This window comes from Sceloporus occidentalis, unplaced genomic scaffold (assembly GCF_023333645.1).
Source record: "Sceloporus occidentalis isolate IW3139 unplaced genomic scaffold, rSceOcc1.0.p SCAF_11, whole genome shotgun sequence".
Lineage (NCBI taxonomy): Eukaryota > Metazoa > Chordata > Lepidosauria > Squamata > Phrynosomatidae > Sceloporus > Sceloporus occidentalis.
Genome location: NW_028316991.1, coordinates 18,295,208 through 18,439,386, shown reverse-complemented (window position 1 = coordinate 18,439,386; position 144,179 = coordinate 18,295,208). Strand labels below are relative to the sequence as shown.

The 144,179-nt window shown below is 39.7% G+C and overlaps 3 protein-coding genes across 3 annotated transcripts; 2 read left to right on the top strand and 1 right to left on the bottom strand.

Moving 5' to 3' along the window:
- The first annotated feature begins 36,671 nt into the window (after positions 1-36,671).
- LOC149305656 (beta-1-syntrophin-like) lies at positions 36,672-107,818 on the top strand. The gene is made up of 7 exons (XM_089477376.1): positions 36,672-37,194; positions 60,549-60,765; positions 78,943-79,150; positions 91,750-91,889; positions 104,236-104,432; positions 106,820-107,010; positions 107,726-107,818. Exons 1-7 carry the CDS (start codon positions 36,672-36,674, stop codon positions 107,816-107,818), a joined length of 1,569 nt encoding a protein of 522 aa, XP_089333502.1.
- Positions 107,819-114,382: 6,564 nt separating this feature from the next.
- LOC149305655 (mdm2-binding protein-like) lies at positions 114,383-129,776 on the bottom strand. Its single transcript, XM_089477275.1, is given in 24 exon segments — positions 114,383-114,421; positions 116,094-116,159; positions 117,841-117,954; positions 118,705-118,939; positions 119,102-119,328; positions 119,331-119,370; positions 119,883-119,984; positions 120,954-121,109; positions 121,437-121,477; positions 121,479-121,581; positions 122,716-122,863; positions 123,816-123,989; positions 124,318-124,435; positions 124,963-125,035; positions 125,342-125,436; positions 125,557-125,691; positions 126,168-126,282; positions 126,832-126,970; positions 127,564-127,622; positions 127,922-128,076; positions 128,166-128,239; positions 128,781-128,852; positions 129,694-129,727; positions 129,729-129,776. Coding segments are annotated over 24 exon segments (2,556 nt in total). The 5' UTR covers positions 129,771-129,776.
- A 667-nt stretch (positions 129,777-130,443) lies between these two features.
- LOC149305654 (large ribosomal subunit protein uL13m-like) lies at positions 130,444-143,960 on the top strand. The gene is made up of 6 exons (XM_089477486.1): positions 130,444-130,470; positions 131,605-131,728; positions 136,534-136,627; positions 137,472-137,532; positions 142,708-142,794; positions 143,835-143,960. The coding sequence occupies exons 1-6, from the start codon at positions 130,444-130,446 to the stop codon at positions 143,958-143,960; spliced, it is 519 nt and encodes a 172-aa protein (XP_089333612.1).
- The last annotated feature ends 219 nt before the right edge of the window (positions 143,961-144,179 follow it).

The window sequence follows — 144,179 nt, the reverse complement described above, 5'->3', positions numbered from 1 at the left end:
GGGTGGATCCAGAGCCTGAACTCATACTAAAACACACACTACCATAACCATACACTCACACTTCAAGCAGCCAATCAGTGGCACTAAACAATGGGACGTGGAGAAGTGGGAAGCTGCACCTTTTCTCAATGATATTGACCCCCCCTCCCAAATTTGAACAACACACATGAAAATATTTACATATGAATTATTGTTTTAGGGTGCTCCCTGTGACACTGATATGCATGCCTTTTCAACTAATATCTGTCCACATCTCCTGCAGTATTTTATTTTTTCTGAAAATGCTACTCATAAAGTTATGGTTTATCCTAGTGTATTGCAGTATTTAGGCCTGGAAATGAACAATAAAAAACAGAACTCTGGCATCACACCACACATTCCCTAAAGAGAAAAAATAAAGATGCCGAGTTTTAAACGTTTCATAGAAATAAAGCAATTACATCCAATTTTTTTTAAAATTGGCACATAATACCTTTCAGCAACATGCTCATTATGTAATAATTTGCAGCTTTGCAAATTAATACTATGAAAAGCTTGCGGCAAGCGTGATTACCCCACACACTACAGAGTGATACAACTGCTTAATATTTAGATGCCATTGCTTTTGATCATCAATGAATCTCTTATTTCTAGCACAGTGTCAAAAATTGGGTAAAGTATAAGTGATGCCAATATTTAAAAGAGAATCAAAATCAGGTAATTACAGACCTGTCAGCTTAACATCGCTGTGTTTGCAAATAACACACAATTTGGTAAGGCAATGGAGTCTAAACTAGTTGTTACCATTCCCTACAATGGGACTTGGTTAAGTTTAAGACAAGCTTTGGACATTTTCCCATTTCCAATACGAGACAACACTTAACCTAAACAGTGAGTACATTGTGAGAGTAGAGCTAAATGATTTAAATTTTTCATTTTATGGGTTTTAGTCTTGCCTTCCCAGGACCCCATTACCAAGTTAATTATTATCTAATGGTTATTCACATATCACACAGGAAGCACTATCTCCATAACTGAATGTACCAGGTTTGTATGAGGCTCCATGGTATACATCAGGGCCTGTCCTCTGGGTCAGTGTGTTCAGCCAGCTCCCTGCCCTAATCCTACTTACTTCTCACCCCTTTCAAGTCTCTTGGGAGCTAGTCCTGGCCCTACGGGTGACTTGTTATACTTCCTTAACCATTGTTGTATCTGTCTTCAGTTAGGCCTAAGGATCCACAGTCCTCCATAGTGTTAATAGGTCGGCTGGGGAGATCACGTATCTCCCTTTTACCTAAGGGTGCGATAGGCTCCCTGTTTGCCTCCCTAGCCAGAATACACCACTGTCCTTACACACATCCTTCCTAACTCCCCCAAAAAAGCAGATGAGGGAGTGTTCTCTGGGGCTCCTTTTTTATTCACTTACATTTATAAAACTTTCCCCGGTTCTTTTCTTTTCTTCTGTACATGGGTGCTGTCATCTTGCTGTCATGTCACAGGTTTTGATTTGGAGCCTCAGATTTTAAAATACCAGCTGTACAGAGGAACTCCATGGTTGTAAGTAGTATCTACAGAAAAGGTGCACAATCCACTACAATAATGCAGTCCCAAAAGTATGTTACCAATTCTTACTTGAGCTGACAATAAAATCCTATATAATGTTCAAAGGGATCGCAAAATTGAGGAAAACTAGCATGAATTGCTTCACTTGACTTCTAATTTTTACATACTTTACTTTAATTAATGTAACTAAAAACCTCTTAATTTCTCACTAAGTCAGAGTTCCACTGGAAAATAAAATATTCTTTAATCTTTATATATTTCAGAAGAGGTATGAAAGGAGCATGATATTTTCATAGATTCATAGTATGATGGTACTTTCATTTCAGACTCCCATGTATAAATCAGGGACACTGTTGCCAAACTTTATACTAAATCCAAACTTGGTGTATTTTTTTTGTCAATTGAAATATCAACCCGTGTGTGCAAAATGTGTGTAGCGGGAGTAGAAGGGTGTGCTAACACTTAATGTATAAAACATTCACAGCAGAAAAGTTGAAAATATGCGCATTAGTGGTCTCCAGTGTCAAACTAGCTTCTTCATCTGACCACCTTGTTTCAATAAGTAAGCCGATCCCAATAAATCTGGTGGTAAAACAGAGACCCCTAGAGGCGATGTGTGGCAGAGCAGGCGTTTCATCACAAATGGCATTAACTGTTTGTGTTCTACAATATTAAAATCCCATTTGTAAAACTCCTATAATTCTTCTTCGATTTGATGGGCTAAGGCTGCGTATTAATCTAGTCACAAAATTAACGAGTTTAATTAGTTATTACTAACACGGCTTAGTTGGTCAGTGTATGTCACAGTGGTGAGAAAACTCGAGCGGTTGGCCCTCTGGCAGTAGTTTATGGTCTAAATTCAAAGGTGTAGTTATCAGTTCATATATGACCACCACTGCTCTTGTGAAAATAATTCAGGGCCACCAACCCAGGATAGGATCTGATATAATAAATCCTGCACTAATAAATAATAATAATAAAAGTAATCATAATAATAATAATGCTAGGACTGATGTTGACTACGGCAGTTCATTATAATGTAACTATAAGTAATTACAAAATACAAACCTATTGCTGACAGCAGTATTGAGTTTCCCTGGACAGTCATAACAACTTTTTTTTATGCCCAGCCATCAGGAGTTGGTATTGTCAATCCTTAAGCAGTCCTTTGTGCACAATTCTCAGTATGTGCACAAAGTATGCAAACCTTAACAAAAGTAAATATAACACATGATGGCACAGAACATTTGTCCTGCTCTTATGAATTTCTAATCTTAGTAGTTCCAAGTCAACATGATCAGAATTAGACAAAGGAGAGCTAGGATCATTCAGCAAATCCAGCCACGTAGCCCAGTTAAATACCAGCAGAAAACATTTAGGAGACATCGTGTTCAATCTTCACTGTCCCAAATGTCCAACCTTATCCAGTTTTGATGAGCACAAAGTTTCTAGTTATTAAATGTTGTCCAGGTATTTGCTTGGTGTGTTTCTATGCTTTAAAAAGGGATCATGGTGAATTGAAATTTGTCTCCCTGTTGGTAAATATGATAAGCAAAAAATTACATCTGCAGCGGCATCCAATGTCATATTTCCCAGTTTGATATTATCATAGCAAGTAAAAGGTTTATTCCAGCTTTAAAATTGAAAGAGATTGAATTTGTATTCCATAGATCTCTATGTGCTACCAATTAGGTTTCCCCTGGAGTTAAACGGCAAGTCCTTGCCCTGGGTAATTTTATGTACTGAAAAATACTGGGCTGTTGGCCATGTTAGTCCACATTCTGCAATTGGGGGACTACTGGCGGCTTTTGGAAAATTTAAAGCTTCCCGTTGCCGCACTTAGCAGGTCCCAGAAGGAAAACAATCAGAGTATGTGTAGAGGAGAGGTGATGTGTAATGCATGCTCACGTGGCAGAAAGGCTCAGCTACAGTATTGAGCTCTTCATGCGATGGAGATTTGTAGACCATGGATGTGGCCAACAATCCAATCAGTGCAAAGTAGAGGTGAAAGAATAGGGTGACTGACATTGTCTGGGCCACTAAAAGTAATCAATATCTGCAAGTTGAAATGTGTCTTTATTTACTTCTTTCCGTCTACTTTCTTTCTTCTCTCTCTCCCTTCTCTTTCTTCTCTTTATATTTTCTGTCCTGTCTTTTCGATTTCCTCTTTTGTCTTTGCTATCTCTCACCTATCCATTCTCTCTTCACCCCCCTGTCCTCTCCTTTCTATCTCCTATCTCATCCTCTCTTTTCACTGTTCTCTCCTTTCCCCTCTCAGTTCTCTGTTGCCTTCCTTTCCTTTATCTCCCCTCCTTTTTTCTCTAAATCAAGTATTTTGGTTGCCAGATCTCATCACACCTACATCTTCTGGTTGGCTACATGGGATCTAGTGTCGGGTGGTGTAGATCTTTAAACCCTCCAAAAATATTCTATGAAAGTTAACTTTATACTTGAAAACATTCTCAAACTACAACCTTCTGAGCTGATCCCAGAAAGTAAACCGGCAGGGCCAACTCTAGAATGGCAATTATGGTGAATCTGAGGAATAAAGACAAGATGGGTTTTTTGGTTTTTTTTACTGCTATTAAAATCAATGCTTTTACATTACTGACTTGACAAAATTCCTTAGATGATTTGTAGTCCTGACGTAAAATCCTCTAGCTACCAAATTTTGGCTGTCAATTTGACATCACTTGGACTTGTAAGCAGGTAACTGTTACAACGAGATCTGACAGCCACGGAATATAAAACGGAGATTACAACCCTGTCTATCATACAAACATGTCAGTCAAAGGAAACCAAGCACTTTACCCTTGTTAACATTAATATTGTTTAAAATCAATTTTCGAAGAGTGAACATAGTAAGGCATATTAATCCATGATTGAAACCGACCCTTAACAAAATGCATTTTGTAGATACATTATACCCTGACAACTGTTTCCTCTGCTGAAATGCTGTCTAATGATCTTGTTACATAATGACAAATAAGTATTTTAGAAATAATTTGGTAAGATTGTTACTTTGGCAGTCTACTGTTGAAGTCTCCATAATTGGCCACTTATTTAAGGGGTTAACTAGTATTTTTGGAATTTGCCATTGAGTTATATCGGAGACAATCTTACTGAACGCTGGAATGGCCCTGTCCTTTTGCCTTATTCAATTATCCCAGGATACAGCAGTCCCACAGGATCCCACTGAACCTTTCTACTGTAGAGCATTTTTACTATAAATCAATCAATGGAGGCGTGGGGGGACAGAAGATATGCTTTGCATTAATATCAACGAATAGTCGGGGTGAAAAATCGAGAACACTTCGCCAACAGTGTGTCCAAGCTAATTAAGGGGGATTGTTTTAACTTCTACAACTACAAACATATGTTGAAAATAAAAAATACGAAATATTAATTCTTTTCTTCAACCTTTTGGCCACTTAACTCAGGCAAGAGTATTAGTTACAGACTGAAAATACAGCAAATCATTTCCTCTAGTTCTGTAAAACTGTGCGTCCTATGCCAAGCCAAATCATCTTGTAGGCCCCAGTTTTAGCCTCAGTTACACAGTAAAATATTTATACAGTATCCATAAAAAATAGTATGTTTTGTGTATAATATATATAGATACAAGTTGGCTTATTGGGGTTTTATAAAGAAGGGACCCACGTGATGATTTTCCATATTGGATTTGAGTTGTGTTTCTAGGAAGATGTTGGAAACTCTAATTATTCTCTAGATCATATTTTGAGCCTGACTAGCTGACCCTGCAGACAATTCTAATCCATTTGTGATGTAAGATAATGCACTAAGAAATTATTGTAAGGAGGCTATAAAATTACATTTCATTCCAGTACTTATATCTGTTCTCAATGTTTACATTGGCTGCTACATCAACCCTACGGAATGCTACACTTTTTGTAATTAAATGCACCATTAGAAACATCATTTGTGGTACTGTTTGACTAAACACTTCCCAGAACTAATTCCTTAATCAAGTAAAATCAATCAATCATGTGCGCATGTCCGGACTTGCTATTGGGCACACGGAGCCAATGTTCGGTGGGCTAGTGCCTAGTAGAGTCTTCCAGTTACCATTTTTGTCATTGGTATGGCGGATATGACATCCCTCCAGGACACACATGGTCACACGCTGAAAAAGTGTAAGTGTGTAGTGTAAGACCTCATCCGTGTCATTTATCAGCTGCTGGCCTTAAAGTGCCAGGACCAGTTTTCATCCCTAGTTCATTCCTTTATGTGTGCACACTCCGTAATGCATGTTGCGCGAGTTCATTATGGGTGAACATGCATGTTCATCTCACACACTAGCCTAGTAAATGTTTATACCTGTATGCTAACACCATATAGTTGTAAGCAAAGATCGCCCAAGGAACGCTCAAGGATAAGGTTCAAGAATATGGCATAATGAATCCTGAAACCTATTTTTATACTGCAAAATGAAAAATTGTTTCTCAAGCAACGACATGGGAATTAATTTAGTGTGAACAGTAACAGATACACTACATCAACACAAACACAAAGGGAACTTTGCATAAAAGTGATTCTGGGGCAAAATTTGGCCTTCTCAACATGGCAAAATTTCAAACATTACAGATGAATCACTTCTTATACATAACCCCTAATAAATGTATGCAGCAGTAAAATAAATTAAACGTGTCCAACCTCATCTCACCAAAAAAGGAAATTACTTGATGAATTTTTTAGTTTTTTAAAAAAATTTTCCATTGAATTTATGTAGCACATGGCACCTTAATTAAGGTGTCCTCCATACTTTTTTCACAGAGTGTCATAACATGTATTTGTACAATCTTTTCATTCTAGACAGAGTAAACAACATTACGGGCAATTCAGCCAAGTGAGTTTGGCCCTACAGCCATTTCTTTGAAAACATAATAGCTTCATTTTATTGAAATTATATGTTTCCTTTGCGCCTGGGCCAGTTTTTTTATATATATATATTATTCTTCCATCAATAATCCCACTATAAGGCTTTGTTATGACTCCAATGCATTTTATATGTGCAATTTTATCGTATTTTGATCTATTCGCTTTACCTCAGTACTAATTAGGTTATTCCGCGCACCACAATGTCAAGTCTATGTTTACTCTTACATCAGATGTTGCAGCTTAGCTTAAAATTTGGTAAAGATTTAAAGTTGATGTAATTACATTTCAAATGATACTAGAGGCTTACAAGTAAAACTTACATTAACATTGGTTTTGATTAGCTTTTTTTTGCCTATGATTTTGTTAATTCCTGCCTAAAGTAGAAGCAAATGTGATAGAAGAAAAAAGAAATGTAAAATGTTAATTGCCACCAAATTATTTTTATTACTAGCATCAGTTTAAACAATAGAAGGGCTCAGTCTTGAGAGTCCAGTCTGATATTTTGAGAAATAAAAGTTTTCCGAGGAACAGACATCATTAGCATTGCCATAAAGAATCAGCTCAGTGTGGTGTTTGAGCAGGGAAAGTCACCCAAAATATCACATGACTGACAACAATGGCGGCCTCCAGGTCTGCAGATAAAGGGAGTTTATTGGAACAAAATGAGATAAAACCCATTTTAAAAAATGTACATACATTTCTGTGCTTATATTACGTTACAGAGCTGTACTTATATGTAAGGGATTAAATACTTTTTTTATGGGACCTCACCTTTAATATTCTAAAGATGTCTGTCATGATCAAGCATGGTCAAGAGTGATCAAGCGTGGTCTATTGTTGTCCACCTACCATAATGAATAAAAGGACAATAGGCTATTATTTTCTGTTATTTTTTAATGACCTTCACCCTGGGAGGGAAATGTGTGAGTCACAAGCAATAAACATAAGTAAAAAGTTCTTTTTAGTAGATATTCTCTGTAATCTACCTTGATATAATGTAATTTTTTGCACTGTTCAGCACTCCCTTGGAGATCAAGGGAGTAAAAAAACACCAGGTGCTTAAAACAATGGTCTCCAGCTGGTAGCTTAAGAGTTACTGGTAGTTCATGATCAGCCAGTACACCCTGTATCTGGAGAATGTGGATGGTTTGTGTACATGTTCAAACACAATTAAGAAATATACATAAAAAATAAATGAATTGAATATTTACAATATATCCTCAATCAGAGGCGGGATGGTACCCACAGTCTCACTGATTACATCAATATTTTTTTTTTTACCCTAGATGCCTTAAAGGGAACTCAGGGTAAGTAAGACATAATCAGAGGTGGACAATATTTTACGGGATGATTTCAGGCTCCAGAAGGGGAGAAATTTAGGTTTCTGCAAATCGGACATTTTGTGTCATTTTTATGCCCCCTCAGGGTTTCTTCCCGCACCTCACAACATTCGAGAGCCTGTTTAAGTCCCAATAATGCCTCCGAGTTGTGTCTTCCTGGGAGTTTACCTTTAACTTGATCAACTCAGTCCTGTCATGTATTCTTTTGAATCCCTGGACAGCTCCCCTCAATAAGGGCCTTCAAAGAACCCACAGTTTTCTTGCAGACTCATATAATGCTTGTGCTCCTCCACCAAATTATGCTTAGTTAAACATTGGAAGAGCCCAACTCTGATTTGTTGTTTTTTTCCTTCCTTGCTGTTTTTTTCTGGTTTCTATTTGTTTTTATATATTTGTTATGATATATATATATAATTATTTTCTCAATATATTATAGTAGTTCTTGAAATTGTTTATTAATCATAGATAATCAATCTCACCCTGTTTGTCATTTTGTCATTCTGAAGACACTTTCATATTTACCACTTGTATGATTTGTTAGTATTGGAAAATATTTTTACCATTAAAAGAAACACATCTGCCATTTTGATTTAATCCGTAAATCATTAATACAGCTTTCTGTAATTAGAAACTACAGTTCTTGGAACAATTGCTTTTTAAATAGGTTTAATTGCCAGCGTCTGGTGACAATAGTCATTGTGGGGGTCGTAATCCACAAACAAACATCAATCGTCACATGATAATCCAACTTTTTGAAAGTGGCAAATTAAATAGATTCACAACACATTTGTTTTCTTTGTCCTTATATATTGATGTTTGTTTCATCGGCTTCTTTGTAAAAATAGCTGACTTGGGAACCTCTTTTAAACAAAAACGAAATACCACTAAGGTATATAATATATGTAGTCTATGTGATTTGTACAATTGTGGTTTGTCCTTATAAGAAAAATCTGTAGCTGAACAAACTGGATGTTGTTTCAATTAAGATACTCAGCTGTCTTCTGATTTTCGATTGTTACCCATAAGGGGCCCATATGCAACTTTCGGCATTAAACCAGCAAAGTCATCAGGAAGTTTTTGGTCTCTGGGGAACTCTGTTGAGAATTATAAGAAAATAAAAGTATTAGTAAGGCGCAAAAATTGAAGTGTCCATACTTTTGTTAGACAAGAATAGAATTATCCGTCATGTTTTTAATCCTTCTCCTTCTTGACCCAGTTTAGTTTGTAAGGCGCAAGGACCGCTAGTCACTGAGTTGGCTCCAGGTAACACAGGTAACACAGGTCTCATTGTAACACAGGTGAAAAGTGTAGATAATAAAAAGTTCTGGTCAACTGGAATATCCTTGTTAAATATTTTTGTAAACCCATCATCTGTACCGTGTTTAGCTATTTCAAATGGGACACAGCAATCGAGTGCATATAGGTCAAGGAAGCATTATTACAATAGGGGTTGATTTTGCTTCAGACGTAAGTGCTTTGTGTATATGTTCCGTCGAGAACTCTACTTTAGTCAGAAAAGATGAAAAGATAAATTAGGCTAGAGAGGGGCGGCCGTTCCCCTTCATACATTTATTTACATATTTCCATGCTTATGGAAGAATTTGCAGGTGTCTCCTTTACAATCTTGTTTAGAGCTCTCCAGTGACCTGTTCATTAACAGAAATGTACAAAGAACAAGCCGGTGCGGCACCGGCGCGGGGAACTCTGATCTCTGACAGCCAGGGAAGGTCTGCACGATAGACGCAGACAACACCGGCTGCTAGCCACGCCTCCTTCCTGCTGCAGCGGAAGTTGTGTACGCGAATCGCGTAGACATCTACACGCTGCCCCAGCTACACACCGGGGACTCAGAAGTACCGGTAAGTGGGGGGGCGGGGGGGGGAGACAGGAGGATCCAGGTCCCCTGCAGCTGCGGGGGATCTGGATCTTAGTCGTCTCATAGTCAGACCTATTTGAGGTCTGATTATAAGATGACCCCGATTATAAGATGAGGAGTATTTTTCAGAGCATTTGCTCTGAAAAAAACCTCGTCTTATAATCGAGCAAATGCGGTAGTTCTTTTTTTCAACCTTATGTACAATGTAACTATAGCGCAAACATCTGTCAGTGCTAAGTCAGTGCTAAGTTCTATTTTGTTTTTATTTGTGCTTACTTGACTGATACTTAAAAAAAATACGTGTATCCTAGACACTTTCATGTATAAGAATACTTATAATAAATGTTTCATTAAATAAACTCTCTGCATGAGTCAAGGATGTATTATCCAAATAGGGTGTATAAACATATGGCACACATTAACAAACATGCACTAAATGTTTAGAATTTACTTTTTTCATATTTCCATATGTTGTTCATAAATCCTTGGCGTGCATATATAAACTTGTGCTCTGAACTATAGCTCATTGACAGATACTGCAAGATACAGGCAGGTAGTGTTATGGTTATTTTACCCAATGCACCTGATGATACGGCATGGTCTATATACAATCATATGGGACTAGAATTGTGCTATCTCCATCTTCATTCTTGTGCCTCCAATTATCATTATCGCCCAATCACCTATAAACATATGAAGTGTAGAGAGTTGACCAATAGTCTTGGGAGTAATGGGTGTCAGGGTGCAAATTGAAGTCTGCACCCCTATTTTGCAATTCTAATCACAACTTCCTTAGATCCACTAAGAATTCTTATATCCAAACATTCTTTGAAAATTCTATTAATATTGCCTGGCAACTTGCAAATGTTTTATCTTCAAGTCTAAGATATCAATATGACCTAGACACACAGCTAAAATAGTGCCCCATAATAACAATATTGCCCACCCAGCCCAATATTTTTAATAAATCATTATGTAAGTATCCTTTTTAGTCTCAAGCTCAAGTGATAGAGGCATTTTTTTAGCACTGTGAAGAAAGAAGATACTGTAGGCTGCGTACGTCAAGGCAACATGAGCTAAGGACACCCGTGAAAACCTTCAGGTATGTTTTCCAACTCACTGCTTTACTGGACACCTATATACTAAACACACAACCCTATGAACCCTACTCACTACCTAACTATACTGCCAATTAAAAGGAGGTGGAAGTCACCATTTACTTCATAATACAATATAATATGCCTGAAGGAGAGCCCTAGATAGTCTTGAAAAGCTTGCAATCCATTATAAGTCAGTTCACTACTTCATCCACTACCGAAACGGCTCTAAAAAAAGTATCCAATGACTTGCTCCCTGACAAAGCCAAAGGTGACTTCTCACTTCTAATACTCCTAAATCTCTCTGCTGCTTTTGATACTGTCCATTACAGCTTTTTCTTTAATCACTTTCTTCTATAGCTGTGAAAGATACAACTCTCTCCTGGATTTCCTCATATCTGTCTAACCGTTCCTTCTCTGTCAGCTTCCCTGACCAGACAACTGCACCTCTTTAACTTTCTGTTGGTGTCCCCAAGGATCAGTCTTTGACCCTTTGCTGTTGTCTCTTTCCTGATTCCAGACTCCTGTAACCACAACTCCTGTCTGCTGTTTTGGGTTGATTCTTGTCCAGTGTGTATTCGGTTGTTGACCAGCTACAACATATGACTTCACAACTTCTGTCTGTTGATTTGGGTTGGTTCATGTCCACTGATTTGGCTTGGTTTCTGTCCAGCATGCCCTTGGTTCCTGAACTGGCCTGTTTTGCCCTTCTCTCTGCCTACTTTGTCTGCAGTTAGTTTCTTGGGCTGTTTCATTCTGACCATCCTGCTCCTGAGTTTGGACTTTCCTCCACACCTAAGGTCCGGTTAACTCCATTGAGTGTTACAAAACAATATCCCAACAATCCAAAGTCCTCATCATTGAACATAGGCAGATTAGGTTTCCCATGAGTTATTGCATGGGTGGATGGGACCAGGGACTAGGTGTCGTGTGGCTGGTACCACCCCACAATCTGGGCGGAGCTTCAACTAATTTTGCTGTATGATATAACCACCATATTCTATCCTGACTGCGGCAGCGTGTTGGCAACTATACTTCTGATTGATGTCATTTCCAGTATATGGGCAAACCACAGTGCCGAGTGAAGATTTATGGTATATTTCTATACGGTAGTAAAGAACACATGCTATTTGTTAGTTTTTTGGCTTTGAAACATATTTATTTATTTGGTTTCGGTGATGCTTTTCTTTTGCATAAATGATGTTTCACCATTTAATCAGCTTTCAATTATAAGCTTTGCTTTAGTTACTGGAAACAACACGGCACTGAAAACTTAATGTTTGATTCTTCAAAGTATAAGGGGAAAGTGAAATTGAATGCAGGAAATGCATTTAATCACTAAGCTTTGACTTTCGCATGCAGCAACCACATGGCCTGGCAGAGGTCCAGCTCTGGGAGGAATAAACCACAGGGGTATATAATTCAATCAGTCGTTTTGAAATCTCCCGTATTCCATTATAAATAGGATCCCCCACTGGACACACAAAGTTGAATGAACTTAACAAAAATCATTTCGTTCTTTCTAATGGGATTGTGCTAGTAATCTATTTTTTTTAAAGAAAAAAATATGAACCTTAGAATATGTAAGCACCAGAACCACTATCTTCCCAAGATACCCTGGAGGACGCATCACATTAATCTGGGTCATGTTTTCTGTGGATACACAGCTACCAAATGTCAAGCTTATGACCAGTTTAATAAAGAATAATACCATTATTTCACATATTGAAGACGTTATCCATTATGTTCAGGTTTTCCCCCAAAATCAGTAACTAAAACAAGATTATAATGACATGTCTATGGAGAGGTGGAGATAAAGATTTGTAATAGTTTTCAAAAGTCTCCTGCAATATATGTACTGGTGTCCAGGAATATTATTAAAATGGTGTAACACAACTACAGGCCTTACCATAGGGGTGTATATTGTTTTTCTCCCTGTACTTTAGGTGCTGGAACCTATGTAGCACATTACGAGGGTGTGATGGGTAGACATTGTCTGCTCTAGAGGTTTTTCTTTTGTGCATAGAGTATTTATATGATACTGCCGTTGTGCCGATTAAGCCAGGTAGGTGTCAAGAACTATTACACGGGATACTATTATCAGTATTGATGATCATTGACCACATATAATCTAAACAAGCCACTTGGCTGAGTTTACATTTTCAAATTTAGGGTTTTGTTCAGTCTTGTCACATTGTCTCCTGGATGCTATGTGCCTAGACCTGGCTACCCTTCTATAGTCACCTTGTAGACGTAGCCACTTTAGATCCACTTCAGTGAATCCAATGCAGTGGCACATTCTTTATATGTTATATTACTTTTACATTGCCTATTTAAAACTATTAACACATTATTTAGTGATCCCTTGATTTGAGATCTGCTTTAACTTTCAGTAAAATTAAAGCAGAGGGTAAATAACATCTCTTCAAGAAGAAAGACATGGGCGAAACAAGGATAATGGTTGCTTCTAGAAAGTTATTAATATGTTAAGTAGCCTGAAGTACAGATAGATACTAGAACAAAACGTTGATCTTAGAAATCTGTGACCAAAGGAAAATTAGATGAAGTTGACATTATCTTTGTTCATTTGCACTGAAAATTGGGCAGCAGTAAACCAGTGATCGGATCAGGCAGCAATGAGAATCAGGCCTAAACTAGCCATATCAGGGTTTGGCAATAAACGTTGGTAAAAACTTTTGCTCATATTCTAAAAATGGCGGGAAATGCTGCCCAAGTAATCTGTCATAGAAAAATCTTTGTTTCTGCCCAGTTTTTCTTCAGCTAGTTCCATCATGTGCTTCATGACATTTACATGATGTGACTTCGCAACCGGCAGTATTTCATGAAGTAAAAATAAAGCTTTTGTCAATAAGCAGGAGTCAGCGTTTCAATGGGAGATTCTGCAAAATAGTCCCAGTCTTGTTATATTAAAATATCGATATACGATATACGATAAGGATCTTCTTCATCTGTTATTTTTGGATTAGTATTCTTAGTCATAACAAATCTTTCCAATGTATTTCATATTTACAGTAATATTGGAAAAATCTTGTCTTTGTTATGAAACTTGTAGGATTGTCACTTAGCAACAAGGCGTGCTATGAGAAGACTCTGGATCTGTATGCTAGACTGTATATATAATTTCCTTTATTTTTTCCACAAGGGTCAGGCAGGGATCTATAAATTAACATACAGGATAGTGATTTCTTATATATGCTAATTTATTTTATAGTTCCATCAAAGATCCTCGTGTGATAAAAGAAAGTAAGAATCATTTACACAGAACACAGGGCCAGACTGCCAATGACGAGGCAGCCCTGGCACTTTAAGGCCAGAGGCTGCCTGATGACATAAGTGCAGCTGATGGCTGGATATGTACAGCTGCACTCTATGTTTTTTTACTCATCTAGTATGTGGCCAGGCTTATGCAGCCTATAAGACAACGTAAGAAAACATAAAGTTCAGCTTTTAAGTGATAATTTCATTTACTGAAGGTAAAGAGTTAATCAAAATCTATATCACTCATATCATGTGAAAAAGCAATCCCCCCCCCCGAACCTAATAACTGGCTATGCCAACCTTGGCACCAACAACTGCAATCAAACATTTGTGATAGCTGCTAATGAGTCTTTTACATCACTGTGGAGGAATTTGGGCCATTTTTCTTACCTTCATCAATACCTTCATTTTGTTTCTTTTGAGTCATTCACATGTGGACTTGCTTGTGGGCTGCTGCATAACCCAACTGCGCTTGAGCTTTAGGATGTTCTCCGGACATTCTCCTTCAGCATTTTCTGGTAGAGAGCAGAATCCATGATTGTATGAATTATGGCAAGTCACTCAAGTCCTGAAGCAGCAAAACAGCCACAGACGTTCACACTACCACCACCGTGTTTGACTGTTGGGCTGATGTTCTTATTAAGGAGTGCTATGTTTGCTTTACTCCAGAAGAAACGGGACCCAAATCTTAAAAAAAATCCTTTTGACTCATTAGTTCACATAATATTATCACAAAAGTCTTGAGGTCATAAAGATGGTTTTTGACAAATTTAAAATGAGCTTTTGTGTTCTTTTTGGTCAACGGTGGCTTTCACCTTGCAGCTCTCCCATGGATAGCCCTTTTGCTCTTTATTATTGTTGAATCGTGAACACGGACCTTAACTGAGGCAAGTGAGGCCTTCTGTTTTTTATATGTTAGTTTGGGTTCTTTTTTGACCTCCTGGCTGTGTCGTTGATGAGGAATTTTGGTAGGCCAACCAGTCCTGGGAATGTTTATCATTGTACCAAGTTTTCTTCATTTGTAGATAATGGCTCTCGCCCCGGTTTACTGGAGTCCCATAGCCTTATAAATTGCTTTGTAACCCTTTCCAGGCTGGAAGATGTCAATGACTTTGTTTCTCATCTTCTTGAATTTCTTTGGATCACCGCATCATGTGCTGCTTTTTAAGGCCTATTAGCCTACTTCACGTAGGACCAGGATACTTTTTCACATTGTAGGTATTGCTGTAATACATTTTATAGAAATTGTATGAAAACCTGGAAACATATTGGTAAAGAAATGCAATATATCCCTTGCAAACTTTTTAACATTAAAACAGCTTGTTGTGCTAAATGGTGCCATAAAAAAGGATATATTTCTCGCAACACAGGAGGTAACAGTAGTTAAACGCAACCTTCAAATAAATTAAAAAAAACTTAAATTTGATTTCTTGTGTTTGCAAAAGATAGAGGAAGGAGGGAAATAGCACAGGAAGAAGAACAATCCAGATATTGCAGCTGGAAACTCCAAAAACAGGTGGTTTGTAACAAATAAAGAAGAGCGTGATTCCCAGACACAACCATTCAACAAGCCAGCTCAGCTGGCCATGACCACTCCATGGTCATTAAGGACATGCTAACCATAATACACTGCCTTTACTACACAATAAACTTCTGTTCTCTCATGAGAGTGTTACAGGACAAATCATTTTGCCAAAAAACACTCTGATACATCTTAGATTGTAGGAGGTCTTCTTGGGTAAACAAAAAAAAATAGAAAATCAATGCATATTTAGTATACAATGTTATATTTGTCAACATATTGACACATTGGCTATTGAATATACGTTAACTGCCCAGCTCTCTTCCTAGGCTAAAGAGTAAAGGACCATCACATTGCTAGTCAGATCTCGGATCTTCCCAACCATCTCACTTACATCATGGAGGTTGTGCCGAGCCTTCACAGTCTGCATTAAAAGGCACGGACAAAGAGCACTTCATAGTACGAATGGCACTGCGGAGGAGGCAGCTACAGGCAAATACAGGGAAATAAATCACTGAAGTGTTTTTATCTGACTTTTTTTAATAAACTTCCTTTTCCCGTATACCTCGAGGCCTCCATTGACAGGCATGTAATATTTGGGGTGACTTTCCCCGCTCAAAAAACGCACTGAGCTGATTCCTTATGGAAATGCTAATAAAGTCCCTTCTCTCTATAGACTTTCATTAGTCTGAGTGTCCGGATGGATGATTAAGACTATGCATTTCCATTGTTTACCATTATTTGTCTAGTGTATTGGGCCACTATGACTATGTTAAGCTGTGCAAAGACTATTACAGTTTTTAAAAAGAAAATGAAAAATGGTGGGAGTTCCACTTTAAAAAGACAAGGTTTCTGTTTTGCTTTTAGCTTGAGTAATATGTTATATGACAAGTGAACACACGTCACGTTCAGCAAAACAAATTTTCTCCAAAGTTTCCAACATGCAGTTGTTCACCAGTCTACATACCATAATGGGAACCCACCAAATAATATGATTAACTCCAAAATTATCATAAAAAGAGGGATTTTATATAAACAATAACATTGTCAATATAATTAAATTACCAATCCTTGTGTGCACATAAAAGTTCAACCATTTGCAAAATATTATAATATAAAACAAAACTCCAGCTTGATATACTTGCAATCATCTGGATACAATATACATTTTTTATGACACAAGCAAATACACAAAAAGCACTCTTCCTTCCTATACAAATAATAAATAAAGAAGAGTAAGAAAGCAATCATTTTTAGGGCGTACGAGGACTGAGGATATCTCATATATAGATAAAATTCGGCGAAGATATATAAAATATGCTAAATTTATGTAATTCAACAGTCTATATTAATTATAGATACATTTAGCACCATGTAGACCAATGAAATGTTTCTATTGATTACTAGGAATTTAGCATTTTGCACCAAAATTGGTCCACTATCTTCATAAAGGTCATTGAACACACTGAATAAAACTACAGTTTTATTGCTAATATTATTTTACAGACATACTAATTGTCTAATTTCTCAGGCATAGACTGTTTAAATGAGGACGCTATTTGTTTAACTTAATAATTCTGGAGTTTTAATAATAGAAAATCAAAAATAATATTTTACAAACCTATTGTTTTCCATTTGGCTCTTTGGGGACAAAAGAGCCTTCTGAAAATCTTTGAGAATTCTGTGTATTGCCCCTATTCCTAGTATCCACATCTTATCATGTGATGGAAATATTAGTGCATATTTAGAAGAAACTTTGAAACCTTTTGAAAATCTATTTTATTTTGCACACTTGTGGTAATAAGGCTAAACATGCAGTGCTAGGATTTGTACTGGAACACACACAATAGCCATACTACCACAGGGTCACGTAACATCACATGAGGTGACCTAATAATCCTTGTGAGGCCCTGTTTCAATAATTTTGAACTGGAGAGGAGGTCGATTGGTCCACCAATGAGGAATACATAATAAATGACTTTCTACGTGGTCGGGGTCTCTTTAAACCCAAGGAATTCTTGTGCTAGCCTGCTGGAGCTGGCTGTCAGGAACCGCAGGGATTTAAATCATCAACCTTGGGCATGGTAGGTAAATCATCCATTTGAGCTGCTGGTTCTTTTGGTCTATCCATGGACATATTATGCCTGCATGCTCTGGAGTCACATCTTCCCCTCATTCTCTCATCAAGGACCTACATAACCTAGCATGTGCTCCAAGCCTCAGTGCTAGAGCATTGTGTTCCTGCTCTTGTAAACTGAGCTAGTCATTTGCTGCATCTGATATGTCTGCTGTGTTTGACCCTTGGCTTTGGACTCTGACCTAGTTCTAGTGTTTGTCGCTTGATACCCTGATCATGATATTCTGGTTTCTGACATTTGGCTTGGACTAAGGCTATTCTTTGGATCATAATTTGTACTGTGCATTGGTCAGCATCCTCTACCGCCTGCTGGCCTGCTACTGTCGGCCTGTTTTCTGCTGGTCTGCTGCTGCCTGCCAGTCTGCTGCTTTCTGCCAGCAACCCTGCCAGCCTCCGCTGCCATGTGTCCAAGTGCCCTGTCTGAGGGATTTCCTGAGTCCACCCTGTGGGATATCCTGTCATGTGTTCAACGCCCTGCCTGAGGGCTATCTATCTTACTTGAGCCTGCTTGAACTCTGATACTTGGTTGTTTGCTGAGAGCGGACCCTTACCAGTCGGGCCACAGAGAGCGGGCCTCTGCCAGTCCGGCCACAACGAGCAGACACCCACCAGCTCGCCACAGTGCCCAGTCCGTAGGCTATCCAGTTGTTTGCCAGTACATGGGCTATCCCATCGTATTCCCAGTCCGTGGGATATTTAGCCACAGTCTCCTGCATGTGGATTTTTCAAGCCGTGTGTCCCTACTTACAGTTTCTATCCTGCCTGTTTCTGTATTTCCTAGAGATGGCTCCTAAACGGAAGACTAAGACTATAGCGGGAAGAAGTCCTCAATCGGATAAATCACATTTGTCTCCCTTCAGCCATGCTCTAGGCCTGAACCTGTCCCTGCATCACAATTCCAACCTGATCTAGCACCCCTTGTCATTACACTGGCTGGGGATAAGTATATTGCGCATGCGCTTTGGTGAGCAGGAGATGTGTTCAGTCAAGCACATCTCTTGCGAGCCTAGAAGCTGCAGGGCAGAGAAAGAGGAAAATGCAAAGGGGGTGTTTATAGAATATTTTCAAGGGTTTGCAAGCGGAGAAAATAAAACTTAAAGCAGACACTCAGCTACTGTATCCAGTTGCGTGCGTAGAGTATTTGGCACCCCAGGCGTATCCTTTCTTCGGCACCTCCCACACACACACACACTTTATAATGTGAAAACACCCACAAAAAAATTTAATGTTGCCAAGAATAGTTATTGCACATATTTGAAAACTTGCTTGTCTGTGCCATCTTTGCCATCAAACTGCTTGTCTGTGTCATCTTTGCCCCTATATAGCTTGTCTGTACTCCAAACAGCTTGTCTGTTCCATCTGTGCCCCCAAACAGCTTGCCTTTGCCATCTTTGCCACCAATAAAGCCTTTCGGTGCCTCCAAACAGCCTGCCTGTGCCATTCTTACACCCTAAACAGACTGCTTGACACCTAGAGGCTTTAAAGAGGCCGTCAAGTAAATATAGTGGATATACCCCAAAAGGATTTATTTATTACAGTGGGAGTTGGCAAGTAGATTTTAAAATACCTGGCTTCATTATATACAAATAAGGTTCCATCCCAGTGAGTTTTTTTAGCCCTGTATAATGCATAATGAAATAAGTAGCAGTATTCAATGTTATTTCATTAATTCTGCTATGCATTTTACCTAAGAAACTTGCTAGAGTTTTTCTTTCAACTTGTTTTGTGTATTCAGTGTACTTTGCTGCAGATTTCTACCTAAGGGAGCCTCAAACAGTTAAATATGTATATGAATTAGACATGCTTATTAACTATATTTTTTTTCTTATAGAAAAGCAGTAAAATGTAATGTTTTTCATAATTGTATGTGTAGGTTATGCAACTTCTTACAATTACATGTAGCCTGTCTAACACTTAATCACCACAAGGGGGTGCCATTGTACTATCTATCTATTTATTTATTTTATTTTAATTTATATAAATTAATATCTTTGACTGAAGAAAATGTGATACTGAAGTACTTTTCATATTTAAACTATGTGACTTTATAAAGTAAGAAATGATCAGATGGTCCTAAGTGAACAGCAGGACTAGGTGACTCGTGAGACACAAGAATTATGTACATGCATATTAATGATATTAACGTTATGAATTACTTAATCAAGTCAACAGTCAACAACAACATTAGAAAAGTGTCTTGGGGGTAAGGCAAGGTGGTCGTCCAATTACAAAATACAGAATGCACTTTTTTTGCCTAGTGTGTAACACAATAAGAACTGTTTAGAGACCCATGTCTGAATTACATTGTGTAGATGTTTGTTAGTGTACTTACAGTACATATATGCAATTGTATATATATATGTATCTTAATGTGTCAAGATGGTGTTACTATTAAAACCATTAAGTAACAAATGTGAAATTACCACACTAAACATAAACAAAACATTTTATTATCCTTCAGATAACTGCTACTTGCAGCTGAAGATTATACACTGGAGCTTGTAGTTTCACATCTTGTTGAAAATCATGATAAATGTTCTATAAAAGTCACAAATCCAGAGATGATTGTAATGCAGGGGATCCAGGTTGAATGTTCATTACACCTTTGTTTTTAGGAAATAGTAATTTCTCGTGCAGACATTTTGCATTATGCCACAAATTAAACTCATTTTATATGTCCTTGTACTCGTAACTCTTGTTATGTGTATGTGGTTGTCAGTCACAATAAAACTCATATCATAGTTTTTATGTAATTTGTCCAAACATTTTACAAAGTCTATTTTCTCCATTGAAACGGAAAATTCATCCGTGTCATTTCAAAGGACAAAATGTTATTTCCAAATGTGGTTTCAAGAAATATATATACACAGTACTCGGCATTATGCCCTGGACTGTCACTTTGACCATCCCCAACAATGGTAAGCACTCATTCAGCCTCTCACAGAGTATCCTACACTTGATGCCAGTGAATGCCTGATAACAGTAAACATATGCCTTCTCTGATACCTGTAATCAGGACCGTCTGGCCATCTGGTATACCGGACAGAACCAACAGTAGATTGGATGCTTGAGGCTGGAGCCACTGGCTTTTGATGTGCAAAACGCGTCAAGGGTGAAGTCTGGTCCTGTCGGTTGAAGTTATTGGCTGCTGCTGTCCAAGCACAGGAATAAAGTTTTTACTTGAATTTTATTTTACTTTACTTCATTTTACTTGCAAATTTTACTTCAATGTTATAATGGCTTCCATTACTCCCAGATGTGCTGGTGTTTCTTGAGGATTTGTGCTATTGAATATGGACCTGGGGTGAATCCGAAGGTGTTGCAACACACAAAGGATTGTTCTAGGATTAGTCAGCTAGAGCGCTTCCGTTATCGATTGCTTTTTTGAATCATTGTTGGGCTGTGGGTCCCTACAGGCTGTCTTCATTTGGCTATAAATCCCCTGCCGATTAATGTTTAAAGAGAGGTCCTATTCAAGTCTTACCTCATTGATTCCCTAGACAATAATACATAAATTCTAGCTAAAGGTAGTCCTGAACTTAATTTTCACAGTGAAAATTGTAACATCTAATAGCCATGGATCAAAACAAAATAAATAAAACAAAAAAGACTTGACACCAAGAAACTCCAGCTGGCAGCCATGTTAATGTCATTAGGCGGCCACTCTGCATTATATCCAGGTCTATATTAACAAAAAACAATGCTCAAAATATGGGCCTATCAGGAGTATCACAGACCTATTAAAAAAAGAAACAATAACATACAAAAGTATCTCCTTTTCATTGGGAGGGTTGAAAGTTTCAGGAGAGGACATGCAGGATTCAGTTGAACTCACCTGAATTTAAAGTTGAAGGCTTTCGCATGCCCTCACAAGCAACTTACTTGTGAATCTGTGTAAGCGTTAGCATGTAAGGGCGTGTGTTCTCAGTTGAGTATGTTCAGTTAAGTGAATCTATAACTCAACTGACCAAAAGATTTCTGCATGGACCCCAGGTACTTAATAATGTTGTGTCTAGAACCTATGATCCTTGTCATCTCTGGCCATTGGTATTCTTTATGTACACCACGGGTCCCAGACGAAGTGGCACCCCAGAAAAAAATATTTTCTTGTGCCTCCCCCATTCTCTTGCATGGATGATCAATTAGTTTGATAGAGATCAATTAGTTCTTATGCAGGGGAAGCTGACCCATCACACCCAGGCACGCATTACACGCAGCAGCCATATAACTATCCAAATCACAAGGGCAAGTGCCCCTCGAGCATCCTGCACTTACATCTCTGTGCACCACGAGTAGCAGCACCTACAGATGGTTAACTCCACCAGCTTCAAAACCCGAGCACCCAGCTACCAAAGAGAATGGGCAGGAAAATGTCTTCTTTGAATAAAATCTGGTAACTGCCTTTCCAGGCCTCCCTTTTATACCCCTTAAAAAGGCTCTCTTACCCCCTTCCATATCCGGCCCTCATGTGCCAGTGGGGTATTAGCCATTACCTAAATAATTACTTAAATATGTTTACACAGCACTGTACATGGACATTCACACTTGCCCTTACACACAAACATCCTGGCTTACGCTCTCCCTTGCATACACACGTCTAACACAAAACTTTCAAAACACACACTGCCTCTTCCCTTTCTCATTATCTATCCCCTTTTTCTTTATCTCTCTACTTTCTTCTTAATTCTCCTCCTCCTTAATTTCTCCCTATCTCTCATATTTATCATTATCTCTACCCTTTCTCACCCTCTCTGCTCTTTCTTACTAGCATCGCTCCCCTTTGTCTCTTACCTTTCTTCCCTTCCTTTTCTGTCTCCTTGATTTCCGTGATAGGAGCGCAAGGTCTGTTCACACAAGGTCTCCTCAATCACCAGCATACAATGTGGGGAGCACTGAAGTAGTGACCTGTATGAACAAACCTCGTGCTTCCTTCATTTTGGGGTGATTAGAAGGAGATACATGACCTCTCCAACCGGCTCAGATCCTGCATCGACAAATGCCCCCCTGATTAAGACACCCCAGGCAACTGCCTTGGCCACCTGGTACTAAGGCTGACATTCTTGGAGACTTCATCCCCAAGCCAGCAGTTGTCATGGTTCTAGCATTCCTTCTGAAGTGCCTGGGTTCTGTGAAAACAGATTTACTGCACATGGTATGGTACCAATAGAACTGTGCGTTCTTTCCATGCCTACACAACTTAGTGCTAGTGGACTGTTTACATTACATTTACTTCTACTATCATCTACGAAAACGCTGACCTTTTCTGTGGGATAACGTCCTTCCATATCCAGTTTGGGTTCACTGAAACAGTTAACTTGGAGAAGTAATGACAGGTAAAGAGTAATAAGGAAGCAAAAAAAAAAAACAAAAAAAACTTTGACTCATCTCTTTGATTGTTGACTTTGACTCGTCTTCTTCATTGTTGACTTTGACTCGTCTCTTGTCGGAAAATTGCATTTGGTGGTAAAATTGTTTTGCTGTTGTGTTGTAAATAACAGTCCAAAGCAAAACGAGCAGAACAGATGCGATATGGATTTGTTTTCCTGGCAGAATTTATTCTCTCAGCAAAGGAATCTTGTCCCAAATCTTACTAAAATGTGTCTCATCCAAATTCTGATGGTATCCAGTCCACATCCTGAAAGAAATATGTGCATGATGATCCTTTTAGACCTCGCGTTGTTGTTGTTATTGTCAAATCTTTGAACAATGCAGCAAAGCACCCTTCATATGTGTAAAAATAATATCAAAACCAAAAACATTCAATTTGTGACGGATCACGATGCAATAACTTCACTTCCCCCGTTTATCATAAATATCGTGGAAGAAAAGAAAGGAAAGCTCTAAAGTTGAGACTGTAGCTGAAGAAAATGTTGCTGTTAGCCATCCATGGTATTTTCTACGAGGAGAACCTAGAGCAGACCATTCTTGAAACATGTGAAAATGCCACAAAGTCGCGTGTTGATATGTAGTATGTAGTTATGTTGCATCCTGTACCATGACGCAATCACGTGCCATATTCCGATCTCCAAGGGGCTTTAAGTTCGTGAAAATTTGCTCTAGATCATGAGACATATCTCATAGTTACTATTTATGTGGCTTTTTCCTATAAATATTATATACATATCCTTTGTAACCATAGGATAACAGCATAAGGCTAAAACGCTTGGTGGGGGTTCAATTCGTTGTACTTTAGACCTTTTACATTCTTCCTTTCTACAGATAGTTAATATGAACAGGACAATCACATTGATTTATTGCAATGCTCTCTGCATCTGGATTCCAATGAGTTAATTTATTACCTGTTGACTGATACTTAAGGAAATATGGCATGGAACAAAGGCTCAGCGGGAAGGGCAATTTCAGCTAACACCATGGTGATAACTCAGACATTCCACTAGTAGCGGTCTATTTCAGAATAGAATATAACCATTTGTCACATAATTTATTAATATTTACATATTAGCATCCACGCTATGAGATCCCACCACAGCAAGGCTGAAGAATTAATCAATCAGACCCGCTATACTTGTCCTTCTTGTTTTTGGTGTGATCAATAATGTGGATACCAGTAGCGCTGCTACCCATTTTATTGCAACACCGTAACATAACCTTTAAAACCCTCCAGCTACCCAGTGGGTTCCTCCGCAAGCGTGGCCAAGACTCTCAGTGCCATAAGCCGTCTTCAGGGCAAGCACCTGGATCACAAAGTTAACAAGCAAAGGGGACGACACAACAAAAGCAACATCCCAAAACATAGAATGAACTTTCAGCTTTAACAAAGCTTGAGCTGTGTCCAGAGGGAAAGAGATAAAAGCCATGTCTCTCATTTTCCCTCAACCCCAAAACCTGCAATGTTGTACACGCTGCCCAATTGGAAAAGGGAATAATGGCAGGCAACCTAAGGCCTAAGCCAGCAGTCATGTCCCCTTTCCCTATTGGTGGTCCCTTTACCAAGGTTGTGGTAGATAAGTGGAACAGCCTCTCAGCAGAAGTGAAAGAGGTTAATACAGATAGGGAATTTAAACATGAATGAAATGGGCAGACTAGATGAGCAGACTAGATGGGCCGAACGGTTCAGACATGCCATCAGATGTTTCTGTGTTTCTATCTAACCATATTCACAACTTCCAACTGTTTGGTTAAGTATAACATAGACCAAAGGCGAGAAGCAGTTCAGCTTCACCAGAGTATATATCACAAAGGTAGGAAAATAAATAAATATATATATATATATATATATATATATATATATATATATATATATATATATATATATATGCATCCCAAATGTGTACAAATTCATCAAAGTAACAGATTGCCACCCATTTTTGATACACATTTAAAACCGATTTTAACCCTTTGAGTGCACCTTGGGCTTATTTCAATGTATTGCAAAACAACGTTCTCATTCAGATTGGTGTTGAAAGAGGTTCGAAAAAATTACATCACTTTCTGACCACACCAATCCAGCAGATGCTGCACATTTAAACAAAAAACGGTAATTCTATCCCACGGTGAGGGAATTCTAGCATAATGACAGACTGCGCAAACAGAAAGCTGTACACAGCTGAGCATTTTTCCAAACGCCAAAGCACAGAATGGAGAGCTCTCCTGTGCTGGGGGGCTAGAGACTTATGTCTTTACTCCTATTGTGGGTCTCTATTCAGACTTGTCACGGCTCGGCACTGCACTCAGCCCATCAGGTTTCATGTTGGCACAGATTTAAAGCTTTATGACATGAAAGACTGTAAAAATGATAGGTTTCAAAGCTCACGAGATCCATAATAATCTCATACAGTACAGTCATCTTCAGTTTTAGTTCTTAACGTACTGTCAAGACCAGCTTTTTTAAAGGAAAAAAGATTTGTCCTTGAGCATAAAATCCAGTGCTGTATAAACTATTGATACAAATTTGTTTTTTCTCTTGTTTTGTTCCAATAAATTCACTTTACCCGGAGGCCGCCATTATTGTCAGGGATGTGATATGTTGGGTGACTTTCCCTGCTCAAACACCACACTGATCCGATACTTTATTTCAATTCTAATGAAGCCCGTTCTCCATAAGCTTTCATTAGTCAGTGGGTCCGGCCAGGTGATTAAGAATGAGCCAATCAGGGTGTTTGCCTAGTAGATTGGGATTAGAAAACATCACAATATTTTTCAAGATGTATTTTTAATCTGATACTCCTAGTCACACCTCTTAAGAAACCACTGAAACAACAGGGCCCCCTTTTCATCATTTAAACATGTAAAGAGATATGCCCAGATAGCATACAGTCTACATTTTAAATATCCAATGTGGGACACCACTTTTAGGGGATGTAGTTAGAGATGTGTCAAGAAAGTGGGTTTTTTTTATGTCAGGGGCTGCAAGCAAGCAAAGGGAGAGAAGAATGAAAAAATTAAAAAGAAGAGAGATATAGATAAAGAGGAGAAGAGAAATGGAGATAAAGAGAAGAGACAGAGAAAGAGAAAGAAAAGAAATGAAGAGAAATGGTAAGAGTTAAGATACAGAAAAAGGACAGAGATAATATGAGATGGGGAGAAAGGAGAGCGATGGGGAGAGATAATGAGACGTGTGCATTATGCACCACTTTGCAACTGAAAGGGTTAAAAAAATGAGAAATTCACTTAAATCTCTGGTGTTCTACAAACAAAACCACTTTGTGGTTTCACAAAGTGGTTTTATGTGAAAATGAAAACCCGATCAAGAGTTCTACAAAAATACCGTAGTAATGATTAGCATCCAGACCTCCCTGGCCTTACATATAATTATAACCTCTAACAAACGTAATGTTAGGGCCTGTAGTATACCCACAAATGGCGTACCATGTCATCATTTTCTTTTTCGCTTACTTCAAATTAATGGCAGGCAATGTTTTCAGCAGTTTGGCAAACAGGTTTTATTGTCTGCCCTTTTTTCACTAAAAATATCCTTGAGACGACTTTAGTACTTTGATGGGCTCAAAAAAAATAGTACATTATAGAGTGCATGAAAATACCTCATATTTTTGGCTGATACACAGTGGAATTGCTGAGAGGGGATGGCCCCCTACATAATAACATGCCCCCTTACTGAAATGCTATTGGTGACTGCAAGCAAGCAAGAGGAGAGTTATGAGAAGAATGAAAGAGGGGGACAGTGGAGAGATAAAGAGAAAGAAGAGAGATAAAGAGGAGGCAGGATAAAGAGAGGAGAAATAAAGAGAAAAGGGAGAGTTGAGATAAATAGAAACGAGAATAATAAGAGGTGAGAAAGGGTGGGGGTGAGAGATAATGAAACATGGGAGAGAGATAATGAGAAAGGGGGCGATAATGGAAAAAAGGGGAGAGAAAAGGGAAATATGAAAAGAAATGGAAGTGATGAGATAAGGAGAAAGAGGAGAGATAGGGGGATCGAAGAAAAGAGAGAGTGATAAATCAGAAGAGAAGAGATAGGGGTATCAAAGAAAAAAAGATTGATAAAATAGAAAGGGGAGAGGTAGGGAGAAAAAGGAGATATAAAGAGAAAGAAGAGGAGAGATAAACAGGAAAGGGGGGAAAAGGGAAAAGGTGAAGTAAAGAGAAAGTGGAAAATATATAAATAGAAAGGATGTGACGATAAAGAGAACAAAGAGTGATAGAAAAGTAAGGGGAGTGATAAAGAGAAAAGGGGATGTGAGATAGAAAGGAAATGGAGAGATAAGAGAAAGATGAATAGAAGAGATAATGAGAAAGGGAAGAATCAAAGAGAAGGCGAGAGATAAAGAGAAATTGAGGCGGTAGAAAGGTAAGGGAGAGATGAAGAGCAGGAGAGATGGGGGAAAAAGTTGAGGTAAAGAGAAAGAGGAGGAGAGTGTGATAGACTCCTGGTACTCCAGCGGAGCACCTCCATTATTTTTTTCTTATTACACTCTAAGCAGATTGTTAATTTATAAATGTTCTGCAAATATTTGTGTGTATATGTATGTATGTTTGTATCTATGTATATATGTGTATAGCTTTTTATAATTGACACTGTACTTTCATCCATGCCCCCCCCCCCTGTAAATTGCATTGCATACAGGAGAGAGGCTGGGGCTCTGGGGCATGAGGCTCTGCCTTTTTGATGTAGTGAGGCAAAAGAGGCACGATAGATAGACTGACGGAGAAAGAGAGCAGAAACATTGCTCTTACTCCACAAATATATCCGGAAAAAAACATGTCTTGGAGCTGCAATTTTCCTCCCCTCTCAAAGTGCCACCTGGGTTCCATGGACCTAATGGGACCCAAGTAAGGACCATCTCTGGCCACACGCTACACAAGTAGAAAAAAAGTAGTGTGCTGCTGCACATATCCAGCTCCTAGCCACACTGAAGTGAATAAATAAGGACCCGCTCGGAAAAAGTTTCATGGAGTCCCCTCTCCAACAAGGTTTTTTTGTATAAAAGCATTAACACAACTTTCAAGCTAATATTCCAGTTCATCATCCTATTATATTTGGACTTATGGTCTGTATCACAATGTTCATTTGAAGGAGCTCCAAGTCTGTTATTTATAATTTCCTAGTTTAACTTTATGCTATTGTCTTTTGAAGTTTAATTTTAATTTATAAACACCACTTCGACTAATTGAAAAAGCAGCAGCAAGGAAGAGCATTTCAAATTAAGATAAATATCTACCAGTCCGGTTTACCTCCTCATATGAGTTATGGTGATTTCAGAGAAATAATAAAAGTATTTGAAGTTGGACCCAATAAATGTAAAAAAAATACAGATTTTGCACATTTTAAAATTAGAACCTACCCAAATTAAACGCTATCCTCTATTGTAATTTCATGCTTATTTATCTTAAGGTCTGAAAGCTGATTTTTTTTAAATTGTAATTTAAAAGTAGCAAAGAGACATCAGCCTACCAAAAGTACTAAGTTTAGTAAACTTATTTATATATCTTTTTGGAGGGTTTCCAATTACTTTTAACAAAATCACTAGCTTTTACAGCAATAGGTCCGTAAAACAAGCTAGTGACACATTACATGTGCTGCAACCGAATGTTGGGCGCTATGGAGATTGCTCTATAATTAAAACTTTAGCACAGAACTGATCTTTTAAGTATTGTCCAATGACACAAGTTAACATTCCATGACTCATAACTTTATAGATGGAATTCACCGGTGGTTACTTTGTAGAATTTCTTTTGCAGGTCCTTGATACATATTCACGGTGGTACAAAATGTTGCAAGTCTTTATTTTTTAAACTATTAAACTAGTTACAAAGTACTTTAATATACATTATTGTTTTTCAAGAGATTGCCTAGAAAACTGGAGTTTCCTTTTAAGAATTATGATCAAAAGTTTAGGTTTTGAGTGGTAATGCAGTACCATAGAATCTAGAATAGAGATAATTAAAATGTACGGAAAAGGAGCTTATTGAACCAATATAATGTTTTTCATTAGATATTCTAGGGAATACATTAGTTATGAATATTTAATTGGAAATATCAGAGTTTCCTAATTTGTTTTAGAAAGTTTGTTTACATTTCTAATTCACGTACATTGCCAACATTTTTGATATGAAAGAATGTAACTGACATACCATATATATTTTGTTATTTCCAAATTTCATGGTTTTACTGCCTCTGGAAATTTTCTTTTATTGAAACAACAAAGGAATGTATAAAATGCAATTACTGTGAGTTGGTAAGAAAACAATGTCCTTGTTTATTCAAAGTCTACTGAATGAAGAATATAAAGAAAGTACCTGCTGTTCCTCATATAAAAAACATGTGGATGTTTGATTCTTGTTTGGCGGCTTCAAATGAAAAGTGATTGTTTTGTGGAGGACTTTTGGAAGTTAAATATACCTGGCATACAGGAACCTCCAAGTTAACTATGTCAGGGTGACCTTTGTCTCATCTAACTCATCCCCAGTGGCCTCTTATGAAAGCAGGAGGTATATTATTATATACTTCTTGTACATGTTAAGTAGAACTCCTGGGAGCAGGAGGGACAGGGTATGTATGTTTTCTTTTAATGTGTATGTGGGTGTGAATGTCTATGTATAAGTGTATATGAGCGTGAATGTCCATGTATAAATGTGTGTGAACATGGATGTGTATGTATAAATATGTGTGAGCTTGAATGTCTATGTATAAGTGTGTGAGCATGAATGTGTATGTATAAGTGTGTGTGAGCATGAATGTGTATGTTTGTGTGTGAGCATGTGTAAGTGGTGTAAGAGGGAGTGTGTGTTTGAATAAGTGTGCTGGTGTGTGTTAGTAAGTTTGTGTGTTAGCATGTGTACATTTCTGTAAGTGTGTTTACATATGTGTGCCAGAGAATATTTTGGAGAGAGGAAGGGGTAATGATAGCGCATACAAGCTATTTGTGGCAAAGATGACCCAGATAAGCTGTTTAGGGGGTAGTATGGCACTGATAAGCTCCTTGGGGCAAAGGTGGCACGGGTTGCTTGGTGAAGTTGGGGGGTGGTTTCTAGTTACACCCCTGACTGCATACATGCATGTTTACATACCAATGCTTTTAGGATTTAGTAGAGCCAATTAGGGGAGTAGTTATGATAACAGAAGTCTTATTTTCCAACTTCAATAACCAAAGAACACTTGTTCCAGTTGCAAAATGCATTCATGTCCATGCAATATGTGCTCCAATATGCATTAAAAAGTAAATCTTTGAGCGCTTGACTGTTCATTTAAACACTTAACCACAGTTCCCTCTTGCCAAAGTTCTGGATTTCTGCTATTAATAGATTCTGTCCACATAAATCTGAGAACTATGGCAATTTTCTCATAATACTGAATGGTACAAATTGAGCATTAAAAAAATCTGCATAATATATTTTTTTAAACCTGCAGCTCAGATATTGTAGGGTTGCATTGGATTTTGTTGTGTTACAATCTTATAAACAAAAAGAAAAGTACTCAACTCACGCAAATGAAAGATTTTGCCTCACAACTTACTATACTACTACTCCTCTGTACCTACTTTTTGTTGCATGAATATTTAATAAAAAAAATCCTCTGTACCTACCATCACTACCTAAAGGTTCTAAAGAATTTTGAGTAAAATTGTAAGAATTGTTCTCACTAAATTGATTTTTCAGTTAGTAGAAGTCTTCATCTCAATTAAAAAAAAAAAACTCTTTGCTGTAACCAAATGAAATCTATGCCCAGGAAATTCCAGTGGGAACGGGGCATGTTGTATAAATATTGACTCTCATACATATTTATTTTTTGTCATTCCTGACGGTTCCTTCATAGGCAGCAAGAAAATCAAGCGATTATTTAAAGATAGCTATTTAAAGAACCTTTTTTAACAACATATGATAACTTGATAGATCCATTTAACCTAATTATACATTCTTTAGCAACAGGTACTGCATTAAGTTTTAAAAAACTGAAATAGAGATCATTTAATATGTGTATATACCATAATACTGGCAGATATGTTGGTCAGTGGCACATTTGTGCTGTTTTCACATACAACCTGCTAGTAGACACCTTTGGGCACCCACAGAACATCACGTATAGAAAGGTTTTTGTATTTTCTTTTTTTTTGTTCTAAGAATTGTCATTTAAATCAAACGGATAGAATTTAGTATATATAAAAAGTATATAAAAAGTATATGGAAGAAATCATCTGTGATTTTGAAACCCCAAAAGAAGTATGAGTCCTTCTTCTCCGTACACAAGACCGCACATAGACAACGAGGCATTAATACAGTTGTGTTATAATAAGTGCAGGAGCATCCTGGGTAGACTTGAGCAGCTGAGCTGGCATATATATATATATATATATATATATATATATATATATATTGTCAGATAGAAAGTATGTGGGCTAGAGAAAAAAGAACTTGACCCGGAGACTCTAGGAAGGAAGGCTTCACCCAGAGATTCCAGAGACAACCTAGAGTTAGTCCTGCCAACACATTAGACTTCCTTTTTATGTTTGTCCCTCCAATGTTGGTTAATGAACTTCCATTCATAATCTGCCTTTGGTCTACCTAGAAAGTATTTTTCATAAATGTTTAAAGATAAAGGGCTCCTTAATCATAGTATTTGAAACATAATCTGGTAACAGACTTCTTTCTACCATCATAGATTTGTGTAAGGACACAATCTATATTTTATTACAAATACCACATTGCCTTCCAAATCAGACTCAATCACATACATCTCAGTATTATATCAGCTTGGAGGAGAGATGAGAGAGGGGGACCTTAAAGTGAAATAATTTTAATTTTAAAAAAGTAGAAATGTTAGGATATGATGCAAGATTTGGAGGCTTAGATATAATGAAAAGGAGTTTGACTTTACTGTGGAATGTGGTAGATAACCAGAACAGCCATGTGAAGTAGTAGAAGCTTATACGGTGAGGGTGCATATGGCTACCGTAAAGATATGACAAGACCAAGGACCAAAGAAAGTTTAATGTCCCTGACACAACCACTATAGAAGAATGTATAGGAAAGTGCTTTGTGAGTAACCCAAGTACTTTCTTGTTTAAGCTGGCAATCAGTGGCAGGAAAGTGCTCCAATTGAAATCAATGGGAAGATTTTACACCCCCGCACCAGACCCCTACACACAGCGTTCTGCAGCACCAGAGCTGACATGAGTACATCACGTGGAGCAGATGCATTTGGCTGAATGCATCTCTTATATGGCATTTGTAAAACGGACCACACAAAAATTTAAAGAGACCACACAGTTATTATATGCATCAAACTAAAGAGTCTTTACATCAGGAAAGATGGACAAACAAGATGGTCCAAATGGTTCTTATCTGCCTCCAAGTTCTATGTTTCCATGTTAAATTACAGAAAAATCAGACAGCACAATGTGCCTTATAATACGGATGTTTTATTTAAGTAAACTTCAGCCAGTGACCCCAGACATAAACATAGAAAGTCATTCATCAGTATACAACAGATAAAAAAAAAACACTTTACTGAATCTATTTTCTATGAACGTAAGCCACATTAGGTTGTTTACACATGTTATGACATATTGTAAAAGGGTAGACCTTTCAAAATGTTTATCCTGTTCAGTGCCAGAAGTGTGTGTAATACATGGATAAGGCATGTTTGCATACAGGGTGCTATGGATTTACTGTGGGCTTTTCATGACCTTCTATTACTAAATGGGTTAATACCCTCTTGGAATCCTTTATTGTGTGTGTAGTGTACATTTGTGGTTTCTAAACATATGACATTTCTATAGCTGCTTTTGTCAAACCAAGGCTAGACAGTCTATACCAGAATATGCTGCTTGTCCTGAGAGTTCCTAAAACAATGAGATTCAAAAGAACACCGCAGAAGAGGTATATATTTAAAATCTACATGAAGGGTGGTAGAAAATGGAAGAGCTTCCCAACAGAAGTGTTAAAGGTTAATACAGTGAATTAATTTAAACAAGCATGGGATGGGTATACAGCTATCCTGAATCTAAGATGAGACAGAGGACAGAAAAAATGGGCAAACTAGATGGGCCAAATGTTTGGTATCTGCCATCAAATTCTATATTTTATTTGTCTTGCCTTCTGGGTGGTGCCTTAAAAAGGTTACAGAGCCTCCATGCACACCCTCTCCCTCGATGGTGCGTCCTTATGCAGAAGAGCTCCGGAATCCCTGGTCAATGGAGTTAATACCTGGAGAAGCGGATGAAAAATGAATACAGAAGAAAGAAAAAGAGGCAAGAGAAAAAGCGAAGTTGTGGGAAAGGAGACAGGGATGCAGAAGTATTCAGTGGAGAAGGTAGGGGGACATTGAGAGAGAGATAGAGTGAGTAAGAGTGTGAGTATATGAGAGAGACTGAGTGAAAAAGTGTAAGAGTAAGTGAGGGTGTGAGAAAGCATGAGTAAGTGTGAGTGAGAGTGTGAGAAAGAGAGTGAGTGTGACAGAGCATGAGTTAGAGAGAGCGTAGGAGTGAGTAAGCCAGTGAGAGAGTGAAAAAAGCAACAGAAAAGCAAAAAGAAAATTATGATGTGAGATGGAAGTTATGCTGTACCACTGTCAGTGTGTGGCCCATCATATAGTGATGAGAGTAATGCAGTACCGTCATCAGTACCTGGCTCAAATGATAGTGATGGGAGTTATGCTATGCCATCAACTGTGTCTGGCTCAGCTTGAGTCATGCTGTACCACCATCTGTGTTTGGATCACTATTTAATGATAGAAGTCATGCTGTACCATCTTGATCACTATATAATGACAAGAAACATGATGTACCACCACCTGGATCCTGGATCGCTATATAATGATGGGAATGGTGGTGTATCACTATCAGGGAGTACCTATCGCCCCCATTTCTGTATATCTCCCCATCCACTTTCTCTCTCCTTTTTCTCCCTACATATCCCCCGTTTCTTTTCTCCCTACATTTCTTTCTTCTCTTTATATCTCCTCTTTTTATTTATCTCATCTCTTTCATTTCTCCTTTGACACCTTATCTCTCTTTTCTCCTTACCTTACCACTTCTCATTATCTCTCTCCTTTCTCTTTATTCACATCTCTCCCCCATCTTATCATCTCTCTCTCTCTTTTTTCTCTATCTTTCCTCTTATTCATTATTATATTTGGTATCTCCTGATCATTCCCTTGCTTGTAGCTTACATAAAAGTAGCACACATTTTTCCACACACTCTCACATTTGCACAGGCTTACACATACATGCTCAAACACTGTTACACATATACATACATGCTCACAAATATTTACACATCCATGCTCACATACGCATCTGTGCTCACATACACGTCCATGCTTAGACACACATAGAGACATAGAAAGTGATGGCAGATAAGGACCATTCGGCCCATCTAGTCTGCTCAAACTCCAAATGCTTTCCTTTGTCCCTGGCCTTATCTTATTTAGAGCTTAACCATATGCCCATCCTATGCTTACTTAAATTTCTTCACTGCATTAATATCTACCATTTCTACTGGAAGGCTAGTTCATGTATTCACAATCTTTCAGCAAAGTAATATTTCCTGATATTACTTTTAAACCATTGTCCTCTAGCTTCAGACTATGTCCTCTTGTTGTGGTAGTACATGTCTTCGCTCACATGCACATACGTATCCATGCTCACACATACACATCCAAGATCAAACACACTTGCATATACACATCCATGCTCACACACCCGGATGTATGCCTCTGGTGATGAGCACCCGGATATGACATCATAACCCAGCACTCAGCATTCATTTGGGGCCAGTTACTATAAGCTCCATAACTGGACCATAGACACGAATGGAGACTCTGGGGCCCTTGGGAGCTATGAAGTTGAGGTTTGTGGCTTCAGCCCATTTGTGTAAAGATATTGAAGGGTGAGACTGAGGGGACTAAACAGGCTCAAAGTAACTAACGTACGTGCTGGCATATATATTTACACACACTCATGCTAACACATGCTCTCACGCTAACACATATACACACTTATGCTAAAACACACACATACACATTCACTCTAGTATACATACATACACACTGTACATACATACTCACTCCTTCCCTCTTTGCTTCACCCCCTTTCTTTGTTCATAGCTTTTTTAATAGTTGCTTCCAGATAGCGAGGAGCTTCTCTTTTACCACTGGGTCACGTAACATCATTTTAAGTGAGCCCGTTGCATTTACGTCCCAGGGTAAGACAAATTATTCAGTGGACAAAATTCAACAGCAAGCGAAATGGTGGACAAATACAGTGTAATTTATTTAAATATTTTCCCGGAGCGACACAGAGGTTTTCCTTTCAGGGAACGGTCCCAGACTGAGACTTGAATATGTTTGCTGAGCTTGTCACTCCCAATTATGCAGATCAGGGATGCAGACTGTATTTGTTCTACCGTTCTTGATGGTATAAATACAGATTTATTTGTAACTGAAGCCAATTTTGTGAATATGCACAATAACATACAACAATTTGTACTTCTGTAAAAACCATTGAAGCACTTTTTCATAAACTCCCATACTCACCTGACTGGTTAGGTCAGGACTGTACCCTGACTAGGATTACCGCATCAGCCATTTTCCAGGATACATACACATTGCACAGTTTCCCTTTTGTGATTTTATATACCGTACTATCTATATATACATATTTGCTAACATATGTGCAATTCATCACTGCACCAACACTTTATGTTTGTGAGGCTGTGACATCAACATAGAATTTGACAGCAAAACACAAACGATTCTGCACATCTAGTCTGCCTGTATTGCCTGCTCTAAAGACCTTTATGTTGGTCTCATCATTGATTCAGGATAGCTTTATGTCTGTCCCATGCATGATTTAATTCCCTTACTGTGGGAGGCTGTTCTACCTACTTTCCATCATCCCAATAAAGTAAAACACTCTTACATTACATCTAAGCTTCTGACTCTCTTTTTAGACTATGGCCTCTAACATTTCTCCCCATGTGTAATGTAAATTAAATATATATATATATATATATATATATATATATATATAGATAGATAGATAGATAGATAGATAGATATAGATATATATATATATATATATATAGATATATAGCTAGATATCTATATATAGCTATATATAGCTATATTTTTATTGCCCTAAACCATACAAGAAAGTGCTTTGGTCCAGTCACGAAAGGGGTTAAACTTAATAGTCAGTATCCCATTCGCCCAGCAGGTGGCGCTGTTCGCTGGCACACTTCACTGTTACTTTCCTAGTTTTGTTTCATTGCAGCCAACGTGTTAGAATGCTTTTCAATGTTAACCCTTTAAATCAAGACACAGATCCTGCTCTGGATAATCGCTACATCCCACTCCTAACCCCTCAAAACCCGGCCATCCGGCTGCATTATTTGTTCTGCTTTGTTTGTTGAGCTCATCTCGGGTTTCCCAGCTCTTGCTCCACCCCACAGGGATCAGGAGGCAGAAAGCGATTAGTTGGCACTAAAACTATTTCCCAGTGGGAACTCTCGGAGTAAAGTCCTGTCCTCACTCACATGCTCTCTGAAGAATGCTCCGAGCATGGCCGTAGCGGCGGCAGCAGCAGGAGCCCCGGGCAGCCGGGTCCACCGAAGTGGTTTGCTGGAAGTTCTGGTGAAGGACAGGTGGCACAGAGTGGTGGCCAATTTATGTGACACCACCTTGGTTCTGAGCAGCGAAGACAGAGGAGGGGACAACATCAGCTCTAATGGCATAACAAATGGCTCCTACAGGAACCCCCAGGACTCTAGTAGCCCCAAAGGGGTAAGAACTGCCTACACTGACCTGCCAGAGCAAGTGCCAGAGGCTATTGCCAATAAGAAGAGGCAGGTCAAGGTGCTAAAGCAGGAGTTGGGGGGGTTGGGCATTAGTATCAAAGGGGGCAAGGAGAACAAGATGCCCATCCTGATCAGTAAGATTTTCAAGGGACTTGCTGCGGATCAGACCCATTCACTGTACGTGGGGGATGCCATCCTGTCTGTCAATGGGGTGGATCTGAGGGATGCCACTCATGATGAGGCTGTGCAAGCACTGAAGAAGGCTGGCAGGGAGGTGACCCTGGAGGGTGAGTGAAGGGGCTTGGGGTACATGGAGGTCCTTAGGAGTTGGTGTCTGTTAAAAGTCTAATGGAATCTATAACTGACACGTAATTTATTGCTATGATTTATGTCTTATGATCCATGGGAGAGGGGGACATGGGGGTCTTGGGGAATTGGTGTTTGCTAAAACCTCTGCTGGAATCTATTATTGAAACATATGATTCTGTTGCCATGCTTGGGTCATATAGTCCAGAGGAGGGATACATGGGGTCCTGATGTGTTGGTGCCTCCTTAACATCTAATAGAATCTATCATTGAAACATATGATTCTATTGCCCTGATTGTGTCATATGGACCAGGGTAGAGGGGGTAGGTCCATCATGAGGAGTTGGTTTCTGCTACACATGTACTGGAATTTATCATTGAAACAAGATGGTTAATGGGTTGTTTTATACGCTCCATAGGAGGGATATATGGGGCTCCTGAAGTGTTGAGGTATTCTAAAAGTCTTGAAATCTATGACTTAAAGACATTAAATTGATTAATTTGTTCAGAGCTTAAATAGCAAAACTGCTGCAGCGCCTCTTAAATACTAAACCAGTAACTGATGATGACATATTTAACTTTCTGTGTACCAAAGGTGTGTGGGGGGGGGGGTACACATAAGGGGTTACATTTAAAAGTCTAGCAGTGCATGATAATCATGATACCCAAAAATTAATTTGCGGCATTTATTTATTAACAGAATTTCCAGCCTTTATACATAATTATTTTGCAGATGTAATGCTGCCACCTTGGATGTGCCACATTTTATCAGGATTGTGTGTCCTTCCCAGATATTCTTTTTTGTTGTGACTCTGGAAACATTTCTTGTGAAACAATTTATAAATCGATGCAAACACAAATTTAATTTTCATACACCAATGGCAACTTTATACATGACTGCAATAGATTTACAATGAACTACTTATATGAGGTTTAAGGTGTCTTTAACCCTTTCTTAAACACGTTACAGATAATAATTGTTATTGGGTCACAGTCCTTATTTATATAATTATTTGTCATTTTACCTGGCAGAGAAACATTAGCTGGCTGCAGCACTTCCAGTTAACTAAATGTGCAGGGAACGCATGCATTTTGGATAACTACTCACAGGCTTTATTGTATGAGGCTCTGTTAAGAAAAAGTTATCTAATATGACTAAACCAGGAACTTCTTGGTTCTGTAATATACTTTTAAAACTTTTATTCCTGCTGGAACTGTGCAGTAGGTTGCACTCCAGTTCATTCCTTGTCACTGTGACATTCATGGGACACAGGGCCAAAAGGGCCAATGTCCAAATCTATCAAACAGAACCAGAGTATTTGGGGGGAAAATTTTGAGTAATCACAATGGGCATTCCATTGGTTTCCACTGATCACTCCAGTTTGAGACCTCAAGTCTCGAAATTGCTCCACGTTTGCCTATAGACACATGTATATACTGTATATATACTAATGATTACACAATATTTATACAATATATCTCATTTGTACAAACGGTCTCTTTCAGGTCAACTACTTTAGAGAAGTCTAGATTCTTTTTTTGGAGCGTTTGTTGTGCTGAATAAAGTTTGGAACATAAAAAGACAAACAAATCTCAAGACATAACTTAATTATGGGGGCTTTTAAGACATCCCAGCTACCAGCAATGAAGTATCACACACACACACACACACGAAAAGAATGCATGCTTGTTCATTGAGGTTTTCTACCAGCACCCCCTGGCATAGACAGGCAACTACTGCTACCCCAGATGTGGCAGAAATACAACTCCCATCCTCCTATGTCTGTACTTCAACACAGCTCCTACAGAGAATGTACACATAAATCCCCGAACGCTGTAACAAGCTATCACGGTCACTCTACAGGTGTATGGCACACAGATACATAGACTTGGATGGCAGATAAGAATCATTCGGACAACCTGGTCTGCCAATTTTTCCTGATCTAATTCGATTCAGGATAGTTTTATGCCTATCCCGTACAAGTTTTAATTCTCTCACTGTATTAGCCTCTACTATTCCACTGGGCGGCTTCTCCACTTATCAACCACCCTCTCAGTAACATAACATACAGATTTGTGTGTGTACATATATGTGTGTAGTGTTTATATATTTAAATGAGGTGTTAGATTATGTGTGCATACGTATGTATGTAAGTAAGGTATTAGATTGCGTATGTGTATGGATGTGCGTGTGCATGTATGTGTGGGTGGGTGCATGTATGTATGTGTATCCTGTATTAACCCCTTACATTTGTGACCTTTTGATTTCATATGATCAGGTGCAGAAATGTGAAGAGTTAAATGGTTAGTGGATAGATAGATAGATAGATAGATAGATAGATAGATAGATAGATAGATGAAACGGCAACTCTGTAGCAAACTCTCTCTTTAGTGAATAAACCCTATGGAGTTAAGCTAGTTGGACTAAAGTTTAAATTACTGGGGGTTCACCACAGGGATGTTTGACCTGGCAGGAACTGGAAACCAACATGGGAACTTAGTTTACTTGTATCCTACACTTTGTTGATTATATGGCCATATTTAAACATAACATATTTGATACATATTGATATACTTACCAAAGGTTCATGTTAGTAGCTACTCATAGGAATCACTCATCTCGCTATATATTGATAGGTCAGCTGCATTTTAATTTACAAGAAAGTCAAAACAGGCTGCCATAGTAACTGTTAAATAGATCTCTAATTTCAATGAACTCTGCCTTGATTAACGTTGAATTTGGCATGTTTGAGTATGAAATGAACATTACAGTAATTAGACACAAGGCAAACATCTACGTCTCTTTGGAGATTATGTTGCCATATTAATCCAATGGAATTGATGAACTTCCAACTAAAACTAAGGTGGCTTGGGAGAGTGAAAAACTTTGAGATGACTTACACTTCTATATCGGAATCATTCCACTTCACTATATGAATAACACCATTGGCTGTCAAACCAGTTTTCTTAATAAAAACTTCAGTATTTTAAAGATTTGATGATTCATCTGCGTTGAAGCTTAACCATGACGTCGAAGTCGTGAAATGACTAATGAAGCAAAGGCTGATCTTACTTATATTAAAGTATAAATACTTTTTAACAAACTTTACTCATACAATCAACTGGGAAATACCAAGCCATAATTTCTGATCCGGCTTAATCCCTCTTTAATGTCTACAAGATTCCGTATTTCCTTGCAGAGTCATGAAAGGATCGAAGATTGGAGTCGCAAGTAGTGATAATCAAAGGGTTGTGGCTTTTCCCTAGAAGCAAAATGTGGAGTCCATTGTGTAAATCAATCCCTGTGCTTTATATATAACTAGGGAGTTCTATTTATTCTATGTTCCCCGGAATGAATGAATGAATGTCCATTAGCGTTGTCGGCATATGTTAGCTGTAGGTAGTAATAAAACATTAAATTCATGTATGTGCATTTTTATGCCGCATGGGTAAAAGTGGCATCTGTAATCTACTTGCTGTTTTAGGCACGGTTGGCCTTGAATGCCCATTAACCATCTTCCATATCCTCTATCAGAAGCTAATTGCAGGCCTTTCAAAAATATAGCTTGAGAAACATTATCCATTTTTTTTAAACATTTTGAAACCCCCCCCAAAAATTATTTAAGGTTTGCACCTTTAGTGCTTTTTTAGGGACAGCTTCATTTACGTCATTGTGAGACACAAGGATGCTGAGGGGCTTTGTTGAAATAGCAGCAGGGAACATGAAAAGTGTTTTTCAGAATTGTGATAATCGCTTAAAACCCAAAAAGCTTATTTTAAGGTGGGAGAAAAAAACATATAACATTGTTGGCTTCGGTGACATTAAATGCAGTCAGGAATCAACTCTGTGGTCCTAGATTCCTTTCAGGACTGCAGTGGACTGCAGCTTCTTCCAAATCCTTTAGGCTCTACAAACAGATGTGTTTCCATTTTAAGGACGCTCTTATAAACCATTCCCTGTGTTAAACAGATTTTATTTTTTTCCACTATAATGTTTAATATACTGATTTTAAAAATGATAGTGGAAGTTCAAGAATCAGTTAATTGGAATGACGAACTATGTTCCTCTTGAGTGTCAGAAATGTATATGATATTATAATGGAATTTTTTCTGCAAATTGGCTTTTAAAGCAAATCTATCTCTTTTCAGTTCTATATTTTATAGTTCCATACATTAAAAACATGTTTAATATTCTTAACAAATAATAAAATAATAGAAATAGTTTGTGCAGTCAACATTCATACTAAATATGCCCACCACAATTACACTAATTACACTACCTGATAAAGAAAATGTATAGGCTATAGGTAGTTATCAAATATGAATCTAGTTATACCGAAAGCTGTGAAAGTCGCTTTCCCATACAGATAACCCTTTGAGTGATCCAGTATGTAAAGCGGCTGTAACTTTTTATTCTTCTCCTTGTTTATTACATTAAAAGAATTTCACATTTCAGAGCTGTTTCCAGTATCGGTTGAAATCAGAGCCTTCTTCTTCGTCATGTGACTACAGGCTACAATTAAATACTTACTGAGAGAATAAGAGAATGGGACGCGATCGGAAATGATTAAAAACATATTTGTGAGCAGAATCCAACCATTTATAGTTCAAGGAATTATGTTTCTGGTGGAATATTTAATTACAAACGTATTATGTTTAGCAGAGGAGAAGCACATCTCAGGAGCACTAACCATGTTTTGCGGCTACAAATCATGGACATAATACCAATTTTGTAACAGAAAACCCTGGTTACAATGTAAGGGCAGGTATGTAAAAAAATACTACAATCCCCGTTTGGTTGAAATTTTAGGTTGCCTTTTAGGGTAAACCTGTTTGAAATGACTGCACTCCATTTAGTGGTGTACGTGGGACCTACCTGCCCCTAGGACCTACCTCAAGTAGGGTCTCTACTCTCTTCCTTAATGTGCATGTCCACCAAGTGGAATGACCAACAGGCAAACGGTGCAAACGCCCAGGCATCCCGTCTTTTAGAGCGCGCCCACCGGCTGGATGAACATGGCGTAACATTGTACGGTGTGGCCACAACAGGCAGCTGCACTTATGTCATTTTATCGTCCCTTGGCCTTAAAGTGGCAGGGCTACATTCTGGCCCTCATGCCCTCCGAGCTTAGTACCGACATATTATGTCATATCCCAATGCTCCGCTTTAGAAGAATGGGAATATATATATACTATTGAAGCTATATCAGCTAGACACAGACATTTTTAGTACAGCTAGAAAGGAAGATCTCTGACCGGCTGAGCCCGAAACACCAGCGATCGCCTGCTTCATGTGCTTTGACAGATTACAGAAGAGGAGGGGAGCTGCAGCTTCTCCCTACAATATTTTTCCTATATTTTAAATAATGCATATTAAAGTCATCACAAAGTACATTATTTTTTATTGTTTTATATTTATTCTGCACCTTAATATGCTTTAATAGGCATTCTTGTTTGGTGAGGCTGCCTGGGGCATCTAATTATTACCCACATTGTTAATTGTCAGGTTATAATTAAATTTAAATTCAGAATATCCTTGTATATTCAGCTAGACAGGAAAGCGGAAATTAGTGTTCAATTTTTTAGTTTAGGTTATTATATCGTATGACCATATTCCTGTGATTATTTCCTGAACGCGATGATATAAGTAGGGTTTTTTGTTAATTGCGTAATTTCGGGGTAATATACATTTAGCTTTCTATACAGAAATGTAGCAAGTCACAAAAGTTTGCCTGAGACCCTCCCTGCATCCTAATTACCTCCAGGATTTATCACTGACTCAAACTACAGATGAAAGAAAGTCCCAAGGTTTTTTACAGCCTACACCGAAATTATGAGCCGAGCTATAAATAGATATAATGACATCAAGGAACATCAGAAATATAAAAGTACTTGAAGCTGAAAAGTGAAGAGACTAATACTCTGGCAACAACTGATCATGGCTTTGGCATCTCTTTATTTCAGATTTATATATTTTCATATACTGGAAAACAAATTATTCTGTTAATTTAAACTGGAAAAAATATTACAGTTATATACAACTCGGGATAGAAAAAACATTTTTCATGCCAATAATTGGCTGCTTCAAGCAGCCAAAAGCTGAGTGAAAACAGAACCAAGGAGGGGGCAGTGCACTGCAGCTCTGGAGCTGCAGCTTCTCCTAAAGACAAGTGATTTTTTTTTTTTTTTTTGCTGCAGGTAAAGAATGTATATTAAAGTACTTGAAAAATAGTTGAATATGTATAATTTGTTGGCAAGGCTGTAAAAATGTCCCTTTTTAAATGTCATGTCACCAGTCCTCAACTGGCTACCTGGGGCATCAGGCAAATGCCCGGTGGGCCGGTGGGCTGGTGGCCAACAGCGCCGCCTACTCACCCAATCTGCTGCTCCTTAAAGTGCCAGGGCAGCCTTGTCATGACCAGTCTGGCCCTGCATGTGACACAAAAGCAAGCTCTTATAGGTTGTTACCATAGAAACACTTATTAAACTTCCATAGGAAACAATACAAAGTCAGATGTTTTTTTAAGGTTTATTTGCTTATCATAGTAAACAGTATAATAACTGAAGTGGAAAGTTACAAACCAGGAAGGAAACGTTTTAAAACCAGTAATAAGGAGAATGCCAGCCACAACAGAAATAGTGTGATGCCACGGTGTTAAACATCACTTTTTTTTAATATATTGTAACATTTTGTACATTTCAAAAAAAATGTACAGTAGTATTTATACGATATAAAGAAAATAATTTCAAGTTCAGTTTCGGGTTGCCCAAGGCACAATCCCTTATCCATCTTAAATCTAAAGTAACCCTTACTGTGAGCAGCTCCTGTCCCTAGAAGTAGCTGTGCCTTGTGGCAGACATGCCTGATTGATGCTTTCACGCTCTCACAACAATGGAGGTGTGCAAACAAGTTGGTGGGTGTTGGGGGATGTTGTGCACCGGAAAAACATTTTGTTTTAGGAGAAATAAAAATATGTTCAGTAAAGCCACGGAGAGGGTGGTATGGTAATTGCTCGGGGTTATAGGCTTCAGATTAATCTCAGAGGCGATCAGAATCTGTATCGCATTTTTGGGAAGTGTACAGGTAGTGTCAGGCGCAGTATTGGTAACGCGCGCGTGTCTCCACTTGCACAATGTCGTTTAATCTTTGGTGCTTGATGGTAATGAAAAGAATGGAATCCAAAGCATGTCGATTCTTTCGCATGGGGAATGGGGAATTTGTATTTGATCACATATAAAGACACATTGTGTTTTTGTATCATGTCATGGCCTGCTGTGTTAGTGCTAATGGTGTAGCATTTCCTGCAACATAGCTATGCTGGTCATATAGGGGTAAAATGTAGAAATGACTTGAAACCTACGGTGTAACTTTGTAATATTGTAATATTTTTAAATTCTATTTATTATTATTATATCTATATTTGGCATAAGCAAATGCCAAAATCCTGCACATACAGTAAGTAACATATTCAAATGTTTCTTAATGGGGCTTTAGTTTGTCTGGTGTGCAAAATGTCCCGTGTGGGCCTGAACACAGAACACATCGTCTTTTGTATCTTTTTAGGATTTGACCTTTTGTGCACTATTGCGCAATAGTGATAATAATCACTATTTTTGATATAAATATGTAAAAATGTTTGCTTGATTTTGCATTTTTTAGCTCTAAACGCATCTACCTGTAACTTCCTTTTGTTGCTTTTGAAACTTTGGGTTAGTTGTAACTTTGGATAAACTCACTTTTGTTAAAGTATCTAATTCACCAACCTCATCCTGGAAGCTCACATTTTCATTAACTTATTTCAAATGTAACAATAATGTTAAAAATGTAGACCTTAAAGGGCCGGTAACGCGGTAGGATGATGCTCTCGTAGATCAGATTCATAGCGCTATGCTGTGCCACCAGGAATGTTATTATACGAGGCCTGTAGCTCATGAGTCACATCCATTCTGTCATGTAGAGATCAAAGTTCCTAGCAAATAATTTACAGGTCATTACTGGTAATCTCGATACTGTGTAACTAGGAATTCTTTTATACACGTTAGTGTCTTCTCCATGCCATTGGACATGCTAATCACAATGGAATCTTGGGATTATATATCCACAAGCTTCTATGTAACCAGATGTGCTCTCTCTCCTTATGAATGTTTAACAAAGTAGCCAGTGTCCTCCTCAGATCAATATTCATTGTGATTATACATTATTAGAAGGTTGCCACAAAAATCATAACTATTGCAAACCTAAAAAAATTGACCCAGTCTCCCAGAGTGTTTAAATGTATGCAGGCCCCAAGTCAAAGTTTTAAACACCCCTTCTTCTAGAACCAGGCCCGGACTGGTCATCTGGCACACTTGGCAAATGTCCGGTGGGTCGCTGACTAACTGTGCCACAATCACACCCGACAGTTCAGGTGCTACAATGTGCAGCCAGCTTTGGATATGTCCAGCTGTACTCTATGCAAGCACAAAAAAGTAGAATGTGGCTATAAACATGTAGCATGTGGCTATAAACATGTAGCATGTGCATATCCAGCCGTCATCAGGCAGCTGTTGGCCTTAAAGTGCCAGCGCTGCCTCGTCATTGCCAGTCCTGCCTTGTCTAGAACTGATCTTTCGCTCCTAAGATTGACATATCCTTCTCCCTCCTCTCCAAGCTGATCATATTCGATGTGTTTTTACAAATGAAAATGCTAATAATATTGAAAATGAGTAATTGTGTTTTTTCAAATTACCAGTTTATTGTTTGAAATTACAAATGAAAATGTGCCCCCTATATGGCCTTGAATGAAAACAGTAGAACAAATAAACCCAATTATTACATTTATTTGTTACAGTTACATTACAATTACAAGCCCCATACTTACTCGATCTGGAGCAGATTGAGTAAGTATGGGGCTGTCAGACAGCATTTGCCCCATTGTGCCAGATGGCCAGCCCAGCCCTGTATGCAGCAACGTTCAATACATCTATTATACATTCTACAGGGTTAACCATGACTTTTGTAGCAGGAGAAGCTGATTTGGGGGTCATGTACAGAGAGGTGAATCTGCAACTCTCCAGCAAACTCCTTCTTCAGTGATTAAGCCCTATAGTGTGCATGCATAGCGGTAGCCATACAGTTTTTTGAATTATGAACGCTGAAGTCAGAACGTTCCTACAAAATATTTTAACTTTGATAACTTCCTATTTATTCTGCACAAAAAGCAATATGTTTCTATTCTCATTGGGCACGTTCTGTTCCTCTTTCTTGTGTTTGAGTCAAACTTCACTTCACGCTCAGGATGTCAGACCTTCCTGCTCAGTAACAGGTTTTGCTTCTAAACTTCTGCAAAAAGTCTCATACTTCAGGTCTTGTGATCTCTGTGTTGAAATGATCAGATTACAGTCTCATTCCATTCAGCTTATTGAGGAAACAATTACCTTTACACAGGTAAAACAGAGGCCATTGTACTCGCACAACTTGACCTTTCTGCAAATGCGTACTTTTCCTCACACACTTCTCTTGTCCTTGAATTCCCTTCTTTCTGAATTTTTAAAGCTGAAGGGATGCTCCAGTGTCTCAGGAAGCCCCCTGAACAATGAAAGCATACGAGCGTATTTTGTACATACTTTCATACACATTAGGAAGAAGCTGTAGCTCCAGAGCTGCAGTGTCCCACCTCTTCAGTGGTCTAACTTTTCGGGACCACTGATCCACTGCCTGAAACTGCCTTTCAATGGCAGCAAAGTGTTCTCATAAACACATAAAAGACAAAAGGAGCACACAGAGGTCTCGCGTTCACTGATCTACCACCGGAGCTGACCGGCAGTAAGCATACGTCAACACCTACGTCTATAGATAGTTCAGTAGAACCACCAATACCCGGCTCCAGGTGGTCCATTCGGCGGTTCCGAGGAGACTGCCGTGCATCGACGGTGATCCAGCAATGAGAGGAGAAAGCTCAGCAACAACTAGCTTCCTTAAGGGAGCCATACATTTTAACTCCTTCTCCTCCCGTGTCACAACTTTCCTCCATATATCCTGGTAAGACCTTTAGGATGGTGCTCAGCTACTTGACAGCTGATACTCCTGGCCATTGTTCCCTGTATCCTGTTCCTAGTTCCCGTTGACCTAGTCCTTTTTTCTTGTTAACCCTTCCCTGTTTGCATTAGTGCACCATGCGTGACCTTGGCTTGGTTGATCCTGTCTGACCCTACCTGATATATTTGACCCATATGATATGAGAAAGCAGAGTTTTAAATTTAAAGTTGAAAAAATAAATTGATCTTATCTTTCCATCTCATAAAGCAGGACCTGGCCTGCCGTGAGCAGACACATGTCTTCAATTAAGCAGGTGTTTAGATATCCTTTCCTGTATTACCTGACAATGCAATGTATTAAAAATGCTTAGATAACATGACAAATAATATTGGCCGTTACTGTCCTGAACTTGTTTTATATGTTACTATCGTTGGGTAGAATTATATGTTTTATACGTATCATCATTGTACAGAGCTACGGAATTTGATGGCGCTATATAAAACAATATATAATAATAATAATAATTTTAAGAGTAAAAGTCTGTCTTTAAAAATAAAGCAGGTGTGTTTATTTCATAAATGTTATCTCTTAATACTTTAAATAAATATCACAATAGGATTCCTGTTTGATAATTAATTTTGTTAAAAAAATAAATTCCTCAATGTAATTTTTATATACAGAGGGGTAATCTTTTGTTTAGGGCTCCTCAAAATCTAGAGCTGCCTTTGTCCCCTTTGGACATATTATACAGTTTGCTGAATGTAGATCTTTTATGTGTTTGTTTTAGTTCTGCGTTGGAACGTAAGTAGATTTGAATTGCGTTAATGGTAATGACCTCTTGTGTATTTTCCCCTAATTATTTGATTTGCTTTGTAAATAGAGCGATCTGATGCCTGGGAAGGGCTCTGGCTCTGCAGTCTCTTGGTTTATAGTCGGCTAGAATTCTCCTGATGGAACTCTCAATGTCCCCTTATCTTGACTTATGTTGACTCTGCGATAAAAGGCACTTAGAACTAGGCAAATGGAAGCCGTAATAGCTATACTTCTCAGATTTGTAGCAGCTTTAACAGGGCAAATATTTTAGTAGCTAATTTTGAACAAGCATTCCATTGTTTGAATGATTTCTGTATTATGTTATTTCCCTTCTCTTTCTTTAATATATATTTTGATTAAATATATTTATTCATTTGCTATTTATTTTTTAACTTGTAGAAATAGACATTAGAACATAAATACTGTCGGTATTGTGATATTATCCATTATTGTTATTTTTATCACTTACCAATTCTTGTAAACTCGTTTGAGCCGGGCCCTCCTCACCTGTTGTCTCTGTTAGTCACATTGTTATGTTACGTACTACTTGTTATGTCCTGTCTACCCATTGTACAGCGCTACGGAATTTGATGGCGCTATATAAAACAATAAATAATAATAATCTTCCCGCCATGCACCTGCTATTCACAAACTAACTGGCTACTTATTTTATATTATATTATATTTATATTATATTAACATTTCTGTTCCAATTAGAATATTTATTTTTTTAAGCAATTTTTAAGTTGATAAAAGAGTGAAGAAACGTACGCTAAACTTAAGCAGGTATATTTCTGTGTCAACTTTTTTTTGAGTTCCTTGTTCAAAAATTAATTTTAAAATATAATGATGATCTGTCATTACTGCAATTAGCCTCGAACCCTGCATTTAGACCACAATGGTCACGAACGTAGGGAGTTAACTAGACTGAGCCATCATTGTGATATCATCATGTGGAGAGTCTTTATTGCTCTGACTAGGGTAATAAGGAACTGTTGATAAGACAATTAACTCTCACCCACTTTAACGTTTCCACAGAGGCAAGTACGTTGACTCTAGTGTCGTTCACTCGGCCTGTTATATTGCACGGTTCCAAGGGCAGCTGGATTCGGCATTCGTGTCTCGGCTTGCCTTGACATGCAAGCAGGAGACATTACATGGAGTTTATTATTAAATAATAAACAAGGAGTGGAGAGGTTTGATCGTAAGATATGGAACCGTTTACCCTGAACCTGATAACCATCGCCGTGCGATCATGCTCTGTAATTTCGGTAATTAAAGTTGCTGTTCCAAATACATGCTTTTTTCCCCAACGTTCTTAGATTTTCATATCACTATGTACTAATATGAATATGAATGAATAATAAATAAGCCTATTCCTTTTTTTTAAAATAACATACCATTTTGATGTATTTTCTTGTTGAAAACCTTTCAGTGGGTCCTCTGAAGCCTGTCTGTCTTCATCGCTAAGCCTGCCTATCTCTGACATTACTGAAGGGGCGTCACCTTTAAGCTCTTCACATAACTCTCATCACACCTATCACACACAACACCTCACTCAATCACACTCACCGGCCATCACTGTGTAAATGTGGATCTGTGAAGCTTTGCTGTTTCACAGGCATGGGCATGAAATGACAGGCAGAAGGGGCTGTAGGCAGTCAGACCACTCTGTTTCTAGGCAACTGTAGTATTTCAATAAACTTTTAAACACTGTTATTAAGAGACAACGAGCATTAAAGAGAAAAAAAATGGCAGATAGTTTTCTTTTACCTCTCTCTACATGATGCAGACCTTATCAGGGGAAATTTTAAAAGTTCCTTTAACATACGATTTAGTTTGGAGTATTTAGACAGCGCTGAATCATCTATCACGGGCAGTGATTTGGCTCTTAATTGTAGGCTCTGGAACAGGTCCAATCTGACAAACCTGGCAAATGCCTGGTGGGCCGTTGCCAGGTGGCTCTTTGGTCACCGCCTGTGTGGCTGATTCGGTGATGTGCGGCTGCACTCCGGAAGACAGTGTGACTGTGCTTCTCTAGTTGGCGGCCACACGTATACAACATTAAAACTGACAATATGCAAATTGACGATAAGGTTAAAACGTGTTAAGACATACGGCTACGGAAGTAGAGGAGGACCCTGCTCTGACGGGTTTACAATCCATTAAGAGTAGTTCAGAGGTCTTGTTAAATATACAGGGAACAAGCTGCGTTCATTTAGATTTCGCCTTTAGAGATGAAATCTTGACAAGCACAAACAGCCTGGGTCAGTAGCTCTCAGTTCTGCTAAATCCTTCTAAATCAGTTTCAGAATTACTATCAAAGATGAGGACCAGCACATCATAGTTCCACATCCATTTTCTCTGGCATCTCACCCACATTACCCCTACAAGTAATCACCCCATAGTACAAATCTGCAGGACCAGTGGTGGGCATTTGAGGTCTTTCTCGTGCCATTAGATACACACTTTGTCCCATTCACATGGGTAGATGGGTCAAATTGTTCTTATTTGCCATGAAATTCAATGTTTTACCAAGTGGACCATTAAGTAATAAGTTTGCGTGTGATACAAACTTTCTAGACCCTCTGGAGCTTACGGTACAGTCCCATCTACACCCCTCCCCTTGCAACCTATATTCATGTAAACTCACTGCTTAGTGAATATGCCCCAGGGATCTGTGTGTCCAATATATGAAACATATTTTAAAACACATCTCAGATGTATTTTTTTTATAGTCATGCATTACTGAAAGCATCCTACACATCACGCACCACTTCTTGTTCCTTTGCGGATTATCCTGACTTTGTTTCTCACATCATTAGCAAATCATTCGATGATTTACCTGGGATGCAAGTTGTAGTATCTTCAGCTTGCATGATTCTCCATAAACCATTCTGTTCACCTCTTATCTGTAAAAAGGACCTTGAATTTGTCTCTGTCGGATGAGAATAACTATTACCTCCTGGTGTTCATGGACTTTAACTCCTGCCATTTCCATATATTCTTTGGTTGACCGAGATGGGAATTGACAGCAGCTGAAGATTTCTAAGTTGTGGTTACTCTAGTTTTACAAGTTTGTTCGCTGCTCACTGGTAACTCGGCAGATGCTCATTGTACGAGAATTCCTATCATTTTTGTCCAGCGTATGTCTGGTTGAAGATTAAGTAGGTTTTAGTCTAGCAACAGCTGGAGAGCCATGGGCTGGCTGTAGCTTCTGTGGACTCAATAATGTCAACATAATAACAAAGCACCTTTGGTTTAAAGAAGGTTCCTGAGAACATTTTGAGGGAGAAGCAATAACCGGGGACAGAAGCCTCAATCTAGGGACTTTCCTCTCAAATCGCCCTAAAAGAGGAGGATGTATGTCTGATAAAATTAGGTTTTATGACCTCTTATACAGGTTTTATTATTACACAATAAATAAAGGAACAATAATCCATACAGAGAAGTGACTTTTGGTTTTCTGTAAGTTGTGGTTTATATAACCAGTGAGAATTCTTCTTTTGGGGGGGTGGGTTATTTTTAAGTTTGATCACTCTCTTTTTTCTAATGTTCTAATTAAACATGGATTTCCACAGAATCAGCTCTAATGATGAGGATTTGCACTGGCAAGTCTACTAATCAGCCACTGATGGTCATCTACGCCATGGAGAATGTATTATTTTCAGGGTTCTACTGATCATTATTTTGTTGAGAACCTTAGAGTAGAAGAAACAAAAACAAAAATGGGGGGCTGCAGTTTGGCTACACGTAATATTAATTAAGGAAAACCGTAATCATAGATTTTACAGATTTTGCCTTTGCTGATAATATATATATAAAAATACAAATGCAAACTGATTGAATCCAGTGCTCGCTGACAGATAAATAAGGGCAGCGCCATTGAGCCATTAGGCTCTGCAGAGTGTTTCCCAGGGAGATACTGGGGCAATTTTACGATTAAGGGGGTCCCCACGATTTGGCATTTTTTGTTAGTGGGGTAGGTAATGTTGTGTTCTAGGTAGTGCTGAAGTGAAGCAGTGCGTTGGAAAGCGTTTCCATCGGTTTCTTCATTACTCTCACTGTTTGCACCATATGTATTACTTAATGTTTTATTGAAAAAAAAGAAACTTTGGGCAGGATGGTGAGTAAAGTTCTCCTTTAACATAAGGACAGTCATTTTTTTAAAAAAAATATGCTGCCAGCAACACCTATGTCCTGATTTCTACCGGGGGCCGTGTATAGTGGCCGTAAATATGCCATCATAGTCCAGAATAAAGAAATGCTTTGTGCATGTACAGAGTGTGCATGGAGTTGGTTATTCAACAACGGAAAATCTTGGAATTCCATTTTAGAGTCTGTTGAATTAGTACCATGATGGAAAGTATGCAGGTACTGGTGCTTTCCAAAGGTGAACTTAAAGGATACTTGTCAAACTAAATATAACTATGGGCTAAAGTTACCGAACTACAAGCTACAGCACGATGAAAAATGTCATGTCACTTTATAAAACTTCCAGTGTGAAAGGCCATCTTTGTTCTTCTTGGAACAGAAGTTCGCTGGGGTTTCTTACATCCTCCGACTGCAAAGAATCTCCCTGGAGCTTTAGGGAACATACACAAGCTAGTCAACTTGATGAATAGATCAGGACCACTCGTACTACTTGAGCAAATCACATTTTCAGATTTTACCGTCATGACAGATGTAGCTTCGACTCACGGGCCAGGCTTGGCTCATTTGCTCAATTAAATAAAACACCAACACACAAGATGGGTTTGAAAAGGCCACAGACGTTTTATTTAACAGTCATTGTCCTATAAAACCTGAAATAATAAACATAGATGCGTTAACAGAGACAATGACGTAACCAAAACCAACCTAGCTTGCCAAGTTATCCAGGTACCATACCACACACCAATTTTGGGAGGGGACATACCAGGATGCCCCAACCCGGACCTGAGGTTCCGAGCACCACTCCTTGCAAGGAACCTCCCACCGGTTATGACCACCAATGATCATACCACCACATTAACCCCTTGGATACCTGGCAAGCTACCGCCCACGACTGTGACTAATGCAGCAACACCATACCACACACCAATTTGGGAGGGGACATACCAGGATGCCCCAACCCGGACCCGAGGTTCCAAGCACCATTCTATGCAAGGAACCTCCCACCGGTTATGACCACCAAGGATCATACCACCACATTAACCCCATGGATACCTGGCAAGCTACCGCCCACAACTGTGACTAATGCAGCAACACTACTCCACAAACTCAACCACATAATGGGAGGGAGGGAGGGTGGGACAAACACCACCAGGTAAGGTTTAAACAAAATGGATCCTTACCCCTGTGATCACCAAACTTAAATATCCTCCTACCAAAACTCCTCCCCTAAAATCCACAATTCCTGCCTTAGCCTAGCCCTGCTCAGCACTCTGTCAGGGCCCACTCTAGTCCATTCTGGCCCCCGTGGGCTTCAGTATTTAAACATAGACATAATTTTCACCCAACGATTCATGAACCTGCCAACAAATTCACTTACACTGCTTTAATAGTCCATCATTTGGTCAGTGGGGGCCAATACACAAAAATTGTTGAAAGCAAAGCAAATTGTATTTAATGGGTTTTTTTGGAAGTTAAAAAAAAAAATAAAAAAAATGCACAATTGCAAATTTTTTTTCCTTCCTAAACCATGCTGTAGATTGAAAGACATTATTATTTAAGATACATTTATGGTTTAAAATGAAGTCTTTACAATTCATATACCGCAGATAATCTTTTGCCGTCTTGTGTACCCGGTCGTACGCCGAAATTATTTCAGTTCGGCCCCAGCAGCCCTACTGTGCTCTCGTGTCTAACAGTTTATACGTTTTGCAATTGTCAGCAGGGCTTGCTGTGTAAAGATATGACAGATCTACATGTTTTAGCCAAGTCCTGCATCTCTCTCTCTGTTGGAGATTAAAGATGATCTTGTTTCTTTTGTATCCACGAGACAGTCTCAATTGAAAAGCTGGATGGTGACAAATGGGATTTGCGAAATTGTTCCCTGCAATTTTAACTTTTCTCTTTTTTTAATCTCTGCACAAACTGTCAGTTCGTCATTTCTTGGGCATTTTTCTCTTAATGAACAAGTTGGTTTTTTTTGTTGATGTTGTTGCTTTGTGTTTAATAGGCGTTCTCAGCCTCTGGTGTTACTGTAAGAAAAAAATATAGAAACATTTGACGGCAGATAAGAGCCATTCTCCCCATTTTTCCTGATGTAGAGACTCAGTCCTTAATCAGTCCTTGGTCTTGTCTGACGTTCAGAATAATTATGAATTGTGTCCAGTCCCAAGATTATAAAAGCACCATTCAGCTACAGTATTCAGCAATGATACAATCCGCTGTGTCTTCTCCTGAAATATCCAGATCAGGATAATGATACAATGTGGAAAAATGCACCAAATGCAACCTTCAATCAAATTTTAAAATGTTTTATACAATTTGAATTAGCTGAGTTTAAAAGAAAAAAAACTTAAGCTAAAGCGGACTAAGCATTGAGCCCTCGTGCGGAAAAATCTGATTATTTGGCCAAAGAGAAAAAGTTTCTGTAAAGTATATATGAAAAATATTGAAAAACATAGAATTTGATGGCAGATCAGACCCATTTGGCCCATCTAGTCACACATTTTTCCCAATGTACAGACTCAAACCCTATTCAGACTTTTGTATCATCTTAGATTTAGCATCCATTTGCCGATCCCATGCAAGTTTATGTTACCTGACTGTATCACCCTCTATCACTAATGACGAGGGGGTTGTTCTTTTTAACTACCACCTTCTCAGTAAAGTAAAACTTATCTACATTACGCCTAAGCTTCTTACCCTTTACATCCAATATTGTCTTTCCTGGTCCAGCATTCACAAGGAAATAACCTAGTGTCTATGAGCTTTGATATTCTTCTATTGGCAGCATCTCATTAACATGGATTTACATTATTAGTAGGTGATCACAAGGTGGTACTGGCTCTTTAAGGCCTGAGGCCGCCTGATGACATAAATGGATGTGCGCACCAGACACATAGCATGTAGCCGGCCATATCTACCCATAGATCTAGTGGCAGATCAGGTAAGTATGGGGCGCCAATGTTTTTATGGGCCCATGGCCTTCGTCTCCCGCCCCACCGTTAGCCATATTACTCTACTTTCAAGTTACTTCGTGATGAACAGTCTACTTTTATTTTTGTCTCAATATTATCACGTGACCTGTAATTTATGTTTGTGTGCTTTAAGGAAAGAAGGAAAATTTATGCGGTCATGTTATAAAAGCCAGCTGGATACTTTCTGCTCTTTTGGTTTTTGCATTAAAACGATTCCGCACGTCTTCTCTGTTGCAAATTCATATCCCCTTTCTACAACGAATAAACCATTTATAAAACCATCCCGCCGGGGGTTTGCCGCTGCTCAGTTGACAAAAGAGATCTCTGATCTACCTATCCTGCCCATTTAGACTTTGGAGGACCCGAAGCTGCGTCCCTCGAAGAGATGATGCCCTGGGGTATGATGTCATATCCTGACGCTCAACAGCGAGGACAGCAGCCGCACTGGGGGGCACCATCTAAGGCACCATTTAAGTTAAATACATATCTGTCCACAGGGCCGAGACAGGTCTAGGGAAGAGTTTTTCTTGGAATGTGATGGGCATCCAATGTTCCATTGGCAGGCAGTACATTAACCATCAATAGCTCTTGTTTTCGTCCCACTGATATTTATTAACTACAAATCTCTGTAGTGTCATTCGAATACATTTCCATTTTTTTTAGCCCCAAGAAAAGTATGCCTTTAGCCAAATATTGCTATAGATCATGTCTTCGTGACCTACACTTTTTCGGTTACTATTCTTTGATTATGTATAAAAGTACAGCGACGTCTCTTGTACGCCCAGTAGCCACAGAGCTCAAATGCCGGACAAGTTGAAAATTGGGATTTAAAGGTCGGCCGTCGGCCGACACTGGAACAAATACAGTTTTAATTAGTTCCTTTTTGATGCTTTAGGTGAGGAAGGAATTAATATGCCGTGATGCATACATAGATCGTTCATCCAAATGCCTAGAAGGACGTCTGTCTGTTTGCTATCCAGAATCTTCTGTACTTTCGTTATGGTTCATGCTTGCCAGGAGATCTTAAATCTTCACAGCTTGCCCAAAATGTAGACGAATAAAGCAGACTGGCCTCCTTTGACTTCAATGTACGAGAAGATCTAAAAATAGTCCACAAGGTATTCAGTACAAGGAATCTTTGAACTACACTAAATATAAAACAGTGGAAAAAAAAAGGGGGCACGCTGTCATCGGAAATATAATATTTCGGCGTTCGGATGATAAAGTAGGAAAACGGGTCCAGAGAAAGCCTACGGTGTTCCTACACATGTTCAATTACAATCAACAACGTGAGAGATAATGAGTAGAAATAAACACAAATATCCTGATAACATGAAATTAAGATGGTTGCTCAAAAAGTGGGCTTTTTAAATCGGCACACAGCGCTGCGTAGGTTTATTTATTGTAGAGAATTTTTGGATTCAGGAAAAGTTCAGGACTTGTTTTAATAGGACGTAGAAAGAAACCCACCTCATGCGTCTACCAGGAGCAGCCATCTTTTCGATTGTGTTGCTTTTGCTCAGGATGGCCTATGGTTTGCCTCCACTGTCCTAAACAGAGGGATCTATTTACTAAAGGGAGAGTTCACAGGAGCGTTGACAAGAGAGTTGCCTTTCAACTATTTGACCTCACTATACATTACGAAAGGTCAATCCCAGTGAGCTTCTGCTGCCAGAAGGGCTTGGCTGGCCTAGTTAAATCAGTGAGGTTTCTTCAAAGTCTCATTGAATTGTGCATTGTACAGGGTCAGCTCAGCCCATCTTGATGGAGACACTTGCAAGTGTTGGCCACTCATAATGAATAATGAGGGAACTGAAACCACAACTCTTCCTTTAGTTAATAAGCCCCAAAGTAGTAACCTCACTGGAGATACGCCATTAGACAAGATCAAAGTGTGTTTCGGGTTCACACATAAATCACAGGATTAGCTAGAAATTATGTCGAAAAAACAAGTATAAACAAAAGAATGCATGGCTTTTTTTGAGAAAATATGAGAAATATAGAGGGATTTGGGTACCAGAGAAAGACTGTCCATCCTAAGAAACAAGCATTTGAGGCTATGCCTCCTTTTTGCCCCAAAACGGTATCTCACATTGTACTTTTTAAAAAAAAATCTTTCTGAACACTTTGTTTGAAGATGTGCTCCAGCTACGCAACCCTGGCAATCAGTACCAATTAATCTATTTTACTGCATCCTCTGAATAAATAAAGCTCATTTTTAACCAATTAAAATTCTAATTTACAATTTGGGGAAAAAAAGAATAAAACCCATGTTTATTTCTGTAAACTTGACAGACTTACCATGAATCGTGCCAAAAAATCTAGGCCTGTTGATCCCGTTCAACAAAAACACTTTTGTTATGTGTTTGGATGACATTTCCAAAAAAGATGAAAAAAAGAAACTCGCTAATGAGGAAGTACTTGAAGCATATTGTATCAAACTGGACGTTAGAGGGTTCTGAATAATGTGGATCCTCAATAAACCTCAAATACAGAAAGGTTCATTGTGCAAACAAAATTGTCCTGATTCTTTCTGTCAAATTATTTTTATATTGTACATATTTAAATATATATATATATATATCTATATATATATATATATATATATATATATATATATACATATATATATTATGATACATTTTAAAGTAAAAATACATTTTTATTACACATTCTCAGTGTCCTAAAATAATGAAAAGCTAGGGTTGAGGTTTTTACAGGGCATGTTTTTATTCTCAAGAAAATTCACTGAAGATTCCCCAGAAGTAACATTCTGCATCTCGGCACCCTTTGGTTTTACAGAACAAATGCAGGGTGCAACATGAATAAAAAGTAAGGCAGCAACTTCCTGGAAGAAGGTTTTCAGGTTGGCACACAAGAAGTGTCAAGGTATTCTACTTAAAAAATGAAACATAATATTGGCGTTGGATCCTTCCTAACTAGAGGGTTTACCTTTCTTCTTCTTCCAGCTAGACTGTGGTTGGGTGAAGTGAAAAGATAATGCCTGGTGCTCCTTAACCTTTGCTCCTTCCCATGTATTGTTGGGTGGTTGGGTAGGGAGCAATATTCTAAACCAGTGGGGTTTGTGACTGTGCCCTCCAGCTCCTCATCATGGTGAACATAGGTCATTCAGTGATCCTGTGTCTTGCCTAAAAGTAATCAAATCATTTGGCCATTCAGTACTGGCAGTCCCACCAGAAATGCAAATGGGCCCGGAGAATGCTAGGCTTTCCTAAAACTCCAAGATTTAAAGGGGGTGTCCCATGGGAAAAAATACCCTTGCAAAAAATGCAGTGTTATGGTTAGCATTCACCAAAAACCTGTTCCAATGACCCTTATGGACAGACCTGGAAGCCGCAATTGTCCTCAATCATGCCAGATTTTGGGTGACTTTCCCCGTTCAAACACCACACTGAGCAGATTCCTGATGGCAATACTAATGAAGTGTGTGCCTCCATAGTCTTTCGTTAATAAGGGTGTCAGGCTCTGTGATTAGGACTGAGCCATTTATTGTTTACCACAAGACACTATGATGAGGAGTCAGGGTGTTTGGCTAGTACATTTTGATATGATAACAGAGCGAGAACACTTACAAACATACAACTGAAAATAGTGGTGGGAGCCCCCTTTAAAAATTAAACAAACCTGTAAGATTAAAGTCCCTACCACCATCTCAAAGTAGGTGAGCGGTTGACAGATGGGCATCAAAATGCGTTGGCCAACCCGGGGACATTAAATGGGTAAAATCTGTAAAAATATATTCTATGTTATAAATAATCCTTGTTTCCTGTAGATGGTACTAAAATGCAATTAGTTTTGAATGGGCCCAATGTTCTAAATTATATATAGATTCCAAATATATAGAACTGTGTACTATAACCCAGATAACAGCCATATGTACTAAACACTAGTACACAAATAAAAGGAATAATTAAGATTGCTTAACCCTCTGACGGCCAGAGTAGTTAAGCAACATCTCGGATTCAAACGGTTACAAAACCAGCTGTTACTTTCAGACCGCTGCAACAATGAAATGTAATCTCCTTTGCAGAGATCCAAAGGCCATAGTATGCTTAGCCCACCACTACGCCAAAGTACTCCAATGACGGTGGGTCCTAACGCTAATCCCTGCCGACAGTGACACGAAACAAACTAAACATGAAAGCCAAACACATAGCAAGGAGAGACAAACCTGTAGACTGCAGACTGAGACAAACAGAACACACCGGTGGGGCACACCTTATAAAGGAAACAGAGCTAAAGCAAAGAACAAGACTGGAAGCAAGGAATCAAAGGTACAAGACAGAGAATAGGGAAATCCAGGAATGGATTACTGCAAAGGGAGGGAAACCGTAGCAAGACTAGAGAAACTATAGCAAGGCAAGGTAAACTAAAGACATGCAGCTCCGCAGCCCGGATGGGGCCTGACAGGAAATAAACGTAGCAGCAGCCAATCACAGTGTTAATCTGACATACTGGCAATTGGCTGCTGTTATTCTCATTGACCTCAGGTCACATTTGTGTCAATGCTACAAATCATACTCAAGTACACTTCCTGCTTTAAGCAGAGGCAGCCAGGGGGAGGAGAAAAGCGCTGGCACCCAATTGCATGTCGTAAAATGGGTGGGAGTTCATGCAAAATGGTGTATTCCTCGCAATCAGTCCAGGACTGTACACACCATGCCTTTCTTATACATTTAGAATTGTGTTTTTTAGGCCTCCATTACACTTGTACTGTCAGGCTCCAGACCAAATGCTACACCCTTGGGGGCATTTGCAGGGGAGATTGCCAGCACGCCCCTGGCCATGGTGCTGCCTGGCAATAAGACCAGCCATGGGTTTGAGGAATGTGGATGATTCTCAAAATTCCTCAGATTTTAATCTAAAGGCTAAGGCGAGTGTAAAACACACTCAGAAGGGTCAAGGGTGTCAGAAGGGTGTACAACAAAAACATAATTTCCTCCAAGGGGTTAAACAGTTTCCTATATATATATTACCCAAAGGGTTAACTGTTTAAAACTATGCAAGCACCTGCTTTTTGTGGCTCGGCATACAAAGCCTTTTCCTTAGAATAAAACCGCATCTCACTGTCACTCTCTATTTCTCCTAGCCTCGTACCCTAATTCCCATGTTTCTTTTGATCATATTGGAGCAGTAACTTGTTATTACATAAAGAATTCAGAACTCAGATGAAAAGAACCCTTTGATGTTGCTCAGGACGCTGACGTTCTAACCTACCTTTTTTTCCTGGTGTAGGGTGTAAAAGCAGAATAATTCTTTTTTTTTCCCCCTACAAATAAAAATATTAATAAAGAAAACAGTAGTCTTGTGGAATACACTTTTGCTTTAAATACCCTATATTTTTATCTTCCAGTGAAATATATGCGAGAAGCCACTCCGTATGTGAAGAAAGGGTCCCCGGTATCAGAAATAGGTTGGGAAACTCCTCCACCAGAATCCCCTCGATTAGGGAATCCCTCAACATTGTCTCCATCACCTGTCCCTGTGCCCATCCATGGAGATAGGAAGACCATTCCCCTCAAGATGTGCTTTGTGACAAGGGCAATGACACTTTCCGATCCAGAAAGCAGGTATGGTTCAGAAGTGCTGCCTGCGTAAATAAACGTATGTCTTCCATCTCGGTGGATTTTGGTCTACATTGTGAAAAAAAAATTATATCATGCCGTCTAGCTCCAATTTGTATCTTAAAACCCAACTACTTTACTTTACCTTTTATCCCTGTTATATATCCCCATTTTTAACATAACTATATTTATTATAACCACCTATAAGTTTTCACAAGAATTGTTTCGGAAATAGTAATATTGAGTGACTATTGTACCTTATTGGAGCTGAGATCTATGACAGAAACTGATAAAACTAAGATCAGATCAACTTCCCATTGGGAAGTTCTCTTCTTTCTCTTCGCCTTACCCTACCAAAAGGCTGACTCAGCCAATCAACAACAATCAGCAACTTACCACTAGGGGAAGATGACTGAATGGGGAGGAATGGTTAAAGTGGCTGTTTCCATGGAATACAAACAAGATGGGTTTCTAATGCATATGGCAGACTTATTTTAATCATTTAATACCGTTACACAGCAGTAAAACTTAAAATGTAAGAAAATCATACAAGAAAAGCCATGATGACTCTTCGGGCATCAATATGTTAACAGGTATTAAAATATATAATATACTGATATAATAGTTACTGGGGCAAGTGATCTTGGGTAACTTACGCATTGAAAAAGTTATTAAAACAGTATTAACCCTTTAAGGGGGAAGGCTTTTTTACACTGGAGGATCACAACTTTTTTAGCAATTTCATTGTGCAACAGTAATTTGCCTCTTATTTATAGTATGCAGTGACAGCAGAAAACTAGTCTGAGCTATTTCACAAAATATAAGGCTTTATCTTTTATTATTATTATTATTATTATTATTATTATTTTTAAACTTTTTCTATTTTTCTCCTGTTTTCCTATTTTTAACTGTTATCAATACTGCTCTTTGCTAGTAAAATGTATCCCTTATTATTATTATTTGTTATGTATCATTTTATATAGCGCCATCATATTCCGTAGCGCTGTACGATGGGTAGACAGGACATAACAAGTAGTATGTAATATAACAGGTGAAGAGGACCCTGCTCAAACCAGCTTACATGTGTTTTATGATGAGTATAATCATCATTTCCCCTCAAAGGGTTAATTTATACTTTACAGTATGCGCAGGCATGAAATAACTTTCTGTCACTTGGGGCTATTTTTTTTTATTTTTTCCCCCCTTAAATGTATATTTATTGTTTATCCGCAACATACAGCTATGACAGCACCATTAAATTGAAAATGTAAAAAACAAACAAACAAAAAAAAAACTATTTTTCCACAACTGGAAAAATAAAACATAATAAAGAAAAACAGTCCTTCATTCATGATGTCATGCTCTGTTCAAATTAGGTGTTGGCAGCACGGTTTCACAGAGCAGGTTATGACAGCAAAGGACTAACTCAAGTAAATCTGATACAGGATGGGGTCTCAGGACCCCCTACAACCCTGGAGTAATTGATCTTCCATCTATTTCAATGGGAGCCCTGCCATGCATGTGCAGGAAGTGTACTTAAGTACATTTCCTGCTTTAAGTGAAAACAAGCATGGGGAGGAGAAAAATGAAACAGAAGGCTTATTTTCCAACTCTGGTAGCATAAGAAACCAGATAAAAACCTTTAATGTTAAAATTGATCCATCTGAATAATGCAATGTCCATATACATGGAATATATACCGTATTTTACATTCAAATGTTACATTTCTACAGATATTAGCATAGAATAAATATAATCATTTTACACTGAGTTCTAGGAGACTTTAATTAGACATTATTATGCCATTACTGGAGGTAATTCTACAAAACAAAAAATAAAAAAGTATAAGGCAGACTGTTTGGAACATGGTAAAAGATGGTACTGAGTGCTCAATAGTAATGAAATGTTTGGTTTATCACACACATTAAACTATATAATTTATAGTTTGTCATATGTCCAGGAAGCATGAGAAGAGGCTCATTTGTATTGTGGTCCTCAGGGAGGACACAGTTAGAGTCTGATTTACATTTCCAAAGGGAATGCATGCTGCTTAAGTTCAACGAGATGTAATATCTATGAATCATTGTAACCTGAATAGGCTGCCTACAAAAAATTAAGTGTGTGGCCCTGATTAATGACACTTACTGTATCGTGTATATATTACCTTAAAACAAGTGTCCCTCTTTAACCCAGAAACAGTAGAAGGATACAAATAAAAGTGTGTTCAGTGCAATGACTGGTGCAATGGAATATGGTTGGGACCAAAACAAAACTATGTAGTTTGCTTTAAGATATTGTTAAAGCATGTTGATGTTGTTGAACTTTATGACCCCTAGCCAGCCTTTGAGAGGCCGAATGCATGCCTGGAATCATGAGAGTTTTCATTCAAGTTTTCGACAAGTAGAGACCTGAATGATTGACTCTTGAGACAGTTGCAGGTTCCAAAAGACTACCATTTGCTCTCTAAAACAGCCGCAACACAGAGGGGCACGTTATACCAAGACTTTTGATGGGACTTTATGACCAACTGATTTTTATGCAATCGAGTGAGGCATTTAACCCTTTATATTGCCAGCTTTGTACCACATACATAGTGGTGCTTTTGAGTCACTGATCACTGATTTTGAGACATCAGAGTTTTCTTCAGGTGAAAACTTTTATTTGGCAGTTAAGAGTATTTGCAATAGGGGGTTTACATTTACCGCTTCTAATTAGCTGCTCGTTTATTAGCTTATGACCGGTGTAAAAAACTGGAAATAGGTCAAGATTTAAAGGAGTGTCTACTCTGCCAAAAGGAATAACTTCCAATAAACTTCCTTTATATGTAGACCTGGAGGCCGCCATTGTTGTTGTCATTCTGGATGGCTTGTCCCACTCAAACATCACACTGGGCAGATTTTTGTATGGCAATGCTAATGAAGTCCTTCCCTCCATAGACTTGTATTAGTCACAGCTGGGTGATTAAGATTGGGCCATTCCATCGTTTACCACAGGCAGTATGATAAGGTGTTTGGTGATTTATATATATATAGTATTATTAAACACTCATCTACAGACACCAGACAAGCCAGAAGGCTTGTTTTTCCCTCAGAAATCTCATGGTGCTGCCACAACCACAAGGGATTCTGGGTAGGCGCATGCAAATAAGGTATATATATATATATATATATATATATATACACTTTTTCTTAATGATTTATGTAAATTTGACTTGTATGAAAGCATCGGAAAACTTGCTAATTCCGAATGGCCTCTCTGACACCTGGGATTATTTTTTTAATAAGAAAAAGTATTGGCCGCATAGAGAGAGCAGAATATGTTAGCAGTATTAATCTCATGCTGCTTTGTACTCTGTTTTTATTGCTGGTATTACTAAGTAGGTCAATGTAATTGCCAATGCATCAGTGTTTACCTCTGTTTATAATAAAAGTGTCATATGCCAGCGCTTGATGTTAATACCAGTCCCAAAAAGGTAAAGTCTTAAGTAGCGCATGGCGAGGGAGCTTTTAATTAATGGCAGGCCAAGAATACAAGTTTCTTCACAGTACCCCGGCCAGAAGTGTGGCTACCGTCAACCAGACCAACCATTCTCCTTTTTGCTTAAACTCTTACAAACATGACTTCAACTGTCCCAAGGTTATACTCTTGCAGTAGTAATCAGGGAAATTCCTGGAATTAACAATAATATCTATCATCTATCTATCTATCGATCTATAAATTATGTGTCTTTTGCGGAACATAGTTGTCTTTACATACCCCTGCACAAATGTCAGCAATGTACATGGCGTAGGAAGGTCCATTGGTTAAGTCGTCATATGAACTTTGAGTATGGAAGAAAATAGGGGAGGGGAATGGAGAACTTACAGTGATAATGATCAAATGGAAAACAATCATTTTTTTTATAGAAGAGGTTTATTCACCAATTAGCCTTTGCTAAACTCAGGGTTAGAACACTGGGTTCAAAACCCGAATTGATTTACAATGAAATGAGTAACTAATGTGAACGTTCAATGTGTTCCTGTTAGATCCGCCAAGGATCCAAAAGAATCAAGTTGAGTAACTAATGTGAACTTTCAATGTGTTCATGTTAGATCCGCCAAGGATCCAAAAGAATCAAGTTGGCCTTTAGACTTATTTCGGAATAGCCTCAGAAGAAACACCCTACTGAGGGGCTATTCTTGTGATATCTTGAACATGAAAAGATTATTTTTATCTTGAGAACAATTTCCCAAAATGTTGATATTGTTACTAATACTTAAAACAGAAACATTACCAATGTATTAAAACATAGAATATTGTACAATATTATTATAATTGGAATATTATTATATTGTACATTATTATGTAGATTCAGTTATCCAATGATCACATTTTCAGCATTAATAATAGTTCAACTATTCTCCCTCGTTAAAGAGAACATTCCTTAATCTGGAAAGATTGATTTAATTTGACAAAATAAATGGTTTCGTTTGTATTTAAACATTTCTGCTGATTAAGACCTTTTTAAGACACGTGGCAGAATGAGGCTCGTCTGTGTGACCTGCAGATCAAACTAATATCCTGGAAAGAGGTTAGGACTATTCACGATTTCCTTTACTTGACTGCAGTAAAATCACTTCTAATCATTCAATTCACAGATCATAACATCCTCTCACTTACTCTAATTATAGCACATCCGCAACGTCTTAAAACATTTTAAAGCGACGGTATCATTAATGGTGAATACTATAAAGTTGGTTGATGTTCTTAAAATTCTTTTTTCAACCTATTTTTCGCATCACACGCTGATCAATCATGTAGACTTAAACCCAGTGATTTTCAAACCAATTAGACCACTGCGTAGGGTGACAGATCGGAGTGGAAGTGGCAGCCCCCTCTACCTCCATCGGCCAACATACAAATGTCATTGGATTTAGGAATCCATTATAAAGGGTCAACCTTATTTTTAGTAGGTACATTTTAGAATAATGTATTCTTTTGTTTACCAAAAGGCAGGTTGTTAAGGACTTGCTAAGATTCTAGCCATCAAAAATTTTATTATTACCTTTTATTTATATAGCGCCAACAATTTCTTACAGTCTATACATTCAAGGGGTCTGACAGAACTACCGTGTTTCCCCGATAGTAAGACACCCCCGATAGTAAGACGTATCGGGAGTTTCAGAGGGGTCAGCTAATATAAGCCGTACCCCGAAAGTAAGACATATGTCTTACTTTCGGGGAAACACGGGGGATTTGCCTACGGCCTACGGCCGCATTAACGCAGGGCATAAGGGGCGCCTGCCCCTTAGGCCCGCCGCACCTGCGACCGGGTCCGCCACTCTAAGGGGCCGGGAAGTCCCCACCAAGGCCGGCCTTACGTGTCTGCGGCCGCACAGGATTTAAATTAAAACATCGGGGTTTTTTTTTTAACTTTATTTAACATCCTCCATGTTAAATAAAGTTAAAAAAAACTTTATTTAACATGGAGGATGTTAAATAAAGTTTTTTTAACTTTATTTAACATGGAGGATGTTAAATAAAGTTGAAAAAAAACCCCGATGTTTTTATTTAAACCCTGTGCGGCCGCAGACCCCTAAGGCCGGCCCCTTAGAGCAGGGCCGACCTTTGGGGTGTGCGACCGCACAGGGCGCCACACTCCAGGGGGTGCCAACCTGCGGCACCCGGCACCCCTCCAGAGACGGACAGTAATGTCCGCCGCTGGAGGAGCAGGCTCGCAAGGGAGCGGTATCGGAGGTCTTTAACAGACCTCCGGCTCCCTTGAGTGATTTTAAGCCGGGTTCAACCCGGCTTAAAATCACTCAAGGGAGCCGGAGGTCTGTTAATGACCTCCGATACCGCTCCCTTGTGATCTGCGCGGCAACAGCTGTTGTGCGCCGGGGTTTCTTGTCAGATCCCGGCGCACAACACTGAAGCCGCGCCCACCGCTGTCCGTGCCCTCTGACCCGGAAGGAGACAAGAACTGGCGAAGAGGAGGAAAAGAAGCTGAAAGAAGAAAGGAAAGGTAGGAAAGCATTAAATTCGAAAAAATTTTCCCAATATAAGACATACCCCGAAAGTAAGACATAGTGGGGCTTTTAGGGATAAAAAGAAAGTAAGACGCTGTCTTACTTTCGGGGAAACACGGTAGAAGTGACAGACCGAGACAAATCGATACATTAGATAAAGAGGGTTCGGCTCACAAGCTTACAATCACTTTTTTCCATTCGATATAATACTGTAGGATGACAGTGATAAGTAATTATAAAAATGTTGCGGTTGATCATCTTAAGTAATTAGGTAACTGTTGACTTCTTAATGTTCCTTCCCATGGTAGATTTAACTTTTTATATAATTCATTACATTCTTTTATTTCCATGTGTCTCTTTATATGACAATTATATTCTTCATTTTTTCCGCACTTAATTTCCACTGAGGATAGTAAAACATTGCATGTCATAACAATCTTGATAAAAGTAATTTGAAGATCCATCAGGTGCAGTCTTGTAAAGGGACCTCGGTGATATCCGAGTTCATTGTTCGCTAGTCCCAGGATATATAAACACGTCTAATGACACATGCCTGCAGTGGAACGCTGGGTTAATAGGTTCAAAATATTAAAATTGCATCTGTGCTAAATTAAGGGAAAAAAAGAGGCTACGCAGACTTGAATTTTGTGTTTGCCACTTGCTGAGAGATGACTTAAAGCAGGTCTATCATATTTCTCTCTCTCTCTCTCTCTCTCTCTCTCTCTCTCTCTCTCTCTCTCTCTCTCTCTCTCTCTCTCTCTATATATATATATATATATATATATATATATATATATACACTGCTCGAAAAATTAAAGGGAATACTTTAGATTACACATCCTAGATCTGAATGAATGAACTAATCGTAGGATATAATTTCATCTTTACATAGTTGAATGTGCTGACAACAAAATCACACAAAAATTCTCAATGGAAATCAAATTTATCAACCCATGGAGGTCTGGATATGGAGTCGCACTCAAAATCAAAATGGAAAACCACACTACAGGCTGATCCAACTTTGATGTAATGTCCTTAAAACAAGTCACAATGAGGCTCAGTAGTGTGCATGTGGCCTCCACGTGCCCGTATGACCTCCCTACAACGCCTGGGCATGCTCCTGATGAGGTTGAGGATGGTCTCCCGAGGGATGTCCTCCCAGACCTGGACTAAAGTATCCGCCAACTCCTGGACGGTCTGTGGTGCAACGTGGCGTTGGTGGATGGAGCGAGACATGATGTCCCAGATGTGCTCAATTGGATTCAGGTCTGGGGAACTGGCGGGCCAGTCCATAGCATCAATGCCTTCCTCTTGCAGGAACTGCTGACACACTCCAGCCACATGAGGTCTAGCATTGTCTTGCATTAGGACCAGCATATGGTCTCACAAGGGGTCTGAGGATCTCATCTCGGTACCTAATGGCAGTCAGGCTACCTCTGGCAAGCACATGGAGGGCTGTGCAGCCCCCCAAAGAAATGCCACCCCACACCATTACTGACCCACCGCCAAACCGGTCGTGCTGGAGGATGTTGCAGGCAGCAGAACGTTCTCCACGGCGTCTCCAGACTCTGTCACGTCTGTCACATGTGCTCAGTGTGAACCTGCTTTCATCTGTGAAGAGCACAGGGTGCCAGTGGCGAATATGCCAATCCTGGTGTTCTCTGGCAAATGCCAAACGTCCTGCACGGTTTTGGGCTGTAAGCACAACCCCCACCTGTGGACGTCGGGCCCTCATACCACGGAAGGGGCCCTCATACTCATGTTTCTGACCTTTTGAGTGGACACATGCACATTTGTGGCCTGCTGGAGGTCATTTTGCAGGGCTCTGGCAGTGCTCTTCCTTGCACAAAGGCGGAGGTAGCGGTCCTGCTGCTGGGTTGTTGCCCTCCTACGGCCCCCTCCACGTCTCCTGATGTACTGGCCTGTCTCCTGGTAGCGCCTCCATGCTCTGGACACTACGCTGACAGACACAACAAACCTTCTTGCCACAGCTCGCATTGATGTGCCATCCTGGATGAGCTGCACTACCTGTGGGTTGTAGACTCCGTCTCATGCTACCACTAGAGTGAAAGCACCGCCAGCATTCAAAAGTGACCAAAACATCAGCCAGGAAGCATAGGAACTGAGAAGTGGTCTGTGGTCACCACCTGCAGATCCACTCCTTTATTGGGGGTGTCTTGCTAATTGCCTAAAATTTCCACCTGTTGTCTGTTCCATTTGCACAGCAGCATGTGAAATTGATTGTCCATCAGTGTTGCTTCCTGAGCGGACAGTGTGATTTCACAGAAGTGTGATTGACTTCGAGTTACATTGTGTTGTTTAAGTGTTCCCTTCATTATTTTGAGCGGTGTATATATATATGAATTCTGAGTGTCGGCATTGAAAGAGTTAAAAAACTATTATAATAATAATAAAAAATCTTAAACAGCACTGACTTCTAAAGCGGGTTCCAGGCCAGATGCTGTCAGTTACAACCTACACCAAATGACTCCTCTCTGAGAGAGACAGAGGGGTCATCCTGGTCATAAGGTGAAAGAAATTAAAAATTATTAATAAAAAATTAATCTTTTATTATTATTTTTATTACATAATGGATTATTGACATTTTAGGTCACTGGTTATTGATCAGATTTACTGATCGATGTCAGTGGCTGAAACTTGTCACTTATAAGTGATTGGTTACGGATTTTTAATTTACAATATTTATTTTTAACGACTTTTAACCTAGTAAATTGCTATTTTATTGTTTTTATATTATATACAGGTACTTTATACCTTTTTCCTATAAAACTGAGTGTGTCATTTATTGACCACTGGCCTTAAAGTGCCAGGGCCACCTATTTTCCCCCCAGTCTGTCTCTGATCGCCTTTAAATAAACTTTTTGGGTATCCAAATGCTTATACCATATACCTTATTGCTTGGCTGCTTTAACTCAAAACTGGCGCCAAGGTTCATATAAATATGATGGGTCTGTGTGGGACACTAGATGCCCCTTTAAGTTCCTTGTTAGTTTTTGCAACCTTTGTAAGGGAGGAGTAGGTGGAACGCAGATTGGTCTCAGATCTCAGCTTCCCGAATCTAAAATAGTCCAAATATCTTCCAAACGGTTACATAGATTGAAAAATAAAATGTACAAGCTGAATCGTGAGAACACATAAAGAAGAAAAATTATCAGTGGTGTACTTCAATCCGACAAGCAGATTCATTAAAACAGCATGAGGCTTTTGTACTGTAAAAAGCAAACGAAGTTTCGCCAAAGTACATGGCGGGAGTTGAATTAAAAAAAATATAGTATAACTGGCTCGATAACCCAAAATTATAAAAAAATATCCTCATAGCATATACAAAAAAGCAGCCTATAATTCCAAAAAAAAATCAAGCCCATGTAAATCAAATAGCCATCTCCTCACCTATAGTTGCCCGTTGTGGCTAACTGGATGGCAAGGTGTCTCAGATCGAGGCTTCCAAACGTTGAGGAAGAAAGTTAAATTAACCCCAGGCCAGTCCTAAGTTAGAAATCCTTTACATGTTTATATTATGGTAGGTACCCAGGTCTCGTAAATCCTAATTAGTAGCTTTTAGCTACCTTTGAACTTCCCAGTTCCCTAATTAAATAAACACAGAGTTTTAGAGGTCCATAAATGAAAGAAGGTTTAGATCAAAACAGAAAACGGAGGAGGCGTTTATCTTACATGGCTTCATAATTAGTATAAAAGAATATATATTTTCTTTATCTGTGCCACCTGTTTTAATGGGTCACTAATAACCAAAAATACATTTTGAAATCATTGGAAAAAGAAAAAAAGCGGCAACGTCCCTCATTCGTTGGCAGTTACGTTAACTTGTGCCAGTAGATTGAGAATCTAGGTATAACAATCCATAAAGTCCAGGACATAAGACTGTATTTGAGACTCGTTATGAAATGACCACCATTCCTGGGAACTTCTTAGGGGGGATTTCCTTTATGTTGCGAAGGGTCTGGCCCCAAACAACCTTTGGTGGGTGGGGAGTAGGAGGAAAGTAGGTTGGAGTAGACAGGAAGTAGATGGAGGCAGTGGGTGTGGCCAAATGTGCTTCCCTGCCCACAAAAAAAAACATAATAACCCAGGGAAGCAGGGCTACAGCCGGAGACTCCTGGTCAAACAGAGTTTTCAGGTGTGGTGACCACGTCGCCCCTTTGCTCGAGGACACTTACTCATTTCACATGTTACTGAACATAGCATGTAAAATGCTGCCCCATGAAACGTGAGATGTGTAACTAGGTAATGAATTCCCTTCTGTGAATTTATATATTCCAAAAAATGTTACAAGGCTTGTGAAAGTCCATAAAGCATGTGGAATTTCAAATCAAAAATCTACTTCAAAGCTCTGGAAGTTTTACAAATTACTCCCATGCATGGCTTCATGACTGGCCCGTTGAAAAAATAGACCAGGAAGTGATGACAGAAGTCTATATGCATTTTATCCCGCAAGACATTGTGAGAAATATCCAGGCCCGCAGATTGAAGACGTAAAAGGCACCCCATGGAGAATGTCCCTTGCTTAAGTGGTAGCCTCTATGTTTTTTTACCATAGGTGTTCAATGAATCATTCTGATAAACAAAGAATGATTGGTCCATTCTTTTAAGTATTAGAAGTGCATATCGACCATAATCCCCACAAGTCAAGTAAAACAATTACAATTACCTTGGAACTCTCTCCAGTTACTCCTGAGGAGGGCATTCTGGCATACCGGCTATTTTCCAGTAGGCTGCCTGGTCCGGGGCCAGTCTGGAAACCTTCTTCTCATGACTGGATGCTACAGAGCTCCATGGCTGACTACAGGGCTCACATAACATACATGACCCTGGATGTCTGGAGAAGCAGCGTCCTAAGAAAAAAAAATACTTCAAACTAGCAAGCTGGTTGAGGAAGGAGTAGAAGGGAAGGTGTGTGATTATTTACACTCGTTAATATTAGAGTACAAAGCTTCCATTTCCCATAGTATCTATGGAACCTTTACTACAAATAATTGATGAAGCAGCGGGCAATATAACAGTAGCTAGCGGAATGTTCATAGACACAAAACTCATATGGCCTGGAACTCATTTTATCTGTCTAATCACTAGAAAGTAAGAAGAACCCTTAAACCACTTGACAGATGTAGCTTCGACTCACGGGCCAGGCTCGGCTCAGCTGCTCAATTAAATAAAACACCAACACACAAGATGGGTTTGAAAAGGCCACAGCCGTTTTATTTAACAGTCATTGTCCTGTAAAACCTGAAATAATAAACATAGATGCGTTAACAGAGACAATGACGTAACCAAAGCCAACCTAGCTTGCCAAGTTATCCAGGTACCAAACCACACACCAATTTTGGGAAGGGACCAGGATGCCCCAACCCGGACCTGAGGTTCCGAGCACCACTCCTTGCAAGGAACCTCCCACCGGTTATGACCACCAAGGATCATACCACCACATTAACCCCTTGGATACCTGGCAAGCTACCGCCCACGACTGTGACTAATGCAGCAACACCACTTCACAAACTCAACCACATAAGGGGAGGGTGGGTGGGACAAACACCACCAGGTAAGGTTAAACAAAATGGATCCCTACCCCTGTGATCACCAAACTTAAATATCCTCCTACCAAAAATCCTCCCCTAAAATCCACAATTCCAGCCTTAGCCTAGCCCTGCTCAGCACTCTGTCAGGGCCCACTCTAGTCCATTCTGGCCCCCGTGGGCTTCATTCTTCCAACAAGCACATTGAATAGGAATTCATCGCTCACCCTGTTCACTTAAATGATTCGTTATGTAAAATTAAGTGATATGAATATATTCAGATATGTGATGTTATACATCTGTGTATGGTGGTTTTCACAACAAAGAAGGCAAGATGAGTGTTTTGTGGAGTTTAGCGTGTTTGCGTGACCGAGTGTGGTGTGTTTGGCTGAGATGTGTATATTTAAATGTGGGTGTCATTTGGCTGGGAATACCGTGTACCTTTTTAGGCTGCGAGTGATATGTTTCAGTGGTTGTCTGAGATTGGTGTGTTTGGGTCTAGAACATACCCCATAAATATCAGGTATCAAAATCTTAACACCTGTATCAGGTGTGGCAAGAGCCATGGAGGTTAACCACTTTTTGTCATTTTTTTTTAACCTGCAGTACTTTTTGCAGTCCCCTTAAAAATTTCATTTTTCTCATCATTTATGTGTCTGAAGCACATTTTACAAATTACAGCTATGTGATGAGAACATAAGGCCCCGAAAAAGTAAACAACATAAGGGCACTTTAATTTGATCTTTAAATGTTTATAACTTCAAAGCAGTGTAAATGTCCAGAAGCTCCGGTCCCCCTGTCCTTGCCATCTTTAGTAATGTTTAGGTGTGAGTCAAATTATAGCTGCTAGGAGATATATGAACCACAAGGATACTATTAAGACTAATGTGAATTTCCCTTCATCCCAAATATTTAAGGAGAAATGCTGCTCCTGCCTTTATGACTCTGAAAATACCGGCATCAAAGCAGCTTATGGTTAAAAACATGAAACGCGTCTCTGAAATGACTGTTCTTTTAAAACCTGCAAAGCAGTATCTGATCCTTACTTCTCCGGCTCTAGACAGGTTAATTATAATCCGACGGAGAATATCCAGATACCAGCCTTGTGTGCAAAGGAAAAACAATTAACCCGTTAGTGTCCTTTTGAAGATATGTTATAGGTGGCAAGATATCACGGACACATTTTGTATTTGACCCAGAAAGCTGCTACAGGGTTGCACACAATGGTCCCACATAGGCGATGGGGTATTCTGGCCAGTAGGTCCAGGGGGTGGCAGCCCTTGCGCAACATGACAGAGAGCCACTAGCCCTATTGGGCAATCAGGCTCCCTGTAGCACGGGCCAGTTTAAAGGGATATCACTGATCTCCCAACCAGACCATTAACACAATGGAGGACTGTACATAGTAGGTCATCACGTGACCATAAAAGTTGGAGCGCCAGGATATGACGTCATATCTCAGAGCTCAGAAGAAGGTTGACGGCTTGACAAAGATGACTATGTCACTGGGTTTAGGGGGTCTTTAGACTATATCTATGAGAGCATGAAGTTATGATACCCTACTATACTATACTTTCTTATGTTGCAATATCAATTTTGGTAGGTGTGCTGCCACCAATTAATTTTCCATCCCATTCTATATATTTATTTATTTATTCTCGTTATCCCAAGCTTAAAATAGCTCCCGTTCCTGAATCCTCTCTTCATACAAAATAATTGCAATGTCTGCTCTAGAGACAGTGGGCGGTACGCAAAATAGCTTAGATTTCAGCATACATGCTTAGAAAGCACATATTTTCTTTGGCATTTGTTTGGTATTTTTTATTGTCAGCTTACAGAACAAAAAAGAACGGGGTCGGAGGTCTATCGGCTAGAGGCTGTTTTTTTTTTCCAGTGCAGTGTGTACACTGCAAACTGCCTTCTGCTTCACAAAGCACGTCTTATTGTAACAGCTGAATGTTCCTCGGAAGCCAATGTTGGAAAGGGGTAGCACTTTTTTTGGAAGACTTTTAGATCACGATTTGTCTTAAAGGAACAGTCTGGTCCCCCCCCCAAAAAAATATTTTTTAATGTGTGTTGGAATCTATTTTGCGCGGATTTTAATGCATTTTACAGCGTGGACGTCGCTGCGTAAATTCTTCAGTTACTAGTCTTAGAAAATAAGATTTATGTCTCTTGTAAATCCTTCCTGGGCTGCCGCTACAAAAACCAGGATTTGTAAGCAGGAAGCGTATTTTCTTGCACATGCTCACTAGCTCTCTAATTTTAATCAGCGGGACTAGCATGCATGTGATTGGCTGCTGCTATTCCCTTTCATTTCAATAGGAGCTCAGCTTACATTACTATAATGTAAGTGCTACTGAGCATGTGCAAGAAGTGTACATACACATGCTTCCTGCTTTCAGAAAAGACAGCTGGGGGAGGAGTTACATTCGACAGAAGTGTTATTTTCCAATACGAATAACTAGAGAATGCCTGCACAGATTTCAACGCAGTAACATGCTTTAGAGTCCATGGAGTATCAAGATAACCAATTACTTGGTTATATGTCTTACATGCTGCAGGGTCAGCAATATGTGAAAATGATATTTGTCCTAGAAAACATGGAAGATACGGTCATCCTAGTCACACAATAATGTCTTGGAGAACATGGCCCATGTGGTCATCCTAGGCATGACATGATATATACCTTTTTACAAAGCTCCATTGTGTTGTTAATGGCATTTGGCTTAATGGTACGTCTTCTGGTTTTGAAATGCTTCATTGTGATAAGCCCTGCTACACAAAATCAACGTTTTCACATTAATTAATAGAACCTAGCCCAGTTATCAATCAAGGTGAATTTAAAAATATTATAAACCGAGCAGCCAACCAGGAGGGGGGCAAATTTGTTCTGGAAAATATAGTTTGTGCCCAGGAGAAATATACTTTCATTAAAGTAGGATTATGGACAGGTAAACATGCAATTTTAAGACCTCCTATGGTTGCAGTTAGACTTAATCCACAAAACAGGGGTTATAGTCTGCATGCTTAGCCTGCTAGTGCTTGCTGTGGTCTCTGGCAGGGTCCTGTACTTATCCAACTATAGATCATACAATGATATATATATATTTTTATTTTTTTTTTACATGGATACATGGATCGTGGTGGCTAAAAAGAAACCATTAGCCCATCTAATCTGTCCTTTTTAATCACTTTTTACTTATCAATTTAGGATATCTTGATACCCATCCTAAACTTTCTCACGCTCCTGTAGTGTGTTTGATTTATACAGGAAATATTTCTCTGAATATTTAGTCCCTTTTCTGTAAATTAGAATTTTAATTTATTACCCCTCGTGCCTGACACATTTAAAAAATAGAAGCTCACCATATAAGCAGTGTTTTTGTTTAATTTCATTTCAAGTAGTATATTTTCTTTAAGATACCATTATTTTACCAAGCTATGGAATCATCAAGTTTCATTCAGTCGGCCTTTGTTTTTCAGAGAAAAATGTCATTCTTTGTATGTTTGAAATGTAAGTATGTTGGTTTTCTGCCAAAATCCCCACAATTCTACGTCTCAGCCAGTACAATAACAATAAACAATACAATAAACTTAACAGCCTTTTAGAGTAATTAAAAGGATATCAAAGCATCAGTTATAATCCATCTGCTATTGTGTTTTGGGTGACAGTGATTTTGTATTATAGATTTAATGATCATTATTGTTATTTTTATTTATTGATTTATATAGCACCATCATATTCTGCAGAGCTCTAAGGTACACAGGAGGTCCACAACGAGTAGTGCATCACAAAACAATTTGGATTTATAGAAACAAAAGGTGACAAAGGTCCTACTTAAAGGAACCTACAATCTAGAAGAAGTTGGGGTATGAATGCAAATGTATCTCAGTGTAAACATAAATTAAGTCATGAATATTACTAGATAATAAGAAAGTAGGTAAAGAGTACATTAAAGGAGGTATCTCACTTAGACAAAACATTAATTATGCTCTCTTACCATTTTATTATTTTATGTAGTTGCATAGCTAAAAAAAGACATATAGTCCATCGAGGACAAAAATTCCTTCTATACTCACCCTGGATCAACATTACCTTTTCTACGTTTACTGGTAATAACCATCTTTTCATTTCATAAGCATAAAAATTATTTTTTGTGATATATTCATTGAAATGGCCAAAAAGACTTCAAATGGCAGTCTATTCCAGAACGTAACCGTCTAACTTTATGTTTAAGACGAAAGCTCCTTTCAGATGCTCATGTGTTGTATGGAAGGTACGATTTATAAATAGATTTCCAAAAAGACCTTAAATATACTTGTAAAGGTTTATCATATCCTCATGAAGACCTCTTTCCTCCAAAGAAAACAATCCCAATTTGGACAGGCTTTATTCATAGCTGAAAAATGTTCCATTCCTTTTATCATTTTTGTAGCCCTTCTCTGAACCCTTTTTGTTTCCAGTATGTCCATTTTTTTGGTACTGTTGCCCAAAAGTACACTCTCTCTACCTAAAAACAGCAAAGGAACTTATAAGAATATTTTTCAGTTCTTGTGGCAACATCCTATCACTGTCCGCATTTATTTAATGTGACAATTATGTGTTCCTGTCATTACTTTTCACGATCAAAGAATTATTTCTAGAAAGGGTTTTGGCATTCAGCTGGTCTGGGCAATTAATGATAAAATGCTAAAAATGGAAGTAAAGTGGTAACCCACAAATTTTCAGACGTTCTTCATTACTCCACTATAAACTAGACTCTGCTGTGATGGTCGTAATAGAAGAAGAGAGAAATCTGATCACAGACTGGAGGGAAAAAAATAGTGTTTCTTCCAGTAAATTAAAAACAAAGAAAATCATCCAACATACAGAAAAGTAAGAAATAAATACAACATAAACCTAAAAATGTTCAGAAGTATAATGCATGTTTATAAAGGTTAATATGTATAAAGGAAAAGACAAAAGTTTAAATCAATATGTATGCAAATCAACGAGCACTGTGATCAAAAGGACTATTTCATATATAATAATGGAAACAAAAACGGTGACAAAAATCAGATTATACAAAACAAATTCACCAACAAAATTAATTAAATGAAATGCAACAATTGAATCACAAGCAATGTAGATGCCACAAATGTGTTCATTAGTACTGGAAATATGTTTTTAATGTTGGATTTAATTACAAAACAGTTATATTTAGCAGAATGGGTGGAAGAGCGGCATTTAAATGAACAATACTATTTTTAGTACATACGTTGCTTTATATAGAGCTGGGGAATCTGATGGCGCTATATAAAACAATAAATAATAATGCCAATAATAGTAACAGTGATCATAATAATATAGTGGCTGTAACAGTGAAGACATGCTTGATTTGCCCAAAAGAAAATCTGGTGGTTATGATGTTCTTCTTAAAGGGATTTCATCTGGAGGGTACCGTCTATGATGCAAGCTTTACCCCCCCGACCTAGAGCTGTGGTTTTTAAATTAAGCTCTGGTTGTGGTCAGAGTGATGTCAGTCAACCCGGACTGAGTGCATTGGGAATATCTGTGCCTCCCTCTTACCCTAACTCCACTTGGGCCACCTTTAGTGTGCCACATGCTAGAAACACGTGGCCACTTACTAAAAAGTCTAGGAGGCACCTATAAAAGAATAGTGAGTGGCCGCTCGCTTGTGATTTCACCACCAGTCCTTTCCTGCTCAAGGCGATCATGATATGGTTTCCAGGCTAGGGCTTTATCCCCACACCCCATTAAGTGATCTGTCTCCCGCACCCCCTACCCCTATATCTGCAGCCACCATCCATTCTACTGAGCTCCACGATATGAGGTCATGTCCCAGTCCAAGGAAGCGCCACAGCCAGAAAAGGCTTGACTTTCCATTATGTGGTCCTATTTATTCAGTGGAGAGAATTTTTCTGGGGTTTCTCCCGGACGGATTTAATTCACTATGAGCTCAGACAGGCTACCCGTTTGTTTGGTGTTTCTAAGTAACTGTCCTTAAATGAACTCCAATAAACTTTGCAGCAAATGGAAATAATGATTTCGCTACATCTATAAAGATGAAAAGCAGAATAATGTTACTGATTCGCTTTATGTCTCAGTAGTAGTCAATGGGGGGAATACAATACTATGTAGCCAGTGCCATTCCAACCACAGCATCCGCTTCGCATGTCGGTTAATATCCTCGGGGCAACCTATGTCTGACGGTAAACGCTGTGATGTTCGGTGTTAATGTAGGACTACTTCATTTAAAAGGACCCTGTTTCATTTTACTCATTTTGAATTGTACCTAAGTTTAGATTAACATAGATAAGTGTAATGTAATTTAGCATAGCAGGCAACAGGCAAAGGCTGGCTGGGATTCATAGGGTTTATAGTTTAATAAGAGCTGCTATTACCCGATTATTTTATCGTGCAAACATAAAATACCAATTTCTAAATCAGCATTGTTCTGTTTTCTTGTTTATGTTGTAACCATAACCGTTTAATAATAGTTTTGGCTGGAGTGTATATAATAGAATGTATATAATATAATACCACTCTTTTCATAGTTTATTAAAAAGATCTATATTAAATGGACTGTCTAATACATATATATATTTTTTTATTTTTTCAGACATTTTGAGTTGCATTCACCTGATGCCAAGCACACAGTGGTACTAAAAAGTAAAGATCCACCTACAGCTCAGGCCTGGTTCAGCGCCATACATTCAGCAGCCAGCGACTTGGTGACCAAGGTCATTCCGGAAGTCAAGGAACAGCTGGGAAAAAATGGGATTTCCGGAAGCCATGACATTCGGCACCTGGGATGGCTGGCAGAGAAGGCAAGTACACATTGCGATGTTGTGTTGAGGATATTTTGGGAAAGTGTGATCCAACTTTCTGGGGCTTTAGTGCAGTTTCAAAGACTCAACTCGTATTACGTCATTTTCAACTAAACCCCATGCCAGGTTATCCAGCTGCTTTAAATTATGGATACAGTATTTAAAAAGTACAGTAAAGCATATAAATTGAACAGAATACACTAAAGTATTTTCGACAGAAACATATTGGCAGGGAGAGGAATGTGTTAGTGGTGTAGCATCCGCAGAGGGGAAGAAAGTTAAAAGTTTTAAAAAAAAAGGACAATACCATGACCAATACCAAGAATTGTACTCACCAGACTTGGTTCCTTAAAAAACCATCGTACCCTTGCCTAGGTCGACTGAGCCTAGGTTGGTAAGTCTCTAGAAGCAGTAGCCCCTGTCCTGCATTGCTAGGATGCGAATGGCCTATTGGGCAATATGGCTTCCCGGGCCGTCACTGCTCAATGGGCTTTTTTTGGAAGATTTCAGATCTCTGCAGTCTCTCTTACCCACTTTACTCATGCCTCTGAGCGGAGCGTCGGGATATGACATCATACGGAGGACCTGTGCCTTCAAGAAGTGGTGGGAGTTGCCCTGGGTCAGGCCTTAGAGTGTGCCCTAAGTAAATACACCACTCAGTAGATGAAAACATTTCTATAGAGCCCTTTGTTGGGGTAATTCCTACGTTCCTAATTGCAATCAGATGTTTAGTATAATTGCGTGTGTGTATGTGACTATTAAACTTCTATGTGAACCAAATTTAAAATGACACAACAGGATACGAACCTGAGTGGCTGTTAAATCAACTAATGTTTTTTGGGGGGGTGGGCGTGCAATGATAACTCATACTTTTTTCTTCCTCTGTGTTTGGGCAGGATTTTTGTATTTTATCAGCCTTTATTTTTTTTTGTGTGTTAACCCCTTAAAGACCAAGGAGTTTTAATACCCAAATGTCAAGAGGGTTTTTTTTGTGGTTTTTTACCGTGATGATAACTATGATTCTCCTTTTTCATATTAGATAAATCTACACAAATTATACTTCATTCAGGACACGAATAATAATAATACATGTATAATATTAAACATTATTTTTAGTGATAATATGTTCAACTTACGGAGGTGCTCGCACAGTGTGTACAAGTAGTTATAAGGAAGGCGGCAGTCAAGTTAAGTATGTGTGTGTTAGCATGGATGTGAATGTTTAAGTGGGCATTACAGGAAGTGTGTGTGGGCATGAATGAGTCAATGTATCTCTGAGTATGTGTGTTAGTATGTGTGTGAATTAGCATGAGTGTGTGTGTGTGGTAATGTAGATATGTGAGTTTGTTTACGTAAAAAAAGTATGTGTGTAAATACGTGTGTCCATAGGTATATCCCTAACAGGGGATGGAGGGGCTAATGGGGAGGGCTTGCCTTTTGTTGCCCCGGGGCCAGAAAGTGCCAGCTCACCACTGTTCATTGTCACTTGTCACATCTTCTGTTTTATCAACCATCGGCAACAAAGTTTACAAAAAGACACATACAAGAACAACTGTAGTCTGTATGATGCGATGGCATCTGGAAACGTTGAGACGTAAGGTTGTTTAAAGTATCTTCATTTTTAAGCTTACAGAAATTTAGCACATAATGGAGGTTTTCTCCTCTAACATTTAACTTCTTATTAAATCTCGAATGCAACTCCCAATACTAGATATTCCACCCTGATTACGATATTGTCCTTTTTTCCCCAAAATGTTTGCTTTTTCATTGCTCCCAGCTGCCCTAGCATGATTGGTGGTATATGTGCATATGTTCACGGCGGCTTGCCACAGATTGCACATTTAGGATAATCATCGAACAGAGCGATAGATTCCAGCTTTTATTTCTGTGCTGCCTTTATGGCGTTGAACAAAACACTGTATCACTCAGGCCGTATTTCTGTAGACATAATGGCGAACTCATATAAACAATAATTATCGTGTTTGGTGGCAAACCAGTCGTGTAGCTTATCTTCGGTTCCATCTGGAACTGTCGAGATATCTGTAGCTCTTAGTCTACATGAACTTCTTCAGTCCAACTATTAGAATTGTACATGGCTTATGATTTTATTTTTTTTATTCTTCTTTACTTTTTTGACCTGGTGTATACAGACAAAAAATACTGGTACTTTATTTGCTTCTCTTATATCTCAATCTTACTGCTTGGGTTACCTGCAGCTGGTGCCCGCTTTCTTGCTGGCCGTACCACCAGGTCTATTGTGAATGCTCTCTTCTAGCGGCAAAATTCAACATGCTGATCCTACCATCAATCCAAATGGGTTTTGCAGTTTTCCGGCGTTTCACATATCAAAAAAGGAAACTATGTGGGCAGAGTGTTGCATACCGTTTAGAAAGTGTAGTATAAGTTTGCATGCAAAAATGTGCCCCAGTGACATTCTTAGCTTCAGAAAACTATGTTTTTGGAAAGTGCTAAATTACATGTCATACTAACATTTGGTTCGTGGGACAAAAGGGGGCCATGACCCTGTAGCATTAAGCTCTATGCTACCCAGTACAGATACTGGGTACTTTGAGATCATTTACAAGCAATGAGGCTGCATGTGTCTTAGACATACACAGCGTAAGTGCAATGCTGCTTGTATACAGTGTAATGCACTGTGCATAGGCAATATTGTTATGCCGGGACAGGAACCCAAAAGACGCGACTGTCCTGGTAAATTCAGGACTGTTGGCGGGTTAATATTGGAAAGCTGTGAAATGGTAAATTGTATCATTCAAATACACAGATCACTCATAAATACGATTGTCATGTGTGACAACTGGACAAGAATGGCACAAATGGACAGCGCCTGATGGCGCTCCCGCAGATAGTTGTTGAGTGGCTGCAATTACTAAAAATATACCAAGCCCTTATTCCTCAGATGTTCTTTGCCTACCTGGACATCCAGTGATTCCTTTTATCCTAGTTTTGACCATTCAGTATTGACTTTGTGCCTGATGTTGACCTACCTTGTCTTCAGCCTGCCCCGACCTCTGACCTGCTCATTTTAATTTGTTGATTGTGTGACCCCGGAACCTATGGCTTGTTTACATTTACTCTTTTAATGAGTCAAACTCAACATCTTAAAGAGTTCAATGTTAAAGAAACAGCTGTGGGGAAAATATTTTAACACTACTTTCCTTTTAAGCTTAACAGTGAAGGTCCTCCTTCCCCCAGCTTCCATGAGCATTGTTACTTGAGATTACAGTGAGACTAATTGTCCTCTGTCACTGTCCTTCATCTACTGCCCCACTATGCCAATCTCTCCATTGGCTCCCCATACCCTCCAGAATCAAATTCATCCTGACCTAGAGACCTTAACATCTACGCACCCCCTACATCTCTACCCTCCTAAATGTGACCTAAATACACAACTAAACACACTCTTTTTTCCTTTCATGACCTGCTTCTCTCTTCTATGGTTATTACCTCTTCTCTGGAATTCCCTTCCCCATTCCATCACACCTTCTCCCTCGTATGATAATTTCAAAAGTTCTCTAAAAACCCACCTTTCCCGAGAAACGTAAAAAACTCTCCTCCTAACACTCTCGAGCATTTTCATAATCAAGCCATTGAATGACCTACAGCCTCTACAGATCATCCTTGCTTTAATGAACTCCCCATAACACTTAAAAAAAATCCAGATTCCATTGATTAATAAGTAAACATGAGTCAGGAGCTCAGCTCGGAATAACTGCCAGGTTCCAGGTACTCCAAGTAACACAGCAAGGTTCTGAATGTCTTCACCTCTGTTCTTGTCAATGACTCGGGTTTCTGCTCTGTCCTCTCTTCTTATCCATGGTAATCACAACCAGGCACCAGGAGCTTCTTTATAAGCCTTTGTTGGCCACGGAACAGAAGGGTGACATTTTGCTCTTAAAAATATGTAAGCAAAATATCTCCGTGATTTTATTTACTTTAATGCCAGCAAGTTATATTTTTGCATCCATGTAGCATGTACCCCTAAGGATGTATTGTAGAGGTCACTTTAAATATCCATATTTTTACCCATCTCTCACGTTTTTATTTATATTTCCTGGTCGCTCAGTGATCATGGTCAACCTTAAGATAAATATGTCCCAGACCAAGAGAGCCCTGACAGTCACAGGGGTAAAGTTAAAGTATCAAAGACCCTAAAGTAAGTCCAAGGCACAATTTCGTTATTGGATTTAGCGCTCCAATATTCTTAGTACCATATAAATAATACTTGTAATGAGATCCTTCCCTATGCCCCATTATATAGAGTGACCATAACCCACCACGCCAGCTTTATCGTGGTTAAATCCATCTAATAATCTACCCATAGTTAGTGGTTTTTTCTTTGTCACTCAGTATAGTTGTTTTTGGCAATGTTTGGTTTAAAAGTAAGATGCCTTTTTTTGGTTTTAACTCTTTATGTGACAGATAGCTAAACATTAACCATATTAAAAGTCGCCCAGAAGGGTTTCTAAGCCCCCTGGAGCTTTAATGACTGAACTAGAATCCTTAGGCAGGTTATTACTAAATCATAGCTCTTCTGGCCACTAACTAACTATTGTAGCAAAAGAACGGCAAAGGCTTTAAAAGAGTTTTCCTTTTTCCGCTTTTTAATGAGGCCTCGCATGAGCCAGGTCCTATTATCTTCCTGATGAATAGAAGCAATTCCGCCAAGATGCTGTAGAATGAACCTTATTTACCGTAGATTAATTAATTAGCTACCGGTAATACTGATTTATATAGCACCATCATATTCAATAGCACTGTACAAGCTTTTTCGTATTTCCATTTAACCATAATTTGCTTCCTATAATGTTCTGTACAGACAACTGTCATGTTTATATATTTTTTTTATTTTCAAGATAAGTATGGCTACCTTTCCTTCTATACTATAGACTATATACTATACTTCTATACTTCTATACTATACTATATATTTAATCTGTCATTTAGTCTGAATAAAACCTTAAAAAATAATATTTTTCACAGTATTGCGAAAGAAACCCGAAAATGTATAAAATTGTTCCAATTGGGGATCAGCTTCATATTGACCGCTATTGCTGCTCCATACGCTATTCTGCCAGCAGCCACACAGACGTCATTTGAAGGACACATGGACGTACCCTCTGTCCTTAAAGTGCTTGGGCCACCTAGTCATCCCCTGCTCAGCCCTTCAGTTGGAACTTGCAACCAAACCATAAGCTCCATGGGGCAAATCGTGGTTAATTGCAAAGTACAGAGCAGAAAGGCCCAGGAGAAGATGTTCTACCCTGATGGTGGTGGAGACCTCTTGGTTAGATTATCATCAAAGGTTAGGGGCTTAAATTATTTAGATTTGAGGTCCCTCTATCATATAGTTACTCCCTGGCCACCTAGCTTGTACTTTAGTGGCAAACATTTATCTTGCGGACGCAAATCATTCTGAGAAAGCGGTGATCTGAAAGGCATGTATTTTCTGGAAATTAACAAATACAAAGGAATTTAGAGTAAAACAACATATTTGTCCTTCCTAAATTCATAGTCTTCTACACAGGTTAAAAGGAGGCCAGAGCTGAGATGAAGCATTGTCCTTAACACCCCCGTTAAACATCTTCCAGTCCCTGGACTCCATATTTACTTCTTCCCATTCAGGTTTCATCATCACCTCCTTGAGAAGCACATTACCGACAAACGGATCAAAAAAACAAGAAGATATGACATACCCAACATAAAAAGAAATCAAAAGCAAATGTTTTGCAATGGGGTTTCCCTTAATCTGGTACAGGTGGAATGCACAGCATCTGTTATTTAATGTTTTTTGGGGATTCTTGAGAAAGACCCATCTGGACTAAAATATTCCGATAAAATATTTACTTTGTGAATACTTTGTGAAAATAGTAAAGGGGAGAGAAAGGTGGATACCTATATAATAACCCATACGTTCCTATATAGCCATTACATTACATTAAACCGCATATCGTTTAGAACGATGTACAGAAAACAATTGATTTTTTTTTATTTACCGTATATTACATTTGTGCCGCCCTTTGAAGAAATAATATAGGGGCCCCTGGTAGGACCCCTACTTGGATCGTAGTTAATAATACCCCATTTACTAAATACACAAAGAGGTTCCTTCTCCATTCTTTACATTAGTGATGATTGTAAATCACTTGTAATTGGACTAGTCAGGAAGAGTTTTCTTTAGCCGCTAGACTAACAAAAAAGGTAAATGAAGAGTGAAAATAAAATTGTTCTTTTTAATTCTCTTGTCCGAAGACATTATGAGTTGTGCTTAACTCGGGATCGTCTCTGGCTCGGAGACTATCCTAATTGTGTCAGGTTATTTCAGATCACTCATCAGCGTTTTCTAACAAGGATGAATGTTCACCACATGGAAGTAACGATTCGTCTGCAATGAATAATTTCACTTTCTGGCTTTTAATTTATTTGTATCGTACTTTTACTCTTTCTACCTGCGTTTGCGTCCTACCCCATGAAAAACTACAACTGTATTTGGTGCTACTTCAGCAGATGTTTTACACAGAGGTAAAGAAGTCGGGCAATTAAATTGCCTCCCGTAACAAAGTGTAAGCAACACCCCCCCCCCAAGAAAACTATGCAAATTATAAAGAAAACATTTGAAAACCCGATTTTTTGGAAACCTAGCATCTATAAATATCTAATAGTTTGACCACATTTTGTACTATCCTAAATGGGGAAGCGTTACTTTCATATCTTTTAGCGACACATTTCCCGCACAGCATTTTGCTGAGGGGTGGGGAAAAGGGCAAATACATATCGGGGCGTTCTGCTAAATCCCCCAATGCAAAAAAACACGAAAATTTAAAGGGACCACACAGCTAACATATGCCCTTAAGTGGAAATAATGGCTGAAGTGTCCCTTTAAGCCACGTGCACTGCATGGTTTTGGTTGGGTTTTTTGCAGTAAAATCCTGATACGGCTATTGGAGAAGTCAAAAGTAAGATGGAACCGGTGGGATCCCATCCAGTAATGGTCCATTTAGAGGTCTCTGCGACGCAACCCGTTTTCATAGACTGGTTGTAAACACTGGATAGGAATTGCTATAAATCAATAGCCCAAATAGTTTGGGGTGAGGTGGGGTGCCCGTTGGGTGGGGTGCTGGTTTACTGGACCGACACTATGATTTTGCAGCACCCCCAGACCATCGGTACACAGCATATAAGTGGTTCCAAGGCCGGAATCTGCATTATGCATACTAGGCATGAGGACTGAACATCACTATTGTAAGGGAACACTGAGAATTGAAGTGTAGACGATTTAAGGGTATTTATCTTTACCTTTTACCCCCGGTGAGCCATCTGTTTTTACCCGCGTTCCAGGTGACACCGATGACTGGAGTATCTGCGTAATATTAATATACCGACGTAGCAAAGCTGAAGCATCTAGTTACAACACACAATGTAGATTACAATATTACTACCTACAATACACAATGTGTGATTAATAAAGGTTACAGTTACATTCAGGGATATAAAGTACAGAGTGGACTCACTTCCATCTGGCGCTACAAATAAAACCAATGTAATATGTTACCATAAAGTTCGGTATTACCATATTTGCTCGATTATAAGACGAGTTTTTTTCCAGAGCAAATGCTCTGAAAAATACCCCTCGTCTTATAATCGGGGTTGTCTTATAATCAAACCTCAACTAGGTCTGACTATGAGACTAAGATCCAGATCCCCCGCAGCGATGCAGGGGACCTGGATCCTCCTGTGTTATGCCCCCCCCCCCAACTTACCGGTGCTTCTGAGTCCCCGGTGCTTAGTCCGGGCAGCGTGTAGAGTTCCCCGTGATCTCTGACAACCGGGGAAGGTCTGCGCGATGGACGCAGACAACCCCCGCTACTAACCGCACCTCCTCCCGGCTGCAGTTGTCTACGCGAATCGCTCAGAGCTCTACACGCTGCCCGGACTACGCACCGGGGACTCAGAAGCTCCGGTAAGTTTGGAGGAGGGAGGGGGAGGGAGTGTTAAATGGGGGGCATAAGGCATTTCTGGAGGCAGAGTGCTCTGTGAAATGCCTTTTAACCCCCTTAATGCCACTCTACCTCCAGAAATGCCTTTTAACCCTCTGTAACCCACTCTGCCTCCTGAAATGCCTTATACCTCCCTATATGCCACTATGCCCCATAATATGCCTTTTAACCCCCTAAATGCCAGAGAGGCATATAGGGGTATAAGGCCATTCTGGAGGCAGAGGGGCACATAGGGGGTCAAAAGGCATATCATGGGGCACAGTGGCATTTAGAGGGTTAAAAGGCATATCATAGCTTTTATTAAAAAAAAATGTTCACATAGTTTAGATGAATTAACATTTACTGGTAAAACTTTTTTCCTATAGGGTCGTCTTATATTCAGGCTTTTTCTTTTTTCATAAATTAATATTCAGATTTTGGGGGGTCGTCTTATACTCGAGCAAATATGGTATATTTCTATAATGCCCTTCCATTCAAAATCTGCCAATCTAACTATACATATACAAAAAAAATAATGTAATCTAATAATATAGCAATAACCCTATGCTAGATTTAAAAAAATGAAAAAGAGAAGTCCCAAGGAGGGTTTTGCTCCAGGAATTTTTCTCCTGTAGAAAAATTGACCTTGAATTCCTAATTAAAAAAAAAAAAAATTCTAAATAAAATAAGCACTTAAATTGCTATGAAATTAAACTACATGACGCTCCCATGAAAATATATTATTTTTGTCTTTGTAGATTCCCTGTAATGTGGTTACTGAGAGGAAGCACCTGCTACTTTTATACTTGGAAACAAAAATAACCCATATCGGGTCTGGTCAGCTGAATATTTTGTATAATGTTTAATTTTTTTTTATTTTTTTTTACAAACCAGTGTGAGGATTGAGAACTACTACGTTTTCAGCCACTTTAGAAGAATTTTCGTTGCTACGGGACTTTAAATATTTAGGGAACTTGGACGGCATCCAGAACTTTTTTTTTTTTAAGCAAAGCCAGATAGAAACATTGCATAAATAAAGAGTAATGCACAATGCTTATAGAACCGGTCCGTGGCTGCGGCTTGTACGCCAACCCATTCTGAATCAGTCATGCATTTGTGGGTTACTAGTGTTTCCCATAACCCCTTCTGCTTAACCCATTCATAGAGAAGACTGCACTTTGCTACGGAGCCCATGGGAAATGTACCGACGCACAAAAAATACCTTTCTTTAAATAACTTCTCAATGCTATCCGTTTCCTTAAAGGGGGGGGGGGGGTCTGTTGTGTATTTTAAAATGATGTCATCACCCCTAAACCCAACAATTTGTGTTTTTGACAGCTGATGTTACATTTTACCTACTTTGTCCCCCCTTTACAGTGAAAGTACTGGAAACTGATTGTTATTGAAACACAAAGGATGCAAATACACAAGTTAAATGATCTTAAATGTTTAATATACAATAAAAAGGGGGGGTTTGCCTTCTTTTGGATCAAGAATAGGAAGTTAAGGTACAAGGGTTGAACTTGATGGACTTAGGTCTTTTTTTCAACCTTATGTACTATGTAACTATGTAACATAGGTAGAATATGTAACCCCGAATGGCGCAGTCCTCTATAGTGTTAGAGGAACATTTGGGGAGATAACTGGTCCATTGAGCAGTGGCTACAAGCCACAGGGGCAATGAGCTCCCTGTTATTTGGCAGAACATGATGCCACTGGGGACGGCTCCGGTGTATAGGAGCCCTAAGTGAAAATTCTTAGCAGACACGAGCCATGGATGTAACAGTTAAAGAACTTAAGGATCACAACACATAAATTCAGGTTTGTTTTAAGAATATATTTTTGTGATGTAACACTGTGGTGCATCTGTTACACATCTCACCTCCCTCAGCGCTGTACAATGAAGGGGGTGAGATGTATAGCAGATGTATGATGAGTAGAAAATTCTTCTTTACAGAGCGGGTAATAGATTACTGGAAACAGTAGAGACAGACACTGTTAAAGCATCCAAGACAGCTTGGGATGTGCAATCCTAAAAAAGTAGAACATAATTCCAAAAGAGATGACTACAGGTGCCAGTTTTTCTGCCGTCTATATGTATGTATATGGTTTACTTAATAACTACATATTAAAAGAACTGTCTAGTACCAAAAGTTCTTTTTTACAACTTAATTCGTATTTTCAGACAATTTTTCATGGGTTCCATTGCATTTTAATGCATGCAAATTGGTGCATGGATCTAAAGATCTAAAGATCTATGACTAGTTCCCTGTTTTGTGTTTTCCTAGGGCGATGTTGGGGATTATTTTCTTTAAAAAAAAACAATATTTCTAAGTCCCCTGCTTCTGAATCACAATGTCATGTATGAAGCCATCAACCCTATGTAGGGTTGAAAGGGTAACGTCCAACCTCACTTACTATCCTCTGCTTAGCTATGCTAAACATTGGAAGAAGGCTAACATCTACAGCGGATGACGCATGGAGGACCATGGAAAAATCCTAGATCTTTGGCACCAAACTGATAACCTTTTGTAAAAAAGACTTCCCAACTTGAAAGAGAGAACCTAAAATGAAGTAAAACCAAGCTTTTCCTCCATAACACTGGGTTTTCACTGCAGATCGAGTACTATGGTGGTGATTCTATATGAATGGATCTCCTTATGAGTATCCAGCTGATTGGCACATTATTCAGAACATGACATAAACGATGGATATTCAGAGACTTAAACAAAGCAGAACTACATAGAACTAATGAAAAGAACCGGCTACATTACACATTTCACCTGTTCTTCTTTCCTAAATACCTAGTCTCTCGTGCCCAGATTATTTGAATGGTGTATAAATGGTGTGTAATCAAAAGTGCAATCACCGTGAATGTAATATCAGTTTGTCTTGGTTAACAGAAACCTTAATAGGAAACGGAATGGGAGTTCTGAAAACATTTGTTATCACTGAATACATCTTTTCTTTATTATTTAAACCCTTTGTACCTCTAACATGAATATAGTTTCTTTCATATATCCCTTTCTTCCCAAACCATGCAATTACTTGCTCCCGTACGTCTCATAAAACAAATATAATTAGTACCTGCCTCTCGATTATAGCTGTGAAATTGGTGTACTCGAAATAACAGAGCTGAAGTCATTGTTATGAAAAAAAAAAAATTGTGGTACCTGACACCTTGCTTTCAAACGCCAGGGATATAAACGAGAGAGATTGGGTTATTGTAAAAGAAAAGGTGACGACTGAATGGGAACAGTCTGATATAAAGACAACGAGGCTCCATTTACGTCTACGGAACCAATGACGGCAAAATGAGATTTCTTCAAATAAGTAACCTAAATTACGGAAACTGCTTAATGATACGGACCACTGAAATTAATAAAGCGGATACAATTGTATACTGGGTATCAGAGTAAGAAAAGGAGTGTACTTGCTTAAGTACATCTTCCCTTATCCAATTTTGGGATTTCTCTCCAAAAAATGTAATATTAACCTCTAAATAACAGCTTCCCAACATCCCCAAAATAGTCAACTGTCCAATTCCGCTATTTGACCAATAATAGTATTCCCGGTATGATATACAGCATAAGCTACTTAATGCTTACCCCCTCCAAAGAACAGTCTATCCCAACCATACTGTCCGGGAAGAAATGCATCTATACACACAGTAATTTGTACTTTACATCCATCAAGTAGACAATTATGTCTCTTATTTTATAATCTGCGGTACATAAAAGTTGAGTCACATTTTCTTGTTTTTGAAAAAAAGCACTTTTTTGTCCATTAAATGAACACGAAATTGATCGTTGTTAACGTTGTAAATGACTATTGTAGCTGGAAACGGCTGATTTTTAATGGAATATCTTCATAAGCGTACAGAGGTCCTTTATCACACCTATCACTCCTCTATTCCAACGGCCCTTTATCACTCCCATTACTCCTGTCTTCCAATGGCCCTTTATCACTCCCATCACTCCTGTGTTCCAATGGCCATTTATCACTCCCATCACTCCTGTGTTCCAGTGGCCCTTTATCACTCTCATCACTCCTGTGTTCCAATGGCCCTTTATCACTCCCATCACTCCTGTGTTCCAATGGCCCTTTATCACTTCCATCACTCCTGTATTCCAACGGCCCTTTATCACTCCCATCACTCCTGTGTTCCAATGGCCCTTTATCGCTCCCATCACTCCTGTATTCCAGTGGCCCTTTATCACTCTCATCACTACTGTGTTCCAATGGCCCTTTATCACTCCCATCACTCCTGTGTTCCATTGGCACCTTGGGTTCGCTGATCCAAGTTTAAGGCTAAAAGGCTAACTGGTGATTAGAAAACCCTTTTGCAATTATGTTACACCTAGGAATGTCCCTATTTTCCATGAAAACAGCTAAGTGACTGTTCACATGGAACCCTTCTCCACTTCGGCCTTCAAAGTTCTCGTTTGAATATTTGCAACTACCACCAAACTTTTGAACGGTGGTGTACCTCTGGTTATACACAAACTGGAAGACTCTACTTTAGCATACTGCACCACGTATGCTAATTCGTGAGCCCATTGTCGTCTTCTAAGATAATTAACAATTCTTATTCTTTTTTAGGTTACGGGTGAAAATGAAAAGCAGTGGAAACCTGTTCTGGTTGTGTTAACCGAGAAGGACCTGCTAATGTATGACAGTATGCCTCGAATGAAGGAGTTATGGTACAGTCCTGTGCACAGCTACCCACTTATTGCCACCAGGTATATGAAAATCTCTCAAATTTGCTAGTAAATATCACGAACGCGGTATTTTTATGTGTATAATCTGTGATGAACATGTTCGTCTTTGCCTCTGAAGGAAGAGTGTAAATATGAACCCTGTGGTCTATAGTCATTGATTAATGGAGCTCATGGTGGACCTGTAATTGGCATTGGTGTGGATGGCAAATATATAGACAAAATATGAAATGTTCTTCCTGTATGTATCCCAGAATGCAATATGCATAAATTAATATCTTATTTTTTAAGATTTTTCAACACAGACCTCCACTGCAGCTTCCATGTGGCCACCTCACAGCATTCTGAAGCTGAATGCCGCTAGGTGGCTCTTTGGGTAGGGTTGGCGCATGGTCCATCCCCACCTGTCCTCCAGCCATATCCCCTAACACGTGTGGACACCTGAACTCTTGGGGTTACAGTATGATGTGGTAACATTTTTAAGTACACCATATAAAGGCTTGTGATCTTAATTTTTAAATTGTGCGACTATGGGCACAGTGGCCACCCGGGACTCCCCTCCCTCCGGTCAGCTGCATGCTGAGATAGGAAAGTTAAAAAAAATAATTAACTTTTTTTTTTTGTTAATACCCATGTCCAGTTTATACTGTGGATAACAGACACTTTCATTTAAAATACGCTTTAGAATTAAGAATGATCCCCATTTTTCAGACAACCACATGTAGAAAAACTAAGATTCCTACCTTATTCAAAGGTAGTATATTCACCTCTCCCCCCTATCGACTATTTCCATATATCTTGTTTTTCCCCAGTGACAGTAATAGACTTCCTTCCTCGCAGCTGCTCCAAATGTTTATGGTTTTGAATTTGATGTGTGACGTGTTTTGGAAAAATAATGCTATTAAAATACATATCCTAGACAAAATAGGATATTTGGTTAATAATAGAGCCACCAGCACCCTGTTTATTTAGTACTCTATAGTCAACAAAATTATAGAGAAAACTGCTAATTATGAGAGAAAAAAGTTTATCCTATTTGGCTGCATAATGGTATTTATCAATGTATGTAAGCTAATATAAAATGGGGGATGGTGTCCAGTATTGATGACCTAATAGATGATCTTTAGAATAGGCATGGATTGTTCTGGTCTTGCCAATGAGATGGGAACAGTTTATGATGTCATAGTAACATGGCAGTTTTTGGTCATGCATGTAATAGAGGAGAAGAGAGGTTCCTGCTGGAAGAGCCATAGACCTCCCGGCTAGTCCCTAGACCACCGGGAACATACGCAGCAGACAGTAGAGTGTATCAGTACGTTTTGAAATATAAAATTTTGTTCAGGAAGGAATGGTCTAAAACTTTTCAGATATTTTTCCAGAAGGGGTTTGTGACTAATCGTGTCTTTAAACTTAGCATTGTTTTTCCGTGGACTGAGTGATGGAACTCCAGTGTTTCATGTTGGACGTGTTTCATCGACGTGTCAGAGTCCATTGAACCTTGCCAATGTTCCACTAATGGGTTTAAAAAAAAGATTAAAATGTCACGTTCTACTTTCAAATGTCATCACTTTTCATCTGCTCACGCCAGCTATTCTCCATTCCAAGAATTTTCCTACCAGCATGTAATCTAACAGTCCATTTTACATGGCAGTAGTTATGAAACTGCTACCATACATCTGTCAACAGGCATTTCTTCTACGATATACAAACAGTACGAATCCATGCCTAGGAACTTTTAACATGAGCTCCACTTTAGGTCATCAAACAGCTAGACTGTTCTCAAACTGCATGATAGGTCAACCCTATTAATTTTAATTATTATCAAGCGAGTCTCCAAAAATATCCATTATTTGGTCAGATGTGGTCCTCCTTGGACTGTCAGTGAAGACAGAGCTCCATCAGTATCTACATTAGAAACCCCCAATGGTGCTGAGTCAATTTAGGGTAAAATATGCATATTCTTACCCGGGGTAACCAACTGGCAGATCTGTTGCACTCGCTTGATGCCCTCAGATCACCCAACCATAGGCTAACAGAACATCCGGTGATGTTTTTTACTTCTCTGCTTTTTATATTTCCTTCCTCATTACAAAAAAACATTAAATGTAACATTTTTTGCAGTAAACATTGTGTCAGGTTAATTTTTACAATATTACCAATCCGAATACCCACTGGGTTGCTTACATTAATCTTAATATAATATTTAATTCAGTATGTTTATTAAAAGTTAACTGAAAAGCAAGTTTTTTGTATTCATTTGAATGTTCCATTAAAGAATTCAGAATCTTTCTGATTACTTGCTGTGTTTAAATATTATTTTCATCTCCAAGGAACGGTAAGGATATCTTTCTAATTCAGAAATCTCATGGAAATTGTTATACTGCTTAGTCTGCAAAAACAAAAAAGCTTCTGTTGCTGTTTTTTTACATTGTGCAAGTTTCTCAGTCTTTTTACTAAGAGCGAGGGTAGTACTCCAGTGCCGGAGGGGGGACTTTGCCATTTGTTGTGAGAACCGCAAGAGTCTTATAGCCTGAGGTGCCTTTAGTCAACCGAAGGCTTAGTCTCACCTGGCAGGTACACTAGAGGACTTTCTTCTTCCAGATACAAATCACTTCTTCTTCCTTGGCCTTTGACTGGGGTCATTTTTTAATGGAAACTCCTCAATTAATTCATCACTAGAACCAAATTAAAACAAATTTTAAATATTGTGCTGATTTCTGTTGTAAAGCAGTTCAAGTTCTAGTGTATGTGTTCTAACTTTGTTTTCATGGCCCAGTCTACTGGACAAGCACTCCTTCTCATACTGACTTTGGGGAATCAATAGAATGTTTTAGTCTTAATCACCCAAAAGGACCATCATCCGCGATGTGTTTACCTTCTACAGTGCCCAAGGCCCAACTTATAGCAGCGCCCCCAGCTGCCCCCTTCCTCATCGGCACTGCCTTAAAAGCTGCGCCGTGCCTTTAAGACACAGAGCGCGTGTATATGACATCATATCCCTGCAGACGGTTTAAATGTTTCTGTCACTTCTCCTCTTTCTCATCTTTCCTCCTTTCTATACATATTGAGACCACCAATTTAGTTTTGGTTTTTGTCACGTTTTATCTTTTTTTAACTTTAAAAGTGTATTCCTGGGTGTTTTATTTGGGTGGTGTTTTTTTCGCCTACCATCTTCCTCTCTTGTAATGTTCAGCTTACCAACTCTAGCGGTAGGCCAGTTGAGCACAAAAGGTATGAATTCAGGGCCGGTCCTAGACCAAGTGGAATCCAAGGCAAGAATATTCCCTTGCCCCCTCATTCTTTTACATAGATGATAATATTTTAAAGCCTCCCGGAATCAAGCAGCAAAGACGCTATACAGAGTAGGGTACAGAGCAATTATTTTGTGTCCGGGGGCAGCAGAGCCAGGTACACATGGTGCATCACACCCCGGCTTTGCCCCTGGGCAAGGTAAAAGTGAACTCTGGGGGAGATATTCCTGGTTCCTCCAAGAAATGAACCTATGGCTGCCCTATTCCTCAAGGTTACAGCTAAACAAATAATACTCACTTCACCAGCATGCGTTTGGCAAAGAACAGCCACAGTGTGTGGCACCTACAACCTTTTAAAAATATGTATGCAAAAATAAAAAATTCTGTGTATAAACTTACATTATTCTGCATTGCGATTCAACGAGACTGGCCTTCAACATATGGAGTTTACAGGGTTTTAAATGTCCAGTTGCAAACATACAAATTTATAGTTTATATCCGTTAACTAATTTGGGGCTCGTCGGACACCTAAAAATATTTTCATTAATCCTAAAATGTAAAAAAAATCCATACTTATTGTCACAGATGACAACCACATTTATTGTATTATTTTTTAAGCTAGCACAATGTTTCATCTTTTGTCAAGGTTTATACGTAAAGCAGATAAATAATAACTAGGCTTTTCAAGCTTTTTTTTCTTTTTGTTATGAAAATCAAAACATTAAAGGAAGTGCATAATATTACCCGGGGCTTTTTCTTGAAAATAAGAAAGTAAGTGTCGTCTGAAAGAACCATTATTTTTCCGCCGACATTCTCCTGCTTCCAATTACCAGTGCCCAAAAAATCTAATTTCCCAAAGAATACCATTGAGAAACGGCTGATTGAGAAATGGCTGATTGCTAAACAAAGGAGAACACACACACCGACGTATGTATGGTACAATAATGAATGATGCAAATCCTAGGTTTTACAATCAAGTCCCGTGACATCTGAAGTCATTTAAGGACATTTACACCATTTGTATATTAATCAAAAAAATTTTTGACAGATCTGTTGGTTTTCTTCTCTGGTTAAGCACAACTTAAGTGTCCTATATGTTCGCTAGCAGTAAGGATAATATTGAAAACATTGTAAGTAGGACAAAAGTGAAAAAGAGACATATATTCACCGTCCGAGTGGGGCCAGGCAGAGTAAGATGGGAACCAGTGGCTTATTCTCGACCTTGCCCAGGTGAACAGATGTGAAGTTCTGGGATATGATGGCATTCCCAGTAATTTACACATGAAGACACAGAGGAGGACATAGACTGGTGTGGATTGGCAGTTTTGTGACAGGACAATTAGTTTAGGCCAGAATATGTTGCTGGCCAAAACACTAGCACATATAGCAAGACCACATCATCTGTGAACTGATATCACAGGGAGATGGACCTTCAGTAAAAGGCAGAGCGTAAGACTCCCTTGTAGGTGTTGGGTCTTCATCTTGGTTGCTGTCTTCAAGATAGGTCTCTCATGCCCCTCTCACCCTTACCTGCTCTCCCCAGCTGTCCTCCAACACTGATTTCCTTCCAAAAGCAGAGTAGGCCGCGGTCTGTAGTAGCGGCATCTACCCGTGATCACGGTAGCGTGGTAGGCCAAAACCGCGGTCTAAAGTTCCAGCAAACCCCAGGGAGGACCAGGTGTTGCCCAGACATCAGCATAATGTTGTTCACCTGTGGAGGGGAGGTAAGGCCTGCCTCCACCAGCAACTATCCACCAATGATGTTCACACAGATAAACGGTGAACCAGGTGCTGTGGAATCCTCTCTGACAACCAATCCCATGAGGAGCTTGTTCAGCACAGGGGAGGAGTAGATACCTACAGCCCTATAAAACCCCTCAGACTGTGACCACTTTACTCCAGTGTTCCAGAACTTTGGTTCCTGTTTGTCCTTGGACTCCAGATTCCCGTTCTTCTCTGCTTGCCTTGCTACAGACCCTCTATTGGATTTTCCGTTACTTGACCTTTGGCTTTCCTAGTAGACTACTCCACTTGTCTGTTTCCTGACCCTAGCTTGGATTACTACTGGACCGTTCCTGACGTTGTTTTGGACTATCCTCTGCTCTTACGCTCCAAACCCAATCCTGACAAGGTCTGACAAAGAAGACTGGTCCATGCATAACTCTACATGCACAATTCCAATAATCTATGGAGCCAACTCACTAATTATTTTTGCAGAAAGAACAATCAGCAACTTAACAATAGAAGAGAGGTGACAATGTGGATGAGAACAAGAAGTTCAGATGGCTGCCCCTATGTTATACGCATAAGGGGTTTACAATTAAAAAAATTTTATTTTTTTTTCAACTGTAAACACCATTACATAGGTTCATTTAATGTGTTGATCTGTAAAATGTAGCATTTGAGAAAAATGGCAGATCCAATTTCGGGACAACAACAAAACAGGAAATTCTGCCTGATTAAATAACTATTATGCTTTTTTAAGTATTTTTTTAAAGGAGCGCACGCAGCATTGAAAATAAGATTTTTTCCCCATTTTTTGTACAGTTGAATAGCAGAAATAATGAGTCAGAGCTGGCGTGTCCCGTTAGTGTAGGGTTATCAGCTCACAAGCAGCTAGTACGGCAGTCAAAACGGCAGAATACCAAATGAGACAAGTTCACCGGGGTCATCTGTCTTTGTCGCTGCTATAAAAGCAAAACGGGGAATCGGATTTTTCTAACGTTTTTTTCTAGCTGTAAAAACAAAATGGCAAACCGGATCAAAGCAGTTCTTCGGAAACGGACACTAAAGGATCTGTTAGAAAATGTTAACTTCAATTTGGTTGCATGGCTTTGCCTTTGTTTAAGAAACAAGAAGATGCTTACGTTCTATGAATCAGCCAGAGACGCGGGTAAAAGTATGTTAGATAAGTCCAGGGAATAAACCAATGTCATTAGATGTATATCTAATGTATTGCATATGTAAGCATATAATATTATTTATTATTATTAAACAATGAATTTGGGCATTTTAAATTACAGGTATGGAAATCCTTGTTCTCCAGAGTTTACAATCTAAACATATATACTGAAACTAGGCAGTAATATTAGGGGTAAACTCATTAAGATATGGGTTATGGGATGGAACCCCATCTATAGTTTATCATATTATCCAAACATATATGCAAGAGGGCATGGGCAGGAAAGATGGGGCACCGAGAATTAATAAAGGGCCTGGAAAACTTGCCAACTCACATAAACTTGATCACAGGTTTTACACTTGCCTGAGTTTACATTGAGTTGACAGCAGCTCGGTCTTCGACTTGCTGAGTTTTAGTTACTATCTGTCTACTTAACCCTTAACAACTAAGGGCTGAGCGAACGGCCCTGTGTAAAAAAAATGTGTTTTTCTTCTGCAAGACTTACTCTTTGTGAAATAATGCACCATTTGGTACTCTTTCGCTAGAGCTCCTGGGGTAACGCCGACATCTGTGGAAGCGGCACAAAATATTTAATATTGGCTTTCTGATGCACACAGTAATTCTATTGACATTCTGAAATCTGGAACATAATGTTACTGACTGTAGAAACTGGGCAGAAACTTTTTTTTTTCCATGAAATTTTCTGCAGAGTGGAAAGTGCATTTTTTCTCCATTTTTAGAATATGAAGAAAAATGGCGCAGTTTATGTAAATGTAAAATAATAATAATAATAATGTAAGGAAGATACTTTTCTGAGAGCGTGATAGATCAGTGCATCAGTCTTCGTCTAGATGTTGTATAGGTTAATACGGCGATGGAATTTAAACATGCATAGGATACAAGATCGGGGGCCAAAAACAAGAGTTCAGAGTTTTTTATAGCAGGAAAAATGGGCAAACTAGATAAATGGTAAAATGTTGAATATTAATATCTTTTGCATTCATCAAAGAATACAGAATGCTTTCATATTTAAATCTCTCAAACAATTTAATTTGACAGTTAGCCTGATGATTTATAAATTACACCACAAATCCTATTAGAATACTGTAATTAATGTAATTAGGCAGAAAATATTTTCTTTTCTTTTTTTTTAATTAGCAGACTGAGTGATGCCGTGCTACCTGCAGAATAATACAGAGTTGGTTGTGTTCCGTGAATTCCATTAAAAATATTACGTTTTGGTTTGTTTATTACATTCCCCCTTTTTCTGTGGCCTGAGTTGATTTTTCTTCTTTAGAAAAAGCCAAATTTATGTTTCTAATAATGTAAGAAACCTCTGTACTCGGCATCCTGGAAAGGATTGGTTCTCCTGATTATTTTCTACAGTTTATTTTTTTTTAATCTTTTATCAATTTTTGTGTGCATGTTTTTTTTTTCTGTAAAATGAAACCACAATATAAATATTCCTTATTTTTGTATTATTTTGTATTATTTTGCCTGTTAATCTAGTCCGTATGTTTTTTTCATCTACGGATGCTAAAGAAAGATTACATTCATGTAAATTCCTGATCTTCATTGAAAGATTTGTGTGCCTGAAACAATGCATACCAAGTACTCTGTGAGTAACCTTCGGTGAGTACTTCAATATGCCTTCTTCCAAAACAGAAAAGAGAGCACTTACCTGGCATAGAAGAGGCTCCCCTGCTCCAGAAGCTCTCCTCCTCCATAGCCCCACTATTCTTACTTCTTATTGGCTGCTTGATTACAATGAGAGCACTTCCACGAATATGCACAAGGATCTGAGCACCATACCAGTGCTGGAGCTCACTAAAGGTGAGTATATCGTGTGCATTGAGATGTGTTTGGCCAAACATGTCTCCTCTACGACATCTGGCCGGGGGTTGGATTCTCCAGAACCCCCCCCATGTATTTGCAAAATGAACATAAAAATTTAAAGGGACCACGCATGCATTAAAGTGCACATGATGGCTGGAATGTCCCTTCAACAGATTATGTGAGACAATAAAAGAGAATAAAAATACATATTTCATGATACTTTGGTACATTGTGTCACACATAAAGCTTCAGCGTCCTCTAGAAGAACAAGCTAACAAGCCATTATCTTTTTTTAATTAAATGAAAAAAAAATGGTGGTTATCATTATAAATAAATCATTCTCTTCATGTAGCGGCGCACATTTTTCACCCCTGTGTATGTATACCCAATGGGGTACATAGGAAGAATTTTTGGGGTCAACATTCACACAAAGAAATAAACTCTGAGTATTTTGGGAGAAATGTTAATACTAAACATGTTTTGCTTAAATTATTTTCTGGGAAAATATTTATCATTATTTGTAAAATCTTTACATTGTGCTATGTAAAAAAAAAAGTATTATGTGATTGCAATAAAAGCCTGTACAGCCTCATCTGTAAGTATATATTAAAAAATGTTGGGTTTCATTGGCGTAACTACAGGGGTCCATTGCGACCCCTTGTCCCTGACTCCTCGTACTGCTTCACAATCGTTTAGGAAGGACCCTTTCCAAACTATTTTGAACCATCAATGGAAACAGGAACGTATCTAGGTCATGTTATATGGATGAAACCAGCTGAACACTGTGCGAGCAGCTGGAGAAGAACCAGCAGGGGCGGGAGGGAGGTGGGATGTATGTTTGTGTATATGTATGGATTTAAGCATGGATATGTAATTGTGTGTGAGCATGGATGTGTAATTGTGTGTGAGCATGGATGTGTAATTGTGTGTGTGTGTGAGCATGGATATGTAATTGTGTGTGTGTGTATGTGTGAGCATGTATGTGTAAGTGGGGTGAGATGGAGTATGTGATAGAATAAATGTGTATGTGTGTGTTAGTGATTATGAGTAAGCGTCTGTCATTTGTGTAAGTGTGTTTACATATGTGTGTCAGAGTGCATGTTGGAAGGGGGGCAAAGAAGGCACAGACAAGTTGCACCAGGCCCCGTGTTGGGCTTCTTGAGACAGCTCTGGAAAGTTTGTAAGAGTGCAGGTGGGCGCGGGCGGCCGGCAGACCAACACTCAAAACAGCCGCTAAGCTGCAGCGAGCGCCTAGTTAAAGGGGCTGGCGTGCTGCCCAATGGCCGTACCTCAGCACTTCCTCCCACGTCCTAAAAGGGGTGGGACCAAGAGCTGAGGCACGGCTATTGGGCGGCGCGGTGCCCTCACCAGACACCAGGGATTTTGAAGCAGTAGTAAGTCGGAGGGGAGTGTTTAAAAGGCATTTCTAAAGGTAGAGTGCCCCATGATATGGCTTTTAACCCCCCTTTATGCCACTCTGCCTCTATAAATGCCTTTTAACCCCCTATATGCCACTCTGCCTCCAGAAATGCCTTATACCCCCCTATATGCCACTCTGTCCCATGATATGCCTTTCAACCACCTGTGATGGTGTAAACCCAAGGGAGATGCTTTTTTTGGCATTTGGGTACAGGTGCTATCAAGAATGTAAATATGGGTCCCTGGGGTGGAGCAATTGGAGAGCAGGGTGGGCCAATGCTCCATTCCCCCATTCTGTGGAAATTCCATGCCAGGTTTTCCAGAAGGCAAGAAATCTGCAGGATCCGGTCCGGGATTCCTATGGCGCCGGCATCAGGCACAGGTGCTGGACATTAAAACCCCCTGGGGCCTGATAATCAGAGAGACTGTTGAGGGAAGAGGAAGTTCCCTGTGCTCCCAGGGCAAAGAGAGGCCCTGAAGAAGACCATCCCTGAGCCAAGTGAGGCAATACCTGCCTGGACCTGTGTGTGCTGTCTGGGGGAGGTTTTCCAGAGCCTGGCGTAGCTGGGTCTGGCTGGTGGGTTGAGGTAGTGGGTGATTAGGCCGGTCAGTCTGGACCAGCATAGTTCAGTTAGAGAGGGCTCCAATTGGGAGCTAGGTTTTCTTTTTATGATTTGTTTTTTTGGGGTTTAAGCGGTTAAAATAAAGCGCTGTTTTGTTCAAAGCTGCTGTTCCTGACTCTGATTGCCCTAGAGGACTGTGCTTAGGACCCCTAAAAGTGACATGTATGGCCCTCATGCTATAGGGTTTGTCACACCCCTATATGCCAGAGTGGCATATAGGGGGTATAAGGCATTTCTGGAGAGTGGGGGTTTTTATAGTTATTTGTATGGCAAATAGTATGACTCGGGTATGTATAAGGGGTGCGTGTGGGTAAAAGAGCTCGACCGCGAACTATATGGGGCTGGTCTCCAAATGTTTCCAGGGCTGCTTTTCATTCCCAGTCCGGAAAAGAGTGGCTTCTAATATGTTGTCTTCAGGACCATTCTACTGTATAGCCCAACGATTCAAATCCTTCGCCAGCCGAACATGAATAATTATTGATAAGTAATGGTTTTAAAACCAATTCAAATAACTGAGCATGTAGTAGAGCTAAGACCTCTTTATTTTATTAAGATCATTTTGAGCAGTTTCCCTTTAACTTTTCTGCAAGTTTTTTAATAACTATGAAAAACATAATTTTTATTCTAGTAATTAGCTGTATTTCACAATAACTGCAACCAGCTGGAACCACCAATATTTAGTAACGAAAAAACACAGACGTTGTGAAACAGCGTAATCATTCTAAACAGCCGGAGCTTGTGAAATTTAGAGGCAGAAGCCGGACGGAGCCCGATTCAGTAACCATGTTATCACCCGGAAACATAGATTCAATCACCCGCCTAAACCTTAATTAGATCTAACAGATGTGAACAATGCATGGGTTGCCATTCACAACCAAATTCACCTTAATTAAAATTGCTAAAAAAGACTACAATTAAACCAACATCACCTAAGAAATTCTGTGGTGTGTGCTAAATTTTAGCAAATCTTAAATTGCTATTTTCTTTTGTTAGATAATGTAAAAAAAAAACAACAAAAAACTATTCTAAACTAAAGACAGGTCTGACCTTATATCACCCACCATATAACAATTAAAATAATACACAACACATGTACCCCAAATCTTAACACACTTTTAACACATACTGGACTTTGTGCCAAGTGTTGCTGGTGTGATCCTTTTGCTTTCAAGCCTTGGCACAATCCACCTGTTCCTTATAACAATCATCTTTTTTTTTTCCTTTAGTCCTTAATTGATTTCTAGGATGTTTGCCAGCGATTCTTTGTAAAGGTGATGTGAAGTTACCATATTATTACAAACCTGTATTGGACAACTTGCTACAATGTTTTTTTGAATTCTAGCACAAAGTCAATCTTCTTAACAGGTGAAAGCCTACTTGCCTTTATATAGATACATTGTGGCAGGTTGCTGGCAACCATCCCAGAAATGAAGGCAAAAAAGTAAAAAAAAAATAATAATTCTAAAATAAGTTACATTTTAAAAAAATAACTTTAATGTCCTTTTTTTGCTTTTTTTTTTAAGTTATCAAGGCATTATTTATTAATTATTAAATAAATGCTGTATATATACACTACTACTGACCTATTTGTGCAAATTATCAAATGTTATTTTGAAGACAAAATCAAATATTGATTTGCGTTACATTTTTCTTCTGTTCACTTACTTTGTATTTTGTTAATGAACTATTTTCTGAAAGCGTTCTTACTTTACAGTGCTTTGCACAGTACTGTATATCTATATCTATATATATATATATATGTGTGTGTGTGTGTTCCCCTTTTTAAAGTCTGAGTTGTGTAAAGGATCAGCATCTGAATGTAACTATAGGAAAACTCTAAAAATAGACCTGACCCGTATTGGGTTAAAATGTACCCTAGCAATAGTTAAAAGTTGGCAATATTACTTTTGTACAGAATTGAATATAATTACATATAATATAGTGCTTTTAAAAATCATATTTATTGTTGACAATTGTATGCATTTTTCCTTTTTTTGTTGGTTAAAGTTCTTGTAGAACTTGAGTTCTAAATGCCACCTGGGCAAAAAATGGTTAAGAGGGCACATCCAGGGCACTTGCGTGGCAAAAATTAATTTTGAATTAAAGAAAAGAATTAAAGAAATCTGTGTTCAGTTGCCTTTTTGGGCAGTATTTCCTCCCCTGACATATATGCAGTGCCACCATCGGTTCGAATAGGACAAGCGAGGAATTAAAACTCTGCTGGGTGGCAGACCCCCACTTGTGTAATTTATCTTGGGTCTTGCCCAGGGTGGCTTCGGCATATGCGAGCTATTCTACGCATGGCACAGTTACTCAGTCCGCTGGCGTCTTTATTTCAGACTGGTCCATTCTGGCCCTGGAAAAGGATCTTCACTGCCGGGCACAGAATTCTCATTTGCCACCCGTACCGGATCCAGACAGGGGATCGAGACTCATCTGTTCCGGGTAGAAACCGGCAGAGACCTCTCACTGTGGACGAGGTACATTGTACAGGGCTGCCACAACTCAGCAGAGCTCATCAAGGAGATCACCACCCGTAAGTAGAAAACCGGCGGAAAGTATTTTTAAAGAACCAAGATTCTGGGGAATGAAAAATATAGCAAAATGTTGCATTTCTCTTATTATGCGATGCAAGTTAATTAATGCAAAAAAAAAAAAAAATCACTAAGGAAATATCCAAAGGCAAACAATAGAGGAGTAATTGTAGGAGCTGCGCAGGTGAGTCAATACGGATACGGGACCTGCCAAGCAAGACAGATCTCTGCCAAGGCAAACTCCTTGGGTTGTGGAAGTTAATGTCAGCATTCATAAAATCCACGTTAACACTTGAACGAGTGCAGCTTATAAAATACATTGCATTTAAAACTTACGGGGCTTGTTTAACTTTAGCGCTCCAGGGAGTATGCGTTGCTCCTTTATTATAGCGTTAGGACTATCAAATACCGCCCAGAACCTAGTGGGTTGGCAGCTTTAATTTTCAGATTTGCAACTTTATACTTATGTGTCTAATAATGCACTTCAAACATAAAAATCCAAAGGTAAAATAAAGTATTAGGGGTCCGGTGCTGTCAGCGACGAGAGGGGAGAGGGACTTGGGAGTCATTATTTCTGTGGACTTGACAATGTTACAAACGGACAGAATTGCAAAAAAAAAAACTTTTGTTAAGGAGAAGCTGCAGCTCCAAAGCTGCAGTTCTCCACCACCCCCTGCTGTCCAACTGAAGCAGCCAATCACTAGCAAGAAAGCAAGCACATTGAAATAAATGGGAGCACTTTCTACACATCCGAGTGGGAGATCTGATTAGACTCCATGTGCAGTGGCAACCGGGAGATGTGTTGGGTTGAACACCTGGGGGGGGGGGCATAAAGTGGGCTTAGGGGGCATTCCTGGGATGTGCAAGGGACTAAAAATATAATTTTAAAGCAGACACAGCCATCAAATGCTAAACTCACCACCGGTTCCAAAAAAAAGATCAAACGTTTCCAGTGTGACTCTTCCGGCAGAGAAAGAGCCTTTGAGACGACCTTAATCTGAGTTACTGCTTTGCATTTCAGTAAATAGTGTGACCGTTGTGGTGAAACATAAAGTAAGGTAACAGGGGAAATATCACATGCTGATGCTTGTACAGCCTCGGAGATTGGAAATCCCCCCTCCCCCACGCTTATACTACATTATATTCATAGATGTAGCAGCGGGCATAGGCATGTAGAAACACACGTGTTTCTCACATAACTAACGTCGTAACCATTGGGGAACCACCATGCCCAGGACCATCTCTGGCTATACAGATATCACAGTGTTCTACGGCCTTAAAAGTCACAATAATTGACAAAGAAACAGCAGAAAATGTGTTTATACACTAAATTGTGTAAATATAATGCACTATTCTTCATAATACCTTGGCTGCATATGTACAGGCCAAGCACCAATGGAAGAAGTTGTAGTAAAGCCCTGTCCCCAAGCCACACTTCTAACCTCACCTCTATCAGCGCTACGGAATTTGACGGCTTTATATAAAACAATAAATAATACTAAAAATAACATGGGTATTTACCCCTTTTGGTCCCAGCATAAAAGCGGGTTTTATCTAGTTTTGATTCAATAAACTCACTTTATCTGCAGACCTGGAGGCCGCCATTGTTGTCAGTCGTGATCTTTTGAGTGACTTTCCCTGCACAATCACCACACTGAGCTGATTCTTTCTGGCAATGCTGATAAACGATCCTGCCTATGCTGAATTCCTTTTCTCCATGATTCAGAGAGTCTCTCTGGGTTATTAAGATTGAGTCATTCCATTGTTTACCAGGAGACAGTGTGATAAGGGCACAAGGTGATTGTCTAGTAGATTGGGCGAGAACACATATACATGAGAAATACGCAGCCGCCTTAAAATTAAAAAAAACCAATATTTTTAAAACAATAGTTAACGTGATTTTGGTGGAAGTTCCATTTTAGCAGCTCGTTTTGCAAAAAAGAATGTAAGATGAAAAAAATCTGACCAGATGCCTTTAAAGACTGTCCCACATACATATCCCGTTTATTATGCGTTCTAGCATATTTAACAAAAATATGTTTAACAAAGACATGTTTGATTCTCAATCGGTTTAACTATACAAAAAACTTTTTTTGTAGGGCTGTGGTATAACCCTAGCCTGTACCCAGTAGAAAGATTAGGGTTAATCAGGGGTGTATAAAATATCAACAGGGCCTGCTTTTACAGAATTACAGGATTATTGCTGGCCTGAGTTTGGGTATAAATGTCACTGTTTAGTGATTAAAGCCCTATGGGATATAGAAGGGAAATAAAGTGGTGGCTCCTTCTAGAGGGGTAAATTGCCAACCTTCTATAAAAACGAAGCCCAAACTAAATATGTAAATTTGGTAGAATTGCTGATTTTTATTTCTCTTTATGTTCTGTTTAGCCTGTACTTATAAGAATCAGGACTGCCGACTGCTCATAAATTATGACCATGGATTCACGGTAACGGCGGAATCTGCAGATGGTACTTTTTCTAAGCCGCTGGCTCAATATCCATATGAAAAACTTAAGATGTCTTCAGATGACGGGGTTAAAATGCTCTATTTAGACTTTGGAGGCAAAGATGGAGAGATTGTAAGTATTTTATATTTATGTCCCAGTCTTGCGAGTTCTTTGACAAGCATTTTAGAATCCAATCGCAACAGCCTCTATTTTATTAAAGTATTCTATCCCTGGGAGGGAGGGTAGTAGACGTGGAAGAGCGGAATAGACTACCGCCAGAAGCGGTAGAGGTTAATACTTCGAGGGAAGTTAAACATACATGACGCAGGCGTGAGGTTATCCTTAGAAAAGGTCAGCAACTAAGTAATGTTTAAGGTTTTTCCAGCTGGTAGGAAAAAATATATTTTTTTTGTAGGCCGCGGAATTGTTTTTTTTACAGCTCGACGTAAGAAACGACGTATGGGTGGGTTGGGTTACCAGAGGCAGCTGGAAGTTTATAGAAACCCCACCACAAAGACATCTGAAGAAGGGACCTCTGTGGTCCCGAAAGCTTATGTGACATTGTTTCTATGTTGTAATAAAATCTATCACTTTATGAGTAAAGTCTCCACCTGTAATACAAGTGATTGATTTAATTACAAAATACTAAACCCCCGGAGGATTAAGCAGCTGTTTGATTTTCTAGAATTACTTATTTTAGGTTAGATTACTAGTCTGGTATTGTTGGAAATAGTCATTTTTCGAACTGCTGAACATCAGTGTTTCGGTTTTGGTTCAGCTTTATTAAAGTTTATTTATTTAATTTATTGAGTGGATATTATGTTTTTTTGGTTTTTTTTTCTCGTAGCAGTTGGATCTTCACTGTTGCCCAAAGCCCATTGTTTTCATCATTCATTCCTTCCTCTCGGCTAAGATTACGAAACTCGGCTTGGTGGCCTGAGGACCATGAGATGGTCTCTGGAGAGAAGATCGGACAGACATCCTTAAACTGTAATAGGCAATAGATAGCATTAGCAAAAAAACGACTTTAATTTCAACATCTTCACAGGTCCGGAGAAGAGACGTCAAAAGAAAAGGAAAAAAAAAACACATAAAAAAGCATCGTATATTTCATGACTACTTGGAGAAAACCACAAGCCACTTTTGATGATTGACAAAAACCTTTTTTTTGTGCTGGCCTTTACATGAAAGCCTTGGTTGCCCAAAGAAATCTGACAGTTGTTGGGTTATTCCTTAGGCTTGGACCATTCTATGAGAGATAATAAAGGGGGCAAATGTTTTATCCCCAGTGGAGACTAAGATATTAATGACTGACACTACACTGAATCATGGGTTTAAGACATAGCAAGTGATGAATACGAGCATTCTCCTGGAGGTTCACTCTACTGAAAACATACCGATTACCCTCTTTTTGACCTCAGCCGTTAGAAGCCGTTACACCATAACTCTCATCCTCTGCTTTTTTCACGAGTAGTTTTTTTTAATGAAACTGCGTTTGATTGGCAGGTATATCCTCAGAAGTGGTAGCACAAGGACAAAGCCCTCAAATGACAGACTATCAAGCCAATACCCATCCGATTAGCGTCTTTCTGTTTTTTTAATTTTCTGACGATAAAAGAGGGGTCGCTTCTAAGGTTTAATCGTTTAATCTTTCTGGTAGAAGCATTGACTTCATCAATGACTACAAACATGGCATGCATGACCTTGGCAAAGGGTATCTGGGCATCACATCATATAAATATTTGAAAATATCTCCCTTTTGGGTTTATTCACTGATGCTGAGGTTCGTAGGAGAATTTCCGAGTTCACCATGCATTATAAAGGGCTGACAATGGGATGCTTATCCTGCACCCGGAAGGGAGTTTGCCCTGCTTAACGCATAGTTACATTGACTTTCCATAATCTCAGTTATTGAACTATGCACAATGCAGGGCAAGCTTAGACCCTGCATGACAACTGGAGTTGACCTTTTATCATGCATATTGGCTTTAGACTATAACTGCCCTGTCCACGAAGGTCTTGGTGCTGCCATTCTGATCAAAAATATCATTAAACACAAACATATTGTTTAAATAAATAAAACACTCAATGATTTAATGTTTAGCCCTCACACTACGATTTCCATTCTGTGTAACAAGTATTTTAAATTATATTAGAACTTTATAACCCTGTAAATGGTAAACAAGAAGCCTTTTTGGTTACTTGGAAAGGTTGAGGAGCTCAATGTTTCTATCCTGGCCGTCTCTGTTCTCTTCTAATCAAAATCTCCCCTAGTTATTTACTGCTGAGAATAACATTGGTACTTTAATTTAAGACAAAATCAAAACTAATAATTATTTTAGTAGTCAAATATTTTAACAGGAAGCTTTGTATCAGATTATAATTGTAATTTTACTGATAGGGATTTTTTTTTTTTTCTTGGTAAAATACAATTATTGTAAATAAAAAAAAAACAAAAAACTTCTGATTTTTATTTTACGTATCTTTTTTTCATACATTTTCAACTTTCTGCTAAAGGGAATAGGAATAAAGTTGTGACATCAGCCATGACAATGCAATCTACACAATGGGAACTAATGATCTGATATTTTGTTAAAAAAAAACCTGGTCAGGTTTCCTTAGCGTTAAGGTGAGGACTCATAACACTAGTACCTAGTCCTGTAATGATTTGGGATTGTTTTGCGTTAAATAATTATGAAGCTTTACTTTGGTATTTTTTTCCATTTTTTTTTTTAAACCTCTTTTTTCACCCCATGAGAGAAGAGGTTTAAAAAAAAAAAATGGAAAAAAATATTTTTTCTTGAGAAAAGTATATTATTTAGGTGTTTTTAACACTTTTGTAACTAAATGCACAATTCCGCCAAGTGGAATGATCTGGAGCTCAATTATCATGTGACACAAAACCAAGCACCGAAAGGTTGATAAAATTGCTTCTTAGTCTCTTTCTTTTTTATTTATGTGATTCCATCTTCATAAGAGAGAATAATACAGCGGATCTGATAAGGTTTATTCGCTTAACATACTGGAGAACGCCATTAAGTTCTGAGAGGAACAGCACCTTTAAGATGTCCATTTGCCATTTGGTTAGGAAGCAAAGTAACTTTTCTTCTTTGATCCATGATCAAGCCTGCAATAAAAGTTTTAATATTCTAGTAAAAAACATTAGAAGGGATATGATAACATTATATAAATATATGCAGGGCCAATATAACGAGCTCTTCAGTGACCTGTTCATTAACAGAAATGTACAAAGAACAAGAGTCACCCTCTGAGACTGGAAGAGCGCAGGTTTCATAGACGACAAAGGAAGGGATTCTTTACAGTGAGAGCAGTAAAGGTATGGAATTCACTGCCTAGGGAGGTGGTTCTATCAGATACATTAGATGCCTTCAAAAGGGGTCTGGATTATTTTTTTAGAAAGGCATGACATACAGGGTTATGAATAGAATTAATATTTTAGAGCTTCTTGATCCAAGGAGAAATCTGATTGCCTTTTAGAGTCAAGAATAATTTTTCCCTCTGATGGCAGAATTTGAAGTAGCTTAATTAGTTGGTTTTTTTGCCTTCTTTTGGATCAAAAGTAGGAAGGTTGGGTAGAAGAGTTGAACTTGATGGACTTAGGTCTTTTTTCAACCTTATGTACAATGTAACATCTCATTCGTTTCTTAGGACTTGTGATCTCAGGCATCATACAGAGTTGAAAGTATTTAGCAGGTAATGGAGGCGAGGCAAACAAAAATAGGGGGCCAGTCTGTCCATATTCTGCAAGGGGGTCTCTGCATAGACGGATCCATAAAGTTACCAGGTATGACTATGATACATTAGCGAGTTTAGGTGTTTTGTCTGAATAAATGTTAAAAAAGAAAAAGCAACCAGAAGTTTTCCACCCACAGATCTCTTTCGTATTATACAGCTAAATAAAAGGTTTTTTTTTTTCTTTTTTGTGAAAGGAGCTCCCAATTTGCATTTGAATAAAATATTTGATTCGTGTTGATTCTTCAAAACACCACCTGCACCAGGAGCACAGCAGAAGCAAATATTTTATATTACCGAGAGTGGAAAAATAAATTCAGATCAAATTACACACCGTACAATGGATGTATTCATACCGGCAGGAGATGGGACTCCAGGAATGATGCATCGTTTTAAGTCTAATTATAAAGGGCGAGGGAGAGGGTACAGAAATCTGGCCGTTTCTGAGGATTCTAGAATTGTGTGAGGGCATGCGAGTTCCAGATACGAATACGCTGAATATATATATATTTGTATAATATACAAATGAGGTATTCTGGCCTGTAATGTCAAAAGCCACTTCTTGGATACGGTTACAAATGAGCTGCGCTCTACGGTAAAGCGATGTGGACTCTGGCAGTAGATTAAGGGTATTTGCTTCCATCGAAAGGTTAAGGGTAATAGCTGCAATTTCAGAACCAGACAGACTTCGTCAGTTAATGTCTAGTTTAAAATGACAGCATATTTAACCATTTAGCATAACAAAAGGAGGCGATGTGGAGCTGAAAGGGTTAATAGAGCCACAGAAGTTCAGAAGTAGCAGATAAGGACCATGCGGACTATCTCGTCCGGCCATGTAAATGTTGTAATAAATAATCTGGGGCTCTCAAAAAATGGTGGGAGCGTCCCTTTAAGAAAGCAAACCGAGTACTTTCTTCTATTAGACACAAAGTAATTCTCCATTCCCTCTTAGAGCTTTCAGAAAATGAAGGGGATCTAATGAGTTACTTCTAGTTTTCTGTGGTTGATGGGTCGCCGATGTTTGCTGATGATGTCAACGCACTTCTCAGCCAATCAGCCGAGCGACATGCTCTCACCGTGCCATCACGCTTGTGCATATTGTTCTAACGTTACCTAAGTCAGGTAGACATGTCCAACCAGCACTAATCGTTACTCTCAGAGGTGAGTGCTCTTCATGAGTCTTAAAACAGTAAGCTTCAGATACTTAATATTTAACGTAAAACCTATCGGAAAAATCGGAACGTGATCAGAATGTGATCATATAACAGCGGGCAATAGGAAAAGAACACAGGACAATGTTACATTTACTGGTCTAAAACCATAATAATGAGTAGCCAATGTGATGCAAGCCCAAGTCTTGATGTAACTGGCATAATGTAGCATATATATATACACACACACACACTTACTTACATATACTCAACAAGACAAGAAAGGTGATGAAAACCCCCTCCACTTAAAGTTAAGAAACAAGGAAACATTGCCAAGCTTTAACTTACCAAGTTAACTAACTTGAGTTAGTGTTTGGCACTGTTTCATATATATATATATATATACATAATAAAGGCTCTAGAGGAAGCGCTTGATGTTTTTCTTTCCTGGGGGATAGGGGTTACTTCATCTCCTAAAAATACAGCGCAAACTTTGGACGTTCCTGGATAGATTTCACTCAAATATTTTCATTAACCCCTTAATGACAAAGCCCGTACATGTACAGGCTTTGAAATGCATTATTCTGAATGGGTTTAGGGACCGCCCATTGTCCTTAAGGGGTTAAAACACGAACCAAAGTAGGCGTCTCGGGGGTTATGAAAAGTTTACAAAGAAAACTGGTACTTAACACTCCAGACAGAAACTAAATTAAGCCATTAATGTGTAACCATTGAAATGCGGATGAAGGCGGTTAATAAGAACAAAGGTTTTTCCCCCAAAAAATGTAAACACGTAAAAACAATATTTACAATAATTTACTTGCTCCCTACTGGTGTTTGACCGAGGGCCCGACCGGTTCTCTTTCTGATTATAGAAGCCACGTGTAACTTTGTACAGGTTTTTTAACGGCGCAGAAAGAGGCATTTTCCGTCAACTTCAGAATAAAGGACAAAAGTTTCCACTATCCCCGCACAATAGGAACGCAACCGGGGCATCTCGGACGAGGTCAACCTCCTCTCTCTAAAGGTCGGCATTTACTGGTGTACCTGTTTGCGACCCGCTAATGTTTGGTAAGATATATATGTATTTTTTTTTTTTCTGGATGTAAATCAAAGTCATTCTTATTACATTTATAGTATATCACATCATCTGTCAAATATTTTAGCTATACAAATAAGAAAGTAAAAGGTGTCATTTGCGTTATCCACATTTCAAGAATTATTTTGCTACAAGACACATACATCAGTTACAGAGGGTATTTATGGAATGCTGAACCGTTATTTAAAGTTACTTACGGCCATTTATTTGCTTATAAGCAGAAGAAAAAGAAATTGGGCTTGAAAAAGGTATTTTAAGGTAGGTATAGAAGAGGGGGGGAGGGAGAGGGAGAGAGAGAGGGGGGGGATGAATGGCAGGAAATGATGTCAGGAAAGTGCTCCCATTAAATCAATGAGAGTGCTTTCTGTATGCCCGAGGAACCCCCGCCAAGCCATTGGTGAATATATCACATGGGCACAGGATAGCCACAGAGCCGAGGGGGCAAGGGAAATGCATATGGGGGCTTCTGTAGAACCCGTTCACACGAACCACAAGGAAATATATAAGGGACCACACTTATCATATGCATTAAAGTGGATACGTCTGGAGCGATCGCTGACAATAAAAAAGTATAAATGCATACGACTTAAATATTTAGCATTGGCTATAATAAAGGTATATAGGAGCCACCGAACGCTCCGGCTACCCGGCTAAGAACATAAGAGCCCGGTTCAGTCGGCAGGTTTTTTTTCCCCAATAGCTGCTTCTATTAGCTGGCAGCAGATGTGACGGCAGATGTTTACTGTAACCGCTCACACTATCGAGCCCCGGCTGTAAAACCCTTCAAACATTAGCGTGACAGAGCCGACGTTAAGCCGCGAGACGTACCGGAGAAACGTTCCATAGCAGAGCGGTTAATGCGTTGCTCAAAGCCATCGAAAGCAAAAGGATGGTATCCATTAAAGAAGGTTATGGATAAAGGTGCTGCAAGCGCACAGCAGGCGCGATGCCTAAAAGCATGCCAGCCATCCCATGGTATAAACACAGAACTACCGGCCTTTACTACACGTAAGGATCAGTAGAATTAACACCGCTCGTTTAGCTGGCTTTTTCATAGCACATTGTGAGGTTTTTAACAATGCATAGGTTTGTGTAAAGTCGTTTCAGCGAGGCCCTTACCTGTTTTGCCGAGAGAGTGGTAGATCAGTGGCGCAGCTTCCCATAAGAGGTGATAGAGGTTAATACAGTGAGGGAATTTAAATATGCATGGGATAGGTATTACGCTATCCTGAATCAAGACCAAGGACTGATTAAAGTCAGAGTCTTTATAACAGAATAAACAGGCAGACTAGGTGGGCCGATAGGTATTTAGCGTCAAATTCTGTTTTATATATTTTATGTCTGGACTTTTACCTGTAACTTGAAATAATAGTAAACAGTTTATTAAGAAAATGTTGTTTATTTTAAAAAAAAATACATTTATAAATAGTTTATTGTTTAATCAGACGAAGAACGGCATCCTTTTGTTAGAAAACAATTAAATAAATTACAGATCTTTTCTTCATTTCTTCTTTAACTTATCCAGCTCCCACTGAACGACCTAAAAAGAAATAGATTAGAACGCCGTGAAAAACAGAGAAACCTCACATAAATAGTCGTTCTCATATGTTCTTACAAAAAAAAGAATAGTCACACAAAAAAAAAAAAAAGCTGTTCCAATGTTGTGTCGGAGGAAGACTCACGACGTAGGCCGAGGTCAAGGCCAGGATTATAGAACGTTCATCACTCACTTGGCTAAGCAGGAACGTCTAGATGATTTTTAGGTTGGGAATGAGCCTGAATATGACAAGTGTTTAAACAAACTAAATTAGGCATGGTCCAGAGCCCCCCACAAAGGGAACGTGAAGACGTGAAGAGTATACACCTCTTTACTGCCGCCAAAGTACACAAGTCATCCACAAAGAAAACCCATTTAGAAGACGTAACCCCCGGTATTCACTTGTCAGGGAACTTTAAGGTGGGTGCTTTGGATTGGACAAGACCCAAGCAGGAAAGTACTGCACTGAGTACACTGAACCCTAAACGATGGAACCAACTGGCCTTGGATGGGTTCATGGCAGCACGGGGTCATCTCTTTGTGATGCTACCACCTCAAGTCCAGTATTTCTCTGGTCCTGGGGGAAAAATATTTAACCAGAGAGGTACTCGGTCACCTTGGAGAGGTAAAGCTGTAAACCTGGGCATTTAGTGCTGCTATAATTAACCGAAGCCATGACCTGGCAGCAAAGGGATTCTCCCCCGGTCCGTTCCCCCGTGTCCCTGTTAAGGACATCAGAGCCCTTATAGATGGGTCAGAAGGCAGACACAAGAAACAGCACCACAAAGCATAATAAAATAAGCGTAGAGTGCAAGCGAACGACACAGAGGAGGGAATGAGCTAAAATGCTAAATCCTGTATAATAACCATTAGCGCGCAATCACACACGATGAGAATCTGGGCCGAGAGTCCACGCAGTGCGCGACATTAAGACTAAAACAAGGACAGAACATCGCTACCCGAGAGCGTCACTCGCCGGAGGACATTCTTTTTTGGTGTAGATGATGAATGCGTTCTGGTCCATTTCCACCCAATAATACACGACGGATCGATGACATCCACACAAAAGCAGCGGCTCTGCCCGGCTGAATTCAGACAAGCGTGCTTACAAGTCAAACACGCATGTATTTGCTTGGAGACGGGGGGGGGGTGGCTGCGTGACATGTGCTATACTATCATTAAGAAACAAGAGTGGAGGAGAATAGATTTGCTAAAACAAACATGATCCTCTTGGCCCAATTTGTGCCGCTGCCACTTTATACAGCATGCGTGAAGATATCGGGGTCTATTCACTAAAGGGGACGTTTGCAAGAGGGCTGCGGCTTTAATTCCCTTACTCCACTATTATATAGGGCCGGCGGTAGCCGATTTATCAAGCGAGAAGAGCTGAGCTGGCCTCGTCTAACACAATGTGTATGGAGACTTTCAAGAAGCTTTAGCGATTTGGCTATACATTGTACAGGGCCGGCAAAGCTCTTTCTGCAGCAGCTCACTGGGGTGGGATCTTCATAACGTATAGTGATCAGAAACCACAACTTTCCTGCAAACTCATTTTAATGAACAGACCCAGTTGTGTCCTCAACCCCCCCCCCCCCACTACTTAAGACCCCCACTCACCTTGTGTGTTACCTAAAAGCTGGACACTGCATTGCTCCCCAGGTGAACGCGTTCTTACCTGTTTGGCGTTATTACCCGCAGCTTTCTTCATTTCATCGATCAGCCCTCTCGAGGTTTTCAGATCCTAAACATGTAGAAAAACAAGAGCAGGCGTAAGAAGCGATCGTCGTAGCGCAGGCCGCGAACACCGAGGTGGTCCGCACGCAATCCAGAAGACAACCCAAAACTGCTTTAACGCAAAAACAAACTCACTTATTTCTTTCGCTATGGATTTCAAAGGGGCCACCGAGAGCTTCTTCCAAAATAAATGTGGAGGGATTAACCCTTTATAACGTAAAGCGACATTGGGGAGCTAAAGAGTCACGTCTTGGGAGATGTTGGTCCATATATCTGGACTGCGCAGGTGGAGCCTGATCTAAATGAAAGTAGCCATGGCCAAACAAGCCTCACCCCACTTATTACAAGACGTGCCCTATCCACACATCTAACCCAGAGGTGGATTTTGGTGTAGAAAGCCTAAAAACAACAAAGCAAACGTCCTGCTGTAAGACATATTCGACAAGCAGAGAGATGACAGAGCTGCACAGAGCATCGCGGCAGAGTAAGCGTCCGCTCACAGCAGGCCCGTCGTTATTTACAGCATGAACGGAAAAATATTCTGTGACTATTTAGGATTAAATTAAATCAGGCATATTTGTGTACGAAATGCAATCGTTGCAGCTCGAGGCTGGAATCACTGAACAGTCGGCTATAGTTTAATGGCATAAACTGTCACGGTAAGTCACGAGTCCCGAGAGAGACACAATTCACAGGGGTTCAAACGCCGCAGACGCTATTACAACAACAGAACCAAGAGCACTCGCAACCGGCAAATAGTGCATCCGATTCCCCCAAACGAATCGGTCGGTCGGTGCTCAGCAAACCAAAAGGGTCAGACGCTCCGGACCCCTCTCCCGAGAACGTACACTCTATGAAGGTGAGCGGCACTCAATAGCGGGGAAATAAAGCTAGTCGACTCTAGCAGTAATAGTATAAATGTATTAATCCCAGGTGAAATATTAAAAGGGCACCAAGTCGGACGCGCTTAACGTGTTTTCGCTCAAAGTTCTTAATCATAAGAACTCCGCCTTCGTGGATTTAACAACAGAACAACTAAACACTGGGGAGGACTGACAGAGAGAGAACTGTCCTCTTAAACACAAAGTGTTATATATCACCAAGGCACAGCTCCGATAGAGAGCATTCTGTGCCGGAGGTCACAAGCGGCTCCAATGACGATACACACACACACAGAAACAGAAGGTGACGGCAGATAAGAATCATTCAGCCCATTTTTTCCCGACTCAAAGCCCAATGAGTCCTTGGTCTGGTCCCATAGTCAGGATAAAGTTATGCCTACCCCATGCATGTGTAAACACATTGTATTAGCTCCCACCACTTCTGCTGTGCACTGTTCAATGTATCTACCACTCTCCCAGTAGAGAAGAACTATCTTACATTATACCTAATCCTCTGATCCTCTAGTCTTAGACTAAGCTCCTCTATTTACTTAAATCGGCCATTTGAATTGTTCAACCCCCATGTCCACCCTGTTGCAGGGCACCAAATAAATGGAACACTTACCAGGGTAATCAATGGTTGGAACATAAGCCTGCACTACAAAGCTGCCTTTTTAATACACAAAAAAGCGAGCCATCATCTAGCAAGTCATCTACGCTGAACACTTTGTTTCTAACGCCCTACAGTTTCTTTTGTGTAATGTACGACGTATAAAGAAATGACTTAGAAATGCCAATTTACAAGACCTTTAAAAGAATTTTGGACACGTCAAACAGCCGCTGGCTGCAAGCCGCAAAGCAGGGGTGGCTGTCACCAACGCCGTATTTCTTAAGCGTTTTGGATACGACCTCCTTCAGCATCTGCAAATAAAAGAAAATCAAGTCAATACCCATAACGGAGAAATGTAACTTATATATTCACTGGTCTTGTAATGACAGACTTGAGAGAACTGCCTAAAAAATTAATTAGGAAGTTAAGGTGAAAATAAAATATGAATACTTAATGAAGAATGATTATTAAGCACTTGAAGGGAGTCAAAAGAACAAGATGTTCTATGACCCTTGTTACTTGTATGACACTGGTGGGGCACCGATAAATCCATCTCGGGCTAAACTTACAGTATGGTCTCTATGGGGCTGCCAAAGCATTGGGACCACCAGTCTAAAGATGCACCCTCCTGTATACCCTTTTTTGACCCAAAGCCCTCTGCCCTTCCCTGGTGCTCCTCTTTTCTATGTCAGTATGATTGCTACAAAACACAATGTGCAATTTTTTTCTAAAAGGCCCCCTCCAGATATCAGGTCTATATACGCATAAAACATTTCCGCAGAGCCATGACCCCTAGGCCACGTCAAAACCTCTGAAGTTTTTTTATGAGCCTGGTTCAGTTACATTCCTATCAAATGGTTATTACTTCCTTGCAGAAGCTCACTGGGGTTGGGCCATTCATGGTATATAGGGAAGTCAATGAGATGAAACTGCAACTCTCCTGTAAACCTTTTGTAAATAAACCCCATTTAGGACCCGAAAGCTCTACACCTCAGCCTAAGGATAGATCCCCTACATTATCGCGATCAGAGGGTCTGACTTTCTTCAATGAAATCTTTTACCCGGTTATGTTTTTGAGATCTCGACTCCTTTCTCTCCTGTTCCGGATTTGAAGCTTGCGTTGCCGGAGGCGGCTTATTAGACAGAGATTGCATTTGGCTGTTTGGAGGGTGAGCAGTTGAAGGAACCAAAGCCACTTTTTCAGGACGCGTCTTCGTGACCCTGGACAGTTGCCGACACCCGCTGCCTTCACTCGCAAGGGACAGCAGGGAATCGGAGCTCTCGGATTTTGCAAGTCTGGTTGACCATGAAATATAAATGGGGAGAAAAAAAATGCAATGCGTTAACGTCTACATTTTTGTGGGGGGGGGGGGGTAGCAGAGAGCTCGCAAAACAACCTAATTTCAATGACAATAAGCCGCATCGTAGTTTCTCAATCGAAAGCTTAATGTACTTTACCTCTTGCTGGCGTAGAGTCCTTCGAGATCCTTCGAACGGCGTTTGAGCCGCAACGGGTCTGCCCGAAGATCACCCTGCAGCGACTCGCCATCGGGCACGCTGCCCGGCTCAGACAGCACCGCCGGGGACGGCAGGGGGCTTAACGCGAAGGGAACGGGGCAGCACTCTCTCGTGCAGGTGGTCTGGGTTTCATAGCGGATGAGACGAGGACTGGAGCTCCACAAAGCCCCACGTCGCGGTCCAAAGCTTTGCGATGATCAAGACAGTACCTAAAGAGAGGAAACAAAAGCCATCGGACGTCTTAGTCCCAGGGGAGCCGCGAGAAGTGATCTTATTTTAGCGAGGTTTGGGATTTTCAGATGTAGAAGCAGAGTCAAAGTTACATTAGGTGAAGAAGCTCTGACAGTTTAGTATACGTGGAGGTGGCCGTGAATGTTCATTTATTTTTAGCTCTGGGACAAGGTATTTTTTTAAGCCGCCTGGCCAGAACTGGGCAAAGCCACCTTTAGAGGGACTTCTACTTTCGGGACTAGAGATGGCCGCAAAAGGCTGCTAGCTGTAAGAAGCATGAATTATTGGTTTGATCATTATTGATGATACATATAATAAAATCAGTTATTGCGCGCTACAAATTTGACACAAGTGATTTTAAGTGACCAAACCCACCAGCGCTAAAAACGTCACACGTTCCTACGCTGATCGACACAACTAAAAGAAGAATGGATTCCGACCAGAATCTTAAATACATGATTCAGATACAACGCAATTCAGTACAGAGGACACTACTCGAGGGCCATGGTAATGACATTCGGCTGCTTTCTCAAAAGGCAAGCCTTTGAGTTTCCGCAGGGTAAGCCTGGGCGTTAAAAGGAAGGCGTTCTCACTGGAAGAGGCAAGAAAATGAAACTGTTAATGGAAGAATATATGAAATAGTGCTTCAATCAGTTGAATACTGTAAATAGGAGCCTGAGGGACTGAAAAATGCACTTTTATTTAGTTTCGAAACATTCTATCAAAATATATCCAAATTACTGAGAACTTCCTAGGTTATCAATGAAAGTTAAAAAAATGTAAAGTTCCAGCTAATTGATGAGAAGCAAGATTAGGTTGAACAGAGACACCTAGTGGACGCCGGTGGAATCAGCGCATTTACTTATCTTCATACCAACTTTCACCAACCTCTTGTACTTTTCATGTATTCCGACAACTGCATATTAATCACACGTATGTGTTCTAGCGCCAAATCTACAAGTCTGACCCCTCATCATATTTCCTAATCACCCAGAAGGACCCTCTGCCGCACGTAAAGACTTCATTGGATAAGCAGGACTTCATTGCCATGAAGAATCAGCTCAGTGGTAGCGTTTGCGCAGGGAAAGTAGAATGTATTTAACGCTTACAGAAAAATACGGTTTTCATAGGAAGTGTGACATTCACACAATTTTTTTCTAGAATGTGTCAGTTTTATTCTTAGGTGTTGGTGACCACAACCTACAGCGCTGCTCTGCAACAGGTGGGATACCTTCTCACAGAAAGAAACCGATCCCATTCATATATCCCCCATAGTACAGGAAAGCACTTTATAGGAGGTGGTCTGCCAACGTTTGTAAAAGACATAGTCTTATTGCTCTTATAATGATGAAGGCATCTCCGTGCGTTCATTTGGCAAGCACAGATCATACGCGCCCCTGATACAATGGCATTGGACCTGGAGGCAGTTAAGCTGCCTACGAAAGGGGTATTTTAATACTGTGTCACGTTGGTAGCAAACATTGGATCTTTCAGGTAAACACAGGGTATCTAAATACAAAGTTACCCCTAATCATGCAAAGGAACATTTATATCCACTCACCCTCTTTGAATCTGCAAAGGCTGTAGTTCCCCGATTGCCAACCCTTGCGGAGTGAAATATTTCAGCAGCTCTTTAGCGTCTAGCGAGGTTATTCCTTCCTTCTGACTATCCTTGCGCCCAAGCAAGTGCTCGGCTGAACTGGAAAGGATAGAAGCTCTGCGGGGGAGAAGGTGATGTATAACGACAACGCCTCAACCATTACTACCTATTCTAGGATAACCACAGGCGGACGAAAAGGAAAGGAAAATATAAAGATTAGAAAGCGGTCACTTAGCCCTAAATCTCTACGTTACTCCGTGTGCCAAAAGCAGTACTATCTTGATGTAATGCAGGGGCAGCAGACTATCTGCCCCCCCAGAAGATGTTGAACTATGGCTTCTATGATGATCAGCCTCAGGTATTGTGCTTTTAATGCTAGCTGGGCATTATTTCTATGGCTATGGCTAAAACAGAAATAGAGTAAAAAAAGTGGACCTTTGTTACCTTATCCTTTGCTTTGTTTTCTCAAAATTCTCCAGGTTCTGGGAGAACGTGTCTTTCCGGCCACTCCGCTGGGTTTGAGATCATCGTTTTCGATTCTGAAATAATAAGGGTAAATAAATATGATTTTTGATGAAAATGTAACGCTCTCCATTCCCACACACACACCGGTATGTATTGGGTTTAAACACACGTGAAGCTAAGGCACGTAACCTTCCAACAACCTATATGGATAACTGTAGTTAAAGAAACTTGCAGTCATTTTAAAGGAGTTTGTAGCACCAGAGCTCAAGAATGAGGGACATTAATACTTTTTTATGATTTACACAGCTCAACGTGAGCTCGGGGACCCATCCGCAACCTATCAAGCCGGCCTGCTAGAGAGGGTAACTCGCCAACGAAAGGAGTGGAAACACTCTGCATGGCATAAGGAAGACCTGGAAACACGGAATGACGTTTGGCACCAGCAGAGATGGGAAACTTTTCGGGGGGAAAAAACATTTTTCATTTTTTTCCCTGAAAAACTGAAACAAAATGGCTTGTGGAATATGTTCTTCTACAGTGGATAAATAATACGTTTACGACACGGCATTCAAACTATATTACATGAAGACCTTTATGAAAAGGTCTTCATGTAATATAGCAAATCTGATTGGACGATTCTGATCGCGCTGCCCGTCCAATCCATGGAGGAGGATTAGAGGATTTTTTTTTTTTATATAGTTTATTTATTTTGTTGCATTTGAGGGAGGGGGGGTTACCTGTTCTCATGTATAGCTGATATTTTTCTTAATATATACATAGTTATATAGGCTGAAAAAAAGACATGCGTCCATCAAGTTCAGCCTTTCCTATATCGGTTAATTTCCTATACAGACCTTGTTTACAAACACAAAAAAAGTATTAAAAATAAAATTGAGTTTATTTGCTGAATAAGTTGTACTTTTATTTCATCATACTTATATATACCCTGCATTTCATGTTCCCAGCGTAACAAAATAATGTAACATTTCTAAAACTAATCCACTCTGCATTTTTTTTTTCTTGAAAATTTACATTTTTTTTAGGAAAAAAACAAAAAAAACTTTTCTTCCCATGGCTTTAAAATAGTTGGAAATGTTACATCTCTAGGTACCAGTACTCATATAGAATTAAAAGCCCCTACGCACACGATAATCAGAGTTTCCGGGTCATTTTCTTAATTCTTCCCTGGGTCGTTTCCAGCATACCGAGCGGCATTCAAGGTCATTTCAGCGTAAATGAAAACAGAAGACGCCCGTACCTGCAGGAGCCGCTCCAGAAACCGGCAATCTCCAGAGGAGCGTCGGACCCGGTATGGCTTAAGCCCTCGAAAAATCCGAAGACACCTTCCCTGGTAATTGTTAACAATGTCTTTAGAGCGGCGACGCTAGGCATAGCTTTGCTCCGTTCTTAAAACAAAGAGAAAATGTTGTACGAAAGGGATGGAATTTTTAAAGCGAATCCGTCACGAAGAATTGAATGGCCTGCGACGTCCAACACTTACTAAGTATTCTTCACTGCCAAGGCCTGCGAACGCGCTAAAGCCTTCTCTCTCGCCACAATCGTATTGCCGTGATAATGCTGGAGGCCGCTCAGTGCGTTAACTTGATTATCTAAAAAGACAAAGGCAGGCGATCGGTGTTCCCAATACCATGGTGCTGAATACAGAAGAAGCTATTAAGCTGCCCTAAGGATAGGTATTTTACGTTTATTGTCCAGAAGTTCATTGTTATTGGTGCAAATTCATCACAAAGAAACTACTAATACAAGCGGGTGTCCAACCTGCGGCCCTCCAGCTGCTGCAGGACTACATCTCCCATAATACTCTTTCAGCTAAGGTGCTGAAGAGGAGGATGGGAGATGTAGTCCTGCAGCAGCTGGGGGGCCGCAGGTTGGACACTCTTGTGCTAATAGTTATAACGATTAATTAAAAAAACCTGGCTTATACTTCAGACATCAGGATACTTACTTTTTTTTTGGGGGGGGGGGGTCGGTCGAAATGCATTAGAGTAGCGCTAAAGTGTGCAAAGAGTTAACTATTTAGAACTTGTAGATAAGTGGAATGACCTTTTCAGTAGACCTAGTAGGGTTTAATGGGGTGAGGGTACGATCCTCAACAAAAGACAAGGACCTTGTAAGGGTTAAATCCTTGCAGATGGTAGAAAACTGGAAATATATATATATTTGGTTTTGCCATTAAAACTGTGCGTTCCTATGTTTAAATCATCGAAGCATTGTTTTGCATGATTTCAATATCTAGTCTATTGCAATTTCCACCAGACTGGATATGACGCTGCTATATAAAACGATTAATAATAATAATAATAATAATAATGAAGGACAGGACAGCCAGCGACTTACTTTTGCTTTCATCTGATGGGTTAGATTTCAGCCTGTGGAGCAGTAAAGCAAGGGACGCAGCTCCATTGATCTGGCTGGCGGAGTGAAGCATTGTTAACGTACACAATCCGTTGTCTTTCCCTTGAATGAGGAAGAAATAGCTGCAATGCTCCCCCTTTAACTCCATACCTGGAACTTCAACGAAAACCAAGAATAAAAATAACTCTGGTTACAGCCAATTACACAATTCTTGCTAAAATTCATGACCATTTATACACAAAACAGTCCGTTTCTAACGTTAGTAGGACTCCCATAGATAAAAGCATTAAATGCAGAAAGCATGTAGAGAAAAATACCATTATTGTCCACAACTCCATATTTCAAACAATGATAAAAGGCTTCCGAAGGGGCTTTGAAGGCTTCGAGGACTTCCGGAAATGAGGAACTGGGCTCGCCTTTTTTATTTGATGGTATATCTTAAAGTCTAAGAAATACGGAAAGAGTATGGTAGCCGGTCTCTTACCTTTAATCTCTTTGGGTTTCCTAGACATGTATTCCCTCCACTTTTTAGTACTCCGTTGAAGGGCAGGTGGAATGGGCAGGCTGCATACATTACAGGGCAATGTAAATATGGCCCCCACCTGGAACATTAAATAAAATCGCTAAGAAAAAAGGCTGCAGAACGGACACCATCTTGTACCCAAGTTAAGCTGCTCTAGCACTTTCCCCAAATTCTATATATTTTTCCGCTCTATATATAGTGTCGGATACAGTAGGTTAGCATTGAAGACATTTTGTTCGCATAATTGCCTTTATCTGGAGACTCGGAGGTGGCCATCGCTGTCAGCCATGTGATATTTTGAACAACGTCCTCTGCACACTCGCCACACAGAGGTGATTCTTTATGGCAAAGCCAAAGCCATTAGTGTTAACAGCTAATGACGTTGGGATGCTCAAACGTTTGCGCGCTCTGATTAAATATTTGATCGCTGTAAATTCGTATTCGTAAATTCATATAAACACAATAAATAACACCAAGGTCATGCTGTGTGCACTATGGCATGGAGACGGCTAGTGAGGACACTCAGACTTGGCAAAGTGTGTTCTAGAAAGTACACAATGTGTTACAATACAACGTGTGCTCCTGCAAACAGTGCTCATCAATTACCTTTTCATTCAAGGAGCACAGCTGGTCTAACATGAGCTTGGATTTTCCACGCACGCAGTTTGTCGTCAGAGATCTAGAGATCGAGCTAAAGAAATGCGTTCCTTTCAAACATAATGCCCGCTGTAAATCACATTTCAACTGCTAGCTTAACATTTTCTAATGGCAGACATATAAGATCCCACTGACCATAAAAAGAACTGGGAAAATATCTACATATAGGACAAAAAAGGCAATGAGGGGGGCAAATCTAAAGAGATGCGTAAATCCCGGATACAAAAGCTTTTTAGTTTCACTGTAAAATCAAAGTACCCCAAAACACTCAGTGTTATAGCAATTGTTAGCGCTGTGAAGGGTTTGGTTAAGAAAATAAAAAGGATACAGTTCAAATGAAACATTTGATATAAAGTAGGAAGGAATTTCTGAAGTAGCCACCATCTGAACAAATTCCAGCAACGATCCATAGTAGTGAAAAACCTGCAAAGATACAAGAAAAAAAACCAAAACTATAATCACATCAGCGAAGTAAGCGCATCTGTGATCAAAGGAAACTTTACACGATACTTTACACTATTAAACCGACTGGGTCCGTCTTACCTCCGGAAGTAAAGCTCTCCGGGTCCTATCTGCGCTGGTCTCCGTAACACGGTTAAGCCTTAAGAAATGGGGCTGCTCGGTGCCGTCTGAGACAGATCGTATACAGAACTCCGGGAACTCAACCTGAGAACTAAACTAGAGGATTGGGGGAAATGTTTTACATAACACTATCTTAATAATCATCGGACTGCTATTTCTAGAAAGTTAAACAAAATTAAAGTTTGTCTCAATCAGTACAGTATTGGAATCTCACAAGAAGCCGGCGGCCGTCACCGTCTGTACCAGTAGCTCTTAACATGTAAGAATCTTATTGTCAAACTGTATACTGTCAGTTTTTATTGTTTGGTTCCCCCTATTCTAATAGTGCTAAGGAGTTGCTGGTGTTCTATAAATGGATATTTTAAAACTAGTATCTAAACGAAGTTGAATTAACATAAAATAGCACGATATACTTATTAATAAAATGCCTTTTATCGCCCCAAAGAGTTTGGCATCTTAGAGCAGGACATGATTTACATTTAAAAAGTGCAAATATTTTAGACACATGTCCATATACCAAAGAAAACCACAAAATATTTTGTAACTTCCAAGAAGCAAAATAAAAGTCTTACTTTTCTCTCGCTTATCTCAACGGGCCCTCTCCATAATTCCTGGGGGTCGATTAATGCGCTGACACGATCTGTTGGCACGATGCATGCGGACAGGTAATTCGCAATCTGCTGCCATCTGGGGAAAGATATATTGTAAAGCTGTTAACCTGCATGGTGTAAAAAATGTGACCATTTCATTTGTAGTTATTTATATTCATGCAATTTCTAATATTAAAAAAATATATATATATTTATTTATTTTTTAATCAAAATAAGACATCAAAATAATGTTTTGGAAATGAAGAATGGGATCCTTGTTGTGAAATATAACTTTAAATAAAAAAAAAAAAAAGGATGTTACTTATGTTTCCATGCATTATAACTAATGTCACATATCAAAACCTTGTGTGTGCCCCGACATTTTCATTTTTTAAGGTTTTTGTTAAATTATTTCCTATTAGACACATCTATCTGTGTTTCCATTTTGCTGCAAATCACTACGGGAGTTCTGTATAACGTTTTGAAGGGGACTTTGCTTTACTAGTTAAACATGGTTGAGAAATAACACAATGCTTCGTCAAACACTACAGAAGAGGTTTCTTTGGCTTACCTGCAGCGCGGCCCATCGAAGCAGCAGCAAAGTCTGCAACGTGTCCGTTAATTAAGAAGCCAAACGAAACCTTACCCTTTGTGATCTTTCGTGACGATGGTGATTTTGGCAGAGTGCCATTCCTTTAGATGTTTGATGGCACCAATCGCAGGAATACAGTCCTTCAATCTTGGAGCCTCTGAAGATATTAACAGGACATCGACCAAAGCTCGCCCTGGAAAAAAGATTGAGATCGATCAAAATCTCACAACCCCTAGTATATTACTATGTGCTACGCCTTATGTTTGTCCCCCCATTCCCTCTAGATTGTAAGCTTGCGAGCCGAGCCTCTCCACCTAATGTATCGGTTTGTCTTAGTCTGTCAATTCTTGTCTTGTCAGATCCCTCGAATATATGCATTGTATTAAGCGCTGCGTAAACTGTTGGCACTATATAAATAAGATAATAAAGAATAATTGCTGCCCTGTGGCTTTAGCCAGATACATTATTATTTAAAATAAAACTTCACTGAATCTACAGCTATCCCCAAAGTATGAAGCCTCAGCTCTACTAGACACAACAGTCAATGCTTAAGACATTAAAGCTAATGTGTGACTCTTAGACAAGACAAAAGGCTAATTCAAAGGCATAAACATTACAGCAAAGGCAACATATCCAGTAAAATGGCAACAAAATCTATGGTAAAACGTAGACCCGCGCCTAACCCGCGAGTTAAAGAAGAAGTCTTGCTAGTTCCTCTGTATTATTTGTTCAAAGCTAGTCCATTTAAATAAATGTATCTGCTGCAAATGAAATAAATAACATTACCTGGTGCAGGCAGCTTGTCCGATAGCTGGTGAAGAAGTTCTGCGGACTCTTCAAACAAACTGAGCAACAGGAGGGGAAAAAAAAACAACAAACATGCTTAGCCAATGCTATAGAAACATATAAAAATATAAAAAGCACTACTGCTTTGGTTACACTTTTGGAACGATAAAGAACTAGCTGTTTAAATACTTTGTCTGGGTTATATACTATGCCTGATATCACTCTTTGCCTCTTAATTGGTTGGTCCATGGTATATATCAGATGCAGTCCTGCAACAGCTGGAGGGCTGCAGGTTGGACACCCCTGGTGTATATAGAATGTTTAAAAATGATCACAGCGTAAAAGCCTTTGGTCATACTTGGATTGAGTAACTGAATCCCGGCTGCTGTCATCATCCTCTTCTTCTGGATTCTGAAGGGCGCTTAAGCATTCTTCAATGGAGCTCTGAGCCGGGTCTTCTGCATCATCAGACGCAGCGTCGGGGCTCAAATCCTCCCACTCGGAGCTGGAAAACTGAGCAGAAGACAAAATGGTCAAATAAAACAGTAAGGCGTACATCATTCGAGAGAAAAAAAAAAAAGGAAGGTTTGATGGATTTTTACCTGGAAAGGTCCATGGACGGCCTGAAAAGCACAAAACCACCTTCTTGAGACTGGATTTCCAGTTAGTGAACAGGCTGGGGGGGGGGGGAATAAAAAGTATTTGTTTGGAAATCTTATTCTCAGACAGATTCACATTTATAACAGAACAAGAAGCTCGAAGAAATGTCAGGGAACGGGGTCGCACCCAGAGGTCGGAGCAAGATAAGGCAAAGTCTATTGACATAAATCAAGATATGAAAATAGTGCCTGCTCCTGATTCATAGGAAAAGTAAGCAGCGCAACAACTACAAAAAGAAAACCATCATATAGGGCAGGAGCGTCCAACCTGCGGCAGGACTACATCTCCCATAATGATCTTTGAGCCAAGGGAATGGCTGGGGCAGATGGGAGATGTAGTTCTGCAGCAGCTGGAGGGCCGTAGGTTGGACACTTCTGATATAGGGAGAAACCGCTGGCACGATCATTTATAAAGTCTGCACTAGCCCACGCAATGCTATACATTCCGAACAGGAGTCTAAGAGGCCATTATGGTATTTTAGGGGCCCCAAAAGCATCCACCCATATAGAGTAATAAAACACAGAACATTTCTCGTCATTTAAACGTTAATATTTCACCTGGGAAAGTCTTTGTATATTTGGCGCTGTATTCCTTCAGCTGGGAATAAACATTCTGCACAAACTCCAAACCTAAAAATGAAAAAAATATATATACTAATCAAACATTTTAAAGGGCGCAAAGACAGCAAAGCTTGCAATCTGACTGTGTGATAAATACCCCGATGCCGTATCCATCGCGGGTATGTAGCACCCATCTTTCTGAACGTCGCAGGCAATAAACCCAGGATCAGGGAAGCCTGTGGTTTGGTAAGGCTGGCGGTGACGTAATTCCCATGTTTACTCCTCATTTTACAAATCACATCATCACGTCAAGTCTTTGCAAGCCAAAAAAAGTTCACATTTAATGGGTTTTACTCAGTCTTGGGTTTCTGTTTATCTTATTACATGTATTCTTACGATGTACAGGCTTTAAAATCAGTTCAAAACCCCTTATATAATGATCCTGAGACTGTATTTAATAACATTACATCACACCGACTTGTGCGGAGCAAGTACCGAGCTAAATGGTTCTTGTAACCAGACGATGCAATTTTATATCATAAGGCCCACTAAATAATCATCATGGAGGCTCAGACGTTAAAGGGCAGGAAGAGATCAGGACAGGCGCGTTTCCCCGCTCAGATTCTTCTCTCGCTATAACTATTAAGTACGAGATCACTGGGAAGGTTGATCGGTAGGAGGACATGCTGCGCTCATGGATTTGGTTTGCCGGGGATGCTGCGATTTGTGACACCAGAACAGGTGGAAGGATGAAAACCTGCTGTAGGTATGGATCATGCTGGGGCTGGGGCTGGGAGAAAGGCTTTGCCTGAATGTCCTTTAAATACAGCACCTGGGTACCCAGCCTGACCTCCAGCATGCAGACCCCGGGAATACACGGAGGAAGCCGGATACTCTGTCAGCTCAGTACCTGGAGGGACGAGCTTCTTATCCCGACCGCCCTGCAGCCCCCCTCTCCCAGCTGACTAACAGCACAAAGCGCTCCATGTAACAGGACGGGGCCCGGGACGGTCCGAACGCTCAGTCCAGGCCCGATCCACTCGGCAAGCACTGAGCTCCGGGAAACGGACTGCGTCGGTACCAATATCCAACTTCAAGCCGGATATACCCGGCTCTGACAAACGGTACAGTCCGGGAATCCGAACTCCGCGCCACACCACGGACTTCCGGCCTACACAGCTGTCATGTGACTGACGGAGAGCGATAAACACCCGAGGCAACAATACTTATTAACGACGCCTACAGCAAAAATGATCCCTTTAGGATGTAGACATTGTACTGGATACCAAAAAAAAAGCTCTAGCCGTTGCTCCGATAAAATGGCTCCTGTGGTCAGACAACGTTAGTGTCTTATGTACTTAGATCTCTAGTGCGTCTAAACTACTAGCCACTTCGAAAACAAGCACTGGAACACAAAGGTTCCTACTGCCTATTCCATTGCTGTTTTATTTAGTTAGGGGTTATTATGTGCTTAATCCGCTTCTTTATTAAGAGAACAGAAGCGTACAGAATCATGGTGCGTGAGCCCAATGATTTATTCCCCCCTCTTGGTTTAGTTCGATAGGGCTTGTGAGCTGTTTCCCGTCGGAACATATTTATACATGCACCGGGTTGAGGTTGTCTGGGGTTCAGCTCGTGGTGTCATGGTGACCTCCTTGTGATGGCGAGTTACAGCAGATCGGCCCAGGTAGGCGCACCAGGCTGGGGAGGACTAATGCAGCACTAAATATCTCGCTGACATGTTACATATGGCGTGGGTTATCACGCGTGGAGTGACTGGGATGCACATTACTGTCTTGCCTTTCCATGTGACTTGGTGGCGGGGCAGAGCTGTCATGTCATTCATGTAATCACCGGTCTGTGCTTGTATTAGAGAGCACAATAGACCCGGTGTGCCAGTCTTGGCTATCAAACCCCCCAAGTGTCCCTATTAAAGGAAGGACAGTCCCTCTTTATTCTCTTTGAAGCCCCTCTTTTCTAGGAGCTCAGATTATTTGCTGGGTATGAATGTATTAAAGGGTTCGACAGCCACAATAGGGTGCATTTAAGCAGCTTGCAAATTAAATTGTTTATATAATATAAATATTATTCTTCCTAATGCCTCTCTCAGTTATATACAATGTAGTCTTGTAAAGCCCCGCCCCATGGACACGCCCCCACTGGCCGTCAGAGCTTGCCTTCTTTTTGCAATAACCCCCTTTACGCGGGTCCTGATGGGTCTATGGCACCCAGACAGCAGCTTTACGGGGGTGGCAATCGTGGGTCAGCAAGGTGTCTGCCGGAGCCGGTAGGGGAGATCATAGATCTACCTCTCGCCGGCCCGAATTAAAGGGGAACGTGAGGTCTGTCCATCCAGACGTCTGTATCTCTCTTGCAGAGCGTGATGGGATATGATGCCATATCCTGACACTCAGCACCGCAATGAAGGGAAGGGAGAGATATAGAGAAAGGGGATACCTAGTAAGAACGTTGCACTATATATATATTATTTTAATCCCTATATTTATTGAAACCCAGATTTTGTGTTCTTCTCCACACACACACACGTACCCGTGCATGAAGTAGGTTTCTCGCTCTGGGCTGTTGCCACTTAAATAATTAAGAGGACCGAGTGGGGCTTTTTTATTGCATTAGATGCTGGTGCCTTAATCCTACTTAATACCGATCTACCATTAAAGCTTCAGTTTCACGTAGAAGAAAAAAAGTAATTGCATGAACATTATATATATATATATAATATATATACACACATATACATACCGCATAATATACGCAATGTGTGTGTGTCAGTATTCTGACGTTGGCTTCTCTCGTCATTAAGCAATGGGCCACCTTTGCCAGAATGTGGTATCTTATTGATGGAAAGATGCAGCCACCAGGGAAGATCGCATCTCTCTGCGCCGTGCACCTGAAGGGGAAACACAAGCCGACCTATCATGCGCTAAGTGAGTATACAACGCGTGATTATCACTTTGGATCTAATAGTACGTAGTTATGGGCTTAAAGAGGACAAAAGTCCAGGCACACATGGGTTAATACTGTAACGGTTTTGGTGCGATTTTTTTTTTTAAAAAAATTTAACCCACACTGCAGCCTGAAATTGCCGATGTAGAGTTCACTGGGCTAATAAGCTTATATTGCAAAGGCTAGAAGAGCATTTGGTTATTCAGATCTAGATTGTAAGCTCCTTTGAGCAGGGCACTCCTCACCTTTTGTTTCTGTAAATCCTAATTGTTAAATAATGCGCTACTTGTTATGTTCTATTTTACCCATTGTACAGCGCCGCTGAATATGATGGCGCTATATAAATGTATTCATTACATTTTTTTAATTATATGCCTATTTTATTTATTTATCTCGTTTTCTAATGACTTCTTTAGCATTTGATGAGGGGCTCAACCGAATCCCGTGACTTATTCCAAGAATTTTTGCTAATTTTATGAGGCTTTTTTTTTATTTTTATACTTGTCTTATTTTTTATACAAATGTCTTATAGGTTGTACTTCCACTTAACAACACCAGGGGGTGCAGTAGGCCAGTACTTTTTGGAATTGGTTGCGTTGTATATCATTATAGCATATGATAACACGCTTACATTCCCTGCAGGTACCTTAACCATGCCTAATGTTTTGCTTATGAAAAGACATAGAACCAATGAAGCATAACAGATCACTCCTGTGTTCCAATGGCCCTTTATCACTCCCATCACTCCTGTGTTCCAATGGCCCTTTATCACTCCCATCACTCCTGTGTTCCAATGGCACGTTGTGTTCGCTGGTCCAAGTTTAAAAGGCTAATTGATCATGCCCATAAGGGAATCGGTCAAAAGGAACCACTTCATTCGGTTTACAGACCCCCCTGGTGTTAGTTGATGTTTAATTATGTTATATATATATAATGGGAGCCTTTTTTATGGAATTTGTGGTTGCCAGTCAGTTGAAACTTTTGGAATGTGAATAAATGTCTTTTTTTTTTTTCCCCAACAACAATTCTACAGTTATATGAGAAAACAAGTAAGAACACACAGGAAATATAATGTTTTTGAGAGCCAGGAGCCTCCACCTGGCCTGCTGGATTCTTGAGGATTCGAAGCCCTCTTTCTGTTTATGACTTCTGGACAGGCGCCACATGCCCTACAGTCACATGCTACATACAAGCTCATTTTTAAAGAGACAGTGCCGACCCCCCCCCCCCCCCATCACATCCAGCTACTCTTTTTGATTTATGTAAAATTATAATAATTATAATATATTTTTTTCCTGGTTTCTATTAAGAGGATTTGTTTTACTTTTTAAAGCCAATACTTTTATTGCACTTCCATTAATAACCACTAGATGTCCCCTCTTGTCTCCTAATTAATATACTGAGCAACAAACAAGGTTACGCTATACTTGAAATATTTTGTTGGAATCTTAATGATCATTTTTGTTACTCTTGAGTAACTATAGCAGCCCACTTGCACACAAGCTTTGAAATGGCAGCATAGATTATAACATTAATCCCTCTCTTACTATCGCTGAAATAAAATAAATAAAAGAAAACTTTTTTGGGGGGGGGTATTTAGTTTATAAGTATTGCCCTGTTACATGCTTTTGAACCGTCTGGCCTGCCTGCGCATGTTAGTGTTGCTATGTGACTGCTGCCCTACCTGCTTCTCTGCCCTTGACTGTGATGGCGTTAGCCTCTCCAGCCGATGGAGTTGCCAGTCGGGATTGGTACGAGGTTGCTCAATATTGGACAAGGTTCGTAGTGAACGACACATCAGGAGTGTACGGACTCCGACTCACTTTGAGTGAGCGGCATCAAGGAAGCTGCTGCCTGAGTGGTCCGTGTGACATACGAGGGTGTTTCGGCCCCTTTAAATTTGGCTGCGTGTGTAAAAATGTTAAGCGGTACCGAAGCTCTTCCGTGCAGCCCGTCTATTGAACATTGCTAGCGGAATGGGTTGTGGCCCCGTCAGAGGACGCCACCTTTGCCACAAGAAAGTTTGTGAAATGTCTGCCCTGCCCGATCTGCCCCGGCTGCTGTTATTGTGAGGTGGAAGTCAGGGTATGATGGACGCCAGGTGCCTCCTGTAACGTTCGGTGGAGGAGGAATAATGGTCTGGGGCTGCTCTGCAGGGTTCCAGTAAAGGGTATTGTTAATGCTGGAGTGTACCAAAGACAGTTTGGACAATGATCTACTTCTAGCTTTGTGGGAACAATTTGGGGAAGACCCTTTTCTATTCCAGCACGACTGAGCCCAGCGCACAAAGCAAGCTCCATAAAGACATGGGTTGGATGAGTTTGGGGTGGAAGAACTTGGCCGGCCTCACAGAGCCCTGACCTCAACCCCATCGAACACGTTTGGGATGAACTTGGAAAGAGATTGAGATCCAGGCCTTCTCATCCAACCTCAGTGTCTGACCTCACAAACACTCTACTGGATGAATGGGGAAAAATTATATAAATTACTATTCCTGCGTTAACCAGAATCGTGCCGTATATTTGAAGCATATTTCACTACTGAAGGAAGGCCTGCGGTGAACCTGCGTGATTTGCGGTGGTTTGAAGCACTTTTGTAAACAGATGACATGTTTGGGGTGGATGTGATGTGGAAGTGAATCATTCTCTTACAAAAGTACAAGTCCGGGACACAGCAGTAAATTTCTTGCCGCTCTGCAGAAGGCGCGGGGCGCTGTCCCGTCTGATGCGTAGATAGAGTTTGGACTTGTATTCGGGTAGAGAAGATGACCTTTGCTTCGTTTGTGTCACTCGTGAATGCTTGAGTGACAGCTCTTCAGTCTAATTATCGGTTCAATGTTCAAATTCAGTTGTAGAGATTATTTTTTTCATTTGGAAGAATTCACATTAAAGAACTCAAAAAAAAAATAATTAAAAAAAAAATACTTCAATATGGATTCTTCTTTAGAGGGGACTTTGAGGACATTTCTTCTGAATAGGCTTGGTGAAAAGCCAGTTTTCCCCCCAAAAAATGAGCTTTTATCTTCCTCGTCTCTCCGACCATGAAGAGAAAAGAGGCATAGATATACCAGAGAAGGTATTTTTTTTTTTTCTCGTTAGCCCCCCACATGCACATGATGTCCGCTGTTAATATATCACATGGGACAGTAAATAATGGGGGGATTCTGCAGAAACGTCACATGCAGTTAAAGAGGGAAACCACATCTCGGCCTTCATAAGCACTAAAGTGTTCCTTCAGCTGTGTGTGTGTGTGTTAGTGTTATTGTTATGGTGGAGCACAGCAAACAATGTGAGAATGCTTGGAAGGAATGGCCCCGGCAGATGATAACGGGCCCCTGGCTGTCAGGAGACGTCATGATCTACCTTGATCACCTGGATGCTCCTCAGTCAGCGTGAGCAACAATTAGTGGAGTGAAGCGCATTCTTTATTCGCCTGGAATCCAGTAATACGTTGAAAGAAGATGGGTTAACCGTTTCTTGGTCTCGTCAACGTTATGTGAGAGCTGAGATTACCATCACTCTCTGTATTTCATGCTTTTGTCTGATTCTCGGCTTCGAGCGCGGCAGGTGTCTAAGAAAAAGTGACTCGGGAGATGAAGGAGGTCTTATCTTAAACAAATCTTCCTCAAGTCGTTACACGGTCCGTTAACGTGCTATTACAAACATGAAGAACGCTTTATCTTCGTATCAAAAATATAAAAACTTTTTTTTTTTGTGTGTGTGTGTCCAAAAAGCTATGAGGAATTAACTCCTGGTGTGCCGAGCACCAGGACCCTTTGTATACCAAGTCCTTGGCGTGGTGGAAATAGAAGAACGAGGCGCTGTGTGACCCTTTTGTAACTTAATGTAGCATTAGACCGAATTTCCAAACACAACCCAGGAATAAGCTTATTAATCGTGTAAAATGTTGTCTCGTTCATACTTTTCCTGGGAACGCGTTATTCTCATGTGACAGGAAAGCAAGTGTAGAAGGTGAAAAGTTCTTTAAAAGTGGAACTGCACCATTAAAGAGCATTTTAAAAAGCCATAGTTAGGAACTCTTTAGAGCACTAGCATTTGCTTCTACGAGGTAATGGTCGTTGAAGTTCTCTCCCGCGTCGTTCAGCAGATCGACTCACGGTGAGGCTAAGAAGTGATCCGCGGGGAGTCGGCCTCCAGTAGAGACCCGTTGAGGCTGCCGATGCGCTGGACTTTGATTAGAATTGCGCGGAGCTACTGTATTTCCCCAAGTATAAGACGCTCCCATGTATAAGGCATTAATTTTGGGGGACAAAATTTTAAAGAATTACATAAAGTTATTGTACTGGCTACCTGGGTATGATATGAGTGTGATTGCTGTTAGCTGCTAGCAATTGTTAGCCATCACGCTCCTATCATGCTCAGGCAGCCAGTACTTGCACATCACTTTCAGCCTCCCTGTGCCTTCTACACACGGATCCATGCTAACACACACACACACATTCATTTACTCCCCCACCTTACCTGAACTGCAGATCTTCTGGTGCGGCTCGCAGACTTCCGTGGGGGCCGCTGTTTCCCCTCTGAGTTGCTCAAACAGGAACTGAGCGGAGTCATGTGATGCAATGTACATTCACGTGACTCCATTGGGTTCCTGTGTCACCGCGACGGATCAAGAGACGCTGCTGAGCAACACAGAGGTAAGCAGCAGGTCCCCTTTTTCTAAAAAAGGTGCGTCTTGTACATGGGGAAATACGGTACATCGAGATCATTTTTTAAGCCAATACTAGATTTTCCCGTTTCTGATTCATCTTGTGGTTCGTACGCAGGTGACTGTGGAGACCATGTTGTGGTGATCAATACCAGACATATCGCCTTCTCCGGAAACAAATGGGAGCAGAAGGTTTATTCTTCACACACGGGGTAAGTACAGAACGTGTTCGGAGGTCCTAATGACAACATTCCTGGAGCCTTTAATTTTACCGATTACGTGATCATATTCAGCAAATCGTATTCATCCTCGTAATTTAATGACTCAGACATAGAAGTACAGACCCTCCAGCGTGTGGCTCCTGGGCTGGCTTTCCAGAGTCCCCCTTTCCCAGGGTTATGGCTGTGAATGGCGGGTAAGGGAAAGCTGTGCTTAGGGGTAGCCCCAGTTAGGCTTCAGAGTATAGTCGGGAGCGAGCATAACCTGAGTGGGGAGTGAGCACCGTCCTGACTGCCGACGCAACATACTAACCTAGTGCTCTTCAACCCTCTCCTCCAGGCACACCATGATGAAGATGCGCACCCGGCAGCCATGTTAGTATTTATCACTATGCCGCCATAGCTTACAGTAGTGCTTCTCAACCTTCTCCAGGCACACCTAACGGTCCAGGATTTCGGTGTTACTCAGGTGTGTCTAAGGTGTAATACCAAAATCCTGAACTGAGGGTTGAGGAGCACTGCTGTAAGGTATGGCGGCATAGCAATAAATACTAACATGGCTTCCGGGTGCGCATCTTCATCATGTCACAGAATGCTCGTTGTGCCCACAGTATTATGTGATCGAGCAGAAGGCAGTGTGAGTGAGTGAGCGTGCATGCGCATGCCACAACCAGGCAGCTATATATACCATTTTACTCGCACATATATGTCCTTTTTACCCGCAGGGGCTGCTCTAAGAGCCATTATCCCGCAGTTAATAAATCTATACATGGTGTTTATTATCAGATGCCTGTCTTTTAACATCTCTATGTGTATCGTGTGTATATTTCCCACTCAGGTACCCCGGAGGATTCCGACAAGTGACTGCAGCCGAGCTCCACCGCAGGGACCCGACGGCGGTGAGTGACGCAGAACGTTTTGCGTAACTTTTTTCCACGTTGTTCGCAAGCGTAATACGTGTATTCAATTCGCGATTCCAAGGAGCGAAAGCTAAATCGTTTTCGTTTAAGGATTTTTTGGGGCGTTTCTGACTTTTTTTATTTGATTGATATTTTTTTTTTTTTTTTTTGCTCTTGAAACTATTTTTTTTCCTTTTAGTAAATCATTTTCTGATGTTAATACATTTTTAAGAAGCCTGAGGGAAAGCACATGCTTAGATCAGTTAAGATTTCACCTGCTGCCCTGCAATGTATCAGAGTGAACCTGACAAACTTTTCGCATATTTTTCTTTCAAATACAGTGTAATTTGTAAAACATTTTTTTGTTACAAATATGTGTACAATATCCCCCCCAGGTTCCCCTACTCTAGTTGTTTCCCCTTTAGCATTTTTCCTTCTTATCGTAGGCTTCTTCTCACCTCCCACCGGTCTCTTTTCTTGTTAGCCATATGCCCCCATCTTCATGCCATGCAACAAAAAATACATAATACAGGGATATAACGTCCCCGTGTTATAGCGTATCCTGTGGGCTCTTGTCTGTGTAAAAAATACCTTGTTAATTCATAAAACGGAGCAAGAATTCATCCCACGCCCTTGTTAATTCAGTTTTTGTCACTTACCAAAATTACCACTAGATGGCAGTGTAACAGCACAGAATAACATTATAATCACATGCTATAATAATCATATTATTTCGATTATTAATGGGAAATGATCTATTAAAACAAACCAGCTTGATGTTTTATTCACATATTCCTTTATTTATTATTGCTACCGTTAGAAAAAAGTTCCACATTTTTAGGGTTAGTGTCAGCAATTGACAAAAAGTGATACATTTTAACTTTATGTAGCGGTGGTTGTTGGATGTTGCGCCTGAAAAAATGAACATAATCACAATTGTGTGAGTTTAACAATCCAACTTGATTTAATAGATTGTGAGCATGTAAGAAACGGGCCGTGTCGGCTTTGTATGTTGCCAGCTTTAATGTTGTTGTTGGGTTTTTTAATGGAATCTGTATAAATCAAATGTTAGGTAAATGGAAACGGCTTTACGTTTGGGGCAACCTGCTATATTTGCACATGCAGAATAGCTGGGGGGTTTGCTTCAGAGTACCCGTGCCTTTAAAGGGGGGATACCAAATACCTTTAAATGGACCTTACCTCTATCGTGTATTATAGTGTATCAAGTGTATACCATGGAAGCGTCTATACTTCTGTTCAGTCTCCTCGTTATGTTATCTCTGCCCTAGATAAGTTGCTGATAGGTTCCAACCCTAATAAAAGAGGGCATTGCAAAGGGGGCTTTTCCCCGGAATATGCCCCATATGACAGCGGGGTGCGTGGTATATATATATATATATATATATATATATATATATATATATATATATTAGTATTCCCTCTGGAAAGGTTGGATGAATTATTTCAGATTAGATTATGCTTGTTCTGCTACAGGCTGCTGCTGCTGATCTCCGCTCCAGTTCTGTAAAGAGGGGTTTAACTCTTGGACAAAAAAACATTTATTGCCGTCTCCAGCTTTTTTTTTTTTTTCCCCGTTTCTATGACAACAACCTATTGGTGCGTGTTATCTTGTCCCGTGACAAGTGTTCCTGGCAAAAAATATGATTGAGACAGAATGTCACTTGATTAAAGAATTCCGCAGAGTAGATGGAACAGCACTTTTTAAGGTTTAAAAGCCGCTGATCAGCCGGTAGGGAAGGGGAGTTCAGTTGCCAGATAGATCTCTGAAAAATGAATGAGAAATGCATTATTTTTTTTATTAGAGAAGAAAAAGAAAGAAAAAAAGCTAATGTTGGCACAGCCTCAGACAAAAATATTGTTTAAAAAAAAACTTTTAATATCAAGACAAGAAAATATAAATAAGCAGATAAATGTCTATTGTTGTTATTATTATTATTATATGAACAAATGTAGGCAGGAAAAATATAAAAGGAACCCAAATACCTATTTTAGGGATAGGTATTCTGCATAACTCATAAAATATGATGGTTAGCAATCAGATACCAGGCCTCCAAAATGTGCCTTTAAATAAACAAAAAAATGCTAACTGTGTCTGTAATTAAATTGTGCAGCAAACATCTCTAGATCTCCCCCCCCCCCCCCCAGGTATAGCCCACGTATTAATTGGTCACTCTCTATTATTGTTATTTATTTATATCTCACAAACCATTTACGCTGGGCTTCTTACAGTCCATACATTCAAAGGGTCCGGCAAAAGCTAACTAAAGCTAAGAATTACTAAAATAAAACTAAGATAATCTGATACATTAGATAAAGCGAGCCCTGCTTATAATCTAGAGAAATTTATTAGAAGCATCTTAAAAATGGAAGGGGATGTATAAAGCTGCGACGACGTAGAGAAGGGAATCTGTAGCCCGTGGCATAAATTCCTGCAATAGCCATCTAATTGTGGCCCGGTACGGTGAGTAAGGGTATTATCTGTCAGTGGATTCACATTCCTTCCTTCCAGGTAGGTTTTAATCACCCTTGTGACAGACAGCCCTCAGCTGTTGGGTAATCTGCGTAAACAGAGAGACTTTCCAGCATGTTCCGTGTCTTACAAGATCTCACACGTCCGCAGTGGTGTCAGCCTCGCACCCCGGTAGGGATCCGGGACGTTGTTTTGGATGAATGAACTACTTTGGAACTTTTATCTTCCACTTCAAGATCCAAATCCCTGTGAAATGTTGGAACGTTTGTTATTTACCTTCATATCAGAAGTGACCTACCATTAACGTGCGTTTTCTGGGCTCTATGGACACATTGCTTCTTAAAGACAAAAAAAAAATTTTTGAAATCTGTCCTAAATTCTGCATAGGTTTGTCTGAGTTATGGGAACTTTTTGAGTACTACTGTCATTGTTAGGATGTAAATATCTGAATATTCTGATAAAGATTTTGGGGATTGAAACACAGGAACTCCCACTACTTTTCTTATTACTAGTACCTTATTAAAAATACATTTCCAAAAGTGATTTTGTTTTTTCAAGCTGCTCGATAGTGGCCATTTGTATCTGTTCTAGATGTGTTATTTTACACATATCATACTGCCTGTGGGAAGAAGTAGGATGGCTCAGTCTTAATTACTCAGCAGGACTCCCTGAACAATAAAAGGCTATGGAGGAACAGAATTAATTAACATTGCCATAAAGAATCAGCTCAATGTGGTGTTGGTGCAGGGAAAGTCACCTAAAATATCACATGACTGATGGCGATGGTGGACTCCGGGAATGCAGATAAAGGGTGATAATGAGATAAAACCAGAGGTCAACGCCAACCTCATTATTATATACAGCGGTGTGCTTAATGATCAAGGAGAAGACTTTTTCCTAACAGACTTCCCAAAAAAGACATTTCACAGATCCCTGCTTAGTGTTCAGGATATTTTTATATATATATATATATATATATATATATATATAATATTGTCATGCCTACCTGTCCGGCTGGGGTCCCTCAGCGTTCCTCGCGCCCGTCCTCCTCGTGTGTTGCCGTGCGTGCGGCGCGCACACGAGGGGGCGTGTGTATCGGGCAGGCACGCCTCTCTGCCACTGACAGTCCTGATCGGGCTGCCGCTACATGTCAGCAGCGATCGAAGAGACGATCCGCCGCTACATGCTCACGGCACCCGACCAGTACCTCTTCTGCCTGTGTGGCGCCGCCGCGTCGCTCGCTGCGGCAGCACAGGCAGAGAGGACATTGGGGTTAGCCGCCGCGGGCATGTTCGATCGCCGCTGCCTGTCCACGGTGGCTGTCTCCTTCCTCTCCTGCCTGTGTGGCGCTTCCGCGTCATTCGCGGAGGTACCACAGGCAGGAGGGTTTGTTTTGTTGCCATCGCGACGATACTTCTCTTGCGCCAGTCGCGATGACGTCATCGTACCTGCTCTCCCGCCATTGGTCCTATTTAAACTTCCTGGTCCTGTGTTTCCTTGCCCGTTCAACGAGTCCATATCATTGTTCTCGGGGTGTTTGTTTCGCTTGTGCCTTTTTGATTGCTATTTTTGTGTACCATACCTTGGCTATTGTTCTTTGACTACGATCCTGCGCTGCCCGTCCTGACCTTGGCTATTGTTCTTAGACTACGATCCTGCGCTGCCCGTCCCGACCTTGGCTATTGTTTTTTGACTACGCTCCTGTGCTGCCTGCCTCGATCCCGGCTTGTTTATCGGATATTCTCGCCATTCCTGCATTGTGGGTCCATCACCTGTGGTGCCTGATTCCACGTAACATATATAATATAAAATCCAGTGAGCCATTTGCTTGTATAAGCAGGCTGTCCGCGAGTGAATATTTTACATCCACCGAATAAAAGGTGTATTCAGGAGCGGTGGAATCTCTCGTACTTTTATTGGGTTGCGTGAAATCTATTTACGTAATTCATAAAATCTCTCCGCTCGTGGCAGCTGTACCAATAAACTAATGGACGGCATCTCCCTTCTCAACGAGAAAGAACAAACACTGCGGCCATCATAATCCCCTGACAGGTACCTGACCTGAAACCATTAAAGCTACAAGAATCCCAACTGGAAACCAGACAGAGGTCATGTCTCTTGATGGAAGTGATGGACACCGTGTTCATCAACACTCATCGATGCAAGTCCCCGCAAGGGAACACACATGATTCTCTACCAAAACTACTAAACGTTTCATTATGTATGGGGGGGGGGGGGGGGTTAACCAAAGAAGGAAGATAAAACTTTACCACTTTAGCCGGAAGGCTTTCCACTTATCTACCACCCTCTCAGTAAAGTAAAATCACAGCCACACAGAATGGAAGAGATAAAAAAACAATTTGATGAACACATTGTCTAAAAAAAAAAAAAAAAAAAAAAAAATGTAAAAAAGATTATTATAGCGTGTACTTATTTATTATTATTATTATTATATGTACTTATATTTATTATTAATATATTTATTATATGTACTTTATTATATTGTTTAAGTTATATTTTATTATCTGTACTTATTTATTTAGCATGTATATAGAATGTACTTTTATAAAGCATCTAATATGGAATGTGTGTGGAAAAAACAAGGAATGATATTTTTTTTTTCAATAAATTAAGTGAAAAATATATATATTTTTATTATTATTAATATTATTATTGTCCCATAGATCATAAAACTATCTGTTTACGGAATGCTACCAAAAAACCTGCACAGAAGGACGATGATGCAGAGGCTGCACCTCTTCGCTGAGAATGTAAGTGTAACGTTTACATAGACAGACACTTTGTTTCTCTAACCCCGATACACTAACCATTTGTTTAGTATCTGCGCCGCAATGAATTACGTTCAGCACGGGTCCCGATAAGACCAAGGTCACCTGCAGATGTCCACACAGCGGCCAGAATGAGGACTTCTCAAACTTACCGCTGCACCTGCGGATTTTACCCACCTTTTGAAACGGGGTCTTGTACGGTTTAACAGCCTTAATGCCGATGTTTCTGGCAACACAGATGCTGGGCCAGACTACATAGTAAATCTTCACGAGGTAATAACAACCGGCTGGTAAAATTATAAGGTGGAACGTGACGCGTTAGACGGTAGCGCCCTACCTGATGGCAATTTTACAACTTCAGGAGGAAACTGCTTAGGGGAAAAAAAATACAGTCTGTAGCGTTCCAGCCTTTCATTTATTCCACGGCTTCTTCCCGTGAGCGGAGGTTTAACATTTTATGGCGGATCGCATGGGAAAACTTGATTTTTTTTTTTTTATTTTTTTTTTTTTAATTCCTTTCCATATACGTCGTTAAATTCTGCTAACTCCCGTGGGGGTTCGTTTAACATATTAACAGGGATCACAAGCTTTGCCCAAAATCTTTTCTAGGAAATGTTCTAGCAAACATTTCACGGATTTTTAAAAAATAAATTGCTAATTTAAGGTACGTAGTTTGTTTATATTTTTGTCTTCATGAGTATTTGGTAAGTAAGCAGTTCTCGCGTTTGGTAACACCGAATCCTTATAGAAAGCAGATTGTTAAAGTAATAACTAAATCCTGAGGACTGTTGCGCTTTTTGGGTTAATTAAGGAACCTATATCTCTATGTGGATAAAACCCAGGAGGGGATGGATGGATTTGGGCAAAATTAACCTCATCCTACATAGATTTGAGTTCATCAACAATGAATATAGAAGTTCACGATTTAGCTGTGAAAGCCCCAAGATATTAAATTATCCTCATTCAAGCCGTAGGTGGAGATCTGTTTCTTCTCATATTTCTGATTTTTTACGTTGTTCCAGGAAATTCCAGACGACATCATGAAGAATCTTGTTACGGAGATCCGACAACCGAGGATAGTTCCAAAGAGACTGGATGAATATTCTCAGGATGAAATTGATGCTTTCCCAAGACTCTGGACTCCGTAAGTCTATATTATGAATGGGTCTTCTATACCATTCATTGAGCATATATCTCATTGTATATTACGCCCAGGCCCGGACTGGGACAAAAAAAATAGGCCCGGGCATTTTTATTTATTTATTTATTGTTAAAGCCCACCCTTCATGCACCATCTTTGCATTTACTCACTCAGTCACACAAATCATTAACACATTCATTAATGCAGTCTCACAAATCATTCAAGC

Bases quoted from the DNA above. Each gene is read 5' to 3' on its own strand.
- LOC149305656 (XM_089477376.1), top strand. From the start codon at position 36,672: ATGGCCGTAGCGGCGGCAGCAGCAGGAGCCCCGGGCAGCCGGGTCCAC. The intron at 37,195-60,548 runs GTGAGTGAAGGG...TTTATCTTCCAG, and splicing joins CAGGGAGGTGACCCTGGAGG to TGAAATATATGCGAGAAGCC. The intron at 60,766-78,942 runs GTATGGTTCAGA...TTATTTTTTCAG, and splicing joins CTTTCCGATCCAGAAAGCAG to ACATTTTGAGTTGCATTCAC.
- LOC149305654 (XM_089477486.1), top strand. From the start codon at position 130,444: ATGGCGAGTTACAGCAGATCGGCCCAG. The intron at 131,729-136,533 runs GTGAGTATACAA...GTTCGTACGCAG, and splicing joins GCCGACCTATCATGCGCTAA to GTGACTGTGGAGACCATGTT. The intron at 137,533-142,707 runs GTGAGTGACGCA...ATTGTCCCATAG, and splicing joins ACCGCAGGGACCCGACGGCG to ATCATAAAACTATCTGTTTA.